At 40.9% G+C, this 137,992-nt stretch overlaps 13 protein-coding genes, 1 long non-coding RNA gene and 1 other non-coding gene across 37 annotated transcripts in view; 8 read left to right on the forward strand and 7 right to left on the reverse strand.

Moving 5' to 3' along the window:
• Window positions 1–11,427: 11,427 nt before the first annotated feature.
• LOC143474177 (uncharacterized) lies at window positions 11,428–16,667 on the reverse strand. The gene is made up of 3 exons (XR_013120692.1): window positions 16,492–16,667; window positions 12,139–12,909; window positions 11,428–11,886 (listed from the first exon to the last, which is right to left on the reverse strand). It is a non-coding gene; the product is annotated as an uncharacterized LOC143474177 (long non-coding RNA).
• col6a4a (collagen, type VI, alpha 4a) lies at window positions 15,232–42,261 on the forward strand. 2 transcript variants are annotated; one of them, XM_076971516.1, is made up of 42 exons: window positions 15,232–15,379; window positions 18,972–19,068; window positions 19,197–19,805; window positions 20,027–20,611; window positions 20,855–21,469; window positions 22,668–23,285; window positions 23,443–24,003; window positions 24,301–24,858; window positions 25,081–25,656; window positions 25,909–26,490; window positions 26,670–27,019; window positions 27,196–27,274; window positions 27,914–28,059; window positions 29,548–29,640; window positions 29,749–29,802; window positions 29,953–30,024; window positions 30,125–30,151; window positions 31,040–31,084; window positions 31,259–31,312; window positions 31,528–31,590; window positions 31,938–32,003; window positions 32,293–32,346; window positions 32,440–32,475; window positions 32,780–32,842; window positions 33,763–33,825; window positions 33,921–33,983; window positions 34,358–34,420; window positions 34,654–34,704; window positions 34,809–34,844; window positions 36,398–36,460; window positions 36,609–36,671; window positions 36,764–36,799; window positions 36,900–36,936; window positions 37,059–37,070; window positions 37,320–37,813; window positions 37,944–38,040; window positions 38,255–38,920; window positions 39,170–39,284; window positions 39,607–39,758; window positions 40,315–40,485; window positions 40,740–40,802; window positions 40,902–42,261. In XM_076971516.1, the coding sequence occupies exons 2-42, from the start codon at window positions 18,993–18,995 to the stop codon at window positions 41,081–41,083; spliced, it is 8,409 nt and encodes a 2,802-aa protein (XP_076827631.1). In that variant the 5' UTR covers window positions 15,232–15,379; window positions 18,972–18,992; the 3' UTR covers window positions 41,084–42,261. The 2 variants fall into 2 exon arrangements, with proteins under 2 accessions (XP_076827631.1, XP_076827632.1); XM_076971517.1 differs by lacking the exon at window positions 40,315–40,485.
• Window positions 42,258–53,049, reverse strand: pik3r4 (phosphoinositide-3-kinase, regulatory subunit 4). 7 transcript variants are annotated; one of them, XM_076971518.1, is made up of 21 exons: window positions 52,863–53,049; window positions 51,697–52,462; window positions 51,481–51,614; window positions 50,666–51,275; window positions 50,420–50,554; window positions 49,923–50,144; window positions 49,645–49,818; window positions 49,263–49,408; window positions 48,917–49,120; window positions 48,507–48,708; window positions 48,381–48,410; window positions 46,998–47,218; window positions 45,835–46,057; window positions 45,428–45,593; window positions 45,026–45,190; window positions 44,046–44,260; window positions 43,816–43,947; window positions 43,559–43,659; window positions 43,364–43,452; window positions 42,943–43,063; window positions 42,258–42,838 (listed from the first exon to the last, which is right to left on the reverse strand). In XM_076971518.1, exons 2-21 carry the CDS (start codon window positions 52,412–52,414, stop codon window positions 42,668–42,670), a joined length of 4,179 nt encoding a protein of 1,392 aa, XP_076827633.1. In that variant the 5' UTR covers window positions 52,415–52,462; window positions 52,863–53,049; the 3' UTR covers window positions 42,258–42,667. The 7 variants fall into 7 exon arrangements, with proteins under 7 accessions (XP_076827633.1, XP_076827634.1, XP_076827638.1 ...); XM_076971519.1 differs by having other exon boundaries at window positions 52,720–53,049; XM_076971523.1 differs by having other exon boundaries at window positions 47,121–47,218; window positions 52,863–53,047.
• Window positions 53,050–53,145: 96 nt separating this feature from the next.
• On the forward strand, window positions 53,146–56,963 carry snrnp48 (small nuclear ribonucleoprotein 48 (U11/U12)). The gene is made up of 9 exons (XM_076971533.1): window positions 53,146–53,415; window positions 53,762–53,875; window positions 53,966–54,026; window positions 54,583–54,663; window positions 55,307–55,486; window positions 55,719–55,840; window positions 56,080–56,171; window positions 56,487–56,630; window positions 56,811–56,963. The coding sequence occupies exons 1-9, from the start codon at window positions 53,269–53,271 to the stop codon at window positions 56,866–56,868; spliced, it is 999 nt and encodes a 332-aa protein (XP_076827648.1). The 5' UTR covers window positions 53,146–53,268; the 3' UTR covers window positions 56,869–56,963.
• Window positions 56,964–57,073: 110 nt separating this feature from the next.
• On the forward strand, window positions 57,074–69,522 carry LOC143474170 (uncharacterized). 5 transcript variants are annotated; one of them, XM_076971531.1, is made up of 24 exons: window positions 57,074–57,927; window positions 60,632–60,716; window positions 61,962–62,236; window positions 62,328–62,381; window positions 62,475–62,528; window positions 62,615–62,668; window positions 62,747–62,800; window positions 63,516–63,569; window positions 63,974–64,027; window positions 64,240–64,293; window positions 64,383–64,436; window positions 64,537–64,581; window positions 64,770–64,823; window positions 64,939–64,992; window positions 65,143–65,196; window positions 65,780–65,851; window positions 66,536–66,571; window positions 66,787–66,831; window positions 66,935–66,967; window positions 67,308–67,454; window positions 68,161–68,337; window positions 68,480–68,570; window positions 68,683–68,760; window positions 69,083–69,522. In XM_076971531.1, exons 1-24 carry the CDS (start codon window positions 57,907–57,909, stop codon window positions 69,286–69,288), a joined length of 1,905 nt encoding a protein of 634 aa, XP_076827646.1. In that variant the 5' UTR covers window positions 57,074–57,906; the 3' UTR covers window positions 69,289–69,522. The 5 variants fall into 5 exon arrangements, with proteins under 5 accessions (XP_076827646.1, XP_076827647.1, XP_076827645.1 ...); XM_076971532.1 differs by lacking the exon at window positions 60,632–60,716; XM_076971530.1 differs by lacking the exon at window positions 57,074–57,927 and having other exon boundaries at window positions 60,347–60,716.
• Window positions 69,523–69,951: 429 nt separating this feature from the next.
• On the reverse strand, window positions 69,952–72,087 carry LOC143474176 (uncharacterized). Its single transcript, XM_076971541.1, has 6 exons — window positions 71,949–72,087; window positions 70,900–71,024; window positions 70,654–70,773; window positions 70,532–70,565; window positions 70,384–70,434; window positions 69,952–70,090 (listed from the first exon to the last, which is right to left on the reverse strand). The coding sequence occupies exons 1-6, from the start codon at window positions 71,995–71,997 to the stop codon at window positions 69,969–69,971; spliced, it is 501 nt and encodes a 166-aa protein (XP_076827656.1). The 5' UTR covers window positions 71,998–72,087; the 3' UTR covers window positions 69,952–69,968.
• cd83 (CD83 molecule) lies at window positions 72,077–73,911 on the forward strand. The gene is made up of 5 exons (XM_076971540.1): window positions 72,077–72,237; window positions 72,346–72,470; window positions 72,781–73,015; window positions 73,136–73,239; window positions 73,416–73,911. The coding sequence occupies exons 1-5, from the start codon at window positions 72,201–72,203 to the stop codon at window positions 73,563–73,565; spliced, it is 651 nt and encodes a 216-aa protein (XP_076827655.1). The 5' UTR covers window positions 72,077–72,200; the 3' UTR covers window positions 73,566–73,911.
• Window positions 73,912–74,029: 118 nt separating this feature from the next.
• On the forward strand, window positions 74,030–74,111 carry trnas-aga (transfer RNA serine (anticodon AGA)). Its single transcript has one exon. It is a non-coding gene; the product is annotated as a tRNA-Ser (tRNA).
• Window positions 74,064–78,385, forward strand: cfap418 (cilia and flagella associated protein 418). 6 transcript variants are annotated; one of them, XM_076971535.1, is made up of 6 exons: window positions 74,064–74,167; window positions 74,264–74,854; window positions 75,058–75,151; window positions 75,242–75,300; window positions 75,534–75,599; window positions 76,309–77,682. In XM_076971535.1, the coding sequence occupies exons 2-6, from the start codon at window positions 74,730–74,732 to the stop codon at window positions 76,640–76,642; spliced, it is 678 nt and encodes a 225-aa protein (XP_076827650.1). In that variant the 5' UTR covers window positions 74,064–74,167; window positions 74,264–74,729; the 3' UTR covers window positions 76,643–77,682. The 6 variants fall into 6 exon arrangements, with proteins under 6 accessions (XP_076827650.1, XP_076827652.1, XP_076827654.1 ...); XM_076971537.1 differs by having other exon boundaries at window positions 74,091–74,531; window positions 74,675–74,854; XM_076971536.1 differs by having other exon boundaries at window positions 74,093–74,854; window positions 76,309–76,681; window positions 77,540–77,676.
• On the reverse strand, window positions 77,545–86,020 carry LOC143474168 (uncharacterized). 3 transcript variants are annotated; one of them, XM_076971526.1, is made up of 17 exons: window positions 85,788–86,020; window positions 84,267–84,338; window positions 83,090–83,380; window positions 82,650–82,970; window positions 82,400–82,459; window positions 82,079–82,222; window positions 81,611–81,721; window positions 81,261–81,365; window positions 80,953–81,036; window positions 80,780–80,860; window positions 80,516–80,605; window positions 80,307–80,387; window positions 79,720–79,809; window positions 79,511–79,591; window positions 79,219–79,299; window positions 79,006–79,107; window positions 77,545–78,712 (listed from the first exon to the last, which is right to left on the reverse strand). In XM_076971526.1, exons 1-17 carry the CDS (start codon window positions 85,837–85,839, stop codon window positions 78,591–78,593), a joined length of 1,968 nt encoding a protein of 655 aa, XP_076827641.1. In that variant the 5' UTR covers window positions 85,840–86,020; the 3' UTR covers window positions 77,545–78,590. The 3 variants fall into 3 exon arrangements, with proteins under 3 accessions (XP_076827641.1, XP_076827640.1, XP_076827642.1); XM_076971525.1 differs by having other exon boundaries at window positions 81,261–81,377; XM_076971527.1 differs by having other exon boundaries at window positions 81,261–81,377; window positions 84,267–84,377.
• Window positions 86,021–89,293: 3,273 nt separating this feature from the next.
• LOC143474178 (serine/threonine-protein kinase pim-1-like) lies at window positions 89,294–95,066 on the reverse strand. The gene is made up of 8 exons (XM_076971542.1): window positions 93,020–95,066; window positions 92,107–92,550; window positions 91,941–92,035; window positions 91,491–91,541; window positions 91,010–91,385; window positions 90,336–90,512; window positions 90,117–90,204; window positions 89,294–90,035 (listed from the first exon to the last, which is right to left on the reverse strand). The coding sequence occupies exons 1-8, from the start codon at window positions 93,111–93,113 to the stop codon at window positions 90,020–90,022; spliced, it is 1,341 nt and encodes a 446-aa protein (XP_076827657.1). The 5' UTR covers window positions 93,114–95,066; the 3' UTR covers window positions 89,294–90,019.
• A 76-nt stretch (window positions 95,067–95,142) lies between these two features.
• plekhf2 (pleckstrin homology domain containing, family F (with FYVE domain) member 2) lies at window positions 95,143–113,696 on the reverse strand. Of its 3 annotated transcripts, XM_076971545.1 has the most exons (3): window positions 113,468–113,696; window positions 100,873–100,939; window positions 95,143–98,410 (listed from the first exon to the last, which is right to left on the reverse strand). In XM_076971545.1, exon 3 carries the CDS (start codon window positions 98,397–98,399, stop codon window positions 97,665–97,667), a length of 735 nt encoding a protein of 244 aa, XP_076827660.1. In that variant the 5' UTR covers window positions 98,400–98,410; window positions 100,873–100,939; window positions 113,468–113,696; the 3' UTR covers window positions 95,143–97,664. The 3 variants fall into 3 exon arrangements, with proteins under 3 accessions (XP_076827660.1, XP_076827658.1, XP_076827659.1); XM_076971543.1 differs by lacking the exon at window positions 100,873–100,939 and having other exon boundaries at window positions 113,468–113,695; XM_076971544.1 differs by lacking the exons at window positions 100,873–100,939; window positions 113,468–113,696 and adding an exon at window positions 99,149–100,685.
• A 2,168-nt stretch (window positions 113,697–115,864) lies between these two features.
• On the reverse strand, window positions 115,865–121,470 carry ndufaf6 (NADH:ubiquinone oxidoreductase complex assembly factor 6). Of its 3 annotated transcripts, XM_076971548.1 has the most exons (10): window positions 121,221–121,470; window positions 121,028–121,127; window positions 120,118–120,240; window positions 119,860–119,916; window positions 119,226–119,328; window positions 118,642–118,775; window positions 118,242–118,343; window positions 117,769–117,825; window positions 117,029–117,183; window positions 115,865–116,417 (listed from the first exon to the last, which is right to left on the reverse strand). In XM_076971548.1, exons 1-9 carry the CDS (start codon window positions 121,388–121,390, stop codon window positions 117,055–117,057), a joined length of 975 nt encoding a protein of 324 aa, XP_076827663.1. In that variant the 5' UTR covers window positions 121,391–121,470; the 3' UTR covers window positions 115,865–116,417; window positions 117,029–117,054. The 3 variants fall into 3 exon arrangements, with proteins under 3 accessions (XP_076827663.1, XP_076827662.1, XP_076827664.1); XM_076971547.1 differs by lacking the exon at window positions 115,865–116,417 and having other exon boundaries at window positions 116,450–117,183; window positions 121,221–121,468; XM_076971549.1 differs by lacking the exon at window positions 115,865–116,417 and having other exon boundaries at window positions 116,450–117,183; window positions 120,388–121,127; window positions 121,221–121,269.
• A 183-nt stretch (window positions 121,471–121,653) lies between these two features.
• nagpa (N-acetylglucosamine-1-phosphodiester alpha-N-acetylglucosaminidase) lies at window positions 121,654–133,763 on the forward strand. The gene is made up of 11 exons (XM_076971546.1): window positions 121,654–121,824; window positions 122,483–122,917; window positions 124,151–124,290; window positions 124,438–124,546; window positions 125,033–125,161; window positions 127,985–128,187; window positions 128,874–128,921; window positions 129,258–129,386; window positions 129,565–129,696; window positions 130,565–130,646; window positions 131,074–133,763. Exons 1-11 carry the CDS (start codon window positions 121,739–121,741, stop codon window positions 131,300–131,302), a joined length of 1,722 nt encoding a protein of 573 aa, XP_076827661.1. The 5' UTR covers window positions 121,654–121,738; the 3' UTR covers window positions 131,303–133,763.
• A 1,963-nt stretch (window positions 133,764–135,726) lies between these two features.
• Window positions 135,727–137,992, forward strand: part of tp53inp1 (tumor protein p53 inducible nuclear protein 1) — a 6,287-nt gene continuing 4,021 nt past the window's right edge. Inside the window, exons 1-2 of the mRNA XM_076971550.1 lie at window positions 135,727–135,966; window positions 137,495–137,814. Of these exons, the coding sequence (XP_076827665.1) occupies window positions 137,691–137,814 (124 nt within the window). The 5' untranslated portion in view covers window positions 135,727–135,966; window positions 137,495–137,690. The remainder of the gene's footprint in view (window positions 135,967–137,494; window positions 137,815–137,992) is intronic.

A 137,992-nucleotide genomic window follows, 5' to 3' on the forward strand; every position in this document is an offset into this window, starting at 1 on the left:
AAGCAATCTAGTGTGGTTCCTCGGTTGACACATGTACATGAATGTTAATGCAGATGTTACTGTTCTTTGTTGTTCTTTGTTCAGCAGCTGGTCTGACCATTTGTAATTTGCAAGATGGTGTCATATAACCCAAAGGCAAACATTCTTTCTCAGACTTGGAATGACTATCTGAGTCTGGTCTGGAATAGGAAGTATTGTTCATATATGGGAACCTTCTAACAGTAGGGTCACCGATATCCTAAAGGTTTCTTGTTTTTCTATTTATATCCAACTCTATTAAGTACGATATTCAGCCCCGGAAATTCCATTTGCTATGAAGGAAATGACCAGTTAGTCCAGTTAGTACTCCCAAGGACATGTTTCAACAGAATATTCCATTATATTAAATTACTACTAAAACTAATACTAATACTTTTAGCCTATAAATTTATGGTAAACACAGTTTACAGTCCAGTGGAGAATCCAATTCCACTGGATTCTCATAACTACAGTTAATTTATTGAGTGCAAACATATGGCATGGAGATCTAGTTAAATGTGTTAAACCAAATCACTCACAAGCCCAAGCAATTGTATACACAAGTGCAGATGGCATTTGCTTTTCCAAGCATATTCAAATAAGAATTGTTTTTGGTGTTTTGCTTCTATAGTAAATGATGCCTCAGTAGTGTTGTCATTGTCATGATGCACCAGTTACAGCCTAGGAGGGACACACTCACTGCGACACACACACACACACACACACACACACACACACTATACCTGTCAAATCTGCCATTTTGGCTGAGAAACTATCATATTTTACCCCTCTTTCCCGTCGTCCTCCCATATTAATATTGTGCCGTAAATTTCCCGTATTATAATACAAGGCCTAATAATTTTTCTAAAGCATTCAAGAGCCTCTCCAAAATGAATTATCTCGCTAGCCTCACGAGAATGTCAACCTGCAGTAGCCGAGTGTCAGTTCTTGTGAGGTGAGTGCAACCTGTGAAAATTTTTCCTTATTTTTAAATCAAAAACGTGACAGGTATGACACACACACACACACACACACACACACACACACACACACACACACCATCCCATCATTATTTGTTGGTTCACTTCACATGCAGCTTGTTGTTTTTTCCCTTTTCCAGTCACTAAAACCCACAGGTTCTGTCCGCCATTGCTGTGCATTGCACACCGAACCATGATAGACGTCCTGAAGTCTTTCAGAGGGACTGCCAGCATTTCGTCCTGTCGCCTCATCTTCTATAGAGACTACAAAAGTTTGTTCTGCTGATTTGTCAACCTTTAATAAATTAATAAAATTCTAAAATAAACGAAACGTTAGAGTTGTTAGAGTTAGAGTTGTTAATGGGACAGTTTATCTGGAACTTGTGGAGTCACTCCAGTGAGAATGGGGACGAGCTGCAGCCAAAGTTTGGTGACGCCTTAGAGTATGCAAGGCAAGAGAATGTAGGAGTGCCTGATACCATGACTAACAAAACTGTGAGAGAAGTTCATAAATGTGTGCTGAACTGTTGAGATAACACAGTGTTTAAAGAAATGAGGAGCGGAGAAGTTCAGTTAGGAGGGATAAAACAATGGGCCAAAAGGGTTTCGGGCACTTCTCAGGATGTTGCTGTCACACCTGGCCCAACCCTCACCTGTCAGTCATGCCTTTGTTTTCATTTTTTATTTGCCACTGTGTTTTCATATCTGTGTCCACGGCTTGTCATTTGTAACTCCGTCCTTTGTTATTGAATTCACGTGTGTCTCATTTAGTCCCCTTGTTAATTTAAATATTTATACCAAGTTTTAGTCCATCTTGGTTGGCTATTGTGTTTAATGATGTGCTTGTGATCTGTGTCATTGTCTGAGTTAAGGTAAATATATGCATCTGAGTTAATGTTTCATGGTTAGTTTATGTTTAGCCTGTTGAGTTGATTTGTGTTCTTGTCATTATGTCTCTCACCTTATTAGTTGGCTATGACCCTGGCCCATTCTTTACGATGATGATTATAGATTTGCTAACTAAATTCCTCTGCCCATTCTACCAGTCTGTTGTTGCAAGTACCATTTTGTGGCGTGGTGTGGAAAGGAGAGTCAGTAGGCAAGTCCATTGTCAACGTAACAAGCCTCTTTTATTAAATGCCTCAATAGCGTCATCAGCAATCATGTAAAGGAGCCGTGATCACGCAGAACAGACTCAAACAGTACACGAAACACGAGGGGATGGCAATGATGGAATGGAATTACATACACATGGCAGGAGTGACTACGACTGTACAACTACATAAACAGACATCGGGCAACTTAAACAAAACAGCACACATATTCACACACATAATCAATAATCACATAGGCATGAACATGGACATTGCATAACAATACCGGAGGGAGGGGGATCATGGGTAGCGTCGTCCCCCATTGGACCGATGCTACAATATTCTCTGCTGTCTATGCAGTATCATGCAGGCTGCAGCTATGCAGGCTGGACACTCTGGAGTTTGCAGCAGAACAACAGACTCAATGAACTTCTGACCATTTTAGATAACACATAACATCCTCTGTACAGAACTGTGGAACAACAGAGAAGCTCATTAGGGGCAGACTGATCCAGCTGTGCTCTGTCATGAGGAGTGAGATCTCTCCTCCCCACCTCAGTAAGACTACACAAGTCTGCGTTCTGCAGAGACACTACTGATCTATTTTCTGAATTGGGCTGAGTTGTTCCTTCACTTTCATCTGTGTCCTTCAGACTGAGCACTGTGATCAATGTTGGTCTTTGTAATAATCTTCTGAATCCACTCTCCCATACCTGTATTAAAAACCTGTCATGCGCATAGCTCATATATGTATATAGATACACTTTGCACTTTGGACTAGTACTGTGATCATTGAACTTTTACTAGTAATATATTCTGAGTCCAATATATATGTATAATCTTTCTCCTGCAGAGAAAGACTATTCACTCTCCCATTCAACTTCACATTTGACTGACCCTAACAAACTACCTGGGATGGCCTGGGAGGGATCTCTCCCAAAACCCACACACTGGGTCCACAGGATTGAGTAAACCTTTCTTATCAGACTGACCAGGGTCTTGGTATGAGGAATTATGGCTTCCACCAGGGCAGAGGGCCCCTGTTTATGGCTTTTGTTGCTTAGCTTGGTGGATTCCTAACCATAAAGCATCACCTTTGAAATTCGTGAACAGACCTATATTCAAGAATGCCAAAATTGGTCATGATTCTTATAACTCTATATTCTGAGATAGATACTGGATTCTAGCCCCTTCTAGAGGAAGCAACTATTCAAGATCAATCCAAAGACACCAAATTTGGAATTATTGTAATAAAGAAAATGACAACATATAGATAAAGAATACAGGATTATCAGATCACGGAGCCCAGCAGTATTCAGTATCTGGAGCATAACCATCCAATCATACACTGTGCTATCATGACTTGTATTTGAACATGAAGATTACATCCTGTATCATTCTTATTGAAATGCTATGTAAACTATGTGTTCCATATCGATGCATATATACTATTAATCATATTACCCCTGTTTTACCATGTTATTCACTTATGAGACTATTATCACATCTCTTTTATTCCTATAAACATAATGTCTATGCATTAATCTGGCTATTGGTTGGGCAGTTTTCTTGGGTGTCACTGGGAGGTGTGCATCGGTATTGGATGTTGTGAGGGTGCAGTTCTCCTGATCACGATGCAGTGGCGTTGGGCGCAGGTAGAGGCACACAGGTGAGAGCCTCAGGAGCCGGGTCAGGCAGTTCCTCTGCCTCCATCTCCTCCTCCTCCTCCACCTCCTCTTCCTCCCTCCTCCTCAAAGAAGTAGCTCCTTATGCTGGCACCCTCTGGGGTGCTACCCTGTGGGCACTCCATGCTTTCCCCCTCAGAGGAGGGAAGAAGGAATTCCTCAGCATCATCATGGCAAGACCGCATGCTGACTTCCTCAATCAATCAATCAATCAATCAAATTTTATTTATATAGCGCTTTTTACAACAGTTGTTGTCACAAAGCAGCTTTACAAGTGCCGAGTCCTAGCCCCCAGTGAGCAAGCCAAAGGCGACAGTGGCAAGGAAAAACTCCCTAGTTTTTTGCATGAGGAAGAAACCTTGAGAGGAACCAAGACTCAGGGGGGGAACCCATCCTCCTCTGGCCGACACCGGTCACCATGACAACAACTTCCTCCCCCCCATAGTGCTCGGTGTCATCCGAGTACACAGATGGTATACGAATACGAATACGAATACTTTAATGTCATTGCACATTGTACAAGTACACTTGTTCAACGAAAATAGGATCCAGCCTCCATCACGGTACAAAACAAAACAATTTAGCCAAAATACACAACAAATATGCTATATACAAATAAAATAATAGAATGGATTTAAGAAAACAAAAAGGACTGATGGAACCAAAAACAAGCAAAATGGTGGGGTGCTGACTACATATACATACATGGACTACATATACATATATACATATATATACATATACATATATATCAGGGGTGTCAAACTCATTTTCACCGCATTATCATTACCCACGGAGGGCCATATGTAACTTATAAATGTACCTACTCCTTAATGTTAAATAACTTTGAATTTATTACTTATTCAAGTTACAAATATTACAGATATATTTGCGTAAATGTAAAAAAATGTTTGCTTGTTGCTGTTATTATAACCAGGGGTGTAGTGGGGGGGGTCGCGGGGGGACACCGATCCCCCCAGTAGTGTAGTGAGAGTGGGTAGCAGCGGGACACCGTCCCCCCACTTATTTTAACTGGATGTTGCTCTTGCTGAGACTGTTACGTCAAAAGCTAGGTTTATACTTGATGCGTTAGTAATTCGCCAACTCGTGGCGATCGATAGCACCCCCACCCCCCAACATCTTACGATCGCCACCCCCACTTGATGGCTAATTTTGGCATACTTAGCTCCGTGTTTGGTCGCAAAATGCCGAAATATATTGTACTCTTTGACAACTGCCACCGCTTCATACCCATTTTCTCCTTGAAGCGCAAACATCGCTTTCACGTCTTTCATGAAACACCCTTCTATCTATCTATTTTTATAGGTATTAAAGGTATTAAATAAAATAACAATGACTGATTAAAGATTTGTCTAACAGCACATTCTGAGTAGCTTTCTGCACATTATCTCCCCTGGGGTGATTGACTAGACCACTGAGTAATCTCATCTGTGGCTGTGTGGACTGAGTGCTTGTTTATGCTGTTTCCTGTTTGTCTGAACCAAAACTTTTGAGAAACCCAGAGATCCCCCCCCCTCCCCCTCCACATGAGTGATCTCTGATGGTTCCAGAGCCATCCCTGGCTGGGACTCCAAGAAGCATGACTGGCCTCACTCTGTGGGTGGCCCGGATACCACCCATCCTTCAACACTGCGTCAACCAATCAGGTTATCTGCTTGCTGGTGTAGGTGATGCGGGCAGTAGGTGCTCTTCTCCAATCACACTGAATCTCTATAAGCAATATTTTAATTGGTAATTTCACCTGCAACCCCCCCCCCTCACTTGAAATATCATATTTGGTATAGTCTTCAAGTATTATATCACACATTTACTACACTGCATCTTAAAAAATGAACACATGAGAATGGGGTGAGGTGAACCCTCGGCTGTCTGCGCACTAACCTTTTTAGTTTTTTTACTAAAAAGAAAATAAATTTACTGGAAGCAATTTGTTGATGAGATGCATCATTACCAACTACTTTTGTGAAAAAAATTACTTACTCACGTTCATCAGATAAAGAAAGGTAAATAAATAAATATGCAGAAGAAAGACCTCTAGAAAGACCCACAGCATACTTAACAGTGGGCATGAGGTGTTTTTCTGCGTACTCATACTTGGTGTTATGTCAAATCCACTTAGATTGTTTGTTGCCAAAAAGCTCTATCTTGGTCTCATCTGACCAAAGTACACAGTTAAAAAACTGCTTAGCAAACTCCACCCATTTACGAGTATAACTCAGAAAAGGCTTTCTCCATGCATGCCTCCCATACAGCTTGTTGGCCTGTAGATAGTGCCTGATGGTTGTTTGGGAGAAATCAAGATGTTACCATTTGATTCAGTTCTCTTACCGTGAGCTTTGGAGAAGTTTTTACTTCTCTTACCATCCTTCTCACTGTGCGTGGTGGCAAGATACACTTGCGTCCTCTTCCAGGTTTGTTTGTTACAGTTCCAGATGTGCGTGTGCAGGTGAGTGGCTATTTTGTTGTATCTGTTGCCTGATTTATGAAGGTTGACACTTGAGTAGTGTGTTCTCTTATCTTTCTCATGTTTAAGAGTGAGTAAGAGAAATAGGCTTCTGTGTAACGCCATATTTATACCCCAGGGAAAAAGGAAGTGATGGATTACTAATTAAAGGTTCCTAGATATTTTAATCCAATTTATAAACTGCATACACTATATAATATGCACTATATTCCCAAAAGTATTAGCACATCCATCCAAATGATCACAATCAGGTGTTCCATTCGCTTCCATGGCCAGAGGTGTATAAAATTAAGCACCTATATATAGCCATGCAGACTGTTTTTACAAACATTTGTGAAAGAATGGGTCGCTCCTAAATATTCCAGCCATTTGTCATAAATGACAGCAACTCAGCCACGAAGTGGTAGGCCACGTAAACTGACGGAGCAGGGTCAGCAGAAGGTCGGTAACTTTCTGCAGAGTCAATCACTACAGACATCCAAACTTCATGTGGCCTTCAGATTAGCTCACAGTACACAGAAATCTTCATGGAATGGGTTTCCATGGTTGACCCACTGCATCCCAGCCATACATCACCAGTGTTAGGAATTACTTTAAAAAAGTAATTAGTTATAGTTACTCACTACTTGTTCAAAAAAGTAACTGAGTTAGTAACTGAATTACTCTATAATAAAAGTAACTCGTTACCAGGGAAAGTAACTATTTGCATTACAGTAAAAAAAAAGTTATATGCCAATGAATAAGGAGTTTTTGAAAAAGCAGTTTTCACAGTCAGTTGAAATGAGTAGATCAGAAAGGTGTTTAACTTTTGATATTTATTGCACATCAACAGACCAGTGCAGGTTAAAACCCTCCTGCCTTCCTCGGGTCAAAATGACCACTGTGTTAAAACCCCCCAAAAAATCTACAAAATGCTATTTTTTAACTTGAAATTTTATGACTTTGCCTAGATTGGTCCCAACAGTAGAAAAAGTGAGATTTTGCTTTTATTCACATTTCCATGTAAGCTGTACAACAAAATGTACAAAGATGGTCTTCGGGTCAAAAAGACAGCTGAGCCAAATAGAGTTGAAATCAAGGTCACAGATTTATTTGTAAACCACAGAATGTTACAGTGTTTAGTTGTGTCTCTGATCAATCAGTAGCAGACGTAAACAAGGCAAATCAGGTGGTGTTCTCGCAGACTTTCCAGAGATTATAAAGGTGCTGCAGATAACAGGACCCCAAATAGACTACAGTAGAATGGGTCGTAATCCATTTGATATTACATGCTGATCTGATTCCTGAAGATCAAATTTCTAACAGTACTGAACCCATGAGTGTGCGTTATAGCATTGAAGAGACTGTAGAGCTGATTTTCTGAGATGTCCAGCAAGACAACTCTGATTCAGAAGAGGAAGTGGGGGATGTATCCGAAGAAGAAGATGGGGAGGAATACAACCCAGAGCATGATGAATCATCTTCAGAAGAAGAAGAAAATCCTGAAGCTGCAAGAGAGACTTTGCTTTCAAAAAATGAGGGGTCACAATGTGATATGTGACAATTTCTTTACCTCTTATGAACTTGGACAGCAACCCCTGAAGAGGAAGATCACCATGGTTGGTACAGTTAGAAAGAACAAGCCTGAGCTCCCACCTGCACTGCTAGCGTCAAAGGAGAGAAAGGTCTTCTCCTCAGAGTCCTGACCTCAACCCGATAGAACACCTTTGGGATGAGCAGAGACTGAAAATCAGGCCTTCTCATCCAAGCATTAGTATGTGACCTCACAAGTGTAAGTAAAGAAAAGTGCATCAGGCTAATCAAAGCCATGTACATATCAGCTTATATTTCATGTTTAGTCATATGTGTTTATGCATATGTGTTTATGCATTACACTGTTCATTTAGAGTTCCCCACTGGTGGTCTGACCATTTGCTCCCCATCAGGATGTTTATGCCAAGAACTGGCCTTTACATTGAAAGCAATAAATTTCAAACAATCAAATGCACACACAACACACACAGCTGTAATGCATCTGGATTTGAGCATTTTGATTTGGAGTGGTACTGTAACACTGCAGAGCGAGGAGACGGACACAAATGCTGAATAGAGCGAGATTTATTAAAGGGAATTCCAAACTCACAGTCGAATAGGCAGACATGGGTCGTATCAGGAGGGCCGTCCGAACAGGAAAGATAAATAAGCATATTAACACAAAGGAACTAGTATACAATAAGGCAGGGTAACAGGCGGGAACAAATGATCAAGCGAACATCACAAAGAACAAACTAACAAAATAACCGAGAAAGGACTAGAGAAACACAGGGACTATAAATGCATAGAACTAATAAGGCACAGGTGATAACACTGACGACATGGGTGTGACGCACAGAGGGAAACCATGACAACGGATAACAAGGCAGGATTGACAGGCAAGGAAAAACACTGGCACGTTTAACAGGGGACCAAAGTGACAGCTGGGGGGGTTGGGGGCTATGTGACAGGTACACTGAATGCTACGTACTGAATGCGAACGTAAATTGTTTGGGGGGGGGGGGGGGGGGGACGTTACCGGGGCGGTGAAAAATGGACACAAATTAAGTATTATATCGCGATCGCTGGTGGTTGATAGATATAGATCAGAGGTAAATAAACTAGATTTTTTTTCGGCGTGAGATATCGGAAGTGTGGCGTGAGAGCGTGTGAAAACGGTCAAATGCGTGTGTCTCACGTTAAATGCGTGAGAGCTGGCAACCCTGGCATGCTCTTTCGAGTGGCCGTATCTCGACAAAATGTTCCAGTTTTCTGAACGCATGAATCATTCCTATCGTTTTAAATGCATGCTTTGTTTGCCAAAAACAAACTATATCACTGAATACAAAAATTCACCGTCCCACCTGAGGAAGCATATTACGGTATGCAGCCCAAATGTTTTGTTAAGTGACCGTTTTCTATGTAGTCAGAGGAGCTTTGCAGTAAGGTTAGTGAAATGACTTTGCCTGCTCACTCCACTGCTAGGTCTGCTAGGATCACTATAAATAATGTTAACATTATATTGGCAAGTAATTCAAACTACGGAAACTTCAATAAGGGAAACCGTGTGGGTTAATCGAATCTTGTCAAATAATGTTTCCATTCTAATGTCAGTGTAGAATTAATCAATCAATCAATCAATCAAATTTTATTTATATAGCGCTTTTTACAACAGTTGTTGTCACAAAGCAGCTTTACAAGTGCCGGGTCCTAGCCCCCAGTGAGCAAGCCAAAGGCGACAGTGGCAAGGAAACACTCCCTAGTTTTTTCATGAGGAAGAAACCTTGAGAGGAACCAAGACTCAGGGGGGGAACCCATCCTCCTCTGGCCGACACCGGTCACCATGACAACAACAACAATTTATACAGAAAGAAGAGAAAGAAAAGGAAAGAGATGTAATAATGTCCATCATGGTGTAGGCATCCGGTTTGGCAGGAGGTGGCTGGCCCAGGATGGATCGCTGGTCTCCTCATCTCATTATTCCTCAAGCAGGCGGGCAGCCATGTGGAGAAATGAAACAGGGAAAATTAGCGCTGCATGGGGACATATACAGGACAGGTGAAATTATAAACATTTCTGGAGTGTGGCAGCAACTCCGGCATTAAGTTAAATTATTACAGCCTAGCTAACAAAGGCAGAACCTGAAGGTAACACTGGCTTGGGGGCATCCTGAGACAATGGCATCCGTCCACTCCACTGTCAACAAACTTGAGTGACCTCGAGCAGTGACAGGATGACAGCACCAGCGCTCCAGTCTACCATAAAACTTTTCGTCTATGAACCCCTGGATCTGTACCTTTATCTAAGGGGGGATATTAATTATCAAACGCTAAACTAAATAAGTGGGTTTTCAACCTAGACTTAAAGATTGTTACTGTGTCAGAGTCCCGGACGCATTTAGGAAGATCATTCCAAAGCTGGGGGGCCTTACAAGAAAAGGCTCTTCCCCCTGCTGTTACCTTGTTAATTTTTGGAACTAATAATGTCAATAATTCTAATGTGGCTGTGATTTCTAGTTTGAAAAGAGTTTGCTAGCATGTTGGGTGGCATGGAGTTGGCGGGCTTTAGCCATACTGCAAAAGGTTGTGGCAAGGTTAGACTACCAAGATGCCGCACTGCTAATTTTACTTTGTCTTTGTTAATATTGACTGTAGCATAATGTTGTATTGGATGACTGAATACCTAACTAGCAAAGAGAGAAAACCGTCATTTTATTATTGACTTTTAATATGGTAACATAATTTGCTTAAACAGGTTAGGCTAGGCTAAACAGTGAAATATGGTTTTAGAAAATGTTTTTGTTCCTTAAACTAAAATGTAGGTTAAGGGCATACTAAGGGCGTACTCACACTAGGCTCTGTGATCCGGGCCCGGGCACGGTTGCCTGCCGAAGCACGGTTCGTTTGGCTAGTGTGAGCGCTCCAACCTTGCCCGGGCCCGGATCAGTTAACCGTGCTCGGGCCCGCTTTGAAGAGGTGGGCCAGGGCACGATTCATGTGGACTCAGGCACGGTTCGCTTCTAGTGTGAGCGCTATCCGTGCCCAGGCCCGCTTGGTGCCTCGTCTGATTGGTTCATTTTGCTGGAACTCAAACATGACGTCAGTGATGCGACGCTCACATTAAACAGTCATAGCGGCAAAGCGATTAACAGACAATCGTTGTGTTAAATTATCGATAATTCTGTGCTTGCACCGTGTTTCTGCACTCCCAAAACGACTCCAAAAATACAATAAAAAAAGAATCGTGAACTCCATAGTGTTGTGCGAGTGCGCTTTTTTCCAAATAAAGTCACGTTGTGGTGACGTAAGCGTGCTCGGGCCGGGTTGATGAAGCCAGTGTGAGTGCAGGCCAGAGGGGGAGTGGGGAGGGGGGATAACCGGGCCCCAGCACGGAACGAGCAAACCGTGCCTAGTGTGAGTACGCCCTAAAACTTTTCTGCTACCACTACCTGAATGATGTACATCAGGTATCACCAAATGGCGGACCGCGGTACGGATCCGGACCCGAACGCCGTCCTGTCCGGACCCAATTACATTCCTGATTAACTGGATACGGACCCAAATGCCAAAAAAATTTTAACGGGAGACTATATTTTAAACCGGAGACGAGTGTTACGTTCACCACCCATTTGAGTGTTACGTTGCCCCCCCCCCCCCCCCCCCCCACTCAACAACTTTCGTTCGCCACATTATTACATATTACATCATTGGAATATGCCTTATGGATTATTATCAAAGACTGTATGATTATTATGCCCAAAATGGATTTGGTAGGATGTATAATACTTTTAAACTATAACTTTTTTACAAATGTGAAGGAAGGTGTACTTTAATACTTAAGTATTTTTAAAAGCAAGTACTTCAGTACTTTCACTTAAGTAAGATTTTGAACATGCAACTTTCACTTGTATCGGAGTAGCATTTGACCAGTGGTATCTGTACTTTGACTCAAGTAATGAAATTGAGTACTTCGTCCGCCTCTGCATACATGTATATGAAACATGCATCGCTCCCATCAGTCACTCTACACACACATATGTTCATGCTGGATGGTACACACACATGGGATGAAGTAATTGACATCAGTGTCCATGTTTAGCACTGTGTTTGGATCTGGGGATAAAATAAACAAGGAAATAGGTTTCTTTGTTGTGATTTTTTTCAGTCATTCATATTTGATTGTTTTCATTTGAAGAAAACCAATTCAGTCAACATAAAGAGGAGTGATAAGAATAATGTATAAAGAATAATGATCGTTACACAGTAGTATTAAGCAGAAACTGGCAAAGAAACTAGAGATTCAGATTTGATAGTAATGAATTTCTGTGGAAGAGTGCACATCTGTTTCTCCTGCTATTTCCTTACTTGCTCAGCTGTTCTAATTTGTTGGCACAGGAAGCTGTATGCAATGTTCTCTTCAGATGTGCAGTGAACACAGCCAAACAACACCAGACTGTGCTGTTGATGTGGTTTCCTCAGTCTCTGCTCCTCGTGTTTGTCACCAGTTCTGATGTGGCAGGTTGCTGATTTGCTTAAAGATGCAGTACATCTGACCTTTACTCTCATCTTTGTTGCAGGCTTTGCTCTGCCCTTCAGAATGGTCAGTCTTTCTACACTGAGTGTATAAACTGAGTTATATGCTCCAGAGAGCTACGCATCTTCAATATTTAACATCTTCTACACCTCCAGATGTAGTAAAGGCTAAAAAGCAGAGAAACTAGCCTATAAGGGTTATTTAGACTAATGCTCCTGTCCCCTGATGGGGGGGGGGGATATCACCACTGTATCTTTTTTCTGGAGCAAAGCAACGTGAGGGGGGAGAGGACGCAGGGAGCAGCACCAGGGGCATAGAGAACAAATATCTCCAAAGCTCTTGGCCCCCCCAAATCATGGTGGCCACCCTCTTGTCCAGCAGAGTCTCCTATTTGGTGAAGGAGGTGCACCCTTCTGCCTCAACAAGGCCTCTGCTGGACCCCTCCTAATTCAGGTGCAACCCTTTTCATTGGCTAGGGCACCCTCAGTGGACATTGTGTTACCATAGAACCCTCACTCTAGTCCAGTCAACAGTCTGCAGAGCTGGCAACCTCTTATGTCGACAGGGCTCCTCTGTCAACTGGGCCACCATGGTCCCTGTATCTGAAATACAAAGCACAACAGGTTATAACGCTGAAATCCTGAGTGGCCTCCAGAACACCCCACCCAAAAAAAAAACAGGGAAGACACCCCCTACAACTCCCAGCATCCTCGACACAGAGGAAAGGAGAATGAGTCAGCCAATAGACTACACAGATCATCCTCTACCTGACTCCTGCCTAATTAATTACAAACATATAAATACCCTAGCACAAGACTGTTTTATTGTGAAGTATTGCTATGGTTCCACATATGCTTGCCATGTCCTTTCTAGCTCTGTATCTATGTTGTGTGTATCTAATTCTATTAGCAATTAGTGTGACAGGCAGGGAGTGCGAAATAAAATGGAAGCGATCAAGTCTCAGGGAAAAGGGAGGTTTTAATGAATAAAGTGCACAAACCAAAAACCCGTGACAAGATCCAAATTAAGGATGCAATGACCAGCAGTCAACTGGTACAAAGACAAGACATATATAGACAAACAAATGACCGTCAGTTGAGGCGGATCATAGACCCCTCCCACCTGAGGGACGAACACAATGCAAAAACAACAAGACAACTGCGCTGTATTTGGGGGCCACCAGTAGGGGGACAATTAGATTAATTGCATCTGCATCTATTGTCAATTTGCTCTTTAAACGTGTTTGTCCTCATCCGCATGCATGTGTGTCTCATTACAATAATTGACCTTTCATGTTAATGAAGCAAAATAGACTTTGGCACCTTGTTGTTCAAGGTGTTGTTAATCACATTTTGAAATGTTTGTATCTTTTGAGATATGTTTCCAGATTATAGTAAGAAAAACATTTATCTAAAATGTAAAATGTGAGAAATGTTGTGAAATGCCAATCACAGCTGCCCTTGGTGCCCTGGGCCTCAACACACACCTCATTCGCCCTCATTCATCCACCACCACGTGATGAAGGCAGCTCGACTGATAAGGAGCAGGAGAAGGAAGAGGAAGAGTTTTTTTTCTTTTGATGTTGCTTTTATCAACATGCACAGAGGACAGAAGACTTCAGTGTGGAAATATCTGTTACTTTGTGAAATCTGTGCACAAACTATAAAGTTTTTTTGTTTTTTACTTTTTGGTTTTAAGAGGAAGAAAAGGTTTGAACCTCAGTCTGGATACTTGCCGGCAACTACACGAGCAACTACTCTCATCAGACAGCTAATCCTCCACAGCTGTTCTACCATTGCTGACCAAGTCAGGTAGTATGCAGGAGTGGGAGGAGGGAGCAAAGGCACATGGGTGGCCCTTCTGGCTTTAACTTCTATATTCCAAAAGGGGGAGGCGCAGGACCAAGACACAAGTGCAGGGATATCCCGAAGTGAATATAGAATAACAATACAGCAACAAGAGCATGAGACCAAAAAAGGACAAACTAGAGATATAAAGACGTGAGCAATGAGTTGTAGCTAGCATTGTGCAGTCCGAAAGGAAATCCTGCATCAAATGATAGCCTGGGTTGTATTCTTTCACTTGAGCAGAAAAACTAGTCTTGACCGTGTAAGGCCATTGACTGAAAGCAGAACTGACATGAGAGTCCATGAAAATGTCACTACCATAGTCAGTTCACAAGATTCATGATGCTGACATGGAAGAGGGGAGTGGCAGCCAAGGGCCCTCATATTTACCAGAAAGTATGCTGGATTACTCCCTTTACCTTCCCCCACCACCATTCCTCCAGACACACAACATGTGTCCACTGCCAGAAATGACATCATCCACAGATTAGCAACCAACCCTGCTTCAGTGGCTGTGAGCCAATGGCTCTATATGTGAAGCAGGGAAATATACGTACCACCTTGACCAAAGAGTTTTTCCCAAGAGCATCAGTACAACAAACAGCTCAAAACATGAAGAAATACCTCGGTGTGATTGATGGATCAAATCTGCTTGTTAAATAAAACTTAAGTAACAAATTATTCTTCATCCATTCAAAGGTGAATAAACATCTAGTTTGCTTGAAAACCTGAGAATGATTTGTGTTTCTTTGAAATACAAAGCAGACTGCAACCCATTATACCGTACTATGATCTGAGCACATACATGCACAAAGTTGTGATAATATGGTGTTGGATCTGGAGTGCCTTCATTTCCTCCAAGTTTCTTTGGCTTGTGTTTGTCTGTCACCTGAAGAACTGTCACTTTGTAGCATTATCTTCATTAATTACATGGCTGTATCATTGGGTTATTGATTCTTGACGTCCTTTATCACTGCTTGCATAGTTGTGATGAAAAGATTATGTTTAAGTGTTTGTGGTTATGGTCTGGAAATACAGACGGAATTTAAATGAAATTATATGATGACAGAAAGAATGCAAAGAAGGAGTAAAGGAGGTAAAGCTCTTGTCAAGTTTGGAAAGCTTCCTGCTGAGATACACAAGGAGAGGTGTGGCCGGTGAGATCAAGAAAGGCGCTCATAACCCTCACAGGAGCGACAATCCGGACTCTGCGCCTTAACCTCATGTAAGTAAACTTTCCAAACGCATGCTCATTTCTAATCAGTCGTAAAACTGATGGTAATTACAAAACATTTGCTTAAGTACTGTGTCAAATATAAATTTAGGTGTTTGTTCATGACATATTAAGGCAGCAGCAATGGTAAAGTATACTAAACTTAAAATATTTATTTTATTCGTTTATTTTCATTTCTATTATATATTTTCTTTTTAGGAAAAAAAACGATCAAACGAACATTTGTTTGCGGTTGCACGCTAGATTTTAAAACTGACCATCACCAAATTGGGTGTCATTTATATGTTCTTTGTGTGCGAACCTGCATTTTATTTACTCAACCTACATCAATTTTTTAAAAAGTGAAGTAGCCTATAGCAGTGTACCCAAAATCTGCTTTACATCCTAATTCGTAACATTTACATCCTAATTCGTAACATTTACATCCTAAACCTAATTCGGTGCGTGGGGACTGGGAGCTAGGTTTTGTGGGTTTAGAGGGAAAAGTTTAAACTGATGAACTGATGATGTATTTACTTCAACGGTCCATGTATTTGTTTTATTGTATTTATCGGGTTGTGGCGCAAATTCCATCGTTTATTTCTTAATTGGGCATACCATATGAAATTTTGACCAGTTTTGTTTTTCGTCCTAATATCCTTCCATCGGTTCCTTTCCTTTTACAGAAAGCATACTAGTCTGGCTCCATATGAGGACTTAAAAGGAGCTTGTGGTCTCGACTGCTCTGTTTCCTGTTAAACGGGCGGGTTTTGCGTGGGTCTTTAAAGTGGGTAGGATGTTTACAAAATGGCTTATAAACTAAACTGGACAATGGTGTAGAAGTTTCACCCAGCTTGATAAACAAAGAGCGAACAGTAATAGTTGAACGTCCGTCACCACACTCGTTTCGAAAAGCAGAGGACAGAAATGTCGAGCAGCTGGGAAGAAAGCTATTTGCCTGGATATATTGTTTATATGTCTCAATACTAACTATTTAGTTTTTCCAGGCTCAAATCAAATAGGTTTTTAAGAAAACTTTAAAGGCTTTAGAAGCTTTGCAAAAGTCAGGCGAGGAAACATGAAAACATGAAAATGCAGTGCCTTTATAAATTGATATAGGTTACCAGTTTTCCTGTTTGCATTTATCCATCCAGTGGTGTTCTCTTGTGTAGTGGTCTCCATAATAATGCATAATGAGGAATTTCCTGCAGAGGACCTGCAGACTGTGGAGATATAACTGTGCCTTATGACAAGGCTGCAGTGACTGAGATGCTGAAGTTGCACAGATCAAAAATATGGATCTGTCACAGTCATGCTTCTCACGTCACCACTGGACCTGTATTCTCCTACGCCTCCTTTTGGTCCTCTCTGTGTCGTTTCTGTGGGACATTGTTGAGCACCTGCTATAGTACTACTTGGAGTCTGAGCCTTGTACTCTGTAGTTCTGAAGTTTCTTGGGTGTTTTTTGGTGATGTTTTTTGACCTGTCTCTTGTAATTTACCTCTTGTCTACCAAATTTGAATGTCCATGTCAGAGTTAGCAGCGTTTGTAATCATAATATAAAAATGTCATCAAAGAAAAATGACAAATTGTCATTGTCATTGACTCACTTAACATTTTTGATTGTTAACCATCTGTAAATGACAAAATGAATGCTGAATGTTTGATTACACCCAGCTTCTGGGCCCACTGGCAACAGCTTATCAGATCACAAACCAAATTGCATACTACAGTGAAATCAACTTCAACAATAATGTATATAAACGTGCAAGCATGTATATAATGTATATTCGCAAGCACAAGATAAAGCTCTATAACAGACAGTTTTGATTCTTGTAAATATTTCATATGAAACTATGCTCTGATGCTTGTCCTTTGAAGTGGTGACTTTAGTTTGGTTTGAAATCATTCTCTATCCCCGAGCCTCCATCTTTACAGAATCCTTCACCTTTTCAGTCATACTACAAACCACCATCCTGCATCAACTGTCCTACATGGCAGATATGGCCACATTTTAACACTGAGCTGTAATAAGCTGTAATAAATAACACTGAGATGTAATAAGTCTTAAATAGGGTAAACAGGACAAGGGAATGTGAATGTGATTTGATTTTAGAATGAGTTACAATGCATCTTCCTCTGGGCATTTAGTACAAGGCACTAGTTGTTGGTTTCAAGTGAAGAAATGAATGTTTCACATCAAACTAAAGTCATATCGAACTAAACAGCAGCATTGATAACAAATGGACAAAGATGTCTCCCTAACATTTGGACAGAATTAGATGAATTGGAGTTGGACAGATTTCCTACATCTTAACAAAACAAAGCATTACCAAGGAATTTACTCCACTGCTCTGATTAGTCTGAAAGTATTTTCTTTGCCAAAATGAATTTTGATATCTCTACAATTTTTTTCAAAGGTATAATATATTTCTTCACTGCCCTTGACTGTGCTCAGCTCTCACTGTGCACCATTCTTCACCTCCTTTGACTTAGTGGGAGTGATCATGAGCAGCTGTTTCTATCTCAGCCACAAAGCACAGCATTAGAACGAGCAGTCAGCTCAGGAAACGCTTCAGACCTTATCAAAGACAGGATTATTATTCAGAGCTTGGAACTGCTCCACATCCAGTCACTTAATGACTATAACTTGTGGACATTTTTATTCAACATTCTACCTCTGAAGACTGTAAAAGACACAGAGGTACATCCTCCTGTGAATCACTAGCTGCAGTATCCCAGGCTGCCACAGCAAGCAACATCAGCACAAGAAGTGTGCACAGGGAGCTTCTTCTAATGGGCTTCCATGGCCCAGAAGTTGTATATAGCCTATGCACAATGCCAGCTGGATTGTTGGAAAACACATCATCAGTGGACACAGGAACACTGGAAAAGTGATTAATCAAGCTTGGAGAAATGCCAGGGGAATGTCACCTACCAGGTTATAATGATCCAGGGCTCATTTTCATGGTTTATACTATTTGTCATACTGGCACTTCAGATATATACTTTATAGGCAAATGTACATGGACACCTGCCTTACTGTTGATGTTTCGGTTAGTGAAATCAAGGTCAGGACTCTATGTTGGCCACTGCAGATGCTCCACAACTCCTACACCATGTCTTCATGGACCTTGATTTGTGCACAGCCTGCAGGGTGCAGTCACACCAAAATAGGAACAGGTCTTCACTTTCTGCTGCCAGAAGGTTGGAAAAGTTGGAAACATAAAACATTACCCTAAAGTAAAATAAACACATATCAATAGAGTGTTGAATTAATTTTAGGGTTCATTTTAGGGGACGTCTCGGTATTAAAAGATGATCAAAAATCTTTCGTGAACACTGATTGAGGGAACATTTGTTGATTCAGCTACAACTTTTGAAGTTCCACACAAGCTCTCAAAGGCATTACAACAGATGGGCCTGAGACAACAGCTCTGAAATCTGCATCAGTAGTAGTGTTGTTTCTGTGATGCCTGTAAACCCTAACCCTAACCCCTAAGATAAAGTACACATTTAAATGATCGCCTACACACCACATCAAAGGGTTGTTATTCACTTCTGTGGGAAGCATGTCCTCACACAGAGCTTGTCTGTTTCCCAGGCTTTAGGGGACACTGAGGTCATGGGGACGATAAGGGGACTGCTGTTTGTCTTCATCTCTGCATCATGTCTTCTTGCCAGCCATGCACAGAAAACAGGTCCATGTACAGCATTATTTTAAATTAATGCATGCATTATTTCAATGATGTTTGAAATTGTCATCCAGGGGATTCTGGGTGTGGAGTTCTAAAATATACCACATTTCCCCACATTCCTTTCTCTCCAGTGTGCACACAGGAAGCCTTAGCTGATATTGTCTTTCTTGTGGATGGTTCATGGAGCATTGGTTCAGAAAACTTCCAGAAGATCCGGGATTTCCTCATCACTTTAGTAAACAGCTTAGATGTGAGGCTTGACAAGGTTCGAATTGGCATGGTACAGTACAGCAACGAACCCCGCATGGAATTCTACCTTAACAGCTTCCAAGACAAACAGGAGGTCCTCAACTACATCACAACCCTACCATACAAGGGTGGTGGCACCAGAACCGGTCTGGGGCTAGCGTTCCTGCTGAGACAGCAGTTTGTGGAAGCTGCCGGAAGCCGTGCTAAAGAGGGAGTCCCTCAGATCGCTGTGGTCATCACGGACGGACAGTCGCAGGATGACGTGGAGCCATTTGCACGGGAAATGAAACAACAGGGGATTATCCTGTATGCCATTGGAATCAAAGATGCTGATATGAAACAACTAAAGGAGATTGCCACTGATCCACATGACCATCACATCTACAATGTGGATGATTTCACAGCCCTGCAGGAGATCTCCCAGGGTTTCATCCAGGTTCTATGCACCACAGTGGAGGAAGTCAAACGTCAAGTATCTCAGGTGCCACAAGGTAAAGTAGCATTGGTCAGTAGCACCTAAACATTAGCAGTGGTGTATTGGAATTACTTGAACACTTGAGGTGACATTTACAGGCAGTACCAGAAATAACCAACTCTAAGCCAATACAAAGAATTACTCAACATTTAAAAAAACTTTAGAAAACAATGCAGCTGTGTAAGGAAGTGATGTGACTTGTGTGGTATTAATGTGTTACATGTTTCTAATCTCCAGGATGCAAGGCAAATTTGGCTGATATTGTCTTCCTTGTGGATGGTTCTAGTAGCATCGGTGACGACAACTTTCTGAAGGTGAAGCAGTTCCTCCACACATTCATCATGGGTCTTGATCTTAGGCCTAACAAAGTCAGGGTGGGAGTCGTGCAGTTTAGCAACGACCCTCACACAGAGATTCTGATCGGAGACTACACAGACAAGAACGACCTGCAGGTAAAACTGGACAAAATTGTCTATCGAAAAGGAGGCACTGAAACAGGAAAAGCCCTTCGCTTCATTCAGGACAGTTACTTCACCAAAGCTCATGACAGTCGGGCCATGCAGAACGTGCCTCAGATTTTAGTGGTGGTCACAGATGGAGACTCAGCTGATGATATGAAAATGCCATCGAAGAACCTGCGTAAGCAGGGCTTTTTGATTTTCACCGTGGGGATAGGTTCAGTTGACATGAAAGAGCTGCAGTTCATTGCCAACAAACCACATGAACGTTTTGTGATCAGCTTTGACAACTATCAAGAGCTGCTGAAAGCCACTGGCAGTACAATGGACAAAGTGTGCGTCTCTATGGAGGACCAGCAGCAGGGTAATTCTGTGGCCATTCATTTCTACTATTTCAAATATAAACTCCAAATCATTTGATGTTAAATATATTTTAAAAATGTGTATTTTGTCATTGTTCAACACAGATGGTTCAAGTCATAGTGCTTGAATAATTTTTTACTTTGTTGGGAAAACACATTTGCTTTATGTTAATCCATGCCTACACTGGCTTTTCCGTTTATCAATACTGTCAGACACTTCTATTTTTGTTATATCTTTATTTCAGCTCTAGCGCCAAAACTGTCGGACGTGTTTGTCTTGGTGGATAGCTCGGCTGAGCAACTCCAACAGGTAACGCAGATTCTCATACGGCTAGCCACGCAACTGAACGTGGGGAGCGCATCCAACCGAATGGCCCTGGCTCAGTTCAGTGAAGACGTTTCAGTGGAGTTCCTCTTCAATGCTTACAAAACCCGAAATGAGGCCCTCGCACTCATTCGCAAATTCCAAATCAGAAGCACCGGAGAGCCGCGTAAACTTGGAAAGGCGATGGATTACATCCGTGGTCAAATCCTCAACACTACATCAGGCAGCCGAATCGCACATGGCTACAAGCAGTACCTGCTGGTGTTAAGTTCAGGAGAGTCTATTGACAGTACAGCCAGGGCAGTGCGAACCTTACAGAAAGAAGGCGTGACCATCATCAATGTTGACTTACGCAAGGAGATAACGACTACAGAAATTGTACTCCCGAGAACCAGCAGCGATAGTCCTCCTGTGGAAAGAACCGTCATTGCACCTCCGCAAAAAACCTTCTACACTGCAAGTAGAAGTGTTGGAGAAATAGCACAAGATGTGAGGACTGTTATCGAAACTAAAGAAGTTCTTAACGTAACTGGAGGTTAGTTTGCCATTTTCAAAGAAATTAATCATTTTAATTAATTAGTATTAATATTAATTTTCTATGGTATCTGTGGAGGGACTTGTAATTTGTTTTAAATTAAAGACCTAGAGAACACCAGTTACTAAGTGGTGAAGTATTCGTTGCATCATTAATCATTTTATAAAATTTTACAAGTGTAAAATACAAATGAGGCAAAGTCAATTAAGAATGGAGAAACATTTGGTGTTACTGTGAAAAAACCAAATTTACTTTAAATTCATAATGCTGACAATATAAAGTGCATCAGGTGAGCATAAGATGCTTCCCATCGTCGTTTCCATCCATGGTAAACTGATATACAAAACAGGCCATTATGCTACGTGCTATTCTATGTATGTATATCGCCATCGTGAATGAAGATGTTTCTGACTTTGTAGGATGTTTAGTGCACAATCTTAATGCAGCAGCTCCCAAGAGCATTGTATTTCTCTTCAAGGTGCTGATAGCATGGCTAAACTAAATGCTAAATACATCACTACACTTCGTTTGACCCTATGCTCTTCATAGCATTTCTGTATATACTCTGGTGATTATAGTATTTGAGTAACTGCTGCTCACCAAACATGTACACCATGTACTTTTAGAGGCTCTGTAGTTTTGTCTATTCTTCTATACATATGATTAAATAAGGCAGTTGTTGGGTGGTGAAAGGGGTGGGGGAAATTGTCATAGTAATTGCATTAACAGTAATTGCATTTTACATTTTATATTCTCAAATCAAAACCAGCGGGTAGAGCAACAGTAATAATATTTTGAGTCTTCTCTTGAGTAATCAAAATACAAAGATTAGCAACAGAATGGCACAGCTAATCCTCAATGCTGAATTAACAGTGATGGTGTTGAACCTAAATCCAAAACTGGAAATTAGTTTGTGTTACATAGCAAGAAGCAGGTTTTAAGTGCATTTAGCAAAAGCAGTAGATAAATCTACAGGGTTCGCATCCATGTAGAAATGTATCACATAAGCAACTTGTATGTTTGGGTATATAAGCTTATATAAGCATTTTATATTATAGTATGTTATGGTATATTATAGTATATATTGGTATTTCGCAGTTTCTCCAGCCACAAGGTTTGTTTGTTGAAGAAGTATTATGCCTTTCTACTAATACTTCAGATGTTTAAATCTTTTCACATGTTTTCATTTCTTTCACAGAATGCAAGTCAGCACAGCTGGCAGATATTGTTTTTATACTGGACGTGTCGGACAGTGTCACCATGGACAACTTCAAGCTGGTGCGCAGTTTCCTACAGCGCATCATCAGTGGCCTGGACATGAAGTCTAAAGGTGTGAGGGTGGGGATGGTGCTGTACAGTGACACACCCAAGGCTGAGTTCTACCTCAACACTTTTGACGACAAGGATGATATCCTGCAGTATGTTGGAATTTTGCCATACCGGGGTGGGAAGGCGTACACTGGCAAAGCCCTGAAGTTCGCAAGAGAGAAAGTCTTTAGCAAGGAGCTCGGCAGCCGAAGGGCCTTCGGTGTGCAGCAGATTGCGGTCATCATCACAGACGGCACGTCCGAGGATAATGTCACCACGGAGGCTCTAAAGCTTAGGCGCTCTGGGGTCCAGGTCTATGCTTTGGGGATCACAGGAATCAACGTAAAACAGCTAACAGAGATCGCATCTTACCCTGCCAGAAGGTTTGTGTTCAGTGTAGAGAGCTTTGCTAGGCTTAGGAATATGGACAAAATTCTGAGGAACACTCTGTGTAACAATGTTGTCCAGTCAACTGCTGTTAAGACCAATACATACAACTTAAAGCAAGGTAAGACATTATATTGTGACCCTTGATTGACCTATATTGATATTGAGCAATGTTGACCTATACTATGACCCCAGCAATGTAAAGCCTTTTGTGATACATCACACATGAAATATGTCAAACAAACCTGTACACTATTTCCTCCATGCTGCAATTTTAGGATGTAAACAGACAGAAGAAGCAGACATCTATTTCCTCATTGACCATTCCGGGAGTATTAATCCTCCAGATTTTGAGGAGATGAAAAGGTTCATCCTGGAGTTTCTGCTGGTGTTTACTATCGGGCCAAATCGAGTCCGTGTGGGTGTGGTCAAGTTTGCCGATACGCCCACCCTGGAGTTTACAGTGATGGAATATAAAGACAGAACTTCCATTGAAAAAGCTGTAAATGACATTGTCCAGATAGGAGGAGGCACAGAGACAGGCAAGGGTCTCACCTTCATGGGCCCACTCTTCAAGAAGGCCAAAGAGACGCGTAGCCATAAAGTTCCTGAAATTCTTATCGTCATCACTGATGGAGAGTCGCAGGATCGGGTAAAAGAGCCAGCAGATAAGCTGAGGGAACAGGGCGTGTCTATCTACGCCATTGGAGTAAAAGCTGCAAATGAGCCTGAGCTCCTGGAAATAGCAGACAACTCTAAGAAGATGTTCTTCGTAACCAACTTTGATGCACTGACGCCCCTTAAGACAGAAATTATCGCTGATATTTGTTCAGAAGAGGGTAAGGTGTCATATAAGTGGTTATTTAGTATATAGTTTATAGTGGTTATTTAGTAACCACAGTATATATATGTGTGTGTGTGTGTGTGTGTGTGTGTGTGTGTGTGTGTGTGTGTGTGTGTGTGTGTGTGTGTGTGTGTGTGTTTGTGCTTGTGTGTGTGTGTGTGTGTGTGTGTGTGTGTGTGTGTGTGTGTGTGTGTGTGTTCACAAAGCATTATTGTCCTATTCAAAACATTAATTAACATGTTGTCAGTCGCTGAGGATTATGTTGGCACTCATTTCATCTTCATTCTCATAGCCTGCAAGGACATGCTAGCGGATATCATCTTCTTGGTTGATGGCTCAGGCAGCATTGCTCCACAAGACTTCCAGAAGATGAAGAGGTTCATGAATGCCTTGGTGTCTGAGTTTATAATTGGAAGCAAAAGTGTGCAGGTTGGAGTAACGCAGTTCAGCTCATACCCACTGGATGTACTTGGCCTCAATAGCGTTCATGACAAACAACAAATACAAGACGCCATTAATGGCATGCAGCAGCTGGGCCAAAACACTTTAATGGGACATGCACTGAGATCCTTGTCAAGTTCCTTTGATCCATCCATGGGAGGCCGTCCTGGTGCTCCACAGTTCCTTATTCTGATCACAGATGGCAAGGCCCAGGATGAGGTAAGCCTCCCAGCCAAAGCCCTCAAGGACAAAGGTATAATCATTTATTCCATAGGAGTGGAACATGCTGACCATGCTCAGCTGAGCCAGATCAGCCTCCCTACAGGCCATGTGTATATGGAGAGGGATTTTGATGCCTTGGAGTTCTTACGTGAAGATCTGCAATTAAAGATCTGCACTTCTGCTGATGGTGAGTGATGCCAATATGAAATATAATTGCATGTGCACAATGTTATAGTTATAAGGCAGGTGATCACAACTTTTAGTACACTTTAATTACTTCCATACAAATTCCTTCACAGGTATAGGGTATTCAATTTAATTGAAGACTGAATTACAAATTAACCACAAGATTTTTATTTCAAACATAAATAATTAAATACATATAAAAATAAATTGTTTCCTTCTTTAGAATGTCCGAAATCACAGGTGGCAGACGTTGTCTTCTTAGTGGATGGTTCATATAGCATCGCTGAAAAGGACTTTGAGAGCATGAAGGTCTTCATGAATTCAGTAGTGAAAACCACTCAAGTTGGGCAAGATAACGTCCGATTTTGCACAATTGTCTATTCGGACACCCCTCAAGTCCATTTCCTCCTTAACCAGTATGACAGCACCAAACAAGTTCAGGCAGCCATCAGTGCTCTGAGATCCCCTGGTGGAAACACCTACACGGGCAAGGCTCTGCAGTACTGCCTACAGCACTTTGGCCCTGACAGCGGCGGAAGAGCCAAACAAGGGGTCCCACAGCTGCTGTTTGTTATCACAGACGGTGAAGCCACAGACCCAGAGGATTTACCAAAAGCATCTAATGATCTTCATTCTCGTGGAGTTAGCGTGTATGGTATTGGCGTGGCCAGTGCGAAACGTAGTGAGCTAGAGATCATCACCAGAGACAAAAGTAAGGTTTTCCAGGTTGATGACTATGAAGCGTTGAAAGCCCTACAGCGTAACATCTCCAGTGCCATCTGCAACAACACAAAACTGGGTGAGTACGTGGCATCAGGATATAAGTCAGCCTAAAATACGAGGCTTTAAACTGGGTTTTATTAGCTTATTATAAACTTTATTAGCTTATTAGCAAGCATGTGATTAAAAAAAAACATGCTGCTCCTCATCTGAATCTATGAAATACTAAATACGAAAATACACCAAGCATATGCTTTGTGTGATTTCACAGTTTTCACCTTCGTCAGAATGACATAGTGCTTAGAATCTACTTGATCTTGATGTTTTGCAGAATGTACGAAACAATCAGCTGATTTGGTTATTTTGATTGATGGCTCTGAGAGCATCAAAAGCCAGCCCTGGAAGATCATGATCAATTTCCTGCTCAGCCTCGTTGACAGTCTTCGCATCAGAGAGGACCTCTTCAGAATAGGTATAGCCCAGTTCAGTACAGGATACAGAAAGGAGTTTTACTTGAATGAATTTAAGGACGCAGATGCTGTGAAGAAAGCCATCCAGGACATCAAGCAGATGAAAGATGGGACGTACATCGGGGCTGCTCTGACTAAAGTTCAGGAGTTCTTCCAAGCCGACAAAGGGAGCCGCTTGCAAAGTGGCATCTCCCAGAACCTGCTGCTGATCACTGATGGAGAGTCAACGGACGAAGTCCAAGACGCTGCTGAGAAGCTGAGGGCCAAGGGCATCGGGATACTTGCAGTGGGCATAGGTGAAATCTCACAAGAACAGCTCCGCCAAATAGCTAAAGACAGGGTGTTTTTACTGGACAATTTTGACCACTTGAAACTCAACACAACCACGCAGAAGGTGATTGATATCCTTTGCAATGATCAAGAACCACCTGAAACTGCATCCAGTAAGTACAAAGAAAATTTATTTCTGAATACAGCTGAACATACATAGAGGTGTAGCCACATAGTATTGAGATATCTATTATGTGATGCAGCATCATTGTTATCGAATGGCATAATTTCCCTCGGCCACACAATATCCATTTCATGTGTTCCAGGAATTCTTATATATTTTTCCTCACAGGTTGCACTGTTGAAATTGGTATTGGATTTGATATCTCCCGTGTCCGTACAAGCTCACAGTCTCTATTCACTGGCCAGTTTCAACTCCAAGTCCATCTGCCAGAGATCATCAGGCACGTCTCGAAACTGTATAATGTGTGTTGTATTGACAAGCCAACACTGGAAACCCGCACAGGCTTTCGATTGGTTGACAGGGGTGGCAAGATACTCTACGACACGAACTTTGAGACATATAGTGATGATGTGCTGAACAAAGTGATGGCACTGCAGCTATCTCAACCACTGGCATTCAACCCTCAGCTCCTGCACTCTTTCCAGGATAAATTTGCACACTCCATTGTTGGGGCGAAGGTGAGCCTGTTAATGGCAATGTCGGCACACATGCACTGAAAAGCATCTTCTTCTTTCACAATTTCTAATGAGAATGTCAGTGTTCTTCTTTCGGGATGAATACATGTAAATATATAAAGTAAAATCAAGCCAAGTAACTAAATTAAATCTGAATGTCCAACCTAAATGGTCCTCAGGTCCTGATCATCTTCACTGATGGCCTGGATGCATCTGTTGAAGACCTCAGGCTTGCCTCAGAGAATCTCAGGAAAAGTGGTAAGGGAATAAAATGTTCTTTATCATTATATATACAGTAATGTATCTATGTTTACTTCACTGAAAAACTAACATATACTCAGAGGCAAGATGAGGTGCAAGTTGTAATACCAAAAAAGACTTTTCGGTACAATGGTTGTCCCTTGCCTTTAGCCTCCGTTATGCAGCGGTGGCTGTGATTGTGGTGTTTCTTTATCATCTGTCTTGTGCTACATGTGTTTTTTGTTAAGATTGCTCACCACACCTCCCTCAGGTGGGCGTGTGTTGTGTCTCATGCAGCAGCTGGGGGTTATTATGTCATTATGTTGTGCTCATTATTAGTCCTTTGTGTTTTTTGACCTTTTGTCTGTCATTAAATGTTAAGTTGGCTTCTTGTGTTCCAGGTAGTGCACTTTTATGTCCAGTTTTATTTACATTCCTTTAGCATAACTCTTCAGTTGGAGACTCCTTCCTGGTTTTTTTTTACTGCCTGTTCTACATCTGTGACATTCAGATTCTGTGTTATTTATAAATGCAACTTTAATGCATTTCAATGCAACTTTTTTTTTTACAAACAGCATGTATCAGCATAAGAGGTGATGTTGTAGCACACGGATTTCTACGAACCTGCAGTGTTAATTAAAGACTTTTGCGTGTCAGGAGTCCATGCACTGCTGACTGTAGCTCTGGAGGGAGTCCAGAGCATCTCGGAGCTACAGAAGGTGGAGTTTGGGCGGGGATTTGGCTACAGCGAGCCTCTCAGTATTGCCATGCAAAGTGTGGCCAGTGCCGTGCAGAAGCAGATTGTGAGTCACTACACTGTCACATACATGCGAAAGCAGAACCCATAGAAATATGGTCAGATTAGATTTGTCTTCATTCTCATGTGACAATATTTCTTGGTGGAAAAAGAGGATTAACAATGAAAAAAGATCTCAGTGTACATTACAACAGGCCTAGCAGGTCAGACAAATTAAATTAAATGATTATTAGTGGTTGTGATTAAACCACTGTGATTTTTCCCCACAAGATGCAATAATTAAAATCTGAAACATTTCATTCTCAACATTAGAAGATAAACATTTTTTTATCTTTTGTGACTTTACAATATGATATAGTGATTTTAGTATCCTCATGACACAAACAAATAAGCATATGAGTGTTACCTAATCAGGGTAAGCTATCATAAAACTGCATTAGCAGCTGTACCTGTGCAGTTCACTCTGTGGCAGAATGAAAAGGGAAGACAGTGTTGAGTTTTTGCTCTGTGCTGCACTGAGGAGTGTATAGTATACAGCACTGAGGAGTGTATAGTATACAGCACTGAGGAGTGTATAGTATACAGCACTGAGGAGTGTAGAGTATACTGCACTGTGGAGTGTATAGTATACAGCACTGAGGAGTGTATAGTATACAGCACTGAGGAGTGTATAGTATACTGCACTGAGGAGTGTATAGTATACTGCACTGAGGAGTGTATAGTATACTGCACTGTGGAGTGTATAGTATACAGCACTGAGGAGTGTATAGTATACAGCACTGAGGAGTGTAGAGTATACTGCACTGTGGAGTGTATAGTATACAGCACTGTGGAGTGTATAGTATACAGCACTGAGGAGTGTATAGTATACAGCACTGTGGAGTGTATAGTATACAGCACTGTGGAGTGTATAGTATACAGCACTGAGGAGTGTATAGTATACAGCACTGTGGAGTGTATAGTATACAGCACTGTGGAGTGTATAGTATACAGCACTGAGGAGTGTATAGTATACAGCACTGTGGAGTGTATAGTATACAGCACTGTGGAGTGTATAGTATACAGCACTGAGGAGTGTAGAGTATACAGCACTGAGGAGTGTATAGTATACAGCACTGTGGAGTGTATAGTATACAGCACTGAGGAGTGTATAGTATACAGCACTGTGGAGTGTATAGTATACAGCACTGTGGAGTGTATAGTATACAGCACTGTGGAGTGTATAGTATACAGCACTGAGGAGTGTAGAGTATACAGCACTGAGGAGTGTATAGTATACAGCACCGTGGAGTGTATAGTATACAGCACTGAGGAGTGTATAGTATACTGCACTGAGGAGTGTATAGTATACTGCACTGTGGAGTGTATAGTATACTGCACTGAGGAGTGTATAGTATACTGCACTGAGGAGTGTATTGTATGCTGCACTGAGGAGTGTATGATATGCTTCCAAAGGGGATGTTACACCTGACCTTTACTGCTGTGTTAATGCATTTAAAACTCCTGATCATGTTAATGTCTCCATCACCTGTAGGACAGCGTGACATCAAGAGAGTGCTGTCATGTCATGTGTAAATGTGCAGGTCATGAGGGGACGCGAGGCCCCCGGGGACCTGCAGGGCTAAAGGTGATGTGCTCATTTTTCAATATCAGACAGGATGTGCATTGTGTTGAAGCTATGGGGCAGTTATTTAAATGCTATTTAGTTATTTCAATCTTTTTTACCTCTAAATAGGGCTCTCCAGGTCAAAGAGGATATTCTGGGTATCCTGGAGACGAAGGAGGATCCGTAAGACTTTAACTGGTTTTAAATCTGCATCTAACCTTGCTCACATTTCCAACAGACTCCCAGGTCGCTTTGGCCTAAGTCACTATCTATGTATTTTATGTCAACACAAATGTTGGTTTTCTTTATTAAATGTCCAGTGTTATGTTGCAGGGTGATAGGGGGCTGCCAGGACTTAATGGGACACAGGGACACCAGGGCTGTCCAGGAAGACGAGGTCTTAAGGTACCAGCGGTTCAACTCACTTCATGTGACTCATTCTAAGGCAAACATTCCTGCATTAAATCTTTGACCTAAATTATTTTCACCTTAAAATTATCCACAGGGAGGCAGAGGCTACAGGGGTGATATGGTGAGTACTGCAATTTTTCACTATATGAATATGCATTAATGCAGATAACAACTCTTTTAAAATATTAAACTGTGAAGCCAAATGTACTACTGTAACTATTTTATCTTCAGGATTGAGACAAACACACAATAATATTAATGCCATAGATCTGAATATCTGAATAAACTACAACTGATGCTACTGTCATTTGGTAGTTCAGTGTATGAAAGAGAGACAGAGAAAAAGATGAAAGATTTTCAATTAAGGCCCCATCCATTCATTATATTTTTTGTCTTTGATAATGCATTTAAGTCAGGTAATCAGCAATATACAGTGTATAGACTAGGGTGTACTTGGGTGTGGAATGGAATAAAAATGGATTAACTGTGCATCACAAGGACAGGATTGAAAATACCTGTGATAAATAAATAGTTAAGAAACATTTGCATCACTTTGAGAAAATATCAGCTTCATCCTCTGTAAGTTTAACTATTCCCACATCTTTCAATATGATGGCTTACTGTACCACTATTTCTCTGGGAATTTGTATTTTTAGTGTCATTTGACTGTGGCATCTGCGACTCAATTGAAGGCCTTGTTGACAACAACACATTTACTTTAGGTTAATTAGCTACACATTTTCATTTAATTTTCAATACTATTTTCTCTAATTGTAATTCTGCCTTAATAAGAGACATTGCAATTATGCAGTTGTATTAAAATGATGACAAGAAAACAAACCATTCCCTGAAGTCTCCTGAAGCTCACTGGATGTAAAATAAATATAAATACTGTATGTTATATCAAAATAAACACTGTACTTTATAACAGATACCTTTCCAGAAATATAAAAGCATCTCCATTCTAACTTTATTGTATCTGCATGCCTGCTTCATCTTCACCTGATAGGGGGAACATGGAGAACATGGTTTGGATGGAGTGGATGGAGAACAGGTAACTGTGTTCAATCTTAAGCACAAAAAAAACAACAAATGTTTTAGCAGTATAAAGCATGAGCTATATTATCCCACTTTATTACCAATGGCAACGTATTTTTCCTAGTGCAGTCTGTTTCTATGGCATGAAGACATTCATGATGGGTCTGATTCACTGATCTTTCACCTTTAGGGTGACACTGGATCAGCAGGAGCGGCAGGAGAAAAAGGAGATTCTGGCAGCCCAGTAAAGATCTTTATCTTCCATGTTTTTTTCTGCCTTGGGTACATTAGAATGTATTTGTTCTAATGTATTCCATTACAGTTTTTATCAATCACACTCCAGGGTTTGAGTGTTTAACATTAACATGATTAATTATCAATATCTAGGTGATATTGTGTAGTTTTAATCTGAAACACCTAGCCTTAAATTTAAGACTAAAGATAAATATTCTGCTAAAGGGCATGACGGGCGTTAAAGGAATTCCAGGTATCCCAGGAGATAAAGGACTCAGAGGAGACCCAGTGAGTTGCCTATATTATTTTATCTATAGTTATTATTATATATATTATTTTATTAATTCTATCTAACTCCTCAGCATGAAAGCGCAGTAGGAAAATATGTAGCAGCAGTGTTTATAATATAATTCTGGTCCCTGTCAATAGCAGGGCTCCACAACTCTTCCATGACCCACGCATTCCTTACATGAGAACCACGGCAAATAGCATTTTAGCTGCATGCTATGGTGTCAGTTTTTTTCTTGTTGTTTGTTTTCTGTATGTAACAAATCCTGATAACATCACACTGTACAGTCTGAATGATTTATTGTGGAGCAAAGCTTAAGAATATGATTTGAACTTCCTCCACGAAGGGCGAGTCAGGTTCTGACAGCAGCATCCGTGGTCCTAAGGGTGACCATGGAAACACAGGCCTACAGGTATGTTAATGTGGTCCTTAAAAGCTCATTGATGAGGCTGTCATTTCTACTTGGTCTTTTACCAAGACCCATGCAAATATAGGACGTCCGTGACTCCATTCATGGTCTGATTGCAGCATGAAGGCTTTATGGTAATCGTTTGGTAATATAAAAAAAACCATATATAAAAATAAAATAAAGCAAAACAATAGGTTTATTCGCTTTTAGATGCACTGTGTGGATTGTTGTGTCATGTGAGGATTCTTTAAATAGTGCGATAACTCTGTAACTCTCTGTTCTTCACTCATAGGGGGAGGCAGGGCCTGATGGCAGTCCAGGCACATCTGGAGATGCTGGCAAACCTGTACGATTGCTAGACACCTTTTTGTACCACAGTTTAACCACTTGAGACCTTCCCCCACCAAATCTGAACTGTATTTATATATGATTTAAACAGGGACCAAGAGGCAGACGGGGGCCTCCAGGTCAACCGGTATGAGAGTACTACTTCAATAAAACAAAGCCTTTATAAAACTGTAAATGTGAATACATTACACTTTGAAAGTAGAAAATAGTGTGATGTTTCATCCATATTATTAACATTTTTAGAACCTTTAGATATACAGATCATATAATGTTTATTAATGAAAGTAGTAAAATTTTCCTAGTGAAACATCTGAACCAGGAAATGTTGCCTTTTTGATAAATAATGTCACAATAACATGTAATATGGAAGTGATGGGATATGATTTTTGAAATTTTCCTCAGTGAAATTAATCTTCTGGTTTTACTATTAGGGTACCAGGGGACCCGAAGGAGCACCAGGACTGCAAGGAACCCCTGGAACTCCAGGGCCAGTGGTAGAACTACATTCTGTTACAACTTTTTGTTTTTTTAAATTGTTTATCAAATATACTTTAATCCTCCACTGACCCATAACATTTCATTTTTTTAATGTATTAATTTTTTTTTATAATCATTAAAATTTTGTGCATTCTGAACACTTCAAAGCATCTAAACAAAAACAGCTGCAAAGGCTTTTTATCATTAATAGTGAAGATCTTCCAAAAGAATGTAACATTTTGTAACAATTTAGACAAGTGTTTTGACAAGTGTAGACAAGTTCTGAGGTTGTGGAAACAATCATTTTAATAATGTCTAGGCTAAAAGATAATGAAGTATCACTTAAAGGTAAGTTAAAGGCAAGAGTTCTGAGAACACACCATTCTGATGCTCAGGTTGCACTACCATTGATCTGCTTAGCTTCCAGTCTCCAGACCCAGGTGTTAAAACTCATCATGTTAATGCAATGATACCACTAAAGAAATAAATGGGATAAACACTGAAAAGACTCCAGTACGTCCACTTGTCTCTCCAGAGCAGTTATTAGCTGTTAGGTGTTTTTGACAATACTTGGCTTTATGAGCTAATGGCACAGGGAATCCTTCAAGTACTAGCTCGACCCAGAACTGCCATAGGTTGATTTGTAACTTTCTTGCTTGGTATGATTTTTCAGGCTCATAAAACCAAGAAAGTTACAAGACAGCAACCACCTCAAACTTCATGACCACTCTTTGAAGTGACTAAGTGGAAAACCTAGAGGGAGCAGAGACGTTCAAATCCAGAGGAGTTTTATATTCCAGGGATTACCAGACCATTGCTTTTAAAGAACTTGGCATAATCAAAGCTTAAATCTCAAGGCTAATTAAAATATCAGTATCTGAATGTCTAGATTTGTAGAAGAAGTAATCTGAGAGTTTGCCTCCTTCATGCTTTTCAGGGGCTAATTGGTCCTTCCGGTGTTCCAGGACAGAAAGGTTTTCCTGGTTTACCAGGACGTCAGGTAAGCTTCCAAATCATTACACATATACAACAAATATATTTTTCAGTGCCCAAATGCTTTTGTTTACTGATAATGGAAAATTGCCTTACCTTTAGGGTGCCCCTGGCTCTCCAGGAGGCCCTGGATCTAAAGGAAATATAGGATCCAGGGGGCCAAAGGTGACTTCAACCACTCTCACATACAGTAGTGCACTAGACAACCCAGGACAATGGTTTGGGGTCATTTTAACAGGTGGATTATTCCATTGTAGATCATTCCCTCCTTTTGATTTGGTTGTTTTGTGTTCTTTTCAATGGCCATGTGGTCCCCCGCATGATATTTTTACTTAGTTTGTAGTTTTGTTTTAGTTTTCAGCATAGTTTTATGTTATATTATGTTATATATGCAAATAAACACTTACTGGTCATATAAATAACTTGGTTTTAAACAAATAAAATGGGGTGTGGGTGCTAAAACATTTGCACTAAAGAGTTGGTTCTCGACCATTAACCATGTGATACCCCTGTAATACCCCTGGTGTGTTCCTGTTTAGGGTCAGCCTGGGGATCCTGGAGATAAAGGAGCTAGAGGGCCGGCAGGGCCTAGAGGACTTCCAGTTAGTGTGTCCCCCCCAAACACATACACACACAGACACACACACACGCACACACACACACACACACACACACACACACACACACGCAAATACACATGCAGACACAGATTAGTGGCTTGTTACATTGTTGACAGTAGTTGTAATCTATTATTAACAGCCAAGATGAATTTATATGAAAATTGGTATAATGCAATTGTCCTAATTCTTCTTTTTGTATTTGATCTCCACAACAGGGCAATGATGGCCCTGACGGATATGGAGTTGTAGGGCCTAAAGGACCAAAGGTTTTGGACGGGCTAGTTATTATGGGTGCTTTGTCTTAAATTTCTTGATTGTACAGACCTACCATTTACCTATAAGTTATGCTGCATTTTTTGTCCATTCTCAGGGTGACATCGGTTTTCCTGGTTATCCTGGACTTCAGGTACATTGTATTTTCACTAAACTACTATTTGTATGTATGACTCCTATTATTAATTACAAATGATGTTGGGAAGAGCACTTTATTGCATAGCCAAGCAAAAGTTGAGAGAGAAAGAACAAGACTCACTCCCCCAGTTGTCACTGCCCCAGGTCAGAATTCCTTCAGTCTTATTTTAACATAGAACAGAGTTGGCCTTTGACCAAAAAAAAGTGACCACATATAAGCAGCATCTCCCCCTGCAGGGCCACAGGACATTGATCACCCTTATCTCTGTGACAGACCACAAATGTGCATAACTGGGGTAGACAAGAGCACGACTTCTCAGTTTGGCCTGCACTGCCACTGCCATCTGTGGTCAGGTATCCAATGGAACATAACTGGCAATCATGTGTTAGATCCTATTCAGCACACAGCTCAAACATATGCTACTTTTGCATGTCCCTGAGCTATCATATGTTACAACAATATGGTGTAATAGGATGTGACAGTCTTTCATCAGCTATGCAAGCAAAGGGCTTCTGAAATTAATTTGTAGGAGGAGGAACCAGTTTATATTTAAAAAACATTAATTCCATGGGTTCCTCTGTGGATCACCACCTTATTATGGTGGAGGGGTTTGCGTGCCTTCATGATCCTAGGAGCTATGTTGTTGGGGGGGGGAAGCCAAGATCTCCCAAGGCAAAAAACACCTCCCTAGGTGATGGGCCAGACAACTCCTATGGAAGTTACAAATACCAGGACCCAGTTAACCTTGCCTGGATCGGGGTTACCAGGGCCTCACCTTGGAGCCAGGCCTGGGGGAGGGGCTCCTCGGCATAGAGGAAGCAGAACTCGGGCCAAGGTGACCAGGGTAGTTGTGAAAATCCTTGGTGGCAAAGTGGGGGTGGATGAAGTATGCCCTGAGTTCCTTAAGGCTCTGGGTGTTGAGGAACTGTCCAGGCTGATACAGTGGTTGACACAGTGGTGGTTCCCCTTTTTAAGGGGAGCAGAGGGTGTGCTTCAACTATCAGGGGGTCACACTCCTCAGCCTCCCCAGTATGGTCTACGCAGGAGTACTGGAGAAGAGAGTCCAGTCAATAGTCAAATCTCAGTTACAAGAGGAACAACACGAGTTCTGCCCTGGCCATGGAGCACTGGACCAGCTTTTTACCCCTTGTCAGAGATGGAGGGTAGGACACGTCTTTTGTAGACCTGGAAAAGTTTGACTGTGTCCCTCAGGGATTCCTCTCGGGGATACTCCAGGAACATACTGGGCCTGTTGCTACGGGCTATCCAGTCCCTGTACAGATGGAGCAGGAGCTTGGTTCACATGGCAAGCAGTAGGTCAGACTGGTTTCCAGTTGGGGTTGGGCTCTGTCATAGCTGCCCTTTGTCACCGATTCTGTTCATAACTTTTATGGAGAGGGAGAGGGAACTTGGGCCTCCTTGCTTAGGCCACTGCCCTTAGTGCATTACTTGAGGAAAGTTACCAAGTTTACTGATGGGGAGTATGTAAAAAAAATAATGAATGCTTCGTTCAGTAACCCTTTCAGTAACCTAATTTTTATGTTCAGGGTGAAAGGGGGAATCCTGGTGCAAATGGAAGTAACGGCAAGAAAGGCAATAGTGGAAGAGGGGTAAGACAGCAGTCAACACTCATCATATCAGTAACGATTAGTAGTTGTCCAAATGTTTGCACTATTTCATATATGTAGTTAAAATGTAAGAATTGCATTTGGTTGTTCTGATTGGTTTAGTAATAGTTGCTTTGATATATGATGACAGGGGAATGCCGGCAGGAGAGGCTTGCCGGGGCAGCCTGGCAACGACGGACCAGTTGGACACAGGGTTGACAAGCCTCCATGATATTATGTGAATATTTAGATTAGAAAATTTACCATCTATCTGGTCATCAACAAAACTTTTCCTTTCCCTGCCAGGGCCCTAAAGGACCTCGAGGAAGCAGGGCGAGATCTGTAAGCTCCCACCATTCTTCACTTTTAAGTGTCGCAGAAAAAATGTCTCCTTTCACTTTGCATTTTGTGTCTTTCTGAATACTTCCTTGTATTATTTTAGACTTGTGAACTGATCACCTATGTACGAGACAACTGTGGTGAGGTTTCTTAATATTGATCTGTGTTTAGATTGTCCATGTCCATTGAAGTAATTGTTTATATTTTATCACATGAGTGTGGTTCTGTTCTAATTCTAATTTGGCATCTTTCACTCCCACAGTTTGCTGCAAAGGTATGTGTCTTGTTACATTTATTGTAATGCAGATTTATATAAAATAACTGCAGATAATGTTACATTGCATTGATCTGATTCAGTTTATGATTCATTAGTTGTCCATGCTGTCCATTCCACCAAAAGACACATTACACATCCAAGAATAAGCATGACTATGTAAATCATAGTACTTACAAACCAACCCGTCTGAAGCTATTTTAATGGACACGAACATTTCTTTCTTCTATGTCATGGCTATGCCTATAGATAATGCAATGTGCCCTGCCTACCCTACCGAACTGGTGATTGGCTTGGACATGTCCAATGATGTGAGTCCTGCGTTGTTTGCGAGGATGCTGTCCTCTGTTACTTCCCTGTTGGACAGTATCAACATCGCTGAAAGCAACTGCCCCAGTGGCGCAAGAGTGTCTGTAGTGTCATACAGTTCAAACACCAAGTACCTCATCCGCTTCACTGACTACCACCGAAAGAAGGACCTGATGGAAGCTGTGAGGAACATCGCGCTAGAACGCACATCTAACCGCCGTGATATTGGTGCAGCCATGCGCTTCGTGGGCAGGAATGTCTTCAAACGTGTGCGACAAGGTGTATTAATGAGGAAGGTGGCAGTCTTCCTCTCTGGTGGACAGTCCCAGGATGCGTCTTCCATTGTCACGGCTGTGCTAGAATACAAGGGTCTGGACATCAACCTCGGCGTCATTGGGTTTAGAGATACTCCAAATGTTCGCCGTGCTTTTGAGGTAAAATTATAACATCGAGTGATGTTTTATTGAGGCAAATATTTGCATACACAGAACTGCACAGTAACTTGTGAAGTGGCAATGTAAAGCACATCTGCATGGTTTTCTTGTGATGTGTGTTGGAAAACAGGCTGATGAGACAGGTAGCTTCATTCTGTCTGTGCTGGAAAGACCACAGGACCAAAAAAGAGCACTTGAGAGGATCCAGAATTGTGTTGTCTGCTTTGGTAAGTTATGATCTATTATCTTAGTCTACAGTGTGTGCAGGAAGGATTTTTTAGGTCTTCAACAAACTAATGAATAAATATGTGATGTTAAAATACACAAGTGTTTATGCCATGTAAAACAAGCAAGAAAGACAAGGTGACCGACAATATATGAGCAGTCATTATGTTCTACATTTTATTTTCTGTTTTACATGTTGTTCTCTTCTCTCTTCAGATCCTTGTAAACCGGCTGCAGAATGCCCAAGTACCGGTCAGGTGTCTGTGCCACAGGAGGTGGATATGGATCTGGCCCTGCTGGTAGACGGGTCCCAGAGCATTCAAGCAGATCAGTATGCTGGTGTGAAGCAGGTCCTGGGTACTGTGCTGGATCAGCTTATAGTGAGCAGTGAGCCCAGCAGAGCTGACAGTCACACTAGAGTATCTCTCTACCAGCAGAGCTCCGCCTACAGTGAGGCCCAAGCACCAGTCAAGCAGATATTCACTTTCCAGCAGTATCAGAATCGTGGACAGATGAAGCAAAGTATCTTCCAGAACTTAGAGCAGACCGGAGGATCCTCCAGACTTGGTCCTGCATTGGAATTCATTGTGATGAGGGGCCTTCTCACGGTCTCCAAGCCTCGAACCAGGAAGATGGTACTCGCAATTGTTGGAGAGGAGGATTATTATGACAGAGCAAAGCTGGACATGATCTCCAAATTAGCAAAGTGCCAGGGTGTGGTGCTCTTCACCCTCACCATTGGGGATCGTTTCAACTGCACTCAGGTGGAGGAGCTTGTCAGTTTTCCTATTGAACAGCACATAGTAAACTTGGGTCATGTGAAGCAAGGAGAGCAGGAATATGCCAAACGCTTTATAAGGACTTTCTTCCACATCCTGAAAAGTAAGAGTGTTTATTCTACATAAATAATGTGTTGGTATGCCATAAAATTTTCACACTGTTGCAGCTCCCACACAACTGTACCAGGACTTCATGAACACTGAATACAGGTGGTACAAGTGTGCTGGGAGCTTGGGCAGAAAAACACACTCCGGGACTTTGTGGGGATACACTGTAAACTACTATATGTTTAAGTTGAATTGGATGTGTTGAAGTGATTTTAACACAATATTTCTTTGCATGTAATTACAGGAGAAATGAATGTTTACCCTCCGCCATTACTCAGAAAACAGTGTGAGACGCGACAGCAGCAGGGACAAATCAATCATGAGGTCTTTGAGGGAGCTGAACGAATACCCATTGAAAGGTAATGATAAAGTAGACATCACCACACTTATATCTGCTTGTTTACAGGTAAATGGCCACAAATCATTTTGATTCACAAGAAGTCATTTTCACATTCCGCTCCCATAACACTACTCGTAATACACTTAATTACTCCTTCTGCTACAAAATCACTAAAATCTTCATATATGACTGGCACTAAAAAGAAAAATCCTACATCAATACTATAGAATATCATATAATGTAAACTACAGATCATCAGTCCAAAAGTATGTTACCTTGATGACCTCAAAAAACATTTCATTTGGTTTGATTAAATTTTGAAAAAAGTGTTTACTCCTCAGGATTCCTCTACCAACTGTCTTCTATCCAGTGGAAGAAGAGGAAGGAAATGAGGAGGAACAGAAGGAGGTCACTGAATACACTGTTGACAGAGGAGTGGACACTGGCTATGAAAACGTTAACCTACTCCCTGCAGGACGAGGAGATTCAAATGGTAAAGCAGGCCCAAAATGCAGAATGTCTCAAAACCCTTGGTGACTACCACAGTGGCCTCAGGGTGCAGATGTAGAGATTGTGCAGCTATTAGAACAATGCACTCTTTCAATCAGCATAAATCCCCTTGAGAAATAGCTGCATAAACCACTTTAACAATACTTTTGCAAGTCATGTTAAAGATCGACTTATTAAATAAAAAAAAAAGTCACTTTGATAAAGTATTTATTACTGAATAAACAGTACCCTGATATTTTTGACAATAATCACAATGTCTTCTTAGCAAACATAACATTTGAGGTTTTAACCAAGAAAACATAACATGTTTTATGTTCTTGGAACTCAGCATGTTGGTTAAAAAAAAACGTGGATGCATGATGCACGATGAGCATGTCATCATTTATCAGTGTGTATGTCATCATTTATCAGTGTGTATGTCATCATTTATCAGTGCGTGTGTCATCATTTATCAGTGCGTGTGTCAGCATGTGTGCTGGACTCCTACACTATGCATGTTACCCGCATGCCTGAGTAGTAAGTGAGTGTTTTGCTTACAGCCCAGTGTTTGCTGCACTTGGACGAGGGCATTTTGTGTGGGGACTATATGCAAAGATGGTACTATGATATTGCAAAAGACGCATGCACACCCTTCTGGTACGGTGGTTGCGGTGGTAACATTAATCGTTTTAATACGGAACTCACATGCATCGAAGCATGCATCACACACAGTAAGTTGTCTGTCTCTTATAATTGGCATAGTCATTACCAAAATGGTTATAGTATATTATGGATTTGGAAATATGATAATTGCAGTACTAGTTATATTAGTGCCTAGGTGCAATAAAACAATAGCTTTTTTGGTGTTTCTAAAATATGAATGGAAACTTATGTTTCATATGGAAACATGATTACTTGCACTGAAAATGTGAAAATGTAAAAAAATGCCACTTATTTTTCTTTTTCTTTCACATATTTTGTTTAGGGCCTACAATAGAAGAGGAGACAGATTTGGAAATCAAGGCATTGGAAGGCACTGGAAATTTTGGTAACATTTTTTATTTACTATATTTATAATATTGGTGTGTCTTGATTCTTGATTCTAACTCTCTCTCTCTCACACATACACACACACACACACACAAAGATGTATGCTTCCTGAAGTCTGAAGAAGGACCCTGCAGAAGTTACGTACCCAAATGGTTCTACAATGTACAGCAGAGTAAATGTTCTCACTTCTGGTATGGAGGATGTAAGGGTAATGGGAACAGGTTTGACACTAGAGAGGAGTGTGAAGCCAAGTGTGGGAGGCTCCATACAGTACAGTGAATCTTCAAAACCCTCCCATTAAATACCAGCAGGTTTCCCTCCTCTGACTCCCCCAGCAACTGGTATTCACATTAAAGCCACCACTATCGTGCACCACACCTCAAACTCTTTTAAAGAGAAAGCAACATTCAAAAGAGCCTATGACTACATTTTCCCTTGCTTACATTACTTAAATGAATTAATATACACAAAAACAGTAACAAACACAAACACTACAGACATTTAAAATCTGTTTGTAACTTGCATAACCATGCAAACTTAGTCCCCACTCCTAGCAAAACCCTCCCCTCCCCGCTAACCATCTTACTCGTTGGCAACCCCACCATTCCATACCAACCATGCCAACCATACCCTTCCATACCAACCAGATATAACTGACATCCACCTCCACGCTGCACACTCTAGCCTCTATGGCCTCCATGGTGTCTCCCTCTGGCAACACTCCCTCAGATACATTACCCCTCACAGGTGCTAGCCCACACCCTGCCTCCCACCCCTGCTAGCTCAGTACTATGCAGGGCTTTCATGTCCATCCCAGCCAGTTCACTCAGGTCTATACCTGCACTTATACATTCAGATCTCCAGCTTGAATTGTTCCATCTTGCACGACACAAAAAAGTGTGAAGAATGCTGTGTTCATGTATTGGCAGCTTGTAGCAAAAGGTTTTCCTGAAAGGGTAAATGGCTAGTTACTGGTAAAGAAATCCATCAAAGCTTGTTTTATACTTGAAATACGATGGAACAATTTTCAGCTTTGGTGCTATAATTTGAAATATGTAAAATGGTCATATGATTTCTTTAAATTTATCTACACTGATTTATTTTTTACATTACAAATGAAAATCCTAAAACTTTCATCACTGAGCAGTAAATGTAAATTAAATGTAAGATCATAATGTTGGGTCTACATGTACTGTTTAAATAGTGCTTTTACAATTTAAGAAGGGTCTCTCTCTCTACCAAGGTACATGTTAAAATTCTCCTGCTTCAGTGAGGTTCTACTCATACAAGAATGTGAAGGTGCTCAGCTTCAGTACCAAAGTGAAAAAAATTTAGACCATAATGTTATATGCAGATTCCACTTCAACAGCTTTTTTTTCCCATTCTGTATGTTAATATTTTGTACAAATAAAGCTGGGGACATAATTCACAATTTGTATTAAAAGGTCATGAAAATGTTTACTGATCATCTTTATTTCAGAATATCAATGATCAAAACACAATAAATAAATCACGTGTCCTCCGACCACATCAGTAGGCTATCCCTCCACAGTGCATCTGCTCATTTGCACTTAGACAGCTGAAATTCAGATGGCTACCAACCACTGCCTAAACTATAAGACTGTCTATATTTGGCTTATTGTGTCTGACTATGCCACATAATTATCACAATTACATTTTGCACATATTCACAAGAAAAAATACATATTACACACCTGTATGTAGTAGTATTGATATTAACTTGCTGCATCTCCACATGCAAAACTAGTTGGCATCTTGGATAGTTCCAATATGATGTGACCTTGAGATGAACACTGTGCATGACACGTGGCTCTACGTGGCAGTGTGCATCAGCCATGCCTCTCACTTCCATACTTTGACTATACCATCCCTAGAGGAGGTCACTATGAAGCCCTGGGTGGTCTGGAAAGTGGCGATGTCGGTAATGATGTCGTGGTGGCCCACGGGCAGAGACTCTGGGCCTCTGCGAGGCGTGTCCTCCGTACAGCCACTCTTCTGCTTACTGTGGATCTCCTGGTAAAATGGGAGAGGAAAGAATGTTGGGTAAAACACTGCTGAATTAATCAAATAGATAGTATGAATGAGGCAGGGGAACTGAAAATCCAATGGCATCAAACCTGCACTACTTCCGTCCCCTCGATAATCTTGCGGTTGTAGAACACAGAGGGGCAGTGTAAGGAGTCATTGGCACCGCCAGCAACAATGTAGGACCTCTCTGGGTAAGCAAGGTCCCAGAATCTGAGGACATCATTGGTAAAACAGGGTAAATCATCTCATCTGGCATATTAAAAGACCAAATAAAAAATTCTCTCCCCTAGATAACTGCAAATAAGATGATGTATTAACCTGTGCCAACAGTGAATGTCTTCTGTTCTACAAGTACAGCGAGAGTATGCTCGCAAGACAAACTAGCCCTAGAGATTATTTCCTGATGTTGCTGCTGAGCTACATAACCAACCGAGAGCCTGACTTAAGCTTAACACAAACCAATCATTCACTTTCCATAAATAAGGCGATTGTCGCAGTAACCCGGCATACCTTATCCTCATGTCTGATCCAGCAGTGAGCAGAAGGGGGTTGCCGTCAGCAGGGCTGCAGTATATGCCGTGCACGCTGTGAGGTGATGGCTAAGAGAGAAGACGTACAGTGCAACATGATCAGTAGGCCAACCACAACCAAAGTCAACAGTGAGCACCTGTGGCATTTCTTCAAAGCCGAGAGCAGACTACATGCCTGCATCTCTGAGAGAGGAGGAGCCGAGCTCGCCCACAGAGTGAACTTCCTGTCTCCTGTCTCCATGTCCCACATGGACACTTCGTTGTTTCCTTGGACAGCTGAAGAACACAGTTAAAAAATGACATGCTGCAATCTCTAGGACCATTACAAAGGGGAGGACCGTTCTTGCTCTCCGTTTCAAATTACATATGCAAGATCACACGTTCTTAATGTTTGTTGCTGTTATGTCAGAAGCAACAATAATGTAACCTGACCTGTGATGACAGAAGACTGGTAGAGCGGATGCATCAGCAGGCGTCTGATTCGAGCTCGGGCTGGATGGGAGTGGTTGGAGATCGGCAGCTGGAACCGCATATCCCAGCATGCCATTGTGCCGTTGCTTGTTCCTGTAAATGAGCGAGTGTGACAACGAGCGTGAAACAACGGCAGTCAATCGAGCAGAGTCCCTTAACAGCACATAGAGGGTGCTGGATGGCACACCCACCCACACACAGCCAGCACTGGTGCATGTCCACGGCGAAGGAGGTGATGAGGCCCAGCCGGAGGTCGTGGCGGAGGGTCCAGGCGTTGGTGTTGCAGCGCAGGTCCCACCCACACAGGGTGCCGTTGACCGTGGCGTAGGCCAGCACAGACTGAGCTCCAGAGTTGAAGTGATGCATGTCCACCACACAGCCATCTTCCTTCAGGTCCAGGAACCTGCTAAACACACGCTGGCTTACACACAACTGTACGTGGTTGACGGATTTGTTTTAAAGGCGAGTTGAGACTAAGATTCTGAGGTGTTAGTTGTCACTGGAGTGGAATGGATCAGCGGTAGTTCCCACTCAAACACTCTGTGTCCACTACACTGCCACTGTGCTCTGGGTTTCCCCAAGTCCACTTAAACATGAGCGAAAACCCCCTCAGTGTCTACTGCATGGAAATCCCTCACAAAAATGTTCCTATACATTTGCATTCACTGCATGTTTACGGAAGGGTTTAACAGCTTCTAACATGACTAACGGACAACATGTTTGACAGAGTGTTTACCAGATGGTACCACACAATTGCATTATGGGTTATAGATGTGTGCCAAGATCCTGGAATGCGGCTGTGATGTGAGAGCAGGACAGAAAACCTACTCTATGATGTTCTGAAACGCCACTCCTCACTGCAGGCAAAACCATGCCGGTCTGCTAGCATTCTGCACCAATCACACACTCTGGTTGCTACACATCTGGCAAGCACATGTCTGACGCTTCACTTCTGTTTAGACCATTTGTGGCATTATAACAAAAGCTAATCAGATCACATTCCTCTGACTATAAAAACCAAGAGTGGGTAATTTAGTCCCATTTGATCTATGAAGCACTTTTTCTTTCATGTTTAAAAAAAAAACGAAACAAAACAACGAATATAAGACTATGAAAATGACTAGTGGTGTCATGTATGAAGAGTTAAACGTTCAGGAGGCAGCCGGCCTACCTCGTCTGACACGGCTGCACCTTTGGGGATTTGGGTGGTTTGTTGGCCTCCACTGCGAGCAGTTGGATGGAGCCGTTGTCTGAAGCAGCAGCAATGTAATGTGAACCCTGACAAAAGGTCAAGGTGTTCACATGACCCCCAATACGGGAGTATGTCAGCACTGACCTGAAATGAAATTTCACCATATATATTATTTTCCTCATATAAAGTAATACATCACACAACAATCAGCCCTTCAAGAATTTACAAAAAAAAAGAAAGAAAAAGAAAAATACTGGCCATTTGCTATTTATTAATTGTCCATAAAAAACATAATTTGAAAATTTGATTTATTAACATTTCAAAAAAGAAAAGCTAACTTCATTTTTTTAATGTAATAGTAAGTAACATAAGTCAGAGCACCGTGTGGTCGTGGTCTTGCCCTCCATTTTATGGCTGTCCCAGATCTTCACAGTTCCGTCATTAGAGCACGTGGCAAAGATGGAGTGCTCATCACACACTCGGATGCGGTTGACAGCAGACTTATGCTCGTGGAGATGGGCGACCAGCAGGCCTTTAGGATGCCACCCTACAAACACAACACGCATCAGAACCACACAGGCATTAATAAACGACGCAAGAACTGTACAATAATTACAGCCATATGTTTTAAATCAAATGTAATATCTGAAGACATCTACAAGCTTTAATATATAAGCAATGTTTTTTTTTTTTTTTTTTGGTGTTGGCAGATTGTCCGTAGTGCAGAACCATGATGAAGCTCTTAGATAAACTGTCCCAGATGGTGGAGGGCGGTGCTCTCCGTGAACCTGGCAGTGGAGGTCTGCTCTCCCACTCCGCGCTCTCCATCATCTGCTTGGCCATGCGCTCTGCGTTGCACTGCTCCCTCTTCTGCTGGACCAGCTGCTGCAGCTCCACTTTGCACGTGGTCGCACGGCGCTGGTAGGTGGACACGCCGCTCATGGACTGCACCACCTGAACTACGGGGGGCACCAGTGGTTTCCAGGGCTGAGAGGCTCCACCTTCGGGCATCTAGATGGAGGGCAGAGCGAGAGGCTTCGGTTTAGTGCTGCTAATTTAATTAGATCCTAGCGTCCTTCTTTACGCGGTTGGCTCAAGAACCTGTAGACACATCTAAAGATGGAGATGAAAGCCAAGGTTTTAAATCATCATTGGGTTGACAGTAAGCTGTACTGTCATTATTGGCATACTGTAATCACTGAAGCTGAGATAACACTGCTAACAGCATGACAAAGAAAAATATATATATATATATATGGGGGAATTAGACATGACTCTCAAAAGCACAATAAGTCAGATGTTCTCAATCGAAGACATGGGGACCTCCAGCCAGACCAGGTTTTATTGTTCATTCTCTTCCACCATGTCATATATATTAATTAGCTTTGTATTCAAGTCTTGTGGGCATCTAATGTACTAATGAACTTTAGAATGCAGAAGAGTGTGTCCATCATTAGTGCTCCACTCCAGCCCCAGGCAGTGGAGAGGTGCAGAACTAAGTACTAAGTTGCACTAAATAAAAATAATTGAACTATTAAGTGGTTTTGGAAGCTGAAGCAGTTGGCAGCTGACTGGAGCTCCAAGGACTTGATCCAGAACCTCTGAATGAAGCAGAAAAGGTATCAAAGACCTCACAAGTACAACATAACAGCTACAACTAATGATGCAGCAAGTAAAGCTATCAAAAGTCGGTCATTAAATCATGATTAAAGCACACGAATGGAGGTTAAAAGTGAGCATGAACACACATCCGTGGCTGGAGGGGTGGGGGTGGTTTAAAAAGGGGTAAATGTAAGAGAGAAAACACTGCAGAGTGGAGAGGGACAAGGAGGGCTGCAGAGGGGGGGGAGAGAGGGAGGACGTGGCGGGGAGAGTGAGTGGGGGGGAGGTGTGGAGGAAGCAATGTGGGGGAGGATGGGTGGGGGAGGATGCAGTCGGCTCAGCGCTCAACCTGGGCTGAGGATGGAATATGAGGGAGGTTAAGAGGCTGTGCGGAACTCTCCGATGGCAGGCTCTGTCCAGCCAGAGTTCCCTCGGGTCCCCCGCCACCGCTCGCAACTAGAACAGTAGGTACCGTTGTCTGTGCCGGCGTTGTGGTGGGCGGGTCCAGGGAACCAAACATGTTCTTCCACTCCTCGTTCAGGTTAGAGTCTTGCTTCGTGTGTTTACGGGCTTGTAAAAGACAGTTAAAAAAAAAAAAGAGTCAGTTCAAACCAAAAAATTAACTATTTCAAAAATATCAATAAAATAGGTTTCTGTAGATCAACCCTTTAAACTCCTTTTATTAATTTTTTTATGAAAGCTGTTTTTTATTCCGATTTTGCAGTTTAACATGTTGACAAGCTTCTAATATAAAACAATAAACAATGCCTGCTAATCTGTTGGATTTAAATTGTAAATTGTAAAGTCAGTCTAAATGTGATGAAAAATAAATAATGTAGGCATTTATAATCATTTTACCCTGAGGGTAATCATTCCAACTAAATAATGACAATGATTTAGGCTCTTCCTTGAGGTTTATGCAGCACTTTTCTTTAAGAATGGAGTGGCTAAGGAGACTTTCAAGAGTTAGGGTTAGACATACATACATGATATAGTGTTTACAGAGATTAACCCCTTGATTTAATACATAACTGTCTTTCAACTTAGTGTGAGTAGTGAAAACCAATACAGAAAGGCTTCTATAAATAAGTTCAACAGTGTACAATTGCATAAACATACTGAATTAAAAGATCTTATGTCGGTCTCAATTGGGAAAACAAATCTTTTGTTGCACTGTTCTAGAATGTATGAATCAAAATAAGCTTTAAGTACCGAGATTAAACACACAGAACAAAGGCTTTAAAACAACCCTTTTAACAGAGCTTCTGGAAATTTAGCCTATATTTTAAATGTTGAATCTTTTGAATCTGAAAATGTTGAGAAAAATCACATGCAACAACGCATTAGACGATTCCAACAGCACTTCAAACTGCCACAAATAAAACCATTCTAAGCCTCTACTACTAGCAACTATATCTACTGCACAGAATGACTAAATCTACTGGTAAGTAATTAAATTAGTCCAGTCACCCACAGACCAGCACTGCAATAATACACTTTCATGCGACTGAAACATACCAAATGCAACAATAAGACAATAAGGTTCTACAAGCTAATGTTGCAGAATTCATGCACCAATCTGCAGACTGTACTTTACTTTTGATGATTTATGAAAAGGACACAATAATAGTGAGTTATCTTTTGTGACATAAAAATCTAAATATGGGCAAGTTAATGATGGGCAAGGTAAGTACTTCAAAGAGAACCATGCACATCAATAGCTAATTAATACCAGAAACAGCAGAGATGTCTGCAAACAAGTCTGCAAACAAATAAAGAAATACAGATATATTAAACTACATTGAGGATCAAGAAGGGATTACTGTCTCCAAGCACATGCCTACAAACAGCTGTCTACCTCTCTTGTCCTCAGACTCCTGCTTGGGTCTAACCAGGTCCACCTGGCGGCCGGTGATCCCCAGCGTGGAAAGGTCGATGACGCCACTGTGGGCCCCATCACTCAGGTGGGTCTGGTCAACGATGTTGGCCTTGGCCTTGCTGGACTTAAGCATGAAGTCCTTCAGAGCCAGAAGCTTGTCCTCCTCAGCCTCCGTCATTCCCTAGAAGAGATTCAAAACAGAAGCGGTGTGCTCATGGACCATGTAGAACCACAGCAAGGTCCAAGAGGAAGCATGGGTGTCCTTCCAGAGACAACTGTCCAGTAATCCAACTGCTGCTAATTAAACCGCTTTTTTGTTGTTGTTGTTGTTGTTGTTGTTGTTATAATCCTTCCAAGTCTGAGGACATCAGACAGGACCTCTCTCTGACCTGTGATAGGAGCTTTTTCAGCAGTTGTGCAATGGCTGGATCATCAGGAATGGGACACTCGGGAATGGAGCCATTGCGTTTCTTCTGACGGAGCAGCAGATGTCGAAAGAGGCTGCCGATGTCTTTGGAGCGGAGTGCGTAGTCAAAGATGGAACGACTCACAGGCTCTTTAAGCACACTCAGAAGAACAATTTCCTTATCAATCTGCCAAAGAACACAGAAAATAATTTATTGTTTAGTAATCGGAAGACAGGATAATAGTCCAGCATAATCATGAATGGATTTCACTATAACACTTCCTCTCCATTAAGCCACCGTATCTCTGTTGGTCGACGCGCAGTCCCACCTGTATAATCGGCTGGGTAATGAACGGGTTGAGGTGAGGCATGAGCTTGCAGTACACATCAGCGATGTTCAGGTGCTGTGCGACCACAGTGATGAAGCCCACAGCTCCGTAACGGATCCACAGATTGGGGTGGCACAAGAATGGAGCTGACGGGACCACAGACATGATGAAGATGCACAGTCTCTACTTTCTTCACAATATTTAAAAATATATTTGTGAATTACTTTCCCCCTTGGGCTGTGAATTACACTGCATGCTCACTACAAGGTACAGTCTCACAGTCAGCACTGAAATCAGCTCACCCACCCATAACTTTCATAGAAAACTACATCTTTCTAATGTCCACTTCATAACTAATAAGACAACATAAGTATGCTCTCACCAATATCACTGACAAACTCATAGATGTGTGGTTTCTGCAGCAGCCCTAGCTGACACATGCAGGTTAGAGCATTGAGTGCTTTATAGATGACGAACTCCTCCACATCGCTCAGACCCTGCTGTAGCAGCGGCTTCAGGATGGACGAGCTTTGCCACCCCACGTAGGCCGCTACCCCTGCGGCACAGGGAGGAGCAGAGATGGCAAGTTGGGACTCAAGTGCATCTCAGACCACATTTCTGTAACAGCCACCACAAAGCAAGAAAGCAATAAGAACTTGCCCACAATACTGTCGAAGAAGGCTCCACGCAGATGCCAGTCGTTCTTGTCATTGAGGAAGGTGATCATATGGGAGAGGAGCACATCGTTGGCCTTCTGCCTGCCGAAGAACACACAGAGGCGCGTGATGCCGTTCTCCATTAGCGTCTGCTTGACAATGTTTTCAGGGTCGCTGAGGAGCGTCACCACCTTCTGCTGAACCATCTCATGCAATGCCTGCAGCTCTGTGAGAAGAGGATAGACCACATCGATCATTTTTGTATATTTTCGTCTGCAGCTGGCTCAGAACGCTTCATCATAACTAATGTCATTTTGTAGCCTGCTGACTTAATGATGTTTTTACTGTATATTAATGTAATTTCATTTTATTGTAAAGTGCTTTGGTCACCTTAGTTGGTTGTTGTAAAGCGCTATATAAATAAATAAATCAATCAATCAATCAATCAATCAATGAGAATTATATGAAATTCTGAAATGTGACACTTGGATGGACAGACACCTGAATCATAGTTCTCATTGGAATGAAGAGTTTCCTCAGCATCTTCTCCATTTAGGTCCTGTTCAGAGTTGAGATTATTTTCCTGCACTAGCTCCAGAAAACGCAGCGCTGTCTCAGCGAGGTGGGCAATGTTTTCTAACAGACAAATCATACAAACTCAGATAAATAAGTATGCTCTTAAAAAAATAATAATAATAATACAGGATTATGCATTGCATTTGTTTCTATAAGCTAGCTTGCCATTACCTGCATAAGCAAGCCTGACAATAGTGGCCTCATCTTGGGCCAGGTGTGCAATGCCAGGCAGTATGTACTCTGGGTAGATGTTGACATCATTGCGGGGTACTTCCTTCACCAGCGCCAGCACCTTCGTCAGCGTGCGCACTGCCTCCGCCCTCACACGAGGCACCGAGTCATTGCAAAAATGCAGTAAGTAAGGAGTGATCCGGTCCAGCAGTATCTCCACACTCAGCCGGCTGGCCAAGTGCAGCACCAGCTCCAACGCCGCCAGCTTAGAGTCGCAGGAGCGCAGGGTCTGCAGACAGGAGGTGATGACTGACACAAGAACCACCAGCCCGTGTTCTTTGGTAGATCCAAGCTCCTGAGATGCCTTCTCTTGCTTCTCAGCCTTCCCCACTTGCCCTCCTCCACACAGGTTGTGAAGGATATTCTCTAGGTCTTTTCGAATTACTAGCACCCGCTCGTCTGCGGACTGGAACGTCTCTTTAGCAAACTGAGCCATATAAGGTTGAAGGAAGGTGTAGAAGATATCTGGGAAGGCTTTGCCTCGCTGATGTTTCAAGTAATCTTCAGCCGTCAAACGTTTTTCAGGTTCTCGTTGCACCATCTGTGCCACCTATGAAGAATGTAATACAAACAAATGCTCAGAAACACAACAGAGAATTTGCATATTGATTATGGTAAAACATGGCAAATATTCAAAGTGTTGCATGAAGGGTAGCCATATTGCACAAACATTTGACATGCATGCATTGGCAAATAAAAAAAACTGGAAAAAAACCTGCTGATAATGTAAATGTGAATAAACCTATTAAAAGTACCAGTTCTCTAATACTTTGGTCTTCTATTTTCATTAGAACTTGTTCAGTTTGAAAATGTCCCTTGCGATAGGCCAACAACTGTGAGAGATCAAAGAGCGGGACCCCTTCTGTGAACAGCTCGGCGATAACACACCCTACAAAACAACAACATAATGAGAAAACCTATACATGCTTCAAATCAGTTCGAAACAAAGTCATTACAAAACTCTATTATACCAGCAGAGAAAATGTCCATGGGTTGCTTGAGCTCTCCTCTGGTCCTCTGGCTATTGCTAGTGAGATCCACAAGTGGAGTGGTCTGGTCACTCTCTGTGCCAAACATACTACCATCCACAAACCTCTCTGGTGCAATGTAGCATGTTCTCCTCCGGGATGTATCAAAGAAGTAGTTAAAGTCTGCTGGATTGTCCTCGGGTAGATACGTTGGTTTAAAACTAGCAAAGTCTGTAAGCAGCACCCAGTTCCAACTTGTCACCATAACATTCTCCGTTTTAATGTCACCATGACGCACTCCTGATCTATGGGCCTGATCCACAGCATTAAGTATCTGGAAAGCAATCCATTTCTTCTCCACGTTGTTGAGGAATGGCCGTGTGCTGATACGATCATAAAGGTTGTCGCGAACATACTGCCGAAAGAGCATAGCAGCTTTCTCTGTGAGTGTGGCCTTCTGAAAGGGCAAACAGTTTTGGCAAGAGTGCAGTCTGATCTTCAGCTCCTCGAGCTCCTGTTTGTAGCTGCTTAAGGGCAGTGAAGGGTCCTGGATGGCGAAGACCTTCACCACCACCAAACCCTCCCTGTGCTTCGCCCTGGCCACCTTGAAGAATCTGGTGCTGCCAAGACTTTTGTCATATTCATAATCATGGATATCTGAGAAGTAGCTGTCAACAGACAATATCTGTGAGGGAGCGATTCCGGCCAGCTGATTCCCCATATTTGTTGTGGGTGTTATACCACGTCTTTTCCAGTGTCAGGCCCTTATCTGATGACAAGAGAACATAAAAACAAATGTCATATTAATATAACTTGTGATTTCAGACAAAGGTTAGATTCATCTTTTAAAAAACACAAAAGAGAACATTAACTCGAATCTACAACCCTGAAATGTCAAATGTTGCAGTGACATGAGCAGTTTTGTGACTTTCTTGTGCTCGTAGGCAAGCAGCAGGCTAATGGACACACAGCTGTTTGAGTTAACCAGCTAACTGAAGTTAATGCAGTTAATTTAAGTTAATTTACCTTCAAACAACGAGTCAAGTTCTCTAACTACACAGGACAACCCGCACCACGACAGCCCGGGTCCCTGCAGCTGAACCAGTCCGAGCTTGTTTAGCTGGAGACCCAGCCGGGCTCGGTTCTGCTCGGCTGAGACTGTTGTTTACCTGCTTTCACTTCAGTCCGCGAGATTATCGAGTCAGCTGGTCAGTTTCGTGATAACGGAGGTGTTATCACCTTAAAAACAGTCAACGGCTGGACGCCGCCATCTCAACGTAATGGCTGACAAAATATCTCACAGCGCAACAAACTGTGTCTCAGGTCCACAACACGTACGGCCGCTCGACGCTTATCCGACATAATAGCGCTCGATCGGGCTTCCGTCGGCTGATCTGGGACTCCTGCAGCACGCCGCCCTGGCCACTGCAGCGGTGCGGATCTTGGTGGACAAACTGATCCTGGATCTGTAAAAAAAAAAACAACCGGAACGGGGAGGAACTGCTTCCTGTTCATGCGACGTTCAGCGGGTCGTACTGGTTAAGTTCGTGTTGTTCGGTCCCGTTCGTGGGTGAAATGTCTGAAATGTCTTTCACGGAGACACTACAGGACCGGATACGGAGTTTGGACGAACTGACCGAATTTACGGAAAACTGTCGTACACAACTGACGGAGCTCTTTAAGGCACTGGACTGGAATCCGGACTTGGAGTCCAACTCCCTGGTAATATGAGCTAGCCAGGTTAGCTAGCTAACAATGATGCAGCTTGTTAGTTAACTGTCTATAAAAAATAACCGAACTGAAGTTCATGTCAGCTAGATTTCAGGGTTACAAATGCAATTCAGAAAAGAATATCTCTTTGAAAATTGTGTCAAACTTCGTTTTTTATTTATAATACGATGCCAGCAAATCATCCCATAGTTGGGTTAACCCACTAAGGACAGATAGATGGATAAATTGATCTAGCTTACTAACTGGTTAAACAGATGTGGGACCTGCGTTTGTTCTTCATTTATTTCTAACGCTGAAACAAGGTCCTCTCATGCTTCTCTCATGCTCCTCGCTCCAGGAACATATGGAGTTGTGTTCCTACGATAAGGACCACTGTGTTCCATGTAGGAGCATGGACAAACACAGAGCAGTGTGTCAGCTCGTCCAGTTAGGATACTCCAAAGAGGAACAGGTGAAGAAATGGTTACTCACTAAAAGTCATGACTTTCTATTTCATTGCGTATAAACATCACACTAACATCTTATACTTGTATGGATTCAGGCAGAGATGAACGATCCGTCTTTTTGCTATGAGAGAGCAAACATTCCCAGCATAATATTAGGTGAGTGGTCCATTCAAAGGAGGTGACGTTTTTAGGGAAGTAATTTTTTTGTGTAATGAATTAATGGCGGTGCCATAATGTAAATGAGGGATGCTCACACTCCACTTTGGCATATTGATATGCACAGTTCGTCAGCCACCTTCTATTTGGTTAATCACTGGTCATTTTATAACAACAGGATAACTGTTACATAGATATGTTTTGGGTGGCAACCCAGCATACTGACATTTTTACATGCAACTAACTATTGACAGGGTAGCAGCATGGTTATTAGTGTCGAGCTGGTACATACACTACAGTCGTATTGGTGTTTTCATGTGTGTCCATGTCTCTGCTGAATTAAGACTAGACCATCTCTCTAAACGTCCGACCAAAAGCAGTAGCTGACCACGTATGAAGGCCACAAGATGGCTAATGTCCTGTGCCGATACAGTCTAAACCGTAACTTGTATACCTACAAGGTGTTTTTATGTGGTTAGTGAGTATATGTTCCAAGTGCTAGGGAGAGGCTCACAACCATGTATTGTTATTGGTATTCTCACCTGTCTTGTAACAGATAAACATACACAACATCAAGTAATCCTGCAGGCTCGTGCAAATGCCCCTCCACTTCAGTCACCAGGAACATACTGCCAAAGTAAGCTATAAAGCAAAACTCTGATCTCTCACTGTGGGTGGAAGGGTGGATGGATGCTTTATATTACGTTTTTTCGTGACTGTAGATAAGAGAAGTTTCAGAATGCATTTGAAAGTTATATGTTGAATACAGGGTTCACTGGTTATTGACTTAAGTGACTTTGAACCTTTTTTTTTATCTAACAAGTTACAACATGTCTGAACAAGAATTTGTCTAACAATCTTTTATTTAAGAATTTCTTAGTCCCAATACAAAATCATTTATTTGTATTTTGTATTTTTTCTAGTAACAGGGGTGAGTATTAGAGGCTGTCTTGTCAAGACATTTTTCCACTCATACTTGCTGTATCCTTTTAAAAATATCCTTTTATGTCAGCCTGAAATTAGAAATGTTACAGCTTTATTCTCTCACAAAAATTGTGAGAATATATAAAAAGCACCTATACATGCAAACAGAATCTACACGTTTCTGTCACATGATTTGGTGATCCCATTACGTTTTGGGAATATTCACTAAATTGTAGAATTTTGTGAACCTTTATTTTATACATTGCTCATTCAGTAGTTTTTGGCGGAAGATTCTCTGCTCCTTCATGAATACTGTCCCTGAAGCCAGTATGTGTTAAACTCTGTTTTGTGTTCAGGCGATTACTCCACCGAACCTGTGGCCGTTCCTCAGAACCACAAGCGATCAGTATGTGACCTCACTGTGGCTGATCGGTTGGCCTTGTACGATCATGTTGTGGCCATGCAGCGGAGTGCAAAGGCACAGTCTTCCAGCAATGAGGATCTGTATGTGGATCTTGTTTCCAAGCTTAATAAAGGTATAATTTCGATGACTTTTAATACATCACACTTTCTATCCATGCACCTATTAAGCATTTATATGGTAAACATTTAGCAATAACAGAGCAGTTACTGGAAAAATGTCTGAAAGTTCCCTGGGACTTTGTTTCAAATGATGTGGTTTTTATTAAGAAATGTGCCTGATTTGTGAAACTCCCTGTGTAAAATAATTTTTACATGGAATTTTAATGAAACATTTTCTAAACATAGATGAGCAACATAATGGACCGAAGTCTCACCTTGAGGTCTTGGCTGAGATGAGAGACTACAGGAGACGGCGCCAGTCGTACAGAGCAAAGAATGTTCACATTACCAAGAAGTCTTACACTGAGGTCAGAATTCGAGCTCTTCTATTCCCTACCTTGCAGGTCCGATATACCTCCATACAGCCTACGAAAGATCAATTACACAGTTCATGGTTGAACTAATGTGCCAGTTAAATGATGCTTCATGTTGTCAGGTCTGTTTGTGTATTTTAAAAAAAATGGGAGTGAGGAAGAATAAATTCTTCAGTAGAGCTGAGGTCCATGAAGCAGTCTGTATTCATGTTTGTGCCACTGTGATTCCACAGGTTATTCGTGAAGTGATTAATGTCCACTCTGGGGAACTGGCCAGACTGTGGAAAGAGGAAAAAGAGGAAGCGATCAAAACATCACAGCATAGGTAATGTTGCGAATTATGCTGCATGCTTTCAGAGGTATACAGGTCGATTTGTGGTGCCCAAGCAACTTCAGACACGGGTTGTTCTGTAAGGAGGGATTGTCAGTTTCCCCTCCACCACAAGTCGGTGCTTCTTCAGCTGTGGTGGTCATCTTCTCATCAGTCTCCGTGACAGCAGCCACCACGTTGTGTACAAATCTTATCTACCTGCCTTTTCCCTGAGCAGGCATTCACACCGACTCCAGCCACTAATCCTGTCTTCACTGACCGGTGCTGCCACCTGTTGGCCACTTCGTTTATGACATCCTCCGTCTGCAGGAGGCCAGACGAAGGCCGTGCTGCATCTGTTGAGTCCCGGGAGTCGCATGCGAGCAGCAGGGAGGAGCTCAGCTCCCGTCACAAGCGGAAGAAGAAACGCAGCCGCCAGCGGAGTCAAGAGAAGGAGAGCAGACGCAGGAGGAGGTGAGGGCCGGCCGCAGGGTCCCAGCTCACAGCCCCGCGAGGGATGATTTAGTTTACAATTCCTCCTCACCTTGGAGGCAGTGTTATTCACTGGCCATTCATTATGTGCCTTTATTGCTCACCGTGTTATCTTGTGTTTTTTGTTTTAATTTCAACCCTTTGCTGTCCATTTGTGTGCAGGGATTCACGCTCTCCTGAAGAGAGGCATCACAAGAAAAAGAAGAAAAAGAATAAGTAGAGAACAGTTTGGCTGGATGTGGATCTTGTGTTGGATGCAGAAGAATTTTTTTTCAGGGTGTTTTTTTTTTGGGGGGGGGTCTTTGGGTCCTGTGGGTAATCTTAATGCAGTTATTTGAGTTTATTTATGCACATTAAAGTAAACTGATCTGAACTGATCTTGTGGTGTTTTAATTCTTCACAAAACATTTTAATCTCTTTCATCCATTATTCATATAATTCCATATGTGCATGTCATATTGTATTAAATATTCAATGTAATCCCAGGGTTGTTTTATTCAGTTCTGAAGAACAATACTAAAGCTCTCGATTGGATACATGAAGGTACCGTTTATCCCAACCATAAAACCCTTCAGTGGGTGTGTTTGTCCTGGCCATACAGGATCAGTAAAATGTGTCGTCATTATCTTGGCAAGAAAGCTAAAGGTTACAAACCCACATTTACATTTGCATGGTGAGATTTTACATGTAGTTTTTGGATTTGCTGTCCCTTTCTGGCTGTACTTCCCCAAATTAACTTAATTAGTACCAAAGGTTTTTCACTTCAGCTTTCACCTTGTTTCTGTTCCTGATGTAGGAAGAAAAGCTTGTAGAACATGTTTTTCAAAACATCATTATGAACAATGTCCTGCAATTGTGTACATCAATAAAACAAGTAAATGCAGGTTGTATCTAGTTCAATAAATCATATTTTCATATCATTGAAAGTTTTTATTTTTTGCATCTGCCCACAGTCCATAAGCTTTTCTCCTCATTTCATGTGTGTGTGTGTGTGTCTTTGGGGAAGGTTTCGGTATTTCTCACCCAGCTGTGGAGAGGAGGGAGCCTAGGGGAGTGTGGTGAGGCCCCAGGAGACCTGCATGGCTGTTTCTGCACAGGGGCTCTGGCGCCACGGCTGGGAAGGGTGAATGCAGTGAGGAGCGCGGGCAGTCACACTCACACACAGCCTGAGACCACGAGCCCTCCGTGTGTGGAGTGACTGGGCCCTCTCTGTGGACCTTGCAGACGTGACAGAATCCAGCAGGAAGGGCAACTGGTCATGGCAGGCTCTGGGGTGAAGGTGAGAAAGAGCAGCTCTTCATTGCATGACCACAAACTGGAGATGTGACGGTAGATTCATTCCAGTTGTGTTATTCAAATTAGATGCTTTGCAAGTTATACGGTAGTAACTACCTGAAGTGAAGTGTAGTGTCATGGATTTAACTGTATATGGTGTTAAAAACTAATGCAGTGTAGGCTGCTTTTCATTTCAATTGACTTCTGCTAATGTTATCAATACTAACGCAAAAGGTCATAGCTGATTTTGCCATAGACAAATTCATATTATTTGCTGCCTGGAGCATCATGCAAGCTCTTAATTGTAAGTGATTCAGTGCATTCATTGCAGTTCCAGTAAAGGATACAGTAAAATAGCTCAGTCTAAGTCAGTGTTTTATTCATGATTGGTCTAACTGCATATAGGTTCCATTATGTTTTCTAGATCTTTGTAGTTGTGGTGTTATATCAGGTTCCATTGCTGCTTGACTTTATGATAATTCTCTGCATGACCCCTCACATTTCAAGAGGTCGTGAACCCTGGCATATAGGTGAAAACCCAGAGAAGTAAGAGAGTGTGCATGTCCTACATTGCACCTCTTTGTCCTAGAGGGCCTGTGGGATGGTGAGAGCCCTTGATGGGGTCCACAAGCTCCGCCCCCTCACTCTGACCTCTTGTACTATCAAGAGTAATGATCAGCAAACCTCAACACTTAATTCAGCCATTCAGTCTCAAGAGTTTCAACTTTAAATGTAGACTGGTGTAGACTATATGGAAAGATAACATTGGTCAAAAATGTTTGTCGTCCAGCTACAAAACCGTGTCTATTCTTTTTTTTCAAACTGAATGTTTTCAGAATTTCTCTATCGCCCTTAAGAGGTTTTTCACAGCACTCCCACTTTTCTTAATGTAAAATATGGAAAAAAAGCTGAATTAAGGCAAGTGGATATCCTCTATGTTAGAAGACTACTGCTGAACACTGAATGCTGCATCAGCTACATCTAGGGAAAAAACATCATTGTACATTTTAGAAATATGTTTGTACATATTTAAGCACAATAACAGCCTTATTTATTAATAAGTAATACTTCATATAAAACATGCCCTGTCACTTGATGATGCTTGATATAAGTTGAGTGTAAAATAGATCCATCTATTTTAGTTTGTGAAAGTTTACATTTTGTTGCCCAATGTGTTTATCCAGTGTGCTGCAGTGTCATGGTTACAGTATAGTAGGCCAAACAACACTGCATCTGCTATGTAAATGGCCCACAGTGTGCATGCGTGATCAAGAGAGCATTCGTGAAATCAGAAGACAGCAGTAGTGGTGTAGATCTAGGTGTGCAGCTAGTCTGGTCTGGAATGTAAGATCAGCCTGAGAACTGCTGTAAATTATGAGGGCAAGACAGTATGTCTGGCACTTGGACAGTGGACCTAAATGAACTCAAACACAAATACAAAAGTGTGTCCTCACTTCCTAAGAAAGGAGCTTTTTAAAATGTATTAGGCCTGCACTGCATATCTGCTTACAATTAATGATATTAATTCTATATCTAAACAGAAGAACTAATCAGCAGATCTTCAGTGGTCATATCTCCATGTTCTCCTGCACATGAGTGTCCTCATCCAATCTATTGTGGAATTCCACTCGAGACCTCGGTGCCAATCGCACGTTAGGACCAGAGGTGGGCATTCCAGGTTCAGAAAGTAAAAGTCCTTCCCAGGAGTTTACTCAAGCTTGTTTTCTAATTAGTGCAAGCCAGGTAAAATTAGTGGAATCACCACAGTCCAGGAAGCCTGAGAAAATCTTGGTGAGGACTTTTTATTTTCTGAACCTGGAATGCCCATCTCTGATTAGGACACCCATTTAAGGTTACCTGATTGGAATGCACAGAACTGCTCAGAAACGAGTACTAGCTCTTTCCAGTAGGGGGAGACATTAAGTCTTGTTGAAATATTCATCCTGCACTGTTCCTTCTTGAAGAAAAGTTATTCTAGCATCTGTCTGTCCATTAATATCCCAGTTATATTTTCCTCCACTTGTAATTGCTGTTGTGGTAAATTTATTGAAGGTTGTGGAAATCAGTTTAGCCAAGGGGTCGATTTCTCCTGGAGTTTGCTGGAGTTTGTCGAGTGCATCTGCTATAAGCTGATTCAAGATGTTAGCATTTACTTTTCCTTAATAGTCCTATAATAAAATAATATTCAATTAATGTGTAATTTGAAGTTATATATATTATAGTGACTTTAATTCTAAAAAATATAAACATAGTGTGACTGAATGGAAACTGCTAAATGTATCACTATTGTTGAGTGCTTAATTGACTCAACATTTCTATATTTTTTAAGCCTTGTGGCCAGTATATTGATAAGCATATCTATAAAATTACATTGACTGACAAAAAAAAAACATTTGGTTTTTGTCAACAGTAAAAAACGAGGACACATGGATGCATACATGACTGAATATTTATTTACACACTCAAAAAACATTTAAAGTGTGCAACATGCCTACGTGTTATTAATAAGTTCCATTTGTGAGCTCTCTGTCCTCTGCTATGGCGCTGGGCTTTTTCTTCTGCCTTTCTTGGGTTCCACATTACAGCTTTGTCTGTGGCTGCTCCGTTTGTCCCAGTTTTTCTAAAGCACTGGGACGGGCGTGAGGGGAGGTGCCACAGGAGCGTGGCGTGTGAGGTTGATGGTGTCTGTGTTCCTCTGTGGCTGTCAGGTGTGGGCCGTGTGTCTAAGCTCTGTGCTGCTGCTCTGTGCGCTCCACTGCAAGGCCCAGGAAGACTACTCTGGCCACCACTCAGGTCAGAGCACACAACAGAGGAGGCCTGCAGAACACCAGCACTCGTAAACTTGCAACCTGCAAAACGTGCAACCTGAGAAATTTCAAGCTGTATGCATTCATCGTCATTCATCATCATCCTCAACACATACATCTCGCTAAATAACACCATGTCCCTATTGAAATATGTAGGTGATGAACATACATATGAAGGCTCCTTAGTCAGTGGATATGATGAACATTCTGGATATACACAGTCTGGTAGGGTCATGCCAACTATTTGTTTGGTTTGTTTTGTTTGTTTTAATCTGGGGAATGCTGGCATGAACATGTGAGTGGTCTAATACTGCATTAGAAAAAAATAATCTAGTGCTTTACTAATAGCAATAAATAGCTCAAACAAACATTCTAACATGTCTAACTTGTTAACTTGCTAACTAGTTAGCTTGATGGCATTTGAATAATGCTAACAGGCAGCTAATATTTATTCATCAGTGCAAACATTTGCATTTCTAAGCTATTCCTTTAAAGCAGTATTATCTCACTGCCAGACCATATCCTTTTTAGTCTTTAATTCTGAACAAGTAGCTACTTGATGAATTGCATTGAATTGTTTCTAATATTTTGATGTAGGTTTGAGCCTGATGTGCATAGTTGTTTACAATGTAGTTAACGATGCAGACAGACAGACTGTCTCTGCTGTTGTGTTCATACAGGTTCTGTAAGAAACCATTTAAAAATCATTACAGAAGGCATTACAAGGTTAGGTTTTAATCACAAACCTAAAACGGGGGCATATGTATGTCACATTACCATTTCATCGTAACAAATAAATATGCCTAAACATTAAGTGAAATCTGCATTGATTGCTATATACGTTTGTTCATTGATCGATGCCAACATATCATCTGTATATGTATAAATGTATTTAATTATAGCAAAATAAAGATATGATCACTAGACTTATGTATGTGTTATAATGATGTATGTAATTGAAATCAGTGTGGGCTATTATTGCAAGGGATTAAAGTGTCTGGAAACTCCCTTTATCCCCACGCATGACATGCAAGTAGCCCACACTTGCTCATTACTCAGTAACAACTGCATCTGTCTCTAAATCTGATGTGTATCGATACCCACGATCCATTAACACCTTATTTGCATAATTTCTCATTGGAGATTATTAATGGACCTAATCATCTTTTGCGTGAGCAACACAAGCCAGCCACTCTGTCAGGGTCTCACAGTCCTTTTTGTGTATTTGAAGTGGACTACCCTCCAGAGCCCACACGCACCTACGAGGACGAACAGTCCGCTTCTGCGTTTGACCCCTACGGTCCTGCTTCAACGGAGGTCACCATGCTCACAGAGGAGGCCTACCCTTACGCCACTACCACAGACACATATGACTATGCCAAAGAGGTGACCACCCTGACCACCGAAATGCCCTATGATGGGGACGCCTCTTTGGGGGAAGAAGGACCCACAGAGTGTGACTGTGAGCCAGGAGAGCCCGGGTTTGCGGGCTTCGCTGGACCAAAGGTAGGCCATCTCAGTAAGGCAGGTACACGCCTAGAAATTTGGCAGCACTGGTTTTGTCCTTATACATTTATTAACAGCTCTTTGTGATTAGGGGTCCAAAGGGCCCCAAGGGAAACAGGGATTCCCAGGGCTTCAAGGAAGAGAGGTAAGTGGTGTGAAGTTTAATCTGCTCTGAACTTCAGACACTGATTTCAAAGAAGACTCAGTATCCTCTGACTATCCTATGCTGTGCTGTTAGGGCTACAAAGGAACTAAAGGCGTTCGAGGCCGGGGAGGTGACACAGGCCCTGTGGTGAGCTATTATCCTTCCTATCCTTTTTATATTTGGGTCATGTGTAGATTTTGGCTCCCTCTCCAACATTTGTGTTCTGTCTTTAGGGCGACTCTGGGCCTGATGGAGAGGATGGTGCATCTGGCTTCTCTGGTGCAATGGTGAGTGGAGGAGTCCAACAGTGTAGGCACATCATCTTGGGCGTGTCCTACACATGTTCTAATTTCCTTTTCTCATAGGGTTTTCCTGGGTTGCCTGGAGACCCAGGTGAGAAGGGACAAGCTGGATTAAAGGTAATGAAATGAAGAGATTAGTAATGTTTGGATGTAAAGACAATGTATGTGTTTATGGACCCTAGGGGAGCATTTATTAGTACACCTACTATGTAGCTGTACATGCTAAGCCTACATTGCTCCAGTCAAGAGGCCATGCTGCCGGTGTCATATTGGCATGGGGAATGTTTTCGTGGTAGACCATGTTTCCATGGCACAGTCTGTCTGATTCTGTCCATGTCTTTCTCTTATATATCATCTTATAATGCACCAACCACAAGTTTCCTCTGGTCCCATAGTTGTGACAAGAAGTATGTATGTTAATTGGTCATTCTGGCCACCAGACATAATTCCTCCAGAGAATCTTTGGGATTTTGTAGCATGTAGGCTATAGCTGGAAGCAGAGGAAAGCAGAAAATACGGCATTTAATTGTTTCATTATGGGTCAGTTTCAAAAGAAATGTTTCCAAAACCATGTAGGAATCTATGTCACGAAGGAATGAGACAGAGTGAATGGTGTCTCACCTGCCATGCTTTCAAAATAAGTCATTCATGGGTGTGGTCACTGGCACACCTGCGCAGAGATCAAGACAAGTTAGCATCATAGCTAACAGCTGAGCATATACCATATCTGAGACTGGTAACATTTAGGTTCAGCCATAATGTAGTTGTGCTTTATTAAGTAATCACCCATTATGCAATGTGTAGATTGTAAGACTGAGGGTGTCTGTTGTAGGGTGATATTGGCATGGAGGGACCCCGCGGAGGAGTCGGACTTCCAGGAGGTGAGGTGAGTCAGAGACGTTGGGTCAGCATCTCCTCACTGGAACATGGGAACCCAGGGAACATAGGCAACCTCCATGTGCCTGAGTTCTCATTAGCATGAACCATGAGGTCAGAACTATGTTCATTATTTGAAATATTATTATTTGTACAGCTTCATTGGTTTTTCTAGTTTCTAATCCTAAATAACTTTTGCACTTAACCAGAACTAGGAGAAAAATAAACAAATAACATGGTGTGGGTTACCAGTATGTCAAACATACTGTTTAGATTTTACTGTGAGGGAGCTATTAATGTTATATCTAACTTCCACAACTCTGAACTCTGCAGAGGGAATAAATATGTGCTTCCCGCTCCATCTATTCCCACTCAGTCCTGAAGCTCACTTCAGTGTTTCCTCTTTCATTACAGGGGTCTGTTGGTCCAATTGGCCCACCAGGAACTGCAGGAACTAAAGGTATTAAGGTAAACAACTCCCACATTGTTATTCATGAATAAATAATACTGGTGGAATTCCATGTCTCTCTTTCTAAAGGAAGTGTTCTTTTTTACCTAGAAAATTATCTGAATTCACAAAGATATAAAAAACATGCAGGGATGTTTTTTTGTCCAAAACAGCTCAAAACTGAAGCAGCACTCTATGAGGAGTTATAAACTATGTTGAGCTATTTTTATAGGGATCCACTGGCAAACCTGGGAAACAGGGACCCCAAGGACGACAGGGATCAAAGGTAGGCCAACCCTTTAGATTCTGTTTAGATTTGCCAAAGAACCACACTGATAATCAGTCATGTTAAAATAAACCTTTTTCCTTCCACAGGGTGAGACCGGAGCTCCTGGATTCTCTGGAGACATTGGAGAACAGGGTTACCTTGTGAGTTAATCACACTTCTTATTGTATCTTGACACTAACAAGTGAGAAATATAACTTCTTTTTTATCATATTTATATTCCATGCTCCATGTGCTTTGTAGGGCTATCCTGGAATACCAGGGGACAGGGGAGTACGGGGGCCAAAGGTGACGGACATTTTATTACCTAACCAAAAAAATTTACATTTGTTTGACTTTTTTCTACAGTCAAGTATTTACACTTAGTCATGATGGTAATAAAAATGTTTAAAAAATCAATTATCCAGCACATATGTTACCAGAACATAGGAACTGCACTAGAATAGCATGTCCTTTCTTCTGTGCCTCATCTCCAGGGTAACAAAGGTACTAGTGGTTTGCCAGGAAGTGATGGAGAGCCTGGAGAAGATGTAAGTTTCTGCTTGCACCCACTGTACTATATACACTATATACTTTATATACTCTATTAATCAGGTCTGGAAATGTTTAAAACATATTTTCTTGTATGACCCCTCCACCCACCAGGGACCTCTAGGTGTTCCCGGAGTTGTTGGCGTTCCTGGGTCAATGGGACCAAAGGTATCAAATAAATAAACATACAGAATCTAAAGTAAACTCTAGTGACATGGTGAACATGTTTCCTGCTCCTTCAGTCTTAATTGTGTTTCTTTTTTCCACATCGTGTTGTGTGATTTTCTGTGACATCTTACACCACTCTTCTTCCCTAAGGGCTTGAAAGGGGACCGTGGAGAGAGGGGACGCCCCGGGAGAGAAGGCACCAGGGTGGCTCCTCCTGCTATTTTCAGCACGATATATAGCACAAATGAAAAAACATTAATATGTGTTGATCCTTTGCTTGATTAACATTTACTCAGATAGAACAAATAGAACACAATCTAAACAGAGAATGTCATGTTATTCTAGTTCTAACTGAAAATGTCACATGACGTCAGTGTGTGATGCGTGGTGTACTCGGTACTCTCCCTTCCACACACATTATATGGGGATTAACAACATAAAAGTGGAAGTGAAACTACTAGCAGTGTCTATTTTTATATGCCAGCATTACTTCCATTTTCAATAATGGACGTGGGTGGGAGTGGGTGGGCGTGTGTGGGCGTGTGTGGGTTTGGGGGGTGGGAGTGTGTGGGCGTGTGTGGGTTTGGGGGGTGGGCGTGTGTGGGTTTGGGGGGTGGGGTTGTTGCCTGAAAAGTTGGAGAAAGAGGGACAAAAAAACAATAAGCTATAGTTTAATCAGTAGTTAAGGTGTAGTTAAATTATAGTTTACTTACAACTTGGATTAAGATAAGAAAAAAATCTAAACATGCTCAACAACTTTGTATTATATTTTTGCCTGTGGATTTAGGGCCTACAAGGAGAGCCTGGAGATGCTGGAGTTCATGGAAAGCCTGGTCCAAAAGGCCTACAGGGGCAGCCTGTAAGGATCATACACTTTCTTAAGGAATAACCAGTATTTTCGGTTGTGTCATAACATCCCAAATCCATTACGCTAAACATTTCATAAACATTTCCCTTCTATTCCCTACACATTAATCACAGGGCCTGAGTAAAGGGGACTACACTTGATTCAATCACTTGATTGTCATCATACAGAAAGCATTGTGTGTCAGGGTTTTTGGTGTTTTTTTTGTTTGTTTTAGTTTCATTTTGGCAATAAGACATTTCTTTGTTTACTAATGTGGTTATCCTAGACAGATTGCTATACTTAACATTTTCTTCAGAGTAATAAACATTAGCTAACTAGGTAAGTTAGCAAGCTAAAGTGATTTTCCAGTGAATCTAACAGCTTTTCTGAACTGCATACTCCCAAATCCTTGATGGAATTAAATACACATACACATCAGTGGACACTGACCCACTTCTATGTATTTGGTGCTCTCATATAAACTAGTCAGTAGGGTGAACTCCCTAGAATGGATATGTTTTCAACAAGTCATCTTCTTGTGTTATGCATCACTCTTTACACAGTTTGAACTGAACTGTAGTGAACATTTAACTGAATGGTAAATTAACTTATAGGCCTGTGATTATCCTGTAATTTTCTTGAACAAATATTTTGGCGTGGTTACCTAAGCTGACTTTCAGAACTCCTATTTTGTAGGGTTCCAAAGGGGAGACCGGAGCAGATGGCATTAAGGTGATCTTTGAAACATACATTGGATTTGCTTTAAGTCAGAGGCATTTACAGGACTCATGGTACTTAAGTGTCCTACACACATTTAATAATGCTGGTAAAGTTTGACATTTTAGATGACATTTTAGATGTATACAATATCGATTGAAACCATATGATAATTCACATGACATTAGCGGTGTCCCATCTTGTGACGAGAATTTCTCCTTTTTCTCCAGGGAGAAACGGGAAGAAAAGGTGTGAAAGGCCATAAAGGAGAGAGGGTAGGGGCATGTGGCATGATTTACATCATCTTTTCTCTTCCTGTTTCCATTACACATGATGGAGAGTTAAAAAAAAAACTTTTACTTCCTTTTTTCCAAACAGGGAAGTTTTGGCCCCCGTGGTGACAAAGGGCAGGTTTGTTGTTTAAAGCTTGTTAATGTAATCATTGTTTATGTATTTTTGACAGTCAACCATCAAATCCTTAGTGTGCATCCAAAAGCTGCATTTAGTCTATAAGTGATAGACCAACAGTGGGGTGGTCAGTCTGTAAGTGACAGGGCTACAGTAGAAAGGTTGGTCTGCAAATATAGGCAGTCAGTTTGCAAATTATAGGACCAGATGGCATATTCTAGTTCATAAGCAAATTCTAGAAGGTCATTTGTACAGCAACAATTCTGAATATAAGCCATAAGATATCTGCTGTAAAGCAGTTTGCTGCTTGCCACTCTGAGATGTGCACTGTGCATATTTACAGCAAGGAGAGAAAGGCTACATCGGGCCTGCTGGGCGTCTTGGTCGTGTGGGACCTCCAGGTGTCCCTGGTTCCAGAGGTGACATTGGGCCTGTTGGTGACCTGGGTGAGAAGGGACACAGTGGACCAAAGGGAGAGCCAGGTGAACCTGTGCGTATCGCAAAGCTCACACGAATCTTTTCAATACCCCATTAACTCCCAATGCTTAGTGTACATAATCTAGCAAGATGATGAAATCTATCTCCCCATCTTTTCAAACTACTGCCTACACAACAACATTTCATAGCTCGGTACACTTTATGAAGAAAGCTATCCATCCATTTTGTCCTCCTGATCATTTAAACCTGCACTTGGCTGATTAACAGTGATGTGCTATAGTTTGGGGTGTTCTACCATAGAGTTTCAGGTGTTCTCAGCAAAGTCCTAGAAATGTCAGCTGTCCTAAGAGCTGTGATTGTCCTACCAAGGCACAGCTGACATAATCAAATGACACAGTTTCTAAATATGCAGCAATAGAACAAAGGCAGTTTTAAATACTTGAAGGTATATCAGAGATATCCTCATAAAAATAGTATTTCAAACTGTAGACAAGTCCATAAGTTATTGGATAATTAGACTGTTTGGTTTTGTATTTGAATTGGGTTTGTTGAATCACAGAAGCTACATCCCAGTTGGAGGGATGTTTATTACTGTTTATTTTGTTAGGGAAGCTGTAGTGTTTATAATGATGTTGATGGAGCATTTTCTACAGATTCTGCACACAATGATCATGCAACCCTGAGCATCATTCTTATTGTTGGCTCTACACATTTTATTCCAAATGTGTATGTTGATCTGCGCGTCCCGCGTCTCGTAGGGTCCCGCACTGACAGACGAGCAGGTTCTACAGTTGTGTACAGGTGTGGTGACGGCACAGATTTCCCAGTATGCTGCCTCCATTCGTGCTAAGTGTTCACAGGGCTGTCCAATCAATAACCGAACCCTGATTGGACCCCCTGGAGCCCAAGGACCCCCTGGGGATCCAGGAAAATCTGTGAGTCACTACACATGCCTAGCTATGCTGAACACAGTAATTCGGTCAGTTTTATATATATATATATAATGTATCTAATGTTTGTATTTGGCTTATATTGTGTATTTCCCCTAAATACTTTTTCCCTGATATTTTTGCCTAGGGCAAAGCTGGTAAATCAGGAGCTAAAGGAGCCCGAGGGCCTCGGGGTGTGACAGGCTTGGAGGGGCAGAAAGGAGCAGAGGGAGACAGAGGTTCAGCAGCCCTTCCTTATACTAACCCCTTAAGAGTGATACATGCAATGTCCAGCTGAACGGCACGTTTACCAACACCACGCCTAAACATGTGCTCTGATTAACCCTGAAGGTACGAAAGGTCAAAAAGGGCAGCGAGGCAACCCTGGAAAAGGCCTTCCAGGCCATGATGGTCACCAAGGCCTCAGAGGTAAGATGCCTCTTAATTCTGTGTGCAGTGTGAGCAGCATTTAAATGTCTGTGCAGAACTTTACTGACATGCTCTGTCAGCAGCACATCAGTACATTATTAGAAATAGCAAGACCATGTCACAGAGGGAACATTGATTTGGTAAGAATGTGGTGATCTTGTCACTCTTACCCAAAACTTATCAAGCTAGAAAACATGACATATTTTCTTATCCAAAACCTATCAACCTAGAAAACATGAAACACTTAACAATTACTAGCCTTGAAAATGTGACATTTTTCACACTCTTATCGATAACTTTTTCACTCTGCTTTCTCACACAGGGCTGCCGGGCCATCCTGCAGAACCCAGGAATGGACTTGAGGGACCACCGGGCCCTCGTGGGTACCCAGGTCCTGTGGGTCAGCCGGGTGTGGCTGGCGATGCCGGTGTACCAGGAGTGTGTGAGGCACGGGACTGTAGCATTCATGCACCAGTTATGCGTAAAGAGCAGGGGCTGGTGAAGGGGCCTCTTAATACCAAGATGTAAGCACAGAGAGGCTGCTGGAGCTTGAAGGATAGTGGCTCCAGTGCGAAGCAGTGCTGTCCCTGTGGTCTGCTCACTGGTAACAAGGCAGGGCTCAAGCGAACTTTTGTTGGAAGACATCACAAGAAGGATGAAAAAGGCTGGAGGACTTTATCAGTCTCTTTTTAATTATGTCATTCTGGCATTTCCTGAGCATTCGCCTAAGCTAAGACAAAGAAATATGACTGAAACTTACTAGGACTAAAATGAAAAACACTTGAGTTCATGAACATAGAAAATGTCTTGCACCTCAGTTGAGAAACAAATGTCTTATTTTGTTCTCATTTTTGGTAATGATTTGATTTCATTACAAATAAAGACGATATGTAAATAATATTGTAATCTTATGTACATGTACTGTGTTCCAAACTATCAATGATAAAGAAATGACTTTTTCTAGACTTCGATGTGACTTATTTAGCATGTAAACATGTATAAGACAATGTCCTCCAAAAGTACAATAGCAAAGGAAGGAACATTGTAACAATTGTCAATGATGTCTAAAGAAATATCAATTCAATAATAATAATGCATTGAATAATAAACAAATAAATGACACATATACAGAAAAAAAAACAGAAATAAGCTTGTTGGACACTGAGAATCATAGCAGCTTATATAATATATATTACTATATTAAACGTTCATAATATTTCTGTGGATTGAATGACTCCAGTCTGTCTATTTCCATGACACTGAGGTATGTAATGCTGAAATATCAATCCCAGAACTGCAGTGATCAGGAGAGCAAGACTTGCAAGGATGCCTGATGAAAAGACAATGGCAGATGTCAACTGTCCATTTGTAAATCCGTGAAGATGCCATATTACAATTCCCACTTTAAAAGTACATAATTTTTCATTTTCATCTACAATAAAACTGCTGTCATTTCATATTATTCCTTCAGACCTTTAAGTGAGTCTATATTCACTACTATATTAGAAGGGTTTCCCTATTTATCACATTCATTTCGCAAACCATCTTGCTCATGTCCTTTAATACTACATAAAAACCTTCTACCATGTTTGATCATATCTATAGAATATAGTTCTGTTTTACCATAGTGGTCTCTCTTTTTTCCAGTATTTGGAGGTACATTGCTGATTATGCCTACAATAAAACACAAATAAGAATGATTAGTACAGTTAATCAAAATGTCTTGACTCCATTAAAATAACTGATGATCTGTTTACAAAGAGTGACTTACCATGAAAATTTATTCGATACTCTGACAAATATTCCTATAAATATAACAAGGAAAAATGCATGTAACATAAGCTTAAATTAAAGTAACAAACTGATAGTCATGATATCATGATCAATGGGTACCTGGAGACATATGACGGTCAGAGTGAGATTGTCACAGTGTGTGACTGTAATTTGCCCAAGAGTCACCCGGCTGCACGGTTCATGGCATTCCACATTGCCATTCAAAAATATTCCTATGGGCTAAAAAAAAAGGGGGGGGGGCATTTGTGTGGTCTCAATTGTTTTAACCCAGCAGATAATGAAACTATTTTAACATTCCAAATGTGAACATTACTCATAAGACAGCTTGTGCCTTGTTTCACTTACACTGTCCTCAATAGTCCAGATTTGTTCGCAGTTCACATCTGTCCGTGCACGCCTAGAGATTATGTCATGTGACCCCTCTCCACAGGTATACTTCTGAGAGGTTTCTGGGACTGTTGCCGATGATGCTACAGAGATAAAGAAAGCAGGTGATACTTACAATTAACCTCTTACCTCTTTCTTACCCTGCAAACCCTCAGGTACTATAGGAGGCAGTTAAATGAGGTTTGGGATAATATATGCCTTTATCTTAAGCACATAAACTAATTTACCATATATTCAGAACGACAAGAGAACATCAACCAGTGTAACAAAGTCTCTGCCTTTTCTCTTATTCTTTCTTTTTATTCATGTGTTAGTGTTAGGCTCAACCAATCAAACTCTTTTAGGAATACATAAACTTTACATACATATAGAAAAACACAAAAAATATTACATATGGTGAAATGATAATGTCGATATATCAGCATGTCAGTTTGTGAATGTTACTGATTACACTGGTTCCTCCATATCTCTTCATTATGTTGGTAATAGTGCCGATGTACTGATACGTACAGATAAATATAAAATCTTTAAACCCTTTATAACTGCATAAGACTAAAGAGCTGAATGGTGATCTCAGCCGAGATTTCAGTTTGACCCACAACAGTCACCGCACCAGAAAAGCACGTTTGGGGATTCCCAGGGAGTTCCCAGTGACGAGGGGGTTTTGGACGTCAAATGCGGAAGTAAAAATGAGTTTGTAAACAAGTTGTAAGAAAATCTAAACTATTATATAACAGCATTATTTATTAAAAAAGTATAATACAAGTTTAATACGTCAATTATTTAACAGCATTCCAATCAGGCAGAGAAACCTGTAGCCTGCGACTGAAGAATAGTGATAACGCACGTGTTGAGTACCGTACTTCCGTTAGCATATGATAATATTTAGATAAGCGCCCCAAATAAATGTAGTAAAGCGATATATACGCTGCAGTAAATCAATGGGGTTGTGCTACTACAGGCTAGCTATATGCATCCATGTAAAATGACTGATTAATATGACTTACCACAGTGATAAAGAATAAAGGTTGCTGAAATTAATTCGGAAGGCGTCATTTTTTGTGGCGTTAATGCTAATTCAGAAAATATAACCGGGGGAGGACGGGAGGAGGGAGGAGGGAGGACGGGGGAGGACCGCACGCTGTGGGTATTTCCCACCTCCCTTTTGACGACCTTGTCTATATCAGTGACGATATATATATATATACACACACAGTCATATCGTGGTACGGAGACGCGTAGTCCGTCTGGCCGTAACAATGCACACAACATTCAGCCTTCTCCTCCTCACATGTGGTAAGTCCAGCATCTGTCTTGCTTTCGTCAGTTCGTTTGGCTGTTTACTGTGACAGCAAAGTAATGACACATTAAATGTGATTTAATGGCGCAGTTTTGCCCCCGCAGCGGTGGCAGCACACGGCGGACCGGAGAGACCGGAGGTGTCCGCCACCTGCGGCGAGGCTGCTGTGCTGCGGTGTCCGGCACCGTGTAAACCCGGGGTGAAATATCGCTCTGTCATATGGTACAAGGTAGGATGTGTTCACTGTGTTCAGTGAGAAGTGCAGCAAACATGAGAAATATTGAATAAAACTGAAAAATACTCAATACAGGAACATGCAGTTGTTGAGAGAAAGGAACAGTAGTTGTAGCAGCACACGAGTAGTAGGCTATACGAACATCCAGGTCCTGGAGATGTTCCAGGACCAGAAATAACCAGAAATAATCTTTGAAATAGCCTGTTTTGCTTTATGATTCGCCAGTCATAACGCCATGAATGTAAAACATTGTAGGACACTGCAGCTGAAAATCCAACTGATTTGTTTTCCTTCACATTTTCAGGTCAGTGATGCTCCCTCTCACCAGTTGAATGGTATAGTAAGAAAGTTGCTGACACAACCTAACAGCATTCTTCAGAAATACAACGGCTCGGTTCGGGATATAGACGTGTTGGGAGATGCACAGAGCCTGGTCCTGCCCGACCTGACCCTGCGAGACACCGGGTGGTACCGCTGCTTTCTGCTTGCACCTCTTGGCCATCAAAACCAGGAGGGGAATGTGTACCTCAGGGTACATGGTAAGTGCAAAGAAATTCACTTTTTGAATTTAAACATGTAAAGTGGATGTTATTCGTGAATCGAATTGAATCCTGAAGAATTGAATCATAGAAATGTTCTTGTGTTTTGTCTATCCTTAGAGCAACCCATAGATGATGCCAGTGAATCAGAAGAAGATTCCTTTTATGTGGTGTTTGCTATCAGTCTACTTGTTGTATCTTTAATGATGTTCTCTGTAAGCTATGTAAGTAACCCTTTTATTGTATTTTGATAATTGTTGTATTTTGATAGTTGTTGTTAAAACGCAAATATACATTGTTTAAAAATGTTAATAACTGATTAAACTGCAAAGACTACAGACAAAGAACATTACTCATAAGAACAAAGAGCATTACTCATAATGTTCATCATTTTTTCCAGATATGTCTAAGGAATACACTAATAAGCCACAAATACAGCAAGTTCTCAAAGGATGCTCGGTTAAAGAAGATCAATCAAATAAAACAAATGATTGTTAGTTTGGAATCAAAAGGAGTAGTATCCAAGATATTACCACAGGATTATGTGTGACACTACAATCTTCAAGTGCTGGATTTTGGGACTAGGTCGATCACCTAAACAGGATAAAGAAATTCACGGTATTGCCCGAGGATTAACGTGTCAAACGGCCCGCTGTGAAGTCCCTGGTGGTCTAGTGGATTTGGTGCTCTCACCGCCGCGGCCCAGGTTTGGTTCCCGGTCAGGGAACTCCTGTTTTCCGCCCTCAAAGTTGAACTTCGAGGTTCTGTGAAGAACGGAGCGAATTGTCGGATCAACTGAACTAACTGTGCAATGAAAATAATGGAGCATAAATTTTGCTCTGATGTATGTACTTTATTGATAACTCAACTTTATTAAAAACAATTCAAGCACACAACACGGTTTATTTTTTGATCATTGTTGACATTTAATATGTGTCAGTCATCTTTTACGATTACATAAACGATGTGTTATATGTGTCTATTAAAGAGATCAAACTAAACCCATGTTTCCGTGTTGTCGTGGCCGAGTGGTTAAGGCGATGGACTAGAAATCCATTGGGGTCTCCCCGCGCAGGTTCGAATCCTGCCGACAACGTCGCTTTTGTACTTCAGCATCACGCATCACGTTTGTGGAAGTATTTTAACATACAGGTATAGGATTCACCATGTTCGGGGAAGGGGAGATTTAACTAAACTCATTCTGGTTAGTGCGCCAAACTTATGTGATCGCCTTTCTGTAATCGACAGTAAACATACACCGAGACGAGAGCGACGCAAGGCATTCTGGGAGCCGTCCCTAAAGCTCTCCAGCAACCTCCATCGAAACAGTGAAACGACTTAATTCATCAACACAGGATCTAGTTAATGACATTTAGTGCATGTTTATAAGCAAAACAGCTTTATTTCATCTGGACGTTTGGAAAAGCACAAACAAACCCACTCGGAAGCAGCTGGTTTTTAGTGGGACGTGTTTTGAACATTTCTTAAGTTAGTTAGCTAACTACTAGCGATAAGGGTAACTGCGTTATTTCACTTTATACATTTGTGTGTGGTTGCGTTATCATTAGTGTTCAGTGGGCGAACCTAATGGACACCAGAAAGCCCACACACGGCTGAGGTACTAACGTCCTCGGTTCCGTTGCGTACACTGGTCCGCAGGCGAAATGTGGACGTGAAGGGAGCTTTACTAAAGAAGCGACACCGACCCTCCGTCATGGCGGAGCATTTGGACGACTTACTAGACGAGGTTGAAACGAGATTTTGCCGCAGTGCTTCACTGTCTTCTAATCTGACGACAAACCAAGACAGACGACAAAACAACGACGAGCCCATGGGCAGGTATACACCCTAGACATCTCCATCACTCCATCAGACACCTCCAGGTTTTGGAGAACAACGACAGTAAAAATATAATCCACACTTGACTGTGTTACAGCCAGCTGGGCAGCGATGTGTTATGTGATTTTGTAGCCTAAGTAGTTAGTTATATATTCTATATTGATAGTACTAAGGTACTCTACATGTTCGTTTTTCACTGTCAGGACTAAAGATCAAGAGAAATCCGACAGGGCCGAGAACATTGATGCTGTGCTCCAGGAAATACTTGATGATGACTGGGAGACTGGCAGCTCACACGTGAGTGGATGGAGCAGAGTAGTTGGTCCAGTGACTGTGGTGTGGTGTTGCTGACTATGTTTAACTGGTCTGTTTCTTTATTTTTAACAGATTCCCATTGCAACAAATGCTTGTGCTAAAGATTTTTCTCCTCCAGTGCGTTTTAAAAAGTAAGAAAGCCAGGTGGAAGTGGAATAAAACACTTCCAAAATCAATTTATTTTTCTTAAAATCTCAGCATCTTTATATGTGATATCATCATATTTAATAGCAAGCTATATATCTCGTTTACAGTTAAATGGATGAAAATGGGTGTGCTGATGGCTTGGTCTTTCCTTGATCCGTGACATGTTTTGTAAGTGCAAAATACAAATGTTAATTGTGCTACAACGTTCTGTGGACAGATGCTGCCCCGTGTTTGTGGGTGGGAGCTCAATAATAAGTGGTATTGGAACAAGCATTTCAAAAAGGTGAGTGTTATGATTAATAATTTCTCACAGGCCTTTTTCTGCAGTGCGAACTCAGGCATGATTGATAGCGTGTGAGCTTAGTTTAGTTATTTAATAAATAACAGACAAGGCTTCTTTAGCCCAGTCAAATGAACCTTGCTGCGTCTGCCTCTTTTCTGACAGTACACACAAATGTACATCTTCTGGTATGCACAAGAGTAAAAAAACAACAGGTGATCATGAAACATGCTCTTCATTAGGAAGGTAGATTTACAACACCAAACAGGCTGTAGTAAAGCAGTGGTGAGAAGGCTCCACCACTGTCTCTCCTGTCAGTTGCTGATAGTTCTGTTTGTAGACCTCATTGTGGATCATTTCACCCCAAAAGTACCTAATTTTAGTAAAATTCAAGAAACTCCAGTAAACACACTATTCATATTTAATTAATGATTATTTTATTTATTCATAATTAGCATTTTTGGAGTTTTTGTTTGTTAATTCTTAAAATATATGAATTATTAATTGATCAAGGTTTGTTATATTCAGGATTTTTCAGTCAATGAACTCTAGTTCATTAATAAATAAATAAACATTAAGATTTAGTTAAGAATGCAAAATGTTTAAAGTTCATCTCCTGTAATAGAATTGCATGATACTGAAAACATAAAGAGTATATAATATTCAAGGGGAACAAGGCCATCGTTATTGTTTGGTTTGTATTGTCTTCTAGGGCATGTGACCAACTAAGATGTACCTCTTGTGACTTCCGTGTAGCCATGTTTGACGATCATGAGTGGCATTCATCTTGTGACTATCTGTTTTTCAGGTATGCTAATGGTGGATGGAGCATTTTAGCTAAGACAGCACAACTGTGGAGTACGCTCACTATCTTGAGACGTTACATGTCTCCCCAAAAAATGGGGACATTACCAAAGTTAATATTCGGTTATTATTTTATATTAGTCATTTTGTTTCATATCTATGCATTACTTTTAGATGATGCTGTTTTAAGGAATCTGAGTGAGAGATGTCTGTGCTTTTTACAAAGAATATTAGCTCAGTGAAGGAAGCACAGGAATCGTCCATGGTGATGTATAAAAGAGGCGAGTGAATGTCTGAAACGCTTTTCAACTTTGTTGCAGAGAATTACGTAATGTAGCTATGTGCATTTTCACAGTCTGCAGTTTCTTTCTATTAGGCTTAGTGTTTGAATGCTCTGCATTTTGGTTTCACCATCAAACAGGCAGTGACTAATTTTTCCATTTATGTTGAGATCTCAGTTGTATTTATTACACAATGCACTTCACTGTTCAAGATGAGCTAGAGTGTTACAGGGGCTTTATAGTGATCTGCTAATATTGATTTGTCAGTGTCCAATGCAAGGCACTATGAGGACTCTGTGAAATCTGAGTTTCTTTTCAGGGTGTCCTTAGATCCAAACATATTGGTGAGTGGTGTTCAAATCTGGACCTCAAGTCCAAATGTGATCCTGGATTTTGTAATCCCTTGTAGTTGATTAAATGATTAATGTAACTGGCTGGCAACTGTATCTTCACACCTGACATGTAGATAAAGGGAATTTGGAAAACTTGTAAGACCTGGACAGTTAGGTCAGTTACCTTAGTTATGACACAGTATTTCATTTTGTTGGTTTTTCTACAGCAGATTTGGTTTTAAGCAGATGATAATTTTTTTAAAACTTTGGGACAGAGTTGAATCTCCATCCAGATTGAACCCTATCAGGTCAAGTTACAGAAGAAGGAGAAAAGTACACGCAGCATATTTACAAAGCCAATAACAAACTGTGTTTCTAGTAATGCAAAGTAGAACTTCAAGGCTAATTGCTTCTAATGATATACATGGAGGTGCTAGACGTTAATTGGAGATAGTGGTGTATGTGTGACTGAGTGAGAATGTTTATACCAAAACAAAAAATCTGGTTTTACCTTCTTACCATGTAGGAACAACATGCCGGACCATACCAAGCTGCGCTCCAAGCTGAGGAGGAGACGTGGCGTGCGGGCGTACGCCTGCCAGTGCAGCTGGCACTCCGCTAGCAGCCTCTCTGAAGTGAGACATTTACAGCAACTCAAGTGGGTCTGCGGCCAACACAAACAGTGCTAATGCTGTTTATCTGCCTCCTCCACCACGCCAAAGAGCTCGCTTAAACACTGATATACAGATGCGCTTCTCACTTGCAAGAAGATGAAGGCAGTTTTCAATATTCTTCCTCTCAATATTCTTATTTCTGTTGTAGGATAGAGACACCGGATCATGATAGGGTGTTTAATGTAGCGTTAAGTTCTGATATTTATAGCACATCAACGTTGCACATCTTTCTAAATGTTTTTTACATTTTTTTGAATGGTTTCGTCAAGGTTTTCTTACCAGTCCCTTGAGACTTGACTACAGGTTTTTCTTTATTGTACAGCTGAAACTGTTAATCCTGTATTCTTTTAAAATGCAATTTCTTTCACGCCAGCCACAAAGCTCATGGTTTATGTAAAATGTCTTATTTCAGCAAAGCTAAGACCACTCAATAGCAGAATAAATTATTGGCTCTGTGTGAAAATGTTATTCACATTTAATCAGTTTAAGTTTAGGTGCTGTATACCGAGATGGATCAAAGAATAAGAGTAAGGCAAGCACAATCAGATGTGATTGTCGTACTGAGAATGCTGACACATTGATGAGAGTTCATATTTTGCAAATCATAATATTCCTTATTGAGACACGGGTGAATACCTCAAGAAGTATAGGTATATTTAAACTTGTCTTCATTTGTTGTAAATGTACATTGTTGTAAATCTGTTCTGAAAAAATATTACAGAAATTAATCTGGTGTATATAATGTATTTGAATAAAAATTATATTTTTAAAACTGCAGCATTTCATCACCACCAAGTCCAGAGATGGAATAAATAAGACAGTAGCAATCCTAGCTGGGGAACTGATTTGATTGAGGTTCGTAGTACTTTCCGTAGTGATAAAGAAGCATTTCATGCTCAAAGTTCACCAGTTTGCAACATCGTCATAGTCACTGTCGGAGGAGGACTGGTTCAGTTGTTGTGCACCAAAGCCACTCTCATTGTCTACATTTTCATATGTTTCCCCAGATGATGTGCTGCTGTTATCTACAGACAAAAGGAAAGCAATTACAGCCCATTCCAAATACACCTGACAGTGTTGAGTAGATTGAGTAGAAGAGTCACTTTACACATGCACAGGCAAAACACCAGTCAGACATTTTTGCAGAATTAGTACATTTACTGATTTTGCCAGTGGCTCACCAGGTATCTTCCTGGTTCTGATTCTTTGGTACTGGTCAAGTTCAAGTTGTGCTAGAATCAAGTTTTGACTGGACTGTCAATTAAATCATTTATGGTAAGGGACATTTGATCAGAGAAGTTGATGCATTTAAGAATACCTTGGTTTGGAGAGCTTGGATGGACAAGACTGTTGTTTCCTGTTGGTTGAGGTGTGTGGTGGTTCAGGAGGGGCTGCACATGCAGTGATGGGCTTTGCTCCACTTTCAAAGATAAACAAGAGGTCATGTCTGAGGTTAGAATGGAATTCCTTTAGGTTTCTCCCATGCACATAGATTTATTTTTTTCCCTCATTTAAGAATATTTGAGCTCACATGTCTCAAGAAGGTTCGTGACGTCAGCTATGTTTGCATAGCATTCACCAGAGGATGTACTTCCTGAATCAGTCGAGTCCTCTACTCCACAAAGGAAAGACATTTTATGGATACGATCATATGGTCATATTTTATGGTTTATGGTTACATTTTATCCATATACTACCAACTTAACAAAAAAAGTTAAGAGACCAATTTATTTTAGATTACTGTGCAATGGCATCTGCAGTGAGTTTAACAAAGATAAACAGACCATAATAATAATAAGTTTGATCTTGGTTGTTAAACTGACCTGGAATCTCAAGTTTCGCCTCTTCAAGAGGAGGATTTTCGTAACATTCCCCTGATGATGTACTCTCCAAATCAAAATCACCTTTATACCACAATAAAACATTTTGTCCTTACTTTTGACCTCCACAGAGCATTCTCGAATGTAGAGACATTACAGTACGTATGGAGTGACTACAACCTCCCCAAAGGGCCAAATACGAAGCAGCTTACAACTTCTTGTGCTTTTCGGAGCATTTCCCTCAGTGCAGATTCTTTCTTGTGCTTGAGAACACTCGCCAACCACAGCCGCATTATCTAAGGCTGCAAATTGAAAGTTAGTTAGTGTGTATTCGTGTGGTTGATACATCCTTGCCAAACTGATAATCACAGCCCACTGACATGAATTATAGTCATCAATTATCAACTATAGTATGACTATAGTTCAACTATAGTATCAAATATGATGATCTTGAATTCTTATTGCACCAATTACATTGGTTAATATCAGTTTGTTGTTTTGATGGACAATTACATCTGCTGACCTTTGTTTAAAAGTTTCTCCCTTTCAGGTTGTGTTTTTGTCAAATTCCCATGAAGATGTGCTATCTGATATGATCATATGGTCATATTTTATGGTTTATGGTTACATTTTATCCATATACTACCAACTTAACAAAAAAAGTTAAGAGACCAATTTATTTTAGATTACTGTGCAATGGCATCTGCAGTGAGTGCTCAATGTAAATCCAGTTAACATTTTTAACAAAGATAAACAGACCATAATATAATACAAGTTTGATCTTGGTTGTTAAACTGACCTGGAATCTCAAGTTTCGCCTCTTCAAGAGGAGGATTTTCGTAACATTCCCCTGATGATGTGCTCTCCAAATCAAAATCACCTTTATACCACAATAAAACATTTTGTCCTTACTTTTGACCTCCACAGAGCATTCTCGAATGTAGAGACATTACAGTACGTATGGAGTGACTACAACCTCCCCAAAGGGCCAAATACGAAGCAGCTTACAACTTCTTGTGCTTTTCGGAGCATTTCCCTCAGTGCAGATTCTTTCTTGTGCTTGAGAACACTCGCCAACCACAGCCGCATTATCTATGGCTGCAAATTGAAAGTTAGTTAGTGTGTATTTGTGTGGTTGATACATCCTTGCCAAACTGATAATCACAGCCCACTGACATGAATTATAGTAATCAATTATCAACTATAGTATGACTACCAATTACATTGGTTAATATCAGTTTGTTGTTTTGATGGACAATTACATCTGCTGACCTTTGTTTAAAAGTTTCTCCCTTTCAGGTTGTGTGTTTTTGTCGAATTCCCATGAAGATGTGCTATCTGAATCGACGTCACCTATAAACAACAGGGAAACGGATTATTTGTACTTTGACTTCTTCACTTCTCCACTCTCCTGACTCCAAAAGGAAAAATATGATGTAACTTACAATTTGTCGTGTTTTGCGGAGCATTTCCATCAGTGCAGATTGTTTCGTGTGCTTGAGAACACTCAGCAACCACAGCTGCATCACCTAGGATTGTAACATCTACAGTTCCTGTCAGTTTGCATTGAAGATGATCTTGCCTTGCCAGCCTTATGATGGACGATGGTTTATAAAATACATTTGGCACTTGGTCAGTTCAGTCTTGCAGTGAATACTATGTTGAATGTTTTGGAACTATCTGGACGACATCATTTTAAACATATTTGTTTTGAATATCAGGCTTTTTTTGCAGAAGATATTTAACAGCTTACTGGGGAAGTTCACAGCAGCAGGTGACTGGACGTTACATTGGTAATACTGGTGGTAATCAAAGTCACTTGAGGTATCAGAACTGTCGTCCTGTGAGTATCTCCTGACTGTAGGTTCTCCTGTGGAGAAGGCAGGAGGAATGTCTTACCTGGTGTCCATCATCAGAAGTAAAAAATGACAAGCAAACAACAACAAAAAAACACTGTAAGAAAGCACTAGTTGAACTAAACTTGTCCAGAGTAAATATCAGCTCAGCAGGAAATGCTGTGGTTCCTGTACGTTTATTGTCTATTGTCAGTTTCAAATCTTGTCTGAGGTGCTTTAGGTGCTGAACAGACTTGAGGCCACAGACCATCCACAGCTGCTGGTGTAGGGAGGCTGTTGCTATTGTCCAGTTCCAGTGTCTGGATCCCCACGGTTGTGTAAGAGTTAGAGTTAGACTGTCTTTGGTAGATCACAAATGCTGTAAACACAAACAATGAAAACAGTTATACGTTTCAGTGCATTTTTGTACACTGTGCAGAATGAAAAACCTGATTGCTCATTATTGCTCTTTTCAATGAAAAAAAGGTAATAACGAATTATGAAATATTAAATTAGCTCTTGTCAAGAATGTGTTTTGGCCTGTAGTGCTGCATCATGCTGATTCAAAATATCTAAATAATCAACACATATAATCTATATATGTGTGTTGTGCGCATATCTTTACGCATGCTTAACATGATCCTAATCAAAGTGAATCATTGTTTGGAGGCTCATAACAGCAGAATGACAACCGACCCCAAAGACATGAATATATCAGGAGCTTTTATGCATTCACCATTTTGTTTTCCTCTGTAGTATTTGCAAGTGCCAATGTTTGAAATCAACAGCAAGAGCAGAACACTGGACAGACCAACACAGATCAGTGTTAGAGTTGAAATCCTGCCGCCGTGGGCCGTCACAGTCGCATTGCTTTGAGACTCTATATAGAAACACAGCAGTGAGCATCTGTCATATCACCTTGTGCATCTCTGAATCTGCACAGAAACGCACAGAGACAGAGAGGCTTTCACAGTCAAATACTTTTTTTCTTTTCACTGTTAAATGAAAAAATAAAGTATTGTTTTTTGTCATGTTTTACATAGAAGGCAGGCTTTACCTGTTGTCCAGTTTGTGTTATTTAATTCAGTTGGTTTCATAGTAGTACCAGTAACATTTCCTGTTGGACATGAAATGCTGATGATTAGCATTAATTGTCCGAGTTTATCTGACCTTTATTTAGCCATTACCTTTTAGCTTTAGATCTGTCTGTCTTTCTGTCTATGTTATTCATGAAGCTATTCAATGAATGGGGGAAAAAAACATCCATGTTGTTGTATTGGCACTGGTGCTTTGAATATGTGCGGTACCTGAACACACTACTCCAGCGTCCTCCTTATGGCCACAGAGGTCCGTGCGGTTGGTCGTCTGGGTGCTGCATTGCCACAGATTGCTCTCTGTCCCAGTGCAGTTCAGACTGCTGATGTGAATGGGACCTCTGCCGGGTCCAAACCCAACAGCGCCAGACATCACCTTCACAGCGGTACCACAGCGCAACTGCATACACACTACATTTCCTCCTCTCCAGTCCCAATCGTCATCGCACACCGAGCCCCACTGTCCAGCGTGCCACACCTCCACTCGCCCCGCACAGCTGTCGTTGCCTGCTGCCAAACGGATCGCCTGGTGCTCTGAGGGACACAGTCTCATTATTTCAGCAAGGCTAAGACAAGCCTGGCCCGGTGGTAAGGGCGTGGCTGTTTCTAAAAGCAGAACCCTACGGTGTCTGCAGGAGCTGCAGATTACTTACCGCAGACGACGTCTGCTGTGTGCATGCAGTTGCTCAGTGGATCTACTGTGCAGTGGTGCACCGTGGAGTTTCTGATGATGCAGTCACTCAGGCAAGAGTTAGTGGGTGCTGTCCCGTTGTCCGTGAGATTGAAGAATCCCCCACAGCCAAGGTTCTCACACACTTGTTGGGCCAAAGGTCTGATGTCTTCAGTGGACAGATGTTTAAAGCTTAAAGCTACCCATCTGCCTCGGTGAAGGGTCATCAGAGTTCCAGAACAAGCCGCAGAGAGGTTGAGACTGGAGGACCCACCTTCAATGTATGAGGAGAAATGTTAGATGAAATGGTCTATTGGTTATAGTAGCTGATTTCTGTTATGAAATTGCTTGTTCATGTATGAAAAATGTGCATGTTTGTTTTGAGTCAGATTTGATTGTTGGCTGTGCTTTTGCATTTGCTATAAATCAGTCAACAGGCTTTTGTCAAGACTCATACAATAGAGATAATGTTGCTATGTTGCAAGAGCTCAAGGTAAACTGCACACACAGCCACATCCCGTGAGTCACTTCCTGTGGAAATGTCAAACTGTGGCATGGAGGACACTGGGGAAAACTTTTTTTTTTGAAGGCAAAAAGGCAACAGTACAACTGTGGTTAGAGCTCATGAAGTTGTATAGTAAGATAGGCAGCTGTGGAATACTGGAGGAATATTAGTGCAGAAGACCCTACAAGTTCAATGGTCACTATTTTGAATGGGAATACCATGAGATTTAATAGAGTTCTGCAGAGGTGGCGATCCATGCAGGAGGAATCCCTTTAGATCAGGCCTTTAGATCCCTTTAGATCAGGCCCTTCAGATTAGGCCTTGTCTTACTCCTTCCGCTCTCTCTACGTCTACCATTGTGGTGTTGCCCCTTCATGCGTATCACTGGTCCTCAGACTTGTGTTCTCTTGTTCCATTGTCAAAGACTTTGTGCGCTGTGGCAGTACTGTTCTCCAAACCTGTCTTACAGACTTTAATAAAAGTCCTTTAATAAAATCAGTTTCCTGATTGCTCCTTACCTTTGCAGAGTGTAGTGATTCTGAGGCAGCGTTGCCATGTTGTGATATATCTCGGATTATGCAGAGGACTGACAGTTAATATGATGCGGGCAGTTACAAAGACTCTTGAATCACCCAAACAAACAAAGAAAACTCACTGTGCTTGAATGCAGGCTTGCCGTTCGTGACAGGCTCGGTCCTATGAGAGGAATCGGTGGCTCCCTGGAGTCCTGAAGGTAAACAGGGAGGAACACTGGTCTATGTCCTGACTGTAATGTGCAGTACAGAAAGAGGCTATGACATTCATTTCCATAGAATTAATGTATGTTTAGCAACATACATGTATGAGACAATTATGACTGGTATCTGCTTGAGCAGATTACTGTGCAGCCTTGTAGATGTCAGAGATACGTTTACTGCACCGACACAAATGTACTGAGGTTTAGCATGCACATACAGTCGCTCACATCTTTAGATCGTATCTCTCTGTATGTGTCTCAGTACAGAGGTCCAGTGGAGTTCTCGTACTGAAATATTCTCTTCTTAGAAAAAAATGAACTGATGTGTTAATGGAGGTATTCAAGGAACCATTGAACTGCAAGATCTAATCTAACCTAGAATGATGGTGAACATGGTAAGGATTTCCATATTTGCACATTTTGGTTTTCCAGAAGTGAAAATGGTTATTTACCATCAAATGGTAAAATAATAATTAACTAAATTAATAAAACCCCAGAGGTGGGGGGAGGGGGACAGGTTATATAGTATGTATATAGAATGTCTCTGTATATTTTAAAACGCAGGTTACTATGGATATTCTGTTTGTTGAACTGTTTATTTTTCCAGAAGTATTTATTGAAATTGTTGATACTATTAAAAATCTTAGCTTTTTATTTTTCTTTATATTTTTTGTTTTTAAAAAATTGTGGTCACATACACTTAAGGGAACACTGGTAAAATTGTAAAACTTGATATACCTTTAAGCAACATAGCAGGGATTTCATAGAATGATTTTTTTAAATCATTAAAAATCAATAAAAACTCCTGTGGTGTTCACACATTAAAATTCAAATGTTTGTAAAATTTGATGACCATGCCTAGAAACTTTTATGAAACACAAACTTAGCATACATTGTTGTTAGGCAAATTTAGACAAACTGCCACTAGAATTCACATTGTTTTTTACAGCACCTTGTGCAATAAGTTTTTCACTGCGCAATTGCTGGTTTATTTTTTTGATTATCAAAACTTCCTACAGTATATTGAAGTGTTTATTTTCGCTTTGCATTCTGAAACTAGTACCACCTGCTAACTATGGAAACTAAACAATGTCTTTAAACAGGAAAATCCTTCTATGAAGATCATGGATTTTAATTCCAATGTCTTCATATGAGGACTCATAGTCTCACAAGGACAACGCAACAAAGCATTTCTATGGTACAGTGAGTAATTTCATGTTTACCATTCTACAAAGACTCACTCTGCCTTTTAAGTTGCATGAGCTGGTGGAAACCTTGGCACAGTTAACTGAACACAGAAAGGCAACTGAAAACGTGTTCCTGGATTATTATGGAACTTTAAAAGTTATTCAAAGAGATTATTGCTACAGATTTGAGGTTTTAAATCATACATCACACATCTTAATCTACCAGATAGATGTCAGACAGGGACCATTTTACCTTGACACAGACACAGAATATGGAGAGCAGCCGCCATCAGCACAGATTCCATTTCACAGCAGACAGATGAACCGGTACAAATGTCTCAGGTCTCTTCATGCAATATTACTTTGAGAGCTCATGCAAACCTTATAATATAGAAGATGATCTTTCATATCTCATCTAAAATACTGTCAGCAGCAGCAAAAGTGTGACCCAGTACCTTCAAATAGCATCTGCACCCTTGCAACATGTGGTTTCCACTGTGAGGATGAGATGCACACAGTGACGTTCACACCCTGCTCTCATTCTGCATGGGTCAACAGTGCATTTATCAGCATTCGTTTACTGACGAACTAAAAATGTTGATTTCTGCATGTGTATTAGTTTGGGAGATGATTAGAATAACTAAGATGTGTATTTCCTGTATGCTTTTAAACTTTTAACTTTTACATAAAATGTTTGGGTTAGGACCCTGATAGTAAAGCTTATCAAAGGAAAAAATGCATCACAAAACACTGAAATTATGCGGTAGTTATGAGTTAATTGACATCCGTGCAGAATACTGAGTTGCTGTTTGGAGAGAAAGCAAATTTGCTTATCAAAGCTGCAAATTCTGCCTTAGTCTTCACAGTGGCTCTACCAACTGCAGTATTAATACTAGTACTAATCCCCATCGTATTTGCTCTCTGCATGCAGTCGCTATGCACCACAAGAGACAGCCACATTAAAGTCATACGCGTTGTGAGTAATTCTTAATGTCTTCTTATAATCATCAATAATTTTGTTTAACCAACACATCACTTGGAGCCGTATGCCTCTAATAAGTTATTTAAAATCTATTGAATCATCATTGTGATTGTTTATACTTACTATGTCTTCTTTTAATGAATAAAAGAAGAAATTAATAGGTGGTTATGCAACATAAAAGCCATTTTCCGCAGCATATTTTCCGCTTATTAAAATCAGTCCTGGAATCAGGCATTTGTTGAATGTAAATTTAAGATGAAATTGAGATTGAAATTATGCATTTTGCTAATTAAATAAATTATAATAGAGTATATTAAAATTCTAACAAATACACACAAAAAGGTTTTCCTCTTTCAATCAGGCTTGCATTGACCAATAGTTTATGATTGTTCATCATTTATCAAATAGAAGTTAGCATGCTCACTGATATTTTATGAGACTACAGAATATTAAAAGCTGGTATGAATAATATAACTTTTACTACTGTGTGGGTAGAACAAAATAATGGCTTCCCTCATTCTGTTTCATTGACTTTGTGCTAAGTTGGAGAATTCTCGACTAACAGAAGATTTTGGATTTCTTTCTTTGGTGTCTCAGTGCTCAGGTGTTCGGTGTGTTTTTAGACATGCATTGGAGGTCACATTACGAGGTTGCAGCGTTGGTCACCTCGTGTGAGTGTACATTTGTCACGTTTGGAACATAGCACCAAGCTAGAAAGCACTCTTCTCAGAAAGCACAGACATTGTACAGGACATGTGCAGACAAGAGCAACTGATCATCTCTTGTATTAAAGGAGAAGGGCTAGTTTGTAACTGCTTGTAGTTTCTGCTATGTTAAGTATTGTAATTAATTTGGTTGTTATTGACAGACAACTGCGAGAAAAGTTGTGGTGGAAATTACTGACAGATCTACACCACAGTTTCTGGTAATTTGTTGTTAACTGAGAGCTCTGTTATAGTCAGAACTCTGTCAAATTAAAGGAATCAACTTTAAATGCATAAAATATCAAATCTAATCTTACCATCAAAATCATATTGAGTGTGTATGTATGTATACATAAAACCCACAAAATCGTAATTGATGGATAGAGTATGAAGTAGTCCAAGGAATCAGATTGATTTTGTAATGAAAAACTCAGGCAGTCCATAAAACATCATTCACACAGAAATGCACCCAAAGGCTCTTTCTCACACTGCAAATAGGTTTTGTCACCACAGCTACATTGGCACAACCACCGAAGGCAAAATGTCATGTTAGATATCCTCATACGTCGGGTCATTCATGTTGTGCAATGTCAACCCACTTCCCTGGCCCCTCTCACCACCCCAAATTCTCCCTTACTATGGCTGAATCTGCATGGCCCTGGACTGCTATTACCAACCATCAAGAAGATTAGGACTGAATAGGAATTACATAGAGAACACATGCATATAAATCCATGCTCTTAGGGAGTTTTTCCTTGCCACTGTCGGCTTTGGCTTGCTCACTGGGGGCTTGGACTCAAACACTTATAAAGCTGCTTGGTGACATCAACTGTTGTAAAAAGTGTTATATAAATATATTTTGATTGATTGAATGTCAGAGGAGTGCAAGATGCAAAATGCACATCACCAAAGTGATCTATGCACACTGGGCAGCCGGTCTGCAGGCCCTGACCCTAACCCTAACCTTAACCCTGACCCTAACCCTAACCCTCAGACAAGAAGAAGCTTGTCAAGCCAGCCAGTTGTTACTCTTATCACAGCACCATCTTCTGGACGACATACAAAACAGAACTAAAGTTGACATACAAAAAAACTAAAGTTAAAATAAATTAATTATAAAACTACTCTAAATCGACTGTAACAAAGTCTTACTTACTATATTACCAATCATATCTGGGATTACATGAAGAGATGGAAGTGATGGATGCCTACATCAACAGAAGATTGTTGTAACTATGGTTAGTGCGCTCCAAACCATCTGGAACAATGTCTTTGCCGACTTCCTCCAAAAATGTGATCAAGTGTATCGTACTTAGAAAAATCTATATAGACTGTGTTCGAAATAGCCTACTACATACTACTGGCGTACTGATCGAGCCCCAAATCAGTATGCCGTATGCAGTATGTGACCAAAATCAAAATTTCCAGTACACGAAACATACCCGGATGACCTACTACTTCCGCAAAATACTTCGTGGTGTACTGCATCGCATCATGCAACGCTACGTTCACATGACCCCGTAGTATGCTTTGCTTTTGTTGCATACTGGAAACTGTACTACATACTACTACGAGGACCAGTATTCAGTATCCAGTATATACTGAGTCCAGTATGCAGTATCCAGTATGTAGTAGTCTATTTCGAACAGAGCCCTTGTCTGGGTAGTAAGGGTAGTAACACCAATAACACCAAAGTATTAACACTTTTGTTTAAACGCATTTGAAAATGCATTATGACCAAAACCACATATCTCTGGTAATATCTTAGCCAAACAATAATATCTTGTAATATCTTTAGCCAAAAGTGCCTTTGAAGCTTTGACATCTCAATACACAAGTTCTTATGCCAGTCTAGCATTGCACAGAGGAGGACAAGCTTAAAATGTGTGGCATACTTAATAAATATAGGAAGCTAATTTTAACTAATTAACATCAGTTATTTAACCATCGACTCCTCTGCATCTGTGACAAGTTTATAACATGATTGTGTGTTGTACATTTAATAGAGGGTAACAAAGTCATAGCAGACACAGAAGCAGGATCCTTTTGCAGGATAATTTAATAGGTATAACAGGGACAGGAGTAAAAGAGGAGTATGTAACCAGTGGTCAAGGATTCCAAACAGATAGCAACAGCAAAAAAGCGTAAGGCAAATTTCACAGATCTTAATAACAGGCAGAAGTCGGTACACTAGAGGATAATGTATGAATAGAGAAACGCTTGGTCTGCAGACAACAATGCTGGCAATACTTCGCAATGCCAGATAGGTTTCAGGACGTTTATGTATGTGTGATTATACAATACAGGTGAAAGCAGGCGCTCGTCGTGGAGACACTAGTATTCTGGGGAGTGTGACCTCTGGTGGCGGGTTGTGTGCATAGCAGGGCCATCACTGACAGTGCAAATGGACGGTGGGTTTTGTTAAAACTATGCAGTAATAAAGTAGTAGCTGCGTGAAACTTAAGAGTGTTCACCAATGGGAGTAGAGAATTACAGCATTACATTATGCCTAAGAACAGTAGGCATGGAGTGCTTGTTATAAATAAATGTGTGTAGACATGACAGACTGTTGAATTCCATAGAGCCTACCCTCAAAGACATACATTCCTTTACCTTCATAGGTCACATTTCTCAAACAGAATTGCAACAAAAACAATTAAATATTAAACAGCCAAATATTGAGGCAATGCAATGTTGTGCTTAAGACTATTGAATGTTGATTCACTGCAAAAGGAAAGGATGAGTTGTGATGTCTTCACATGTTCCTGTTTCCACGGCATCTGCCTACACCATGCTGTTTCACTCATCCATAATACTAGAGAACACATAAAATGTATCAAAAATATAACATTGTAATACAATTATGTTGATCTGGCTAACATCCCCACCCACTCACTGGAACCACGGGTGGAGTTCTATCTCTTCCAAACTGGGCCGGTCTGCTGCTTTAGTACTCAAACACCAGCTGATCAGCTGACGACACTCTGTTACACGACACCAAGTTAACACTCATTAGCATAATGCAACCTAAGATTATGGCTGGATCATAGTTTAAAATTACTCCCATGCCGTCTTTAAATGTAAATGTCTTTGGACTGCTCAGAAGTTTTCTTGCCTGCAGACAGGTCCTTGGTGAAGCGTAAATTGCCTTTTATGGTGTCTTGTCTGGTTTTGAAAGGCAGAAAGCCACACACTAATCTGAACAGTGTCACGCCTACAGACCACACAGTGGCTGGGTCAGCCAGGTACTTTTGCTGCAGAAACCACTCTGGAGGGGTATAGTGAACTGTGCCTATGAACACACAGACAGGAAATGTACATTAAATGTTAAAGCAGCAAATCAGCAAATTAGTGAATTACAGCTGTCATTAAACTCAAACTCCAAGGGTAATATATATATACTGTTGTTCATGCAGACCTGTCGCAGGGGTTGTTGGGTTGGGTGGGGGGGACCAGAGACAATTTAAACTAGGTGCTGAGAGCATTTTAAGGGGGGGTGGGGGTCATGTTTCAAACAGAGGTCCTTCATCAGCTCAGTTTCTCTGCAGTTATTATATATTTCCAGAGAAACAGGACGTTATAGTCAGAGGTCCTTCATTAACTGTGCAAGCAAAGTGCTTTGAAAGTGCAAAGTGCAAAGAACCACTTTGCTTGCACAACTCTAGACCTCTGTCTGAAAGGACCTGGATCTACACACACAAAAAAAACCAAATACACAAAACTCTAAATTAAGAACAGATGTTTCCTAAAATCTTTTAGATAGCTTGATATTAGGCTGACATCAGATACCTGCAAAGTCCTTGTATGCAGAGTTCTTGTGGAAGTCCCCACAGCCAAAGTCACATAGTTTAACATGATGGGTGTCTGTCTGAATCAGAAGGTTCTCTGGCTTGACATCTCGATGCAGGATTCTGCTTCTCTTACAATGGTGCAGTGCCTTCATGAGCTGCACCATTACCTTTCGGGCAATGCTCTCACTCAGCGAGCCGCCTTGGTCTTTACAGAAGGCGTCCAGGTCCTGACATGGTTCTGGCCGTTCTAGGATCATGATGTAACGTGTGGGCTGATCATACCAATCCAGCATACGCAGGACATTGGGACACTGTGGGTCAACATTTGCCTTGGTCATCAGACCCACCTCCAGAGGCACAGTACCCTGCCCTGGCTGAAAGGAGAGGTTCAAGTGTTCAAGGAAAGTTCTAATAACTGGGTGGAAATGCACCAAAACATGATAAACGTATGATAACTGATAAAAGTATGATAAACTTACAATAACTATATTCTCCTCTGCCTTGGCTTTGGAAACATATTTGATTGCTACCTGAGGGAACAATTCAGTTGTGTTGATCGATGATTTTTTCAAGTTTAATTACATGCAATCGCTTACATAAAAGCAAACAAAACAGGTTCTAGGTGCAGTGGCGATTTTGTTGTTGTAAATAATAACTTTGCTGGGTGAGTTCAGTTCTGCAGCAATACAGTGGTGCTAACATCAAGGCCAGGAGCAAATAGCTCCTGAGATAAAGTATGCTTATGGGATTTTGCCAATTAATCTTAAAGAATTACAAAAATCCTGAAACTTAAAAAAAAAAATGATAGAAAGAGAATGTATTGGTCATTAGCGCTTGTTAAATTGAATACATCGTTTAAAGATTGTCTAAGATGTTAACTGAGCTTGAACACACTCGTTTACAGTGAGAGGAGAGATGACGTGTCTTACTGGTGCTCCGTCTTCTTTGCGTGTCCCAGCAAACACAGAGCCATATCCTCCCTTGCCCAGCAGATCCCCCTTCTCATACAGTTTCACAAGACGACCTAAAACACACTCCAGACATGAGTACCTCATACACCTAGTTCCATTACTTCTCATATGAGCTCAGCCTCACCTTTACGAATGCGCTTAGCGTGGGTCTCAGAGTTCTCCTCTCCTGGCTTCTTCTGCAGGAGCCAAACCTTCTCTCTCAGATTACTGGAATCCTCTTGGTCTCTGTTGCTGTCTTGACTGCGCCGGCGCTTCTTAGCTCTAGGACATGCAGGATGCCCCAGAGGGGAGCAGGAGCTTGGCACAGGGGGCAAAGGGGGCACAGGTGCTACGCTCGCCCCTCTCACCTCTCCCAAGTTCCTGGAGGGCACAGCTACCCGTCTTGGTGGGGCTTGCGGGTGACCCTGGGAGGAAGCCCCCGGTGACGGGAGGGGTGGGGATGAAGTGGAGGTGGTGGAGCAGCTCTGCGCCTTCACACCACCTGAGAGCGAGTGATGGGAGGTGCTGGGCTGTTTTCTTTTACCCCTCCCTCTACGCCTGCCGCCTCTCCGCCGGGTCCTGCTTGGGCCTGAAATGCACCAGTAGGTAAGGATTACGCTGTAGCTTTTCAGTAAAGTTGTTTACAGCCATACTAATCATCTGATTAATGTGTAATTGTAATAACCTAGCAGTATAAGATAAAATACAGAGTAGTTACATATCTTTTTTTCCTTGATTTGTGTTTGATTTATATATGCAAATTTGAGCAATTAAAATGTTAAACTGTTATTATTATTCATGAGCATTATGACACATCATGTTAAGAGTGGAGTTTGTTTTTTGCAACACAATACCACTACAAATTACTCCATTATTTAGCAGATTGAACAGATTGATATGTTTTATAGATTTGAATAGAGCCTTCGTTTTTTTTTTTACTAGAAATCTTCTAGCCTAGCTTATCTCAGACTACATTATGTAGTCTAATAAAGTTTCTAACAACGTTCCCAGTAACTCGATTCAAGACGTTCCTTAAAAAAAGAGAAACTTGTACTCACCTGATTTTTTGCGGTAACCCATTCTTCTATCTAATATCACAAGGGTCTTCGGCCACTGGACACCAAATATGATTATCTCGAAATTGAAATACATCTAATAAAAATGTAGTTTTATGACGTAACCTAGAACGAAGGCCGAACGCTACGGTGACGTCACTTGGTTCCGTGGCAGTCGTGAAATTGGGGGGTGGGGGGTGGTTCTGTCCTTGTGTCGGGGTGTGGTAGTCGTGAATTAGCCCAGGGCTTGACCTGCTATAGTCCACTTTATATGACAGAATTCTGGCATGTGCGCACGGAGGCTTAGGCGTCCTACAAAAACATTAATAGCGATTTCATTGTAACGCCGCGAATTATACTTTAATCGTTATTTTAATTTTTTAACTGAGCTACATTTTTCTAATGACATTGTATAATTTTCACGACAAATTTTAGTTGTGTCTGGTTAATTACGGTCCTTTATTATTGTAGCATAGGCCTATTTTATTATCTTCTTTGTGTTTGGGTGTAATTCCCGTTTTCAGCAGACTTGGAACAAATAGGCTACATGAGATAGAAATAATCTCTCCTCTCACAGTCAGAATAACATCGTAATTCCAGTCAAGTGTTTATAATGATTTTCTGCAGATTTGCAGTGAATGTTAGCTACTCACGTATTTAATAAAAACTACATTTAGTATCAGTATAACAATCAGCAATAGATGAACAAAACTTGTCTCACATATTAGAATAAAATTACTGCAAAAGAAATACGTACTGTTTGACCCAAGATAGAGGTTATTATTGTTCCCTAGAGTCACTGATAACAATTTAAACGCTTGTATCAATTTATATGGGTGTGCTTCCAAAATGGAGAGATCACTCAATCTATAAACCATACTCCTTATTCCTTACTGCATAAAAGAAAGAGTGAATGATGTTTGGATACATGCAGTTATGACAAACCGAGCTGTGGACACAGACAGCAGAGGGCGCACAATACTGTAACTATAGCATTACAAGTGTATTTCTTGCCAATTTTGCCCTGACGTATAATACAGTACATAAATACACTATTTCGATCTCAAACACATTCATTCCTTGCAACAATATTTTTCCTGTGATTGTTACATTTTGATTTCATTTTCCCAAGGTTTCCATTTATTTAACAAATCTGTTCTTCCATGTAGAATTAGTTTATTCCAAAATTTTCCAACTGCACCGTTTACACACCACACAGAGCCCACTTTAGAACAAGCTACTCTGTACCTTGGTAAGATATAAACCTGAAAGTGTGTAAAAAATATGCCTGAAATCAGTACTTTCCTGAAGACTAGCAGTGCATAATAAAAGCCTGGCATTTTAAAAAGCCTGTGCCATGCCTCAGGCATACCCTTACACAGCTTTTTATGACAAGGGTGCACCTGTCTAGAACAAAGATAGTGACATTCAAGATCAGGATTTTAACAACTAGGTAACACCTATATATAACTATAAGTATACGGTAGCCAGCTTTGTGAGATTGGGACTTACTACTGATAGTAACAGAAACACAAGTGTGACGTAGGGTCAATTTCACAATATGTCTAAGAAAGAAAACTGTAATGTGACACAATGGATCTGGTTTAGTAATCAACATTGATTAGTGCTCGTGTTTTTCATTTCCTTACTATTGGAAAAACTTTTTTCCATTCAATGTCTCATTTTGGCCTGTTCTGTATGGGCACATTTAAGGCAGAGATTACCCAAAACACAATCCCCAGATTAAAAGCTTTCTACATTCTTTGAAAACTGGAATGGGAACAAGGCTTGTAACCTGGCAACAGCAAACAGCTCTTCAGAGGCAAGTCAGCATCAAATATTAGACTAATCCTTAACCAAAAACTGTAATCTGTAATTTCCATATCTGGCCACTGTATAGCATCACAGCACAGGATTAGCAATGATATGATAGTGGAGTGTTTCACAAATAGACAGTTGCTCACAGATTAGCTGCAGGCTTACTAAGTCAAGGTCACCCTCCTCTCAGGTAGCTCCTCCCTGTCCTCAGCAAGCTCCCCCCCCCCACCACTTCCCTTTTGCTCACAGCACTATACCAGCTGCCTGTTTGCCAGTCTGTGTGGTATTAAAGACAAGAGACATAGATATATTATTTCAACTTAGATATATTCTTTCTGGAAATTAGTATCCAACAAAGATATGATGGATTACATTCAGCATTAAGCCCTTTTAGTTAAAAATACAATGACAAGATGGTTGGAGAGGGGTGGAGGTGGGGTATTTGGAAAAAAAAAAAATCAATATCACATGATCAAAAGGGGTGGGGTTTTTTTTTTTGTGAGTAATCAAGTCAAGTTTTTTCCTCCATGTTTACGTTTGACACTGTAGCCCATCTTATAATGTGCGCTCATCACATACATCACCACACGCGTATGTTCTGATGCTGATGTAGCAGAGGGAGTGATCCAGATGGAGCAGCCAGGCAGCCTGTAGAAGCTGCAGGGTCTGGGGGCGTAGACGGGTGACGCAGCTAGCCGGCTTGTGGCGGGGGATCCAGCAAGTTCTCCCATCCTCGAAGGTGGCTTGCTCCTCTCCTGGAGCCTCATTACCCAACACCACGGTCATGGTTCTACATGCAAGACCCCCCCCCTCCCTCATCCGTACTAACGGAGGACGGACAAAAGTGCGGAAAGCTGAAGTGTCACCTGCACACAGCCACACACACATACATGCAGAACTGCAGGTCAACACAATCAACCCCCCCGCCCATAACACATACACACCTCATAATGAACAACACAGGCAGGATTAAATTCTCAGTATTACAGAGTTGAAAGAACAATACACAATAATCTGTACTTGCCGAAGCAACTGTTATTCAGGAGAAAAAAAAGTTAGACATTGATAAGAACACGCACAAACAGGGGGAGGGTATTGATCACACTGCTCAGGAATTTTATAAATGAACATAAGAAATCGCTTGGCATTTTAAGCTCGCGTCACATGTTAAATGACTCAGCACAGTTAGGACCCTTTACTAGATCCAAGCTCAATTTCCCTTTTGAATGTCAGTTCCGTAGATGTGAATACATACAACCTCAAAAGATCAAGTAACCATGGCCTTATGGAGATGCAAAGTTCTCAAAATTTACAAAAGCAGATTTATCTTGCATGTTCAATAACTGTAAACCTCACCTGAATAGCAGTCAGTGAAACATTAGCATAGCTAGATCAGAACAGTATTGCAATATTATACATGAAACAAAACCAAAGTGTTAGTGCATTTAATCACGTGTGATTCAAACACAGAACAAGGCAAGGTCGTGAGGCAACTTCCTCATAATGCTCCACATCTCAATTCTCATTCTGAGACATGTGGCAATGACCACCAAGATTAATTGTGTGTGTGTGTGTGTGTGTGTGTGTGTGTAGTCATTGTAATACAAAGCCCTCCTTCAACAAGGAGTTGAGAATAAGGAGGTTGGTGTCTTGGTCCCTGTAGATGGACAGTGAAAGCTCCATGCAGGGCCAGTATTGCCTCAGGATTGGTTTGGACCATAACCGCAAAGGACAGGTCCAACAAGGTCTACCTTAAAGCACCCTCAGGACGCCAAGAAACACTAGACCGTGCATAGTGATATCTGGACTGTACTAAAGTATATTTTGCATTTGGGCCAAGTGAAAAATAATTAATAAAAATAAAGTTTTTAAACACACCTATATACATGTTAAGACATCAGACTTTGCTATATCCATATTCTAGTGTCAGCTCTACCAGTTAGTTGCTTAAAAAAAGGGTAGAGCTGGTAAGAAAGTCATTCATGTCTGATTGCTGATGAGTTCAATAATTTTCTACAGAAAAATATTTAAGAAGGCACTATGGCAAGAAAGGCCTTTGTCAGACAACATCCGGGACCAACCAAATTCAACATTATATACATTTAAGAAAGCTTCCAAGTGATTTGTCATTAGCAGGAATCTTATGGGGTCAATTATATATAGACCTAACAAAATATGCATCTGTCTCTTATTGGTTTCCTATTCCCACTGTGTAAAATATGGTTCCTTTCAAGGGTATGACTAGAAAAATACAGTTCCCAAAAAACCTCATAACATGCACCAGATGGGTTTACCTGAAGAATTTACAGTCAGTACACATACAATCAGCACTGACATAGCTGAACACACTATTCCCTGCAGAAACATTAAAGACGTGTCCATTGCAGACATGCTTTACGTAGATTCATTGGTAACATAATTCAAAAAGAAACCGAGAAAGAAATTGGGAAGGAGAAAAAAGTAAGAGCAGCTAGAGGGTGAAATTAGCAAACAGGGTTAGCATGTTAATGCCACCATTATCTCCTGTAGTGGGCTGTTACAATGTGCCAAATGGAGTCTGCGAAATGCAGAGTAAACCTGCAAGTTATCCAAGTGTACACAGGAATTCTGGATTCCTTTTGTTCATTTCATCCATATTCACATGCTAGTCTATACACTCTGGGCAACGTTACGTTACTTCACCAGTACTGTAGCCTATGGAATAAAATCACAGCAAAAGATTATGAAATCTTTGCTAATTTCAAACTCTTATGGAAAAAGGAGATACAAATACACGGGCCTAAACAGAAGAGAGGAAATATTCCTAAACGCGCGGGGGGGCTGGGGTCCCTCAGTCACTGCTGTCGTCCTCGTCCTCGTCGTCCGACATGTTGGTGCCGCAAGGCGGCCGACTGTAGGAGTTCGAGCGGGGGGGCAGGGTCGCCCCCGTGGAGAGCTGCTCGAAGCAGAACTCGCACACGCGCACCGGCTTGGACGACTGGCTGGGCAGCAGGAACTTCTTGTCGGAGCAGGGCCCACACACGACGAAGCCGCACTTCCTGCAGTGGTGGCGCCTGCTGACGGGCGTGAACTTCACCTTCTGGCAACGCATGCACACCGAGGCCTCCGAGTCGGGCACCCACACGGCCGCGTGCTCGCCGCTCGGCGCCTTCCCGCTCTTCTCCAGCAGGTCCGACACGCACTTGTTGATGTGGCTCATCCACTCGGACTTCTCGGTGGCCGTGGCGGCGTAGACGGCGAAGGACTTGGTGGGCGTCTTGATGAGCCAGCCGTTGCGCAGGTCGCCCTCGTCGGCCACCGTGTCGATGGTCACGCTCTCCAGCGGGATGATGTGCTGCTTGTTGTACTTCTTCTTCTGGATGACGATGTTGCCGTACACCAGGATGTCGTTGAAGAGGAAGAACTGGCGGGCCTTGGGCTTTTTACGGCACAGCTTGGTGAGCACGCCCTCGCCGATCAGCACGCGGCCCGGGATGGCCAGCGGCTGGCCCGCGGTGCCGAAGCAACCCTCCACAACGCCGATGCGCTTCGAGTTAGCCTCGCTGTTTGCCAAGCGGTCCACCATGTTTCAGTAACCTGGGAAATTGAGGACAAAAGAGCCCAAGTTTGGTCACGGAACACGAGGTCTACACATGCGGTTCTTTACTTCAGAAACACAGGGTGATTTTGTGTTTTTGTAAATAAGAGCTACTGTCACAAAGCAGCTTTACAAGAACTTAGGTTCCAACACTTAAACAAGCAGAACTGAAGAAAGCCTCTTCAATTTGGAGAAAGGAAACTACAAGCAAATTAAGCCTTCTGTCACCAATGCTCAGATTTACAGTGAAACTAGAGCCATCTTACTGAAGCATAAGAAAGAATTAAAGTTGTGCTAATATGAAAAAAACTACTGGAAAACAAGAACTCCCCTCTGTAAAATATGAAACCCAATATTTTCAATAAAGTTTTCACCCAATATTATGAGGTGATCACTAGTTAAAAAGTAGCATATCTTCATATGTATGTTAAACAGGCATGGGTTATAACATTTTGTAATTTAAAAAAATCATGCATTATATATTTTACTGTCATAATTCAGGAAGTCTCCATTTGCTTGTGTGCATGCATGGGCACACAGTTGACACATGAACGTATATGAAAATCTCTTCTTATGTCCACGCGCACGACTTTAAAACTGTCTTTTTTTAATTAATAGAACAGAAACCATTTTTATGTCTTGCCTTTTTCAACGCAGCACAGGCAGACAGACCAATTCTCTATCAGCAGCATGCAGTACCTTATCACAAAGCAGCCATACCAAACCCTTTACCATACCTCTAGAAATAGCAGCATGTTGCCTAAACAGGTCCATGCAATGTACCGTGAGAGACACTGAAAGATCTCTGTGGAATCATTTATGGAAGCCCTTCAAATCACTTCACCGACATGGCAAAAGTCATTTCCCCAATGGCACAGTCCAGACCGCCTTATCCATTGCAGCCAAGAAAAAGCTTCCAAGATTAAAGTTACACAAGCCTCGAAACAGGAGCGGACACAATCCAGTCAAAAATATAGGTTGAGACTTCCAGTAAAGACACTATAAAATAAAAACTCAAAGGAATAAAACTGCTTGTGATGAATTGAGTCTTCCCAAAATACCGACAAAATATGTTTAATCCGTCAGCTCTTTAAGAGCTTGCAAGGGTGAAAGCTATACTTCCTGTTTTGAGTCAACAGCCTCTTAGCATTTCAACATGTTGCATAAGTACAAATCACTGCAAAGATGTGAAAGTCGGCTGAACCCGACACAAACAAACCAATTCAATTGTTGTAACCTGTTCTATATTTAAATATGGTCCACCCACTTTACAATCATAGGACAACCCTTCACTATCGTCACTGATACTCGTACACTGATACTCTCATAATCCCAGTGCATATCATGCTAATCATCGCCTTAATATTACAAGAGCTGGTAATGCAGAATTATGATTTAAAAATCCAAACAGGTTTCAGTAACAGGTTTTCAGTCCTGCCTTGTGATTCTCACCTCAGATGTTTATAGCTAATGTATCTTGGTACACCATCAACAATAATGTGGTGAACGAGTTTGTGAGGACAACCCCTTGCCGAGAGGCACACACTTAACCGACAACCATACAATCTGGCTATCCCCACACCCACACACACATGTGCAAACTTGCTCACACACTCAATATTAAAGCCTGGATTCTACTCTTTTCAGAGGCCAGGTCACAGTAGGCCCAAGATATCCCCACCATTACTGTGATAACTGGAAATTAGCTGAAGACACTGGATACGGACGACAGGCACAGAGACACCGGATTTCATTAACCTACTTGGCCCTTCATGCCCAACACTGTGCTAATTCAACTGTGGGTATCAGCACACACAGAGTCCTCATTTTAACAGGAAGGCGTCTAAACAGACGAGCCAGAGGTACAAAACTGAGAATGTTAAATCAAGCCCAAAAAATTGAGAGATCCAAATGCTCGATCCCAAATATATGTACAAAACATGAGTGCAGAAAGATGATAAACCCAAGAACTTCACAAGTGCAACATTACTGGCTATAACAGCATTGTGTGCAGATTCCTTTTAAAGCCCTTCTTGTTGAAACCACATTTGTGCTAAAATACTTCTGCCATTTTAGTCTCATCTAATAAAATGTTTAATACATATGATACTAGGAAGTGTGCTCGGCCATGTTTCATATTCTTGATATGCTGGGAGCTGATTTCAGCCACAACTCCTGAAGACTTAAAAGACTTCTTTAAGGACAAGCCAACTAACAGTCATGTTTAACAGTCATTTAAACTTTGACATTTGTACATATTTACATATTTGTAACATCTAATAAATTAGTCTTTCCATCTCCTTATAATATGTGAATAAATAAAGTAGCATGCAACTTCGCATGGCAAAAAACACAAACAACATAATTCTTCCATAAAATAGAACACCAAGTCAATTCCACGGTATACAGAAAACGTTTCCTGGCTGCCAATACCCTGTCAGTACAGGGCAGCTGTACTTACAAAAACTAGACATGTGGTAACAAGAACCCTCACAGCAGAGCTGGCCTTGTGACTCACTTCCTTCTCTCTAAAGAAATGAAAGTAACAAACAATATATCAGTCAGGAGGAGGCAAGAGAACTGGACTAATTAGTCATGGACATAGTTGAAGTTGTACATTCTTGCATTTAAGCATTAAAATGTTCCAAGATTCATAAAATATATCCATTAATGGAAAAGATCATTAAAGGCATGTTCCAATGAGACAAAATCTGAGTAAATTTAAAGCAAAAATTCTAATGTTGATACAAGAAATGGTACAGTTCTTTGGTACAGGTACAGTGTGGTAATTGTGTATGGGTGTGCAAGGATATGCTGGCATGAATATGTATGTAGATATTTAAATAATGGCTATATTTGTCTCCATTATGTTGTTTATGTGCACGAATGCAGGTCTGCATTGGCTGAATCTATTATTAAACCGAGTGATGCCCAACAGTGAGAGTTTGTTCTCAATTAGCCTACATCCACATATTTTACCAATAGCTACAGAGACAGGAGGTAGCAGTGCTAAAATAGCACCATTCTGTAAAACTCTTACGTGTTATGAAGAGATACAAAGACATATTAGCATATGGATGCTTTAATAGCTTCATCTGGCCATATTTATCCAAAGCCTTATGCTATTTACTTAGGTAATGTACATTTTACACACAGCTTGCAACATAGCTATATAGTCACATTTCAAAAGCCCATTATTAGCTAATTTCCAGGCATATTTATGTAATATGCTATGTAATATGAAAGATTAGTCACATTTTAACATGTTAATGATCTCAGACACAAAATACTCCAGACATGATTACTCCAGTTTGGCTTTCTGCTACTTTATTTACTACCACTTTACTGTAGTACCCAATGCTTTAAAACAACTAGTCTGAATGTTTGGGTCCACTTCATATTAAGTGGTACCAAATGTATTACTTATTACAGGGTTACGCAAAAACCAAAATGCCATTTACATACATTTGAACTGTCATAGTATATATTACTACTGTATAAGTGGGTATACAGTACTTTCATATGATAGGACTAGTTTTTATTGTTGTATGATGACCAAAAACAATGTCTAGCCAATCTTTAGCTAACAGGAGAAATACAGTAACTACTAAGGAACTGTCTATATATCTTAAATGCATCATTTATGTACTTATGTAATTACTCTACAATATTTTCAGTCACCTGTTGACAGGACAGGTGGGTTAAGACCAGATAATGAACCCCTCCTATTAGGGCTGCACGATGAATCGTATTTTTATCGTTATCGCGATGTGAAGTTTCACGATAAACACATCGAAAGAGCCACGATAACTCCTTGAATAACAGCAAACTCAAATTGCATTATCCTCGTCCAGCAATAGAGGGAGCTATTCACGCTGCAGACTATGATCACGTGACGTAAGTAGGCAAGAGGCAGAGTGAGGTGAACACGCTCATCAGACACGCGATTTGGTTTAAGCCTGGTTTACACTTGATGCAGCGCGAGGGTCCGCAAGGCGAAAATAACGTAATCACGGTGGCTTCGCCCGTGCGCGATGGTCTCGCGCGCTGTCGATTCACGAGGTCGGCACCTCTCGAATTTTGTAAGTTCTCGCGCGCCGCGTCTCAGCGCAATGAGAACAGTCATGTTTACCGGGTTCATACACCTATACAAGGTGGAATTAAAGCACTTGTACGTCACTTTCAAGGTCCATTTCAATAATTCCCAGCTCGTTAAACTTAATTGAGTTAAATATGTATACATATACTGTACTCTAAATGATTCGAAATAATTCGCTTTTTTTTTATCACATTATTTAATGGTTGTTTATTTTCAAAACGCCCAATCTTAACGTCTTCACGTTCTTTCATGTTTCGTCCTGGAATTACAAGAGGCTCGTATTTGTTAATGTAATTACAAGAGAACTGTTCAGTCAGACAGATATTTGTTGTGAAACGAAGTAGTTACAATTTCAAGTACTTTAGCCTAAATTCCAGCACTTTTCAAACCTGATACACAAAGCAACATTAAAATTGGTCAGGTAAATGTTCATTCCCCTGTATTTGAGGGGTGTTTTTTCTATACTACTAGGCCTACATATCGTTTCGGACAACACTGCAAAGAATGTGACACGGCAAGATTAAACACTTCCGTCGTTCGCGGAGGTTTACGCGAGGTGTGTGGAGTCGCGCTACGGTCACTCGTGAAAGTATAAACCTAGATTGAATCTATTGTTGAATAAACCTGCAAAATATTTGGAATTATTCTGGATTCATTACACAGTAAAAAAAAAAAAAACTAATTAATGTGCTGCTGTTCAGAGAGACACTACATCTCTGTATTTTAATCTTAATTTATCGTGGTTCACATCGATATCGGGATATCCAACAATGTTATCGCACATCGTAATTTTAGTCCATATCGTGCACCCCTACCTCCTATACTCTCAGACAAATGTTAGGCAAGCTGATGTTTCCTGGACATCATCAGTATAAAATACTCATAATATAGGTAAATATATATGTTGGCACAGAGACAAAGGAGTCTCCTGCTGCAGTAATCATGATAACGTAGTGTAGACAGTAGTGTACCTATTGTAACGATGCACAGGCTTATAGTTGGTCTTTTTGTGTGCAACTACAAAGGCCAAACAAGATTTCATACAAATGTGATGAATATTTCTTAAATCAGGACAGTTAGGAATTTTTATTCCAGAGTTCAGCTGTTTTTCCTGAGTTTGCCAAATGCCAAAAGAGACACAATACACCATGAACAAAATATTAACAAACTAGACAAGCTCATTAGGAGTTGGCTCAAACTAATTAAAGAATTTCTATTTATGGGCAATACAAAAAATAATTCTGTTTATGGGTAATCCACAGAACTTTTATTTCTATAGCACTTTCCATTCACAGTGACTGAATGTGACAAAAAGGATGTTACATAGATAAATAAAACTTTTCAAGTAGCTACAAGTAATTAGAAGACACCAAGGCAGATGCTTTTAAACTACAGGGCACACTAATGGATTCTAATGGATCTCAATTGGTGAATAACATTCAGTAAACATCTATTAGCTTTATTAAACTGAATTGAAACTGATGGGATTTTTTTTATAAAACCAGACACCAAACTGCTTGACATGCTGATAGCGATAAAGAAATCACCTCTGTCTTGGGGTCTATAATAAGCTTCATAAAATGTCAAGTGTGTGGTTAATGCTACTTACCAAACAGGAAACTTCCCTGCGAGGAGGCAGACCTCCTGGCCTGTCAGTTACTTTGCATTAGCACAAAACATACAGAAGAGTTGGCTATGCATCAAGCATGCATGTCTAGGTAGGGACTCTGAAGGTGAGGTGAGGTGGGGTGAGGTTGAGTTGGGTTTGGTGGGATGAGGTGGGGTTTGGCTCTGAAGCAGGTAGGAGTTCTCCCATTTCATTATACACCTACACCAATGAACAGGCAAAGCAATTAAACATATGCTTCCAATTCATTATATGTTGGACCATCAGGAAAAGCAAGTCCTGGTGTGATTAAACGGACTGCCTGGAGCCATGCCCCCGGGACTAGGCCAAGACGCTTTTGAAATCTGTAAACAAGTGTTTGTCTCTCTTCCAGGGTGAGAAGAACACAGGTTCAAAACAAATGAACACCTCTGAAACCCTGATATCAGTGCTGCAATCACCACAGTCACCATGCCTGAATCAAGGCTTAGCATTCATACTACTGCGGCCATAATCAGGCACGTGGGGAAAAGGTTAATTGGTCATGCTCACTCTCCCAGAACAGCCCTGCGATGGTTATCAAAAAGGGGTGGATAGCCGTGCTGGGGATCTATCCCCATTAATGTGTGATGAAACAAAAAGAAACAGACAATGACAACTACCATAATGGGATCACCTGTACAAACTGTATGTTTAGACACTTCAAATGCAGATGCTCACCGATATGCTCAAATCTAAGTAAGATGTTTCTAAATTAATCTGAGATGTCGACTTGCAACCAATGAGTGAGTTGGAAGAATATAACAATCCTCAAGTGGGTGAGGTCCATGAGTAATAATACTAACCCTGTCACAATGATGTAAAAAAGTAGACATGTATTTCTCTACCAGTAGACCACAGTACAGATAAACTGTTAACCTTCTACAACCTCCATCTCTACATTTCAAATACCCGAATGACTTCTCCTCAATACACAAGCAGGACGTAAAACATTAATTGGTCACTAGTCTCGCTGTTGGGATTTCTGTCTGTAAGTCACCAGTTATTTCTAGCTTTTGTTTGAACTTTTTCTGCTTCTCACTTTCTGTTCATGGCACTATATTTCTGTGTAATGGCATGGGGTAGGAGGACAGGGGGTGGAACTGAGGAAGTAGTGTGAACAATTCTCTCTATGTGCGAGTATTGCTCGGTATGCATAACCTCACTGGCTCTGCTAATATATCACACCTAACCAGTCGAAACCCACCATCCACCCTCCAAAAGACACATACCCTTAAACTGAAAGTAATCAATTAGTTTCAATCAATTATTATATGCAGAATAACCTGCATATGGTCAGAACCTGATTTTTCACATCAAACTAACAGCAAGTGCCATATGATGCATGTGAAGCATTCATGTCTTCGAGTTCTGCAGGCTGTGTGTGGAGCTCAGAGTTCAGAACAAAGTGGGAGAGCAGCTGCACCACCCTCTCCACGTAGAATGCTGATGTACCAGGAACAGAAGCAGGTCCTGCTGAAACACCTTTAACCTGCACTTTACCAGCAGAGAACCAGCCAAAGTCATTTATAGTCAGATCAGCCGTTATAGACTGGCCATGATCACGTCAGTAAAATGTTCTTTAAGGACTTGCCTCTTTATTATGGTTATTTAAAAAAGAACGTACATGCAGATATGCTGGGGTCTGCTTGCTACTTTGATATTTAATTTTCACATTGGTGAAATATGTGACCCACGTGCAAAAGATGAAGTCACATAAACAAGGAGGAATATGACACAGCCTGGATCCTCCCACACATACATAAGGTGGGGGTAATTCTGCAGAGCTGGAGAGACAGAGGCCATGTCTGATACTCCTACACACCCAGTCAGGGTGAGGTGCTGGGACAAGGATATGAGAGTGTCAATATACACCCATGATATCTGATGAAAGTGACATTCATGCCATGTGTCTAGTGAACACTGCCGTATACTTAAAAAAAATAATAATAAAAAAATGCATTTATACAGTATTGTAAATAGATGTCTGTATAGAAGGTATGTGGCATTGGTCAGGGCGGAAAAGGTTGTACACACCTATTTACAACACTTTGATTTGCCCCAGAATGAAACAAGCAGTTACCCCTTTTTTTGGTGAAATCATGATGTGTTCTGGTCTGACCAAATATATATGAGCCGATGCCAGAGGATTTTCCAGTTCTCAAACAAAACTGATTTTGATAGATTGATGTCTTATCAAATGAGTCTACTACAGTGGAGGAGAGACTAATGTTAGCTAGAAGAAGCAGGTTAGACATAGAGTGGAAATCTCCAAGCAAGCAAACAATTAACTTGTAAATAAACTATTATTAATAATGTGATTAAAGATAAATTAGAAATTTATCTCGCAAAAGTACCGATAAAGACACACCTTAGATCATAGATGTACATGACATGGGACATGTGGGACATGTATCTTAGGGACACACTAACCTAAGGAAGACCATCTGATGATCACCTGTCTAGGGCTGAACGATTTTGGAAAATAATCTAATTGCGATTTTTTATCTATAAATTGCGATTGCATTTCGGCATTTTTTATACAGCTCAGATACAGGGTTGCCAACTTTTCAAGATCGCTTGGAGTGAGACTTGTTGTTATGGGGGGGGGGGGGGGGGGTAAATGGACTAAATTTAAGTATTATTATTATATCGTGATCGATCGATCGCCTGTGGTTGGCGCCAGAGCGAACTAGTAACTCAACCCTGCAGGTATAGCAACTTCGCTAAAATATGTGCGTGAGGGCATTTGGTAGCGCATATCCAGTGTGTTTAACAAAGCCATGAAGCCGGGCTTGTTCACTATATTAACGGACATCATGTCTTTCACTATGAACTCCGTTACTGCCCGAGTTATTTCAGCGTGCCGCTTCGAATTATATCCATAAGGAGTTACACTTTCAAACGGTTCGGTCAGTGAACCCTGTCTGCTGGACCGCGGTCAAGCTATCCGCGCTTTTGCGATTCATCCGTGCTTTAAATCTTATTGCGCCTATATGCGTGATTTTACGGTATTTCGCTGCTCACCGCATACTAAACCTGTATAAGCGCAGAGAAACACTTTTACGTATTTGAAGATGCAGCACTGGTCGTTGGCATTTTAGCCTTACAAATATCATACGAGGCTTTGTGGAGTTTTTTTTTTATGCTGAAGAAGGTTTGTAGTGTTACCTCGCGTCGTAGCGACAGTAGCAAGGCACGTTTTGCAGGGTACCTGATGTTAAGCAGCATCTTTTTTAAAGCAAAAGTAATTTCACACAACTTATGTGCTGCCCCTCTTTGGTATTAGACTTTTAGTTGTGTCATCTTCTGTGGAGCCTGAAGCCATTGTGCAACAAGTTAAAGTGCGCTGTGTTAACTTCACTTCTCCACCTCCCTGCCTCCTGCTCGGGTTTGCTCCGTTCGTCCTCGGCTCGGTGCGCTCCCAAGTCACGTGACCAGTTTAAATCACAGCCTGTGCGATTAGAGAATCGCGTTTTAAAATATCGCAAATGCAATTAATCGTTCAGCCCTACACCTGTCACACCATCTCCCCTCACCACCTCCATGTATTTACACTTGTAAAGCAGGTAAATGAACAACACGCACATACATGCTGCACCTGCTCAAAACTCCTCGAAAACCTCATTTAAAATGCTCCTTATACTGGTAAGTATGCTGATTCACTGACTGATTGATTCACCAATACCTTGAATTGCATACAATAACATAATAATCATCATCATTGTCATTCAGAATACCTGCAGACATGCTGTGTTCATGTTAATAATGTCCAGGTTAAACATGTGCTGGTGTATGCAAATTTTGGCATCATTAATGAGTAAAAATGTTAAGTGACAGTATAGGATTTTAGAAATGACCAAATTATGCAACGCTGCTTAGTTGGGATTTGCATTTGAAGTAGGGCAACAGTGAAGTTCACAGCATATCTATTCCACAGGATAATAAGCAGTACTAAACACTGCCTATTCAACTATGCCAAGGTAAATACAGGCGTTCAATGGAGGCTATGATCCCCAAAACTCACAAAGCAATCTAGTCAATGGATGTACTCAAATGTAAGAACACAGAGCTGTTACTTGACTAGTTGTACGGTCACCATCCATATACTTAATTTGCTCAATAAAAGTGTTTTTATTCAGTGAGAATGTTAGCAGTGTAGGCTACCTGTTAACATGGAAAGACAAAAGGTACTGTTGTATAGATAATATGTGCACGTAATTATGTTTATTCGTTTATTCAGCTCAGGTCACATCATTGTGGTAAACATTGCTACAGCATAGTGCTGGGCAGCATGACCTAAATTCTGTATCACGGTATTTTTCAAAATGATATCGGTTTCACTGTATTTGACAGTTTTTTCCCCCCATGCATGATGTTTTAACTGCATTGATTACGAAAAGAATTAATGCAGTAGAGTGGTTAAGAGTGCCCTATTCCACTGTTAGAAAAATGTCTCCACCTAAGTATTACATGTAATACAGATTTGCATGGCCCCACATGATCAGTTTTCAAATGGTAGCTCTAAAGTAGTGAAGGCACACCTCGTGTGAACCTGCGCGAACGGTGGAGGCATTTATACTTGGGGCATCACATTCTTTGCAGTGTTCTCCGAAATGATATGTGGTAGTATAAAGAAACACCCTCAAAAACTGGGGAAGGAACATTTACCTGATGGATTTTAATGTTGCATTGTGTTCCAGGTTTGAAAAGTGCTGGAATTTAGGCTAAAGTACTTAAAAATGCTTGTAACTATTTCAGTTCTCTCAAATACGAGCCTCTTGTAATTCCAGGGCGAAACATGAGAACGTGAAAATGTTAAGATTGGGCATTTTGAAAATAAACGACCATTAAATAATGTGATTAAAAAGCTAATTATTTTGAATCATTTCGAGTATATGTATAAATATTTAACTTAAGTTTAACATGCTGGGAAATATTGAAATGGACCTTGAAAGTGACGTACAAGTGCTTGAATTCCACCTTGTAGGTGTAACACTGCAAACATGACTTTGTTCATTGCGCTGAAGCGCGGTGCGCGAGAAGTTACAAAATTCGATAGGTGCGCAACCTCGCCAAGTGACAGTGCGTGAGAACCTTGTGCAAAGGCGGAGCCACCGCAATTACGCCGGTTTAGGCGCGCAGACCCTCGCGCCGGTCGCAACGCATCAAGTATAAATCTAGCTATACACTTAGCAAGCTTTAGCTTTATGGGTGGTGCAGCAGATTGCTCGTTACCACCAGCCATGACAACTTTTGCTCAACAACATTTGCAGTAGGCTAAGTGACTGTTTGGTCCATGTCCGTCCTTTAAACCCCATTTTCTTCCTGACAACAGACACGGCTCCTTTCTTTGGCAAAAGTTCCTTTGGGGCATCATCTTTTACTTCAATGTTTGCGCTCTGTTGCATGTGTGCTTAGCAGCGCAGCAATAAAAAGCATCCCTTGAGAAACAATTTATGACCGTGTTACGTTCCGGAGAGGTGAAGGTTATTTAAACCGGTGTTGCCGGTATATGAAAAATTCTTATGGTAACAAAAATAAACACCGGTTTCCGGTGTGTACCGGTATACCGCCCAGCACTATTACAGCATGTTTTGTGCATATCATGTAGACTTAATAATAATACAATTTAACTGTGAACTTTAACACAGCTGATAACTGCAATGGCCTCCTAATGGGACAACCAAATAGATAATCTAGAGTTGACTCAAGATCCATCGGACATCTCTCATTAGGAGCATCAGCCCCATTCTTAAGTCTACTAGTTATTACAGAGTTGACTTTAAGGTATTATTGGTCTAAAGATCACTTCATGGCATAGGACCAGTGCATCTTTCTAAAACTTATGAGCCAAGCAGAACTCTCCGATCAAAAAGAACTTGTCAGTCCTGCCAAAGATAAAGCTACGAATGGAGAGTCAGTGTTTGTTTTCCAGTGCACCTTACAGTGTGGATTGTTTGATTCTCACCCTACAACCTATTTTGATATCTAAAATGCCAAAGATTATCTTCTCATGTGTAGTAGATTGTGTCAATGTTTTACAAAATTCACAAAATTAATTAACTGGCACATCACATCTAATTCTCAATACAACTGATGAGAATCATAATCAAAGCATGTTGACTTTCAAACAAAACATGCATGGTTAATCAGACAACTGCCCTATCCCTTTCTACCGTAAAAGCAGGTAGGCCTAGTGGGTAAAACTGAATAAACTGATAAACATTAAATACAAAAATGGCTGTAATTTCTCCAGCAGAGCACAGAAACTTTCACGATAAAAAAAAAAAAAAAAAAAAAAAAAAACCCACACATAAAATATTTCCCTCATAACAGCAGTGAGTCTTGGTTTACCATCAGCAGCAAGAAAACATTAATATACTGATTCTAAATAAAGTGTCCACAAAATTAGATAAAGCAAACTCTTGAATGCATACACGATAAGACACACCAAACATCCTGTTAAACTAGCACAACGTACTACACAAGAGATAAGATCATCTTTGGCATTTTAGATATCAAGAGAGGGGTTGTAGGGTGAGAACCAAGTTATATCTCCACACTGTAAGGTGCAATGTAAAACATCAGGTTGAAATACAACTACAGCATATTTGTAACAGTGTCAATACAGACACACAGGAAAATTGTTGCTAGTTGTCCTAGATACAAATTTGTTTTTCATTTACTAATGTATCCATGTAACATACCGCAAAGTATTTCAGAAATGTATTCCTTCATCTTCTGAAGCACTTAATCCAAGTCAGGGACACAGTGTCGGAGCCTGTACTAACAGCACAGGGGACAACCATGGGCAGTCCACCTCTCCCCTCCCCACTGGACCCCTTCAGAGACTATTAAACACACTTTAAAACATTCTAAAATAAAAAAAAAAATAGGTACATTGCTTGTTCATCATATTCATGTAATTTCCCACCTTAATAAAGATTATCATTAAACGCGTGTTTATAATAGCAATATTCATTTTACTAGACAGAGGTAATTTACCCAATGCTTGACAGTGCAACCATCTAGCATCAGTGACTCACTTACAAGGTGAGGAACTTGTATGACAAACATAAATTTGGGCATCTATGGCCTAAAGATTAGAGACATGGGCCTGGGCCTGTAAAGTCTGCAGTTCAAGCTGAAGTGCCCTTGAGCAAAGCACATAATACCCCCCTCCCCCCGTGTGCCCCTGCAGGTGGCAGCCCACTGCTATGTGTATGTGTGCGTTCACTCCAGATGGGTAAAACGCAGAAAAGAATTAATAATAGGCACTTCTTCAAATGCACAGATTACAAATGCATAACAAAAATCTGGGAAATAGCAGACACGTTTATAAACATCAAAATACAGTGTGGGATTCAGCAAGACATGATTACAAGTAAAGACCTAACAGAGATAATAGGAATGACCAGCAGCACTCCATTTGATGTTTTTTTGGGTTTTATGGCAACTAAATGCTAACATCTGACTATTAGCCACAGTCTTGCATTGTAATACTCTATTTTATGATATACATTATTCCTCCCAGTTGTTACATTTAAATGGAAAACACTACTCATTGTAATGTAAAAAGGCCTTTCTTCCTTGAAACGTATGAAACCGCACTGGTGATACTACTAGAAAAGCTATTCAAAGGAATGTATTACAACATCTGTTTCCCTCATTCACAATCCCTTCCAATTCCTCCACAGGGTCCCAAGCAACAGCAAAACAGCAGATATCTCCATATAGACAAACAACTGTAAAAATGTATTTATATGGAGGCTTATAGACCATATTTCTAACTCCTATACAAAGCATTTATTTTACGTACGAATTGTTTTTAATAATATATTGGTAAAAGCAAGCAGGAGAGATAGACAGCAGGGAGGAACACAAACCTGCATGCAAGATGCATGCTAAATTGAAATTGAGACTAAATTGTTTCTTTCATTCATAACCATGCTAACAATATTAAAACAATATTAGGGTAGAACTGTGAATTACTTATTTTATATGTTTAATCATTTAAAAAGCACCTCATATGCAATGGGTCTGTATCATATTGCAATTCTGCAGTTCTTGCATAACCGTTTAGGAATCACATATCCAACCACTGTTATGGTCATCTTCACCAAGTAAAAGGTACAACAAAACTAAACAGCTAAAACTTACTGGGGCAAAAAGCCTAAAATATCATACATAATGCATTACAAAGACGAATGCTGGTTTGGTGTAGCCACATTTTGCGTTATTTGAGTTATTTTCCTTGCTATAACAGATCCAATTAAACTCTTTCACGCTTGACTTAATTGTGATCACTTAAAGCAAGCTCGTGTTGGCAAAATGAGTCCTGGAGTCCACTGTAATGCTAAATTTGTAGAGCTCTAATAAACCAAATCATTTAGTTAAAATAATCAAATCCAACCTGACAAGTTTATGCCCTTGCTCTAAAGTGCTTCATAACTTGTAGAAGGCAGAAAAAAACGAGCATGCACACTGCAGCTAGACTACCGTGCAATAATATGCATCAGTATATTCCACTTTGACCTGAAGTAGTATTAATGTTGTAAACGCCCACATGTGTAAACTAGTAAAATAGTTTCCTCCTCTTTCAAGGTTGTCCTGTGATCTTGGTTGAGAACCGTCCTAATTATTATATCTAGATGATTCCCCGGAAACATGGCCAACAAGTTATTCCAAAAGCCAGTGATACTCGCTAAGGCTTCGGAGTTTGCCACAAAAAAAACTTTTTTTTAAGGAGATATCCAGCACCTCTCCTGAACTCCAGAAAGAAAGCTAGCTAAGCTGACCTCTCAAGAAGAAGTGCAAATCTGTGATTATTAGCAGTAGTAGTTACATTTATATAACATAACTAGCTACTTAGCGCCTTTCCCAAACCCAGTGACGCTTTACAAGTTGATGGCAAGTGTTTAAGATCAGTTCGTACAGTTATAACGTCCACACAGGCGTCTAGTTGATGTGTTAATGTGGCTAATATTACATGTAATATAACATGTAATATTACATATAAACAGTGTCGATATTAACCAGCCAAGTTAACAGTTGACGGCCGAACTAGCCAGCTAGCTAAAAACAACTCGCCCAAAACTTGCTATAGACAACCGAGAAACTTGTGCGAGACACATTTCAGGAGTTTGTTCTAGTGAAACCGGAGCAGGTTAGAAGGTTAAGCCATTAGTCTGGGGGCTAGTTGGCCTTCCCGGCCGATTAGCAGCACCTTCCCCCGGGGTGAACGTTAGCTAGCGAGGCTAGCCAAGCCGCCTCAAACACGGTAGAACCGCGTGAACGTCGCGGACTCACCCAGCGCAGCGACCGTGTGAGGATCCCAAACTTCCTACGACGATAATTATAAAGTATAAAATACTAGTTACTACTCTTTTAAGTAGTCTGTCCCCTGTTTTTACCCCCCTTCCAACTTCTCCGCCCCTGTCCGTGAAACCAGGGGTAGTCGGTCCAAGGCGAGCGGCGACAATATGGCTGAGCGCGGCGGAGTGGAAGGAGCGCTGGCGTCACCCCGCCACACGGCTGCTGTGGGAGAACCGCCATCCTTATAGTTGTCCTGTTTAACTACACCGCCACTTGTTCAACAACTTTGTTTTAAAAGATAATAAAAAAAATAATAGCTTCTATTGTGATTATTATTATGTTTGAAACTTTCCGAAATTTGTTGTGAAATTAAGTTTTTTTTATTTTTTTTGCTACTAAAAACTGAAGTTTCTATAAGATCATCCCTGGGTTTCTGTAGGCTTTAGTTTAGTTGGGCTTTAATAATCATTTATAAAATAAAATTTCTCTCTCTAATATACATACACACACACACATTATATATATATATGTGTATAACTAGCCTATAAAACTAAAAAAGAAAGAAAAAGCTTAACAGTATCACAATCCAAAAAAGGTATGAGATGAATATTCCTTCCATTCACGGACGTAATTTGGGGGGGGGACTGGGGGGACATGTCCCCCCCCCTTTTTCAAAAGCTGGGTTTGGTCCCCCCCAGTTTTTACGGTTAAAACCAAATATTTAAATAGCGACAAATCCATGTCCCCCCACTTTTGAAATCAAAATTACGTCCATGCTTCCATTCAGTGTTAGATTAGTACAGATAAAGTCTTGGTCTGAAAAATTATGTTATAATTAGCCTTACATATTTTTAGATGTGAGTGCTCATCTCGAATACATTGAGGGATTTGATTGTCATGAAGGTTTCTATGTTATATCCCATATTGTAATGTAACTGCTGAACCGACACTGCAGCTGTGGTCTTGTTTATCTTCAAGCCTAAATGACTAAATTAATTGACGTATTTTGCTATGTTATGCAATTGACAACACCTAACGGCAGTTTAACTGCGAAGGTTATTTTTGCTTTAGCTTTTTTCCCCAGTGTCACAATTCCCAATATCAGACAAAGTGAAGATAAATAGAAACAGCAGTAGGCTAGTGATAATGACCAGCGATGAATGTCAACAGAACTCGTTTGGATTCATGATTTCATGTGAAATGTACGGAATCATACTTTGATAGCAACCCGGGCGGTTGGTCGTTTCTTACTAAAAATACTCCAACACTCCCTTGACCATAATATGCCAAAGATCACAAAAAACTAAATATTGTCATGCACTTTTTAAGTTACAGGGTGATTATTTTAGTTTGACTCCTTGTCGCCCCCATGTGTCGGACAGGTCAGGTTGAGAATTATTGACACAACATAAACAACTGGGCCATATGTAAAATAAACAATGAAACAAACTCGTAGTTTACAATCGAACCTGTTTGTTTATAAGACATACAATTATTTGTATGTATTTTTGTTTAACATTAATAAAGTCCTTGTGATGGGTTTTGGGGTCAGCACATTCAGGCCCTAACCTTTCAACTTCTTTATGGAATTTGCACCTTAGTTACAAATGGATCTTCCAGCATATCAGTGCACCCAAACACCTCATAAAATCAATGAGAAAAATTGACAGAAAATAAAATCAACATTTTCAGTCTCTGGACTGTAACCCTAAGAAATACCTTAAGAGTGTGCAATCACAATGACATTAATGTTTGTACATAAAAGATTATTCACAACATATAGATACGTTTTCATATAGCCTAAATATTACATTATGACGATTGAGTGGGGCATTGCTGTTTTAAAGCCTCTGCACAAGCAATCCTTTAGCCAATCAGAACCAACCTTTTCTGGAGCCTTTTCTCAAGGCTGCAGACTATGCTCACGTAGGTTTTCAGAGCGTCTTGCACTCCTATAGCAGTCTTTGGAGTCGGAACTAGGCAACGTTGACTGTGATAATTGTGATAATCTCTCCAGCTTAATGGCCCCTCCTCCTCCACACCTCCATGGGTTCTGGACAGGGCGATGGTGAGTTAGCATGCACTCCTGACCTGGGTGCCCGTGGAGACTCCTCCATGTAAAATGTGTGCCGTGCCATATTTTTGTCAATTGTGATTTTTACACCCCAATCGAAATTTGTCCTCCGCATTTAACCCATCTGTGCAGTGAGAACACACACACACACACACACACACACACACTAGTGATTACTAGGGGGCTGTGGATCACACGTACCCAGAGCGGTGGGCAGCCCGGCGCCCGGGGAGCAGTTGGGGTTAGATGCCTTGCTCAAGGGCACCTCAGTCATGGCCTGCCTGGGAATCGAACCCATGACCCTCCGGTCACAAGACCAGTTCCCTAACCGCCAGGCCATGACTGCCCCATGTAGAAGCCCATGGAGGGCGTAGCACTGTATAGGTCCTGTTATATACCCCACTACTGTTCTGCCATGTGCTGCCCATTTTTGGCCTCTATTCCTTTGCATACAACCTGCCCACAGGTTCATTCTGACCCACTGTGCACCATAGTCCTTGTTTGGTCTTATTCAAACTGCTTTTTGAGCTGAATAACTCAAAAATTCTGAGCTGACAACTTTGATAATAAGTATAGAACAGACCACATGGAAAACGTATACCAACATGTTCCTCCAGGTAACCAAATGGGATATGTTCTCTGTGATGAGATACAGGGGCATACAGGCTCACCTGATAGAGCATAAGTCTTGAGCGCATGTTTACTGTTTCATGTAAACAAATTGCAAAGTAAGATTGTGATAGAATTAGAGTGTTTCTGTATGTTCCAACAGAGAGTACTGCTATGTTCAATATAACCCAAGACAGAGTAAGGCTGGCTGCCATGGTTACTTCAGTGGATCACCATGGTAGCATTGAGGCTCTGAAGGAACTGTAAAAGAAAATATCACTAATTACTAATAATTGCTAATATTAGCAGAACAATTTTATTCACACAGCTTTTCATCAATAGTACAAAAACAGACTGGGTTCTTAAATTCTTTATGTCACTGCGACTAGTTTCTTGTATAGAGAGCATTGTGTGTCAATCTTGGCAGTGAATTCATCCTTTCACCAAAAAAGTGGACAGAACTGATATTTTTGTCCACATTATGCAGAGACAAAAACAAAAATATACAAATTTTTGCTTGTCAACAAAAAATCAATAATAATAAGAATTTATTCTTAAGAATTAAGAATTGTGGAATACAAATGACACATTATCCATCAGGTGCTCATATGCTTTCAATACTTCAGTTTACCGTATGTTTTACACTTAAAACAGTCAAAAATGTGATTTTTGTTGAAAATCCAAAAGTACACACATCAGTATCAAATAAATTCTCCTTTCTTTCTATGTACAATAACATGTAGTATGTTTTTCCATCTGAGATGTTTTTGTTGATTTTCTAGGAATTTTCTAATCATTCCCAGATAAGTTATTCAGAACCTAGTGATTTCATCTTGATGCAAAAAAACTGAAGAATAGGAGAAAACTAGTACCAGTATACCGCACAAGTGTGTGAAGATCAATACGCCTTCTTCCAAGACTGAATATATAATCGAATGGGCAGAAGTGGGTTCCTTCTCTGTAGGCTTTGATGGAACACATTAAAGTCCACCTTCCTTACTCTCTCCAGATAATCCTCAATAGCAACCTGCAATGCACAATCACAAAAGGTATCATTCCAAATTATTAGTTTTTGGTGATTTGAATTGTGGTGTTGTTTAGGTGTAATAGTTTAGTTTTGGTGATTAGGGCATTTAGAAGGCACAAATTGGAAATTGATGACTTATGAGTGACTTTCTGCTCCATAATGAACTCTAGGAGATCACCAGAAGCTGACCTGAATGTCCTGTCTCTTCCCATGTTACAAAGGAAAGTCAGAACCTTTCCAAGCACTTATTTAAAGCTGAGAACTAAAAATAAATACATAAAAGCCTTAGAACGAACGTGAAGAGCCTTTTAAAATTGACTGCTTACATAAATAGGTTTCTAGAGACAAGCGCAAACAATAAAAAGGAGAGAAAATAATGTTCTTGGCTGTTTGTGAAACTTGTTGTGAGGTATGCCGGGTGGCTGGAAACTGGCACGCTGCTTTGCGTGAGTGTTTTACTCTGCTGAACTCACACTTGTTTTGGAGGCTTGATTAAACAGTTGATAACAGCTAAAGTATGAGGAGAAACCTGGCTACATTGTTTCTGTACAAGAGAGAGAGAGAGAGAGAGATTATAACACTTACTGTGTTCAGGAAAGCTGGCATGGCAGCAGTTGGAACCTTTTTTCTGAATGATCTAGCCTGTATAAAAAAAGAAAATGGTTAAGAAATGTATGCAACATCACTAACTAATGTAGCAACAGTATTGAGTCTATCATTAAAGACAACATTATGCCAATTTTATTATTCATAACAAATGCATTATGCAAATGCACCCCCCCCAATCACTTAATTACCTGGAGTTAATCTGACGCGATTATATTTATGCAGTCCAATTAAGTATGCACAGCAGGCTCAAGAAATACTGAAAAATGTATATTGTCATATTGGAAAAATGTCATATTGGACTCCTCCATATTTTACTCCCAAATATTCAAAGGTTAAGAATACAATTCAAAGGTTGTGAAGAATACAAAATAAAACTGAACACAGAGAGAGCACTAGAGAGATTGTCAGAGTGTTGAGACGAAGCCTGACCCGACTGCACACGAGCTTACGTGCTGGAGATGAACATGGGCTTGGCTGGCAATGTCATACACAGCATCCCTGACATTCTGCTCCCTGCTCCCACGAATGAAGTCCTCTTGGGACACACCATGCTGGAAAGACATCGTGGAGTTATGACTGGAGTTACTGACCCTCAGGATGACTGGAGTTACTGACCCTCAGGATGAGACTTTTTAAAGTACACCTTTACACACATGGTACAGCCAGGTGAAAAGGACAATAAGAACCCTATTTGCAGCTGGCAGATACAAACACAAGCTTAAATACACTTGAGGCACCATCCAATAAAACCTTAAAGTTTTATAAAAGCAACAGACATTAGTGGTATTCATCTAACATATAGTCCCTAGAGCCAGAGAGTCAAATACTGCTCCAGACAGGCACTCGCACCTTCATGCAGACGTCCATGGGGAGGTAGACCTTGTGTTTCTGGCTGTGGTGCGGTGTGGCTCGTAGGCACGTCGCAATCCCCTGCGCTTTACCAATGTGGCTGGCTGCATGGTCTGCATTGAGATCCTTAACTCCTTTATGAATACACATTTAAAGCACATTTGATTAATTGAAAGCAGCACATTAAGTCTCCAATGACATTTTAAAAAGATGTGATCTGTCTTCAACTCAAATATATATTTAGATCGGTCTGTCTGCTAGTAACTATGACCTACCTTACAAAAAGTGTTTTAGTGTGCTTTATTGCAACAGATTAAACATTTATATTTATAAAGCAAATTCCTTTGTAATGCACAGAATGTCTAATATCAAATGATTATAAAAATATTGAAAAAGGACATTGAAATAATTAAATTAATACACCTTGCTCAATAAAATATGTTTAATTGCTGAAGTAATTAATTAATTCGTTTTGCTGTATGGGAAATGGAACTGTTCAGTGAAATTGCTACTAGCAAGCATATCTCTATATCTAACATTCAGTCTCTTTGGAACAGCTATGTCATTTCAAAATGGAGGCTCACCCAGTGTCTCCAATAGGAGATAGAGGAGAGAAGACTGAGTGTTCTCTGCATAGGTTTCCAAATCCTGAAGATTCCTGTAAGCTCGATCGTCCATGTCCTTCTCCTTCAAAACCAAGCAGACAACAGCTTCATGACATGCATTTTGATGGTTGTAATGCCCCCCTTAGCTTCTCTCACAACAGGCTATCATCCACATGAAAATGAAAAACTCAACGCGCTGTAAAACACTTCTAAATGACAGATGGGAATTTAATTAAAACTTATTTTTTGCAAAATATCTAAAATGTAATAGCTCCCTGCAGCTCCAGAGGCTTGCAGTAGTGTGATTCATATTTTACACAACAAAGCTCAATAATTCAAGAACATTCGGCAGCAAGTGTAATACAGTATAGGCCAGCATAAGGCGACCTACAATCTGACTTGGTGATTGGTGATGTAAACAATTTTAGAACAAATTCATTAAATCAATTCATTTAGGCGTGAGATTGCCAAAAACACAAAACACTATATATTTATCATAAGCAAAAGTCACTTTATGAAAAAACTTCTACCATGAATTACCATGGTAAGATCATTAAAGATTAAAGATGATGCAGTGCTTAGCTCACAGTTAGCACACAAAGGCAGAATTTACCCTTTCAGCTACTATCCTCTGCAGCCATCTTCTTGACAGTGTGTGCCTCCTTACTGCCTTTTAAATAAAATAAGCATTGTTATCTTTACATTAAAGTCTATACACTAAATGCATTAATTTCAAGTGTTCACGTATGGATTCAAAATATATAGAAAATCATATACGCTCACTAGTAAAGAAGATAAAGTTCAGTGTATGATGGTGTGTTTTTTGTTTTTTTCACAGTTTGAGCTCAGTTGCACTGATATCACCACAGACCTTCCACAGCTCCACAGAGACAGGCTGAACCGGAGGGTCGTCTCTGTAGATGTCCTCCACTGCAGCCTTCCAAAACTGCATGCGCATTAAACCAATGGTTTTCTGAGACACAGAGTCCTTCACCTAAAATAGATGGTGCACAATATGTAAAAGACTATTAACAGAGAACACGTAATTTGGGTTTTATTTTGTTTTTTCTGTGCCCACTACACCCTGGGGCACTGCTTCATAATTAAATGACATGAATTCTTTATTTGTGCTGAAAGTTACCTTGAGATGTGATGTACAAAAAAAGTGTCACATTTTTACAATATCACCCCCATTCCCCCAACTCCACCCTAAACATACACAGGGACAAAAGAGCCAAACATGTATAATAGCGTCATCTATCAGTGTTAAATTTGCTTACATTTTACAGTACAAAATAAAAGTGTTCTGTAAATGTAAGAGTTCTGACCGTTTTTTTTCACATCTTTTCAGAACTGACTGACTCATGGACATGAGTATAGACTGAATAAAAATAATCAACAATATGAACACTGTATATGTATATCAGCAATTCAGGCCATGTGCATTTGTTATTATATTTCAGCACAGACACAATGATGGATGATCCTGCTTTCTCTCTTCTATCCAAAAAAGTTTAACTCAACCTATCAGAAAGTGGTTTACATTTTTTTTGCATGCAAAACTTACAAACAATGTAAGAAATTGCCAGGAACACTGAGTTACCTGATCATATTTCTTCCCTTTCAGTTCACTGCAAATAACTCGAAATGATCAGAACTCTCCACAAATATGTGAACCCTTTCAAAGCACCATCTTCATTGTCACACTCTTTTACAGCTGCATGTCTGGAGCAGGTTGTGCATCAGCACGACTGCACCGATTATGTATTACGAACACCTGCCTGTGCCAGTTCCACATTGAAAGCCCTCAGTGCCAAGGAGGAACGACGAGCAGCCTCAGGAAGCAGCAGTGAACACATGAACCCTTCATAATCTCGTGATCTAACAGTAAAACACACGATGGCCTTTTCATCAAATGTTTGTATACATTTTCACTTTTCCCTACAACGGTGTGCACTAGCTGGGATATCTTACCTTACAAGTTCAATACAATATTTTTCGTCGTGTTTCAAGGATGAGTTTGTTGACGTTCCCAAGCATTTGATTTCTGTTGGCCTTTGTATACATTCAATATATGGGAAGGTCCTATTAAGAAATAAATTCCTAGTTAAAATTCTATATTTTATACTAATACTTTGTGCCATATTAATATGTAGACAGAGCCAAAGACATGAGCACCCTGCACTGCGACCTTGTGCAGCCTGACTCGCTCCCCTGAATCTATACACCACGTTTTGCGTTCCGCTTGTCTCAATAACGCAGTGAAGCCGACAACGCTAGTTTTGCTCATTCGTATCAATGTGTTACTGTATAAAATATATTTAACTACCACATAAGTTAAGAAAAAATAAATAAAAATGAATGTTTTATGTGACGTGGCGTGACAGGTCGGCGAATTGATGCCCGTCACGTGATAGTCTTTCCAGGAAGTTGGAGAATGTTGCCCTGCTGTATTTTTCATTTAGTTGAATAGCCAGATAAGTATTTGTCATATGGCAACACTGATCAAAAGTTTAGGACATATTTTGTTCTTCGTGATATGGGTTGCCATGTGTTTTACGGAAAGTATAAATATTCGGTAAGGTGCTTTTTAAACTATTTTTTATTAGCTAGCTAAGCTGGCTAGATTGCCTTCTAAAAGAGAAACGTTGACTTGTACAACACTAGATAAAAGCTTTTAGTGTTGCATATTGGAATTTGGGTGCGTGTTTAAGTATATTTAAATTTGGCCCTTGTGCAAGAATACTTCTTTGTTAACAATAAGAATCCATTATATATACGCTGTGAGACTAATAAAGGATGATGTAGTATATATCTTGTGCACTTTGCTTGCACAGCTGATGAAGGACTTCTCTCTGTCCTGTTTCTATGAACACTTTGTGTACTTTGCTACAATTTATATATAATCTCATTCCATGAGGTTCTAAAGTTCATTGCTTTTAAAGTTTTTTGTCATCGTTGCTGTTGAGTTCTCTATTTTTGTTCTTCTAGTGTAGACAAACACACAATGGCTATTAATGGATCTTGCTATAAAACACAAACCATTAACAATGGTAACTCAATAAATCAATCTTAGAAATGTAAAAAGCTCTCACTCGGAACTGAAAACTGGGCTATTAGTGATTGTGCAAGTCTGCAACCAAAATATTTTGATTAGTTAAGCAATAATAAAATAGTGAATAGCAATCACATTATGACTCAGTATTAATATTTGCATGATATCTCCCTCTGTACAGAGACTCTAAGAATGATAATATCTGTCAGACCATCGTTCATGGCAAACTAACACATGAAGCCTGTCCGGCCAGCAACCACTTCACATCACCAGTGGTGGAATCCAAGGTCTTTGTGTCAGACTTGAGCAAACTCTTGAGCAATTCAAAGCCTACTAAATGGGTGAGTGGCCACATCACAGTGGTTCATGACCCTCTGAGAACACTGTCTGTCCTGGAACCAGGGGGCTCTGGTGGATGTGCCAAATCTCACAGAGAGCTGGTGGAGAACACAGCTAGAACGAGGAAGTGTGTGGTGGCTCAGAACGGTGGCTTTTTCAACATGGACAAAGGACAGTGCTTAGGGAACATTGTGAGTGATGGCAGACTGGTGCAGAGCAGCCCAGGAGTGCAGAACGCCCAGTTTGGCATTCGGGAGGATGGCACACTGGTGTTTGGGTAAGTGTGCTGCACTGCTGTCTGAGCTAGTAGGATGAGTGATCAGAGAATGGGAATGAGAGCTTTGCATATCATTTAAAAGTAGCAGTTATATTTTATGGATAATAACTGAAATTCCAACCAGTAAAATTAGGTGACCACAAATAATTCATGAGAACTGTTATCATCTGAGTGCTCCAGCAAAATAAATTGGCAGATTGAGATAAAAAGTACACTTGAGATTAAAAAGTTCACTTTCTCTCTAAATAATTAGAACAGTTGTCAATGCACAACAGTAATAATGAGGAATTATTATAAACACGCAGGAAATTATTGTGATTTTCTTCAAACCTGATTGTAATGTTTGAGAAACACATTCTAGATTAATACAAAGGAAAAAAACTAGGGGGAGCTATTTGACCTGGCCTTAGAAAATTCCACTTATAGATTTAATAATGTAGTTGGATTTTGTAACATATTTTACATAATTACATACTGTTTAGGTCTTGAAATAAAGAAATAAATAAATGACCATTGAAAGGAAAGCAATCTAAATATTTTGTTTTTGAAGCCTATATGCGATACAAATGTTGCTAACAAATATTCCCACTACTGGAAGCCTAGTCCTGAAAAAGAGGTATGGAGGGCACTTTTTATTATGAAGAATAAATAAACTACAGCTCTGTTCAATAAGTTTTGGATCCACCTCTTCCTTAGCTGATCGAGCAGTGATTGGCTGCTGCAGCATCAGCTGATTGGTCAGGGTAAATGTAGGATACTCACATTAACATAGCAGATTCAGGATGAAAATAAAAATTGAGCCATGAAAGTCCTGGGAATTCAGAGGCCCCAAAACATCTGTTTCTCAAAATTGCAGTGCTACAAATACAGAACTATGGCGTAATTGTCCACTACTCACAAATAATAATTACAAGTTAGGAACTTTGTGTGCTTATATTGGCACAGTCTGTCATTCATTTTGAAGTTATGGGTTTATGTGGAATTTTCCACTATGAGTTAAAGGTTTTTTTCCTCCCATGTGTGTACCCACCAGGACAAAAGTTGTGACAGTTATCTTCCATAGTTACTGTGTTTAGAAAAAAAGACACATAATCTGTTTTGCCATTTGATTGATTTTATGGGGTTGTTTATATGCTTCTGTGATACCACAATAACACAAAACGTCTCTTACAGACACAGCTCTGCCTGCCCGCTTATGATCTCTGTCTCTCTTTCCCCCTCCTGTGGTGGTAGTTATCTATCTGAGGAAGATGTTCTGGATAAGGTAAACCCCTTTGTGCAGCTGGTCAGTGGGGTGGTGTGGCTTCTGAGGAAAGGTGAAGTTTACATCAAGGAGAGCATGCAGGCTGAAAACGAGACGACTCAGAACACAGGTAGGAAGCCCCACCTGGCCCGGCAAGAGCTCTATCCCTGCAGCAGTACTGACTAGTGCTCCCTGTCACATAAAGTCCAAACTAATTAGTGCAAGCACTTTCTTAACCAATCGTTCTGAAGAATGTCGATCCTGTGGTATGTTTCAGGATCATTCCAGAGGTTTGTTGATGTGACATCTGCCCGAACGTCAGTGGGCTATGATAAAGAAGGCAGGCTGATTCTGTTTCATGTCGATGGACAGACAGATTACAGGGGGTGAGAATGGACACTGAATTTTCAAAGCAGGGACCTCAAAAATCTAGCAGAATCCTAAACCTACCCAGAGTATGATTGCTTTAGGTCCATCATTTCTTTTGTAGGTTTAGTCTCAGACCTACGGTACCTTTTTAATTTTTTCTAAGCAAAAGCAAACTGTGTATTTTCAAAGATCAGCAAGTAGTAGTGACTCATGTCTGTTGCTTGGTAATTGTCCAGTTGAATTGCACAGAACAAATGTTACAAGCGTCCAATGTTTGGCATAAATATTCCCAATGGCAAGCACCTATCATAACTAAAGGTTATTTGAAGAACTCATTTACCTTAGACGACACTTCCAATTACTGTCATGAGTAAATGAGTTGTCGTACAAACTTATGTATCCATTGTTACCTGCTGTACAAATTAACCAATCAAAGGTGTGTGTGTGTGTGTGTGTGTGTGTGTGTGTGTGTGTGTGTGTGTGTGTGTGTTGCACACATGCAGTATGAGCTTGTGGGAGGTGGCGGAGTTTCTGAAGAAGCAAGGCGTCATCAATGCCATTAATCTGGATGGAGGCGGCTCCTCCACTTATGTCCTTAATGGTTCTCTGGCCAATTTCCCTTCAGATGACTGGTGTGTAAACCCTTGGTGTTATTTTTGACTATTAACAAATGTGTTTACCATAGTCGGTACAAAGCAGACTTCCTATAAAACAGACACTTATTAGAAACATTTTAAACCTAATTATTCATGTATTTATCCAATCAGTCAATGCAAAAAAAAAATCATGCAGACAGGTCACATCAAGCATCAGAATGGGGGAAAACTGACATTATCATTGTTGTCATACAAAGTGGTTTTGGAATTTAGATACTCCTGATCTCCCAGGATTTTATCCCAGTCTCAGAGTGATGCAAAAAACAAATTAATTAGCAGTTCAGCTGGAGGAAATGCTTTGTTTGTTAATGAGGGAGGTCAGAGGGGAATGTCCAGACTGCTTTTAGGTGACAGGAAGGCTACAATATATGAACCACGCTTCATAATGGTACTGAGCCTAAAGGTGCCTCAGAACATATAACACATTGAACCCTGAGGCAGCTGGGCTTCAAGACCAGAAAAATCTGAATCTATTTATTCACCAAAGGACTTCAGTACATATGAATAACAGCATAATGTACAACAAGCAAATGTGCAAATCCCAATGTGCAGACGATATGATTCATTAAATACTATGCGAAAAGTACAATACACATTCAGAGATCACACATTAAGGGAAGGTCTGTTCATGTCATTGCCATTGGTGGAAAAAACTATTCGTCTTCTGTCTACTTCTGGTTTTGATGGAGTGGTGCCATCTACCTGTTTTTTGCAAAACATGAAGTTCCCTGGGTGTGTGTGGGGGGGTCCAGGTTGCTTTTTTATGCATCTTGAGCTGCTGTTAACCAGTTAGCTTTTCTCCTGCTCACAGGGTACAGTAGCTAACACCAAGATCATTGGTTTGATTCCCCAGGTGTACACGTTGCCATACTGATAAATATTTAAGTTGCCCTGGGTAAGAGCATCTGCCAAATGTTGTGCACCTGATCCGCTGCAGTCTGGCCTTTGCGCAGGAACAGACTGAACCACACAGTTATGAATGAGGCTAGGATGCTTTTGATAATGGATCTGTAGACCTGAGACAGGGCTGCTTCAGAGTTGGTGAGTTTCCACAACTACGTGACAAAAGGATTTACTGATGAGGACTGTTGTGCTCATCTCTCATATGAGATATTTGGAGATTTGGGTAGAATTTAAATGACTTCACCTTCCTCACTGCGCCATTTGTAGAGACAGATGCAAGGGACAGTTCTTATGGAAATCAGCGGTTCAACTATTTTTCTGTGTTGAGACTCAAGCCGCTTTCAGGCACACAGGACTGCTTCACTCCTGTAGAAGGCCTCATCATTGCTTCTATTGAAGCTTCTGAGGCTGGAGTGTCCAGATGATTGAGGACATGGTGTTTTCAGGTTGATCGATCGGCTGAGAAGTTTGGACCACAGGCAAACTTTGCTCGAGGAGGAATTGTGTGACGGACCGCTGATGTTAAGGCTACTGGCCTATAGTCAGGCAGATTTTATTGACCTGCTTTGGAACATAGAGGTTTAAGATGCGTGTGGATGCTTCATGTAATGTAATGGAGTACGGTAGTTGGAAATTTAAGTGAAGACAGAGGCGAGCTGGCTCGCACTACTTTTCAGCTTGCGATATTCCATCTCCTCCCCCATTTGAATGACATGTAAATGCACTTCTTTCAAATGTGAGCAGGGAGAGGGAGCAGACCTTGAGTGGGGTGAAGGGTGGCTTTAGTCTTTTGTTATTCAAAGAGGACAGAAATGCTGTTGAGTTGATTAGCCAGTTTGGATGATGGGGTTACCTTTTTCCATATAGGCAGTAATGGGTTTTAAGTGGCTACCCCATTGTGTTGTGGTTTTCACAGTCTGGTTTCAGTATGTCCTAATACTTGGATTGTGCTGCGTTATTTGCTTGGCGTGCCAGTACCCTTCTGTTTTCCTCCTCTGTAAGCCTGCTCTTTGGTCCCTCTTCATTGTGAAGTAAGGTTTGTAGTTGTCAAATGTTCCTACCACAGTTTTGGTAGGAAGGCATGTGCACAATACTGAAAACAGAGCAGTATCGGTATAAAAGCACATCGGGTTTCTCTTCTGTCAGTCAACAGCAGTAATCTAAAGCTACAGTGAATACAGGCTCACTGACAGTTGCATGTCAGAAATCATTGCCTGTTCGATTAACGTTGGTTTCTGCTGCAGATGATAAGGTCAAAAATTGGCATAAACAGTATAAATACATGGACCAACATTCCTTGTGTCAATAGTTCTGGCTGGTGGTTGTGTTGTAATAGTGAAATGAATGTTTTTCTGGCACAAACTGGGTTCCCGAATTGTAATCAAGTGTCATTTGATTGCCACAGCTTATACAAGTATTGTTGCTGACCACAGACAACCTTTTAGTGCCACGATTTACCCCTCATAACGACTATTCTATCATAATAATGTGCCATGCCCCAAAGCACAAAACATAGTAAATTGGTTCAGATTCAATGACACTAAGTTCACTGTGTGCAGCAACAGCCTGCCCAGTCACCAGATCTAATTCCAGGAGAGCTTTGGTGTGTGGAATCATGAAAGATTCACATGTTCCACAGAAAAATCTGCAGCAAAACATGATGTAGTCACGTCAGAATGGACCAAAACCATGAAGGAATATTTGTGGAATCCACGCTACTGCATAGAATTAATGCCTGATCCTATGCTGTGTTCACTGTGGCTAGTGAGTTTGAGGCAACAATCTAAATACTTAATAAAAAGCCTTCAAATTCGAAAGCGTCATCAAACCAGTGTGTGTCCTTGATGTTTGCAGTTATGTGCAGTATGAATGGTCTGCTGCTTGCTGTGTGTGCAGTGCGGAGAAGATGTGGCGGTGTCCACGAGCTATCTCCACCGTCATGTGTGTTCACGAGCGCCAGTGCCAACCCGACGACTGCAGCCAGCACGGTGCCTGCGTGGACGGACGGTGTGTGTGCCAGCCCGGCTGGGCCGAGCCCACGTGTGCCAATCTGACGTGCCAGCCGCCGGCCTGTGGGGCCCACGGTATCTGCACCCCGGGTGAGTAATCACGTCTGTGTGCTCCACTTTCCCGAGTGCATGTGTGAACGTCCTGGACCTGTATCCTGTGTGGAGAACAGGGGTCTGTGTGTGCATAACATCGGGCAGTGAGTCAGCTGCATCTATTTTGTTCATTGTTATTTAGTTTAATGAAGGATAGAGCTGCCCCTCTGACCCTGTCACTTGAAGTAGTCTGAAGCAGAGACTCACTCACAAGTCATGTTAATGAAGACATCATTCAAGAGCTGTAATCTTCTCCCTGTCCAATTATTTATCAGGTGTTCAGTGCTTTAAATAGTGAATTGTTAACACTGTGATATACAGGAGGCATGTCCACCATGCAGCACATGAACTAGTCTAGTGTTAGAAGGTCAAATTTATATATTTTTTTTTTCCAAAATTAAAATGTTTGTAACTATTATTGTTTATGCAGATGCATCATGATTTTGGTAAAATTCTAGATATATGATACAGAATACAGTAGATTTTTCTGAGGAGTAATGTTGTTGTTTGGGGGACTAGGCTGCTAATACTGTGATAAACACAGTAATACTGCGGTAATTTTTAAAATCATCATTCTATAAAATAACATTAAAGTTTCTGCTTCTTGAATTTAATAAGGATGGTGTTTTAGCTAGAAATGTGCATGAAGTACTGTTCTCTCTGTTCCATCTCACTCTGGACAGATGGCTGTGTCTGTGATGCAGGGTGGATGGGTGCCAATTGCAGTCAAGGTAAACATAGCCAAAGTCTACTCTGTAGTTGCACAGAAACTGGATTATTTAAGATGATGATAAAGGATACGAAACACATAAAAAATGGCTTCAAGCTTAAAGGATTAAGGAAATATGACTTTCCTTTCCCTGAGATGTATGTTGCCTATTGAAAGTTGTGATAGGTAGTTTTACAGTTCAATTGAAAAAGTAACAGCAGTCTTAATACCCTGCATTGAAAAATGCTATAACCACAAACACTTCACCCAGGCTTGACGTGTAGGCTGTTGTCATGTATTTTTTACAAAAAACGAAGTCTTTCTGAAAAAACATATCTTGCTGTGTCCCCCATTCTAGAGTGTTCAGCAGGTTTCTATGGTGACGGTTGTAATCAGTCATGCACATGCGTAAATGGAGGGTCCTGTGACCCCATCCATGGGCGATGCACCTGTCCAGCTGGATTTCAAGGAGACTCCTGTGAACAAGGTGCATACAAGCAGCATTCGCCAGATCAGAAGTCATAGCTAGTCTTAACTTTAAAATGTCTCTTAACTATATTTAACTGTAGTGTACATGGTCCTATTTTAATATTCTGGTTAACCCAAAAGTAGTTCAAAAAAATGCCACATGTCGCAGCACGTGCTGACACGCTGTCTCTTCCCAGAATGTGCGCTGGGCTTCTATGGGCTGGGCTGTGGTCAGCCGTGCCAGTGTGGTGACCTCTGCCCATGCGATCCGGTCACTGGCAGCTGCAATACCACGTTTCATGGCCAGAGGAACAGCAGCCTGCATGCAGGTACACATCCGTATGTCATCTTAGACGTGAGCATTCAGTAGATCTCGGTTTGCTGTTTTGTTTATTCATTTTTGCTGTTTTCTTTTAGCTTATTTCGTTTTTTGTCCTTGACCATGCCTTGGTATATATTCAGTTCTATGTAAACTATCATGGTTTGGTCCCTTGTGCTGTCTGTGTTTAACTTCCAAGTGATGCCTTCCACACACACACACACACACACACACACACACACACACACACACACACACACACACACACACACACACACACACACACACCTTCATGTGTGCAGATGAGCAACATGTAGGGATGTTTGTGCAGTGCTGTGGGTGTGAGGTGGCGGTCTCACAGCACTGAATCGCACTGAGGCAGTGACCCAGCCTGCAGTGACCCAGCCTGCAGTGACTCCGCCCCTGCTCAAAGCGCACTGTGCGCTAGTCTGTCCCGGTCCTGTCTGCTGAGTGTCTAGTCTGCCTGGTCTCTCGTGGGTCCTAACTTGGGCCTGGCCGTCTGCCTCTGTCTGCCTGCTGCACTTGTCCTTCCATGTGTGAAGTTAAAATTAGCCTCCATCATGCACCATTGCCCTCCCCTTTTATTTTTTTTAAAGCTTCGTGTGAGCGTGTCTCAAACACGTGACTGTCCTTAATTGACCTCACTAACCCTTGCTAATGCATGTGTGCTGCACAGCTTTTCCAACCCCTTTCAGAATATGTGCACACTCTGCCCTGTCAGCAAAAAAAAAAAAAAAAACCTAAACCTGCCTTTGCTTCCATTGTACATCCAAACTGAGAGAGATGTGTGTGTGAGAGTGTCATGTCGGAGGTGTGACCCTGCTGAGGATTGGCGGTGTTTATCTTTTCCCTCTCAGCTGGTCACTGCCTGGCCACCCACATGTGGAGAGAGTGGAAAGATCAGGAGGAGATGAACGCACCAAGGCCTTATCTGTCTGAGTAAGTGTGGACACACATGCATGAACAACACCTCTGCCTTAGTCACCCGAACACAGACTGCAACAGGACTCCTAATACTGAATCCTCATGGACCTGCCCCTGTGCTAAAGGCCATTCTTCAGCCAAGTCTTCAGTCAGAATGCCATGTCATGTTTTTAGAAAGTTCACATAATAAATAGATTTTTTTCCATGGAAAAAGACATAAATTTCCCAGACAGTTGTTGACGAGGCTAGACTTTGCAACAGATCCCCACTGTGCCTTTAAATAACAATGGTGAAGCAAATGCGCATGTTTAGCCAAGCCTGCCTTTCAAATGCAAGTGAGCAATTGTTTAGAGCCGCTATGCTATTGTGTTGATTCTGGGATGTAGTGATAAGTTCATAGGTTAAAATGTCTCTCTCCCTGTCTCTGTTTGTGTTTGTGTAGGCATAACTGGATGGTGATCACCAGTGCCTTGGCTGCTCTCCTGCTGACCAGTCTCGTTGGAAACCTGATTCAAGTGTGCAGAAAATGCAAAGGGCGTGAGCAGCAGAAGTACTCTTACGTGCCACTGAGAGAGATGGACCACCCCACAGCGGCACACACAGCACAGAGGACCCGGACCAGCAATAACCTCTTTCAGGAAAATGACTCAGACTCTCAAGACTCCTTGTGAACTGAGCATTAAGTCTGTGTGTGTGTGTGTGTGTGTGTGTGTGTGTGTGTTGCTTGTCTGAATGGATTTGTATGTGTGTGCATCACCAACAAAGATGGGTGTGAGTTTGTGCGGATGGCTAATCTGTGTGGACCCTGCTTCAGTTGGCTGTCTGACTTCATCCTCAGTGGCTTTGCTCTTTATTCGTCATACAGGTACAGGGGGTTTGAACTAAACATTTCACTCCTGATTTCATTCACTGATAAATAATCCACAGTGACCAAACTAAAAGTCTCAGGCACAAGCCATGGGAGTGAATACATGGAGAAAACGCATAGGAGTGTGTACACAGAAGTGAGTACACATACATCACACGCATCATCAATTGTGTGCCATGATTTCTGAGTAAGCGTTTTGCCATAATTATTTATTTGATACCTCAGAGACGTCCATTTTGTCTGTCTGGCTTGAATATAACTGCAGACCGTATTGTTAGGTCACTTGTAGAGTTCTTCATGTTCCTAAAGCTGCATCTGTTGCCATGGGAGCAGACGAGGGTCGAACTGTAAGTGTTCTAAGAAGGTCTGCAATATTGACTTTTTTCCCCTTTTTCACTTTGAAAACATGGTCAGACCATTTGGCTTTTATAATGCTTACAAACTGCATGTTGTCTTAAGCAGTTTCCTTGGTTATACATTGTAAAGTCGTGCACTAATTTGCTTTTGCATGCTCTCCGGAGGCAAAACAAGGAAATTTAATGTACTTTGAACTTGACACTCATTTTGTTTGTCAGTGAATCTGTGAACCAGAGGGAGGATCATCCTCACACAAGACGTGTTACCTAATATGTTGGGGCATCAAACCTAAGTAATTAGTTCTCCAAGATAAAGCAATTTTCTGGTGTTACTAGCTTTTTTGTACAATGTTGGTACACGTACATACAGTCTGTGTGTTAGTCTCAGTATTGCAAATGAATTCATGTGTCAAAATAGCACAGCTACAAATGAACTACAGCAAAGTAAACTACTGTAGTCTTTATCTGTTTGATATGATGACACACGTTCCTGATGACGATCAACATGGGTGGCTCCATGTTTGTTGTTTCACCTTTTGCAAGTGTCCGTATTACACCCTGAACTGAACTCCACTCTGACGTATCTGCCCTGCCCAAGGCTTTACTACACAACAAAGCTGTTGAAGCTACCATAGTGTCTGCTTTGAATGATCAGTATTTAGACTCATAGCAAGAGGTCAACAGTATGCTGATTTATAAAACAGGTGGAAGGAGAGGCCATTGCTGATGGCAGTTTGTGTCCACTTTATTTATGTGGCTAGGTGTTTTTCAGTAAGACCAGAAACTGTTTACAGTTCTCTTGAACATGCAGTAGAGAGTACTGCTTAGAGTTGCTCAAGTTAACTTTGTGTTTAAATGTTCTAATGTTTAGTTTTTGCAGTTGATTAATTGGGTTCACAGTTCTTTTTCCCCCTCAATCCACTGATCAGAATGTCAAGCCAACTCCTTATCAGAAGAATGGTGCCATGTACATTCTGTGCCTTGGTAGATCTTAATGCTTTGGGAGTGACGTATCAGTTGTTTTTTTTTTTGTGTTGACCTGTTTCAGTATTAAAACAGGTCTAATGCTGGAAGGCTCCATTCTTTGGGTTATCTGTCTTCCTGCGAGTTAAGCTCCAGCTCTCATCACGCTTGGTTTTAAGCTCTTGGTTACCTGAAGAAGGTGTTATCACATCTTCGTGAGGCTGGGCCCAACACTGAGCAGAAGGGATGGGTGTGGGGAAAGGGAAGGCCAATACCCTCCACCATAGCTTCCTGTACAATCCTCACCAAGCCGTGCCAATATCCTTATATGATAAGGATATACCCGTTTCCTCATTTTTCATCTTCTGCTTAATGAGCAGCCGTAGATTTCACTCTCATAAGCTGAGATCCAGTTCCAGAACTACTTTTGGGTTAGCCAGAATATAAAAAATAAGTATATATGTAGTATACATGGTCAAGAGACATTTTTAAGCTATGACTTCTGATCTGGAGAATACTGCTTGTATACACCTAGCTCACAGGAGTCTACTGCACATCCAGATTACTGATGGTGATATACAGTTGAAATTCTATGTAAAATGTGAGATTTTATACATCTTGTTAAGTATTGCATAATTCATGCACTTCTGCATATAGGAATTTAATATAAATTAATGAATTGAATCTGTGATTTGTCAAGTATAACTGTGTGCAATGTATTTGCTGTTATACATTGTGCATTTCAACCCATTTGATTTTTCCATTATCATTTCAATTCACAAAGAAACTTTTGATAAACGTATTTGTATTAATAAATGACAAAAAATAAACATTTTGGAATCAGATAAATGAATAAATCAAGTACTGTATGTTCAACACAGCTCATTTGGTTATTGCTAATACATATACATTAAGCACAAGCCATGACTTCCAAGTCTTTTCAGAGTTCTGGCATTGTAGCTTGATGGCACTGAACATATTTTGGCCCTTAGACATATTGTATTTCCTATTATCTTCTGTGGTTTAAACCAGATATTTGCTTCTTTTCATTGATAAGTGACACGTTGGTGTCTCTTTGTGGAGCTGTACTGTCATGCCCATGCTATTAAGTGGCAGGACGCTCCACCTGTTAGTTTCTGATTGCCTGAGGCTGCCCCCTCCCAGCTCTTTATCTGATGCAATCCTCCACCAGGATGTCAGTTTCTAGGCTCTTTTACATAATCGTGGACACACTCCAGCTTTGTTTTACAGTATTTTTTTTTTTCATTCAGGGATGGTATAATAATCTGACCTAGTTAGTGAACTGTTTGTATTGTAGATTATCGTGCATTGCAAATGATATTATCTACCGCAGCTGGCTTATCTAATTATTTTATCCAATGCTAGCTGTTCTTTGTTCATGTCTATCCAGACAATGAGAAAGTAATCTTGGTATGCTTTAATCAAGAACATTCTTTGTGTACTTTGTGACTTTTAGATGAATTTCTATGTACTTTAGTTGTACAAATTAGTATAGGCCACTCAGGAAATTAAACATGTCAGTTATCTGGGAAAACAAAACAAAAGCATTTTGTTTAGACACTACAGACTACCCCTCTGGTCTATGATGAAGGCACCTGATTGCAGAAATTGATTACACTTTTCCATAGTCACTGTACCCTCTTCACAGCCTTAGCACAAGAAGTTCTGAACATGCTCTAAACATTAACAAAATTGCATAATCCAGGAAATAAACAGCTGACATGTGCTGTATGGTCTACCTGATGTTGGTGTTGTTCTCATAAAATGGTATAGCATAAATTAAAGAAAGCCATGTATTTTGGTTTGTAAAAGAGCCTTTGCATGCCAAAAAAATCGAATGTTGTGGTAGGAACGCAGGTAGTAAGAAAATATTTGCTTAGTAGGAAGATCATGGCCTTAAACAAACACTGATGGTGCTATGACGTGAAAGAATAAAGGTGGACATGTAGGTGGTGGAAGCGCAGAGTTAATGAGACACACCGACACCAAATGTTCCTGACATAAGGAATGCATTTGAGCCTCGATCCACTAGCCAACTCCCTTTCATCAACAGGAAATGACACAGCAGAGCGCACAAAGAACATGACTCTGTGTATCACTCCACCCGTGTTTCCCTCCCTGACACAAACAGCTTTGACTTTTTTTTCCCTTTTTCATGATTCCTCTTGTAAGGGGATGGCCATTTTGAACTGTGAAATATATCCACATTAAATTATGTTTCAGAAACAGCAGAGAATTATATGTACATTCGACATCAGATTTAGATGTAGAATTATAATCCAAATTTCAGACACTCCCTTCCAAAGTAGGCAGTTCACTCCCATCTGCCTGGAGGCAGTCCTTTGTCACCCATCCCCCCTTTAGTGACCTACATCTTAAGCAGTGATGCATCTTTTTTTTTCTATCTCTAAGGCATAGGCCTTAGAGAATCACCAAGTCCCCCACATCAATTTGCATCGAATATGGCACGACATTTCATGAACTGCATTTAACCTACATTAGACTAACGAGACTGCTGACGACATGACTAGAACTGAATATTCTGCTACAAGGCACTTTCGTAAGTCCATGCAAACAGCACGAAATGTCGCCGCTGATTTAAATCCATATCCTGCTACACTGTCTACCATTACTTCCACCATCTCCACGAAGTTGGAGTAAAAGTGCTTTGCCCAGTCTTGCCTTTCTTCGGTCGATCACGTGCGTTGGTGACATGCTGTCGTAGCAGAGTGCTGCCCTTCATTGGCTGTCAGGAATTAACCAAGGCCCTCCCATTGGCTGTCAGGGTTTGAACAGGGCCCGCCCACAAGCTGTCAGGGTTTGAACAAGGCCCTCCCATTGGCTGTCCAGAGTTACGTCACGAGTGATCAGCTGTTAATGCTCCACAACAATAACAAAGGGAGCAGTTCAGAGCTCGCAGGGGCTGCTGGAAAGGAGCCTCCTAAGTGATTTAAGGGTCCACGAACTGTTACTTTCTTCATAGAAAAAAGTATATTTATATATTTTTATATTGGCTTACATAATCTACCTCAACCTTTCGTCGACGTGTCGTCTTTGTTTTGTTGAAATTAGGCTACCTTCCTGTTTACAATAGTCTTGGGCTATTTCTCCGCTTTCTTTGCCGCAGGTGAGTCTTTGTTTACCGCTTTTTGCCTTTTTTCGTTAAATTTTTCTAGCAAACATCGATATTAACAACGTAGAGTGAATCCGAAGTAGTTGTTGCGACATAATTTTAGAAGTAGTCTAAAACTTTTATTTATTTATTTATTTTTTGGTATGCTGGAAAGTTGTAAAATATGTTTTGCCGTCTTTTTGGAAGGCTTGGCCGTCATGGGCCGTATATACGAACGTGTGGGCCCGTGGTTCGGTAGGTGAAGTGATCAGTTATCTGCCGGGTTTATGATGCAGTCTGTGCTCAGAAGGCCCAGCGCTCCGTGTGCAGTTGCAGTCCGCCCTGTTGGTGTTGAGTTTCGCTCTGGACCCTGTGTCGCCCTCCCCCACCCGAACATCATCTACACCGGTCCAAAGAAGGCTGCATCATTATACATTTAGTGTTCAATACCATTTAAACGGGCCGGCATCCTATACCTGTGGTGTATTCCACTCGTACGTTTGCTGTTAAGCGTTTATTAAACGTACCTTGCAATATCGCTGTTCATACGATAATCCCGTAGGATACTGAACTGTGTTTATTGTGTTTGTAGGATCTCGTAGTTCGGTTTTTAGACCCAAATGGGCTGATACTGCGGTATATTCATGTTTGTTCGAGACAATGTGCTGTTACATCAGACTTTAACTGACGATTTGAACACTTTACGCTCGGTTGAACGTAACACTGAGGATTTTCCTCTAACCTGTAGGCCTATTATGTTTTGGATTTGGACTATTTGCAGTACTTAAATCATTCATAACAAAAGCTGTGTGGTCTTGGACTATTGTTGTCTTGTTGTTTGGGTCTCATCCTGCCTGACCCCAAATAATCCCTTTTAAACGGACAAAGCACGACGAGCAGGTGCAAAAGATCGTTTTATGAATCGTTAGATTATTAGATAAAGACACAGAAGGTTGTGGTATAGGGCTATGTGTTTCATTGCATAGCTGTCTTGCATGGTTATCTTTTACATGCAAAACAGCAGGTAAGAGCTCACTCACACCATGAGTCACAGGTCTGAACAAAGTGAAGAGTAGTGAAGAAAATTAGAATACAGAGAGTGCTGTGGTAAAGCAGTGGCTGTAATTCAGGGGTGTGTGGCATGCTTTTGACTTTATTAAATGTACTAAGAGTTTATCGGTGAGTAAAACATTTAAACAATTCTGCCTGTGTAGTTCTTTGGGGGGGAGGGGGTGTGAGGAACTGCCACATAACAGAACCGGTTTATACAGCATGCTGGTCTACATAGCATTTTTAATCAGAATACCACAGCTGACTCTAAAGAATCTAAAAATGTGTCCATAATGCCGACCCACTGCAAACTCTGATGTCAATTGTACAATTGATGTCAAGCGTAGTGTAATGCTGTTTATAATATACTTTATGCACTCATTTGGATTTTAAAAATTCAGCTTTTTTTTTTTTACTAATTATTACTTTTCTTGACTGATGGTGTACTTGTGTGTTTGATGGATTCTCTTTTTCCCCCATGTTTTGTCCTTAGTGCCTTCCATTTTTGCACAACTGATGAAGACCATGATGAACCATTAGGTGTTCTTCATGCACGAAGGAGAAACGAATGCACTTAAGCACCTTTCCGGAGGTTTCTGCTAGCGGCTCCAGCAGCTGATGACCAAAGAGCTTCAACCTCAGCCGACGCTAGGACTGACCCAGCCTGCTCCACATCCAGCGTCCCCACCATGTTCCAGAGGTTCACCAGCATCCTGTTTGGAGACTCCATGGATGAGGCCAGCCGAACCCCTGTGGAGGTGGGCTTCAGTGAAAATGAAGACGGTGAACAATGGATCCTTGTCGATTACCTTGGTGAGTGAAATTTCATGTAGTCTTTTCATATTATGTTACAGAGTAGTTTGTTTAACAGTTGAACCTAGTTTTTAGGTTTTCTGGCACAACATCAAAAGTCTTTTTTCAAGACTAATGAGTATCAGGACCTGTGATGACCCCCAGCCCACTTGAACTAATGGCACTGTGATGTTAATTT

This window comes from Brachyhypopomus gauderio, chromosome 13 (genome assembly GCF_052324685.1).
Source record: "Brachyhypopomus gauderio isolate BG-103 chromosome 13, BGAUD_0.2, whole genome shotgun sequence".
In the NCBI taxonomy this organism is placed as follows: domain Eukaryota; kingdom Metazoa; phylum Chordata; class Actinopteri; order Gymnotiformes; family Hypopomidae; genus Brachyhypopomus; species Brachyhypopomus gauderio.

Excerpts from the sequence above, each read along its gene's own strand:
- pik3r4 (XM_076971518.1), bottom strand. The coding sequence starts at position 52,414 with ATGGGGAATCAGCTGGCCGGAATCGCTCCCTCACAGATATTGTCTGTT. Across the intron at positions 47,219-48,380 it reads AGACATCTCTGCTGTTTCTG|CCCGTAAACACACGAAGCAA; the intron begins GTATTAATTAGC and ends GTCTTTTACAAG. Across the intron at positions 46,058-46,997 it reads ATATTCCATCCTCAGCCCAG|ATGCCCGAAGGTGGAGCCTC; the intron begins GTTGAGCGCTGA and ends CCCTCCATCTAG.
- nagpa (XM_076971546.1), top strand. The coding sequence starts at position 121,739 with ATGGCAACACTGATCAAAAGTTTAGGACATATTTTGTTCTTCGTGATA. Across the intron at positions 129,387-129,564 it reads AGGAGACTCCTGTGAACAAG|AATGTGCGCTGGGCTTCTAT; the intron begins GTGCATACAAGC and ends GTCTCTTCCCAG. Across the intron at positions 130,647-131,073 it reads CCAAGGCCTTATCTGTCTGA|GCATAACTGGATGGTGATCA; the intron begins GTAAGTGTGGAC and ends GTGTTTGTGTAG.
- LOC143474168 (XM_076971525.1), bottom strand. The coding sequence starts at position 85,839 with ATGGAATCTGTGCTGATGGCGGCTGCTCTCCATATTCTGTGTCTGTGT. Across the intron at positions 80,861-80,952 it reads TCCGCAAAACACGACAAATT|GTGACGTCGATTCAGATAGC; the intron begins GTAAGTTACATC and ends TGTTGTTTATAG. Across the intron at positions 79,108-79,218 it reads CACGAACCTTCTTGAGACAT|TGGAGCAAAGCCCATCACTG; the intron begins GTGAGCTCAAAT and ends TATCTTTGAAAG.
- cd83 (XM_076971540.1), top strand. The coding sequence starts at position 72,201 with ATGCACACAACATTCAGCCTTCTCCTCCTCACATGTG. Across the intron at positions 73,016-73,135 it reads TGTGTACCTCAGGGTACATG|AGCAACCCATAGATGATGCC; the intron begins GTAAGTGCAAAG and ends GTCTATCCTTAG. Across the intron at positions 73,240-73,415 it reads TGATGTTCTCTGTAAGCTAT|ATATGTCTAAGGAATACACT; the intron begins GTAAGTAACCCT and ends CATTTTTTCCAG.
- LOC143474170 (XM_076971528.1), top strand. The coding sequence starts at position 60,808 with ATGCATTCATCGTCATTCATCATCATCCTCAACACATACATCTCGCTA. Across the intron at positions 63,570-63,973 it reads TCGGACTTCCAGGAGGTGAG|GGGTCTGTTGGTCCAATTGG; the intron begins GTGAGTCAGAGA and ends CTTTCATTACAG. Across the intron at positions 65,197-65,779 it reads CCGGGAGAGAAGGCACCAGG|GGCCTACAAGGAGAGCCTGG; the intron begins GTGGCTCCTCCT and ends CTGTGGATTTAG.
- LOC143474176 (XM_076971541.1), bottom strand. The coding sequence starts at position 71,997 with ATGACGCCTTCCGAATTAATTTCAGCAACCTTTATTCTTTATCACTGT. Across the intron at positions 71,025-71,948 it reads CTTTATTCTTTATCACTGTG|CATCATCGGCAACAGTCCCA; the intron begins GTAAGTCATATT and ends TTATCTCTGTAG. Across the intron at positions 70,566-70,653 it reads TGACCGTCATATGTCTCCAG|GAATATTTGTCAGAGTATCG; the intron begins GTACCCATTGAT and ends TTATATTTATAG.
- snrnp48 (XM_076971533.1), top strand. The coding sequence starts at position 53,269 with ATGTCTGAAATGTCTTTCACGGAGACACTACAGGACCGGATACGGAGT. Across the intron at positions 53,876-53,965 it reads GATACTCCAAAGAGGAACAG|GCAGAGATGAACGATCCGTC; the intron begins GTGAAGAAATGG and ends GTATGGATTCAG. Across the intron at positions 56,172-56,486 it reads ATCAAAACATCACAGCATAG|GAGGCCAGACGAAGGCCGTG; the intron begins GTAATGTTGCGA and ends CTCCGTCTGCAG.
- ndufaf6 (XM_076971548.1), bottom strand. The coding sequence starts at position 121,390 with ATGGCACAAAGTATTAGTATAAAATATAGAATTTTAACTAGGAATTTA. Across the intron at positions 120,241-121,027 it reads TCAATGTGGAACTGGCACAG|GTGAAGGACTCTGTGTCTCA; the intron begins GCAGGTGTTCGT and ends CATCTATTTTAG. Across the intron at positions 119,329-119,859 it reads AGAGGATAGTAGCTGAAAGG|GAGAAGGACATGGACGATCG; the intron begins GTAAATTCTGCC and ends TTGGTTTTGAAG.
- LOC143474178 (XM_076971542.1), bottom strand. The coding sequence starts at position 93,113 with ATGTATTTCAATTTCGAGATAATCATATTTGGTGTCCAGTGGCCGAAG. Across the intron at positions 92,036-92,106 it reads CGCTAAGCGCATTCGTAAAG|GTCGTCTTGTGAAACTGTAT; the intron begins GTGAGGCTGAGC and ends AGTGTGTTTTAG. Across the intron at positions 91,542-91,940 it reads GCAAAGAAGACGGAGCACCA|GTAGCAATCAAATATGTTTC; the intron begins GTAAGACACGTC and ends TTGTTCCCTCAG.
- plekhf2 (XM_076971545.1), bottom strand. The coding sequence starts at position 98,399 with ATGGTGGACCGCTTGGCAAACAGCGAGGCTAACTCGAAGCGCATCGGC.
- col6a4a (XM_076971516.1), top strand. The coding sequence starts at position 18,993 with ATGGGGACGATAAGGGGACTGCTGTTTGTCTTCATCTCTGCATCATGT. Across the intron at positions 30,152-31,039 it reads GAGGCTACAGGGGTGATATG|GGGGAACATGGAGAACATGG; the intron begins GTGAGTACTGCA and ends TTCACCTGATAG. Across the intron at positions 34,421-34,653 it reads CAGGGCCTAGAGGACTTCCA|GGCAATGATGGCCCTGACGG; the intron begins GTTAGTGTGTCC and ends TCTCCACAACAG.
- cfap418 (XM_076971535.1), top strand. The coding sequence starts at position 74,730 with ATGGCGGAGCATTTGGACGACTTACTAGACGAGGTTGAAACGAGATTT. Across the intron at positions 75,301-75,533 it reads CCTCCAGTGCGTTTTAAAAA|ATGCTGCCCCGTGTTTGTGG; the intron begins GTAAGAAAGCCA and ends TTCTGTGGACAG. Across the intron at positions 75,600-76,308 it reads GGAACAAGCATTTCAAAAAG|GGCATGTGACCAACTAAGAT; the intron begins GTGAGTGTTATG and ends ATTGTCTTCTAG.